The 121896-nt window shown below is 40.8% G+C and overlaps 1 protein-coding gene across 1 annotated transcript; it reads left to right on the forward strand.

Annotated features, from left to right (window-relative positions):
- The first annotated feature begins 59377 nt into the window (after positions 1 to 59377).
- Positions 59378 to 97547, forward strand: SLC39A8 (solute carrier family 39 member 8). Its single transcript, XM_075189532.1, has 8 exons — positions 59378 to 59958; positions 77228 to 77381; positions 86767 to 86936; positions 87286 to 87408; positions 87531 to 87695; positions 93241 to 93448; positions 95200 to 95384; positions 96797 to 97547. Exons 1-8 carry the CDS (start codon positions 59722 to 59724, stop codon positions 96944 to 96946), a joined length of 1392 nt encoding a protein of 463 aa, XP_075045633.1. The 5' UTR covers positions 59378 to 59721; the 3' UTR covers positions 96947 to 97547.
- Positions 97548 to 121896: the final 24349 nt, after the last annotated feature.

Here is a 121896-nt window from a genome sequence, read left to right on the forward strand (position 1 = left end):
CCCTTTGTTTTATTCCTCTCCTGATTCCTCTCTTCTTTTTCTACTTTTTCCTTTTTTCCCTGCAACCCCCCTGCCATGGATCGCCATCATTCCTCCCCACTAGGATTTCCTTCTGTAGGGTCTTGCCCCTACTGCTCCCGTGTCCCCTCCGGGAGAGTCAATAGTTGGGCTTCCTACCACTCAATGCGGTGAAGGGATCCTCATCCACCAGGACCTCACGCCGTCAAACCAGACCAGCAGTGATGTTCGTCACTTCCGGTCCGGCGGACATTACACAGTTTCATCCCCAAGCGGAATCAGGACTCGGGGTGCGCCAGCTGTTGCAGATGGTAGTAGGGTGACAGGAAGGGTGTCTCCCCCGTCGCAATTCGGGGAGTTAGGTCCCGTGGCTCCATGTATGTCTAGAGGAGTAGGGGCTCCCCCCGGCGCATTGATGAAGCGGTGGGGGTGGCTCCCCCGACAGCGGTTAGGATCTCAAGGGCCAAATTCAGGCAGTTTTCTGAGGGCAGTAGCCGTGCCCCTGAGCGGCGGACCACCACTATGTCCCAGGAGAGACATTTGTATGGTAGGCAGGGTATGTTCGCCACTGATAAGAAGAGGGAAGCAGGTATCAGCGTGAGTAGGGTGCCACATGACACGCTGACCCACATGCAGAAGGTGGTTTCTGAGGCAAATCCTCAGCACCGGCACCTGTTAGTTAGTGGGTCTGAGGGCAGGAGGCATAGTAGAGCTAGTGTTATTAGGTCCCAATCCAGGAGCGGTTCTAAGTGTGAGGATAGGGCTGACAGGCAGCAGGGTGAGCGATCTACTTGGTCGGTGCAGGTTGGGCAGGTAGGGGACTTCATTCAGATGAGGTCTGCACCTTGTGGTTCTCTGTCCCACTTTTCTCATAGTAACATATCTCACCCAGCAGATGTTGGTGCTTCCACTGATGTTCGGGATGCCGGTTCAGTGGGCCATTGGGGCCATTTCCAGAAACTGCCAGGTAAGGAAGGTTAGCTGGGCAGCTCCGAGGGTGGTTCCGTATTTGCAGATGAGTATGAAAAGTTTGATTTACCTGATGTACAACCTGTATAGTCTGACTGCTATAGCTCTAGTGTGGAATCTGATGGCTCTGGGGCTTGCTCCCAGAAGTTGCTTATGAGTTTGAGAAAGCATTTTATTACATGTGAGAAGGGGCGCGCACGGAGGCGGTGGACTGAACAGTACAGAGTTTCCCACCTCACGGGCCAGGATATGGTCCGTTGCGCTAGCTATATTTCAGGGGATCAGAGTTTTGGTCCAGGATAGGATTTATAAAGGCAGGTACATAGATATGTTTGCTGTCACGGAAAAGGGGAAGAAGGTGGTGACTGAGGTTCTCGCACAAGGTGGCTGGGGTGAGGCTAGCTATTAGTCATATAAGAATTGACTGACGGGGCATACTTTTTCGCGGCTCGCTGCTTAGAGACTCGCCCGCAGGAGTGGATGGACATTCTGAAGTATCTTCACATGAACCATGAATGTACACGTCTCCCGTTTTGTGGTGTGGCTGACTTATGATGAGGTTTTTCAGAAAAAGTATGATGGCCATGCAAGCCTTATGCTGGGATATAGAGATTTGGAGACATGGCTGAAGGTGTCCCAGGAGGGTTTGGGGGGACGTTTCTCAAGGAGCAATGGGGCACCAGCAGCCGAGGCTCTGCAGGATGGACGCGCCCTTTTCGGGATGGGGCCGCTGCTACCCATTTAACAAGACCAGTTGCTTACACAGAGCGGCGTGTTGGTTCTCTCACACCTGCCTGCGGTGCGGGGGCAGCCATCCCGCCAAGTCTTGCAATAGGCCTGTCAGAGGGGGAGAAGCTGGTAACCAGCCCTCCACCAGTGCTGCGGAAAGCCGCATTCCCAATTAATGTGGTTGGTTTGTGCCACTGGCTTGACTGCTACCCATTCAAGGTGGAAGCAGAGATTTTTAGGGATGGGCTCCTTCATGGGTTCCGGTTACCTATTGTGGGGGCTGTTAAGACAGCCGCGGTAGTAAACCTGAAATCTGCCAGATTATTCCCTGAAGTTTTGGTGGCCAAAGTGCACAAGGAGATCACGCTCGGTCACATCAGCAGGATTTTTCGAACCCCCCCCCTGCCGAGAGGTGGTCATCTCCACGGTAGGTGGTTCCCAAGAAGGCGACAGGAAAGTTCCCGCTGTTTCAGCACCTTTCCTTCCAACAAAGGGCAACTGTGAATGACGCTATCCCTGAGAAGTTCTGCAGTGTTGTGTACCAGTCTTTCGAAGAGGCATTAGATGTGGTGAGGAGTCTTGGGTTCGGGGCCCTTATGGAAAAAGTCGACATTGAGTCGGCTTTTCGTCTTCTCCCACTCTATCCAGACTCGTTTCCATACATGAGTTTCAGGCTGGGTGATGGATATTACGTGGACAAGTGCCTCCCCATGGGATGCGCAGTTTCCTGTGCGTTCTTTGACTGTTTAAGCACCTTCCTGCATTGGTGTGTCTGTGCCGGCATCGGCCTTCAGGGCGTGGCACATTACCTTGACGATTTCCTTGTGGTTGGCCCAAGCCAGGGCCCAACATGCAAGGAGATTTTGTTCTCGGTTGAGGCTCTATTCCATCCACTGGTTGTTCCGGTCACGCACGATAAGACGGAAAGCCCTACTTCACAGCTGTCGTTCTTAGGCATCGAGATCGATACTGTCTCGGGCTTCTGCTGGACAAGGTTAGAAATCTGCGCAGGCTCATAACTGAGGTACTCAGGTCTGTAGGACTGACTTTGAAACAGACCCAGTCCATACCAGGGCTTTTTAATTTTGCTTGCCGGGTGATACCAATGGGGCGAGTGTTCTGTTGGAAGTTGGAAAGGGTTGACAGTGGGGCGCAAGCGTCTTCACTGTCGAATTCTGATTTCTGCCAAGACCTGAGCGGATCTGAAAGTTTGGCATCTCTTCCTGTGCGATTTCAATGAGATGCGTTTGTGGTCTGCACCCCTTGTCTAGTCGGGAGTTGGAACTCATAACGGACGCAACTGGGGGGGGGGGGTTGACCTTATTCGGGATTACTTTGCCTGGGATTGGCCCGGTGAGTGGGTGCGGTCTGAATGGACTGCTAACTTGGTGCTCCTAGAAATCTTCCTGATAGTTGTTGAAGTGGAGTTATGGGCTACAAGACTTCAAGACAACACACACAGCTGTCCATGGCAATGAACAACTAAATATATATTCCATGTTCTTGACTGAATTATATATTTAGTCAGCCCAAACCAAGCAGCAAACATAAATGAAAGAAACATTTAAGAAGTGCCTCTGTATGCCTGTATGGTAGACACAAAAATTATAAACAAACTACAATGCACAAAACATTTTAATGTAGGTTTTTGAAAAATTTTGTGGCATGAGGATGGCAATTGGTCATGGCAGCACTTTAGATCAGCTCTGTATACTACCTCCGACATAATCATCTTCTCAGAAATATAAAAATGTAAAACATTTGTGAGAGCAGTGGGAAATTAAAAGGTGGTACCACAGAGCTAAGGACAGGTTTGTTTTGAAGATCTACTGGAATACTATATCAGTGCAGCTCCTGAACCCAGTGAGTTTAACTGGTATTGCTGCCATCTATGTTACTCTTTTGGTGATCTACACTGCCTCCTTGGTGACAGCAGATACTGCCACATTTTTTGCGACAACTGTTCTAATGAAAATAGGGTATATTATGGATAGCTGTTCTAAATACAACTGTTTTATATGTATTTTGCTGTAAATTAAAGCAAGTGTCTATTGCATTTTTTTTACTGATGCAGGTCTTAAAACTATGAGCCAGGTACTTGTGTTTAATGTAATTAAACATTATATTACTTTTTATACATTCTTTGTTAACTTTATATATCACAGATCCTTGTAGATACTTTTCCCTTCTGTTGCCTAAGGGATGTAGGTGTAAATTGATTCTTAATTGGCCCCACACCATGCTTGGATATTGGACCTTAAAATTTTAGGAACACATGAATGCTTATTAATCCTTTTGATCAAAGTGCATTGAAATGCATCAAAAAATTTACACTATAACACTTATTATTGAGAGAGTTCTGGTGGACTTTGAACTGTTAATACTCTGAGCTACAGTGTAGACAAATCAACAGACTACTGGAGTGGTAAGAATATACCCTGGCTTTGACCATCAACTAGAGTGACGTGACGGTTAAATTGATAAAATAATATAATAAAAATAAAAACATTCTTTAGAGATCAGAAAGTTTATATGAACGAACAGATCTGGATGTATCATAAACATAGGAATTATAATATTAATGCAATTTCTCATAATAGTTAAAAATTCAATGAACTTCAAGACAGTTCAGCAAAAATGTATAGAAGATCCTGAGTGTCTACTACAAGAAATGCTTGTGTATTTAGTATGCCAGAAACTAAAGATACAGCCCTCATATTTTATATTTTATAACTGATGATTGCCTAAAGCCCTCCAATTTTAAACATAATTCACAAATTTGCCCATTATATTAAAAAAATGTATATATTGTAACAAAAGGAGGCATTTAGCTGGCAATATACAGAGAAAGCAGGGAAGTAGAGTAAAACATTTGTGCAGTAATGCACCTAGAGTGAAGACTTATGTATGAAAAGCAATAGTTTAAATTTGGTTAAACTTACATGATCTGAAATCCTTCCTCTCAGCAAACAGACAGGGCGTGTCTGGTTGTGCAAACAGAGGCAGTGATGGGTGTTTTCTTTTAAAGAGAAGGTGGGTGTGTCACCTGTCCATCAAGCTAAGGCTGGGGGAGGAGCATCATGTATAAAAGCTTGTTTGTTTCAGTTGTTCAGGGAGACCAATGCTGGGTGAGCTGGCTGGTCCATAGAGAGAGCTGGACTATGTATAGCTAGTGTTTAGGGTCTCCATGATTGCTGTACAAGTATACGGTGTCAAACATTTACCATCCTGACAATAAAGCACCATAAAAAGGAAGTTGTTGTTCGCGTGTGCTTCTGCAGTAGCGGGCTCTTGCCACAATATAAACACATTTTTTAAAACTACAATTATGTGAGAAAGAAAAGAAAAATAACATGGCCTATCATAATTTAGCTACTCAAGAAAATATAAAGCTTTAAACAAGTAATTAATATTATTAATTCTGCAAACAAAAGCAATGGGCTAGTTATTCAAAACACTGAAGACCATCTAGCTGAGGCCAATAACCAAATGCTTCTGGCTTCTGGATGGAGCAGAGATGTCTCCAAGCAATCCACTGAAGCCCAATGTGGAACTCCACCTGGGTCCTGTATTCTACCAGAGAAGCCATCATTATGCTGCCCGTCCCTGCAACCCTGATTAGCCCACTCATGGGCTCCTGCTACGACACCTACAATTAGTTCTTGCTGTGATCGCCCAGCCACCATCAATACTAAAAGCCATGGCTCTGGCCTACCACCATCAGGCCTAATTAGCTACCTAAGTAAACTAGGTCTGGATACCTTCATTGGAGGTTCTCACTTTGCTGCCACCTGGAGTGGCACTTCATTTGTAATCCTCCATCTCCTCTGCATGTTTTGGCTACTGCCTATAATCCAGGCTGCGACTACCACCGGCTGTTTTTCCCTCCCCCTTCAGGTTTCCTCCCCTCTATTCGGCTCGGCTCCTCTCACCGGATTCTCCATTCATCCTGGGCCCAGATTGTCTGATGCTCCAACGATCTTCTGCTGTCTCCTCCAATGCACCGGACGCCATCCTGGATCCCCTCTGCTCCTCTTTGATCTCCACAACCCTCTTTACATTCTTCCCAGTTTGACATCTGAGCCCCCACTCCCATTACTGACACAACCCCAGTTCTCTTGAACTGACCACTGCTGCTGTCCTCTCTGCCTACAGACCACACTGAATACCCTCCCTCCTTCTTGGATCAACCCTCCCTAAAACTCTGCTTCCTATGCTGCACCTGGGTCAAAAATGGACTGCAGCCCTTTCTTGTAGCTGCTCCATCCAGCCTCTTCTACAACTGGGCTCGGAACTTTCATCAATCCCCTGGCTTCTCCTGCATTGTAACCTGAACCCTCATTGATTCCCTAGACTCTCCTGCCTTCTAACTCATCCGCCTGAATACACTTTTACCTGTGGACACTCATTATGTTTTAAAATGCCATCTGCTTTGCCTGATATTGTAATAGTCAATGATTTTCCTTAATTTGTTTATTACCATGCTGTCACTTTTCTGTTCTCTTGCCCCAGTCTCCTCAAACTGATCTCTCATCCAGTTTCTGTTACCTAGTGGACATCCTCCTTTCCCCAACTATTAATTTCAAGTCATACCCACTATGCCTTTCTCCTCCTTTGAAGTCAACTCTATCCATCTCTTCTCCCCCATCCACCTCCGTGTCTCTGTCATATACTGTCCCCCTGGTCCCAATTCCCTTTATCTGGACAAATTTGCAGCTGGGCTCTTCAAATATCTCTTCTCTGACCTCTACTCCATTATATTAGGTGATTTCAACATTCCTATTGACAAACCTGCTGACCCTGCCTCCTTCAAATTTCTCACCCTCTCCTTCTCCTTTGGCATCACTCATTGGACCACTTCCCCCACTTACTGTCTTACTCGTCTTCTCCCACCAATGTACTCTCTCGGACTCCTCTAACTCTCCCGTTCAACTCTCTGACCTCAAACACCTCTCCTTCACTTTATCCTCTTCTCATGTTCCCCTACTCGCCCAAATCCGCCCTCACTTGACGCAATCTAAATGCTCTTGACCCTACTTCTATCTCCTTCTCTCTTGAAACTCTCCTCTCTCCTCTTTCCACCCTGGTCTGTCTCAACCAGGCGACCGCTGTCTTCAACCACTCCCTCACCACTACCCTTGATGCTGTTGTCCCCGTCTTCCCATCTGCCTTCACTGCTCTATTCCTCAACCAAGTTTACCTGCTTCCTACAAAAGTGCTCTTGTGCTGCTTAACGCCTCTGGAGGAAATCTCGTCTGCTGTCTGTGTGCCCTCCCTTTAGTATGTAAGCTCTTACAACCTGCTTCCTCCTGTCTAAATACTTATTAGTTCTGCTCCAGCCACACTGATACTTGTCTTGTTTGGAGCCTTTGGTGTCTTAGTAGTACTTGTTTATTGTTCTGTGCTGTTTACCCTGGAAGGTCTATTGTTTGTATTATGCGCATAGCTACATAAACTTTGTGGTGCCTTGTAAATAAAGGTTAAAAATAATAATAAATAACCAACTTAAAAATAAATAATTCTATAATGTTTGACATTTGACAGCACTGCAATTTCTCAAAAATAACTCAAAAGTGTAATAATGCGGCCTTCACAGGCAGGTTGATATTCAGGGAAGAAAAAGATTTTTTGTTTATTTAATATCTTATATATCCCATTGTACCCCCTTATATTACCCTTCCGAAATACACAAAACCCTCACTTACCCACATGGTCAAGCTTTTATGTCTTGTGTATGTTCCTCACATACAAACTTTCATATTATATAGATCACTACACATGCTGTTTCCCTGAGATTTCACATCTAGGATACTATATGTATATTATTAACCTAGAATGGATATCTTACTATTGTTTTGCGACCTGTGATGTACAGGCTTTGTATACCAATATTCCCCGTAATAAACGAATAGATACAGTAGAATTTTTACTTCTCTTAGATGGTGGGATCTCAGAGCAATGGCAAGAATCTATTTTGCTTTCTATTTATTATACATCGTCTCACAATTATTTTATTTTTAATCACCAATTTTACTTACAAACCATGGGCACAGCAATGGGGACCAGATTAGTTCTAAACTTTGGCAATTCTGTACTGGGAAAATTGAAGACCAGTTCATCTGGGCAAAACTGGTCCTCTGTGGATGATACATAGATTATTTATTTTTCATCTGGAATGAGGATGCACATTCTATCACTGAATTTATTTTACACTTAAATCACGACTCTTTTAACCTCACATTCACTTGTACTTACCACTATCATAATATTAATTATCTGGATATCAACCTCACTGTTGTTGATTGTACAATGCAGATATTGACATATTGTAAAATGGTACATACTAATAACTCTCTACATTTTAAGAGTAACTGTCCAAATGTTGGCTAACAAACATCCCTGAAGGATCACTAAGAAAACTTCATTGCAAAAGTTAGAAGCCTTTAAAGAAAAACAATGCCCAGACACTCTTCTCTCACAAACCGTATCAAAATTCTTTAAATTAGAGAGTCATTTCTAAATACCAAATCCAAATCAACAAAATATATTGAATTTGATGGATATTTCTTCTTCATATCTAGGTATAATAATTTGTCTGTCAAACTAGAGATATTATTAATAAGAACTATCATATTCTAACACTATATCTAGTATTGAATCCACATTTAAGTTCATGTCCTTCGGATATATGTAAAAAGTTTAAGAATTAGTAGAATTTCTTGACTTCTACCCAGAACACCCTTAAACTACTTAGGTCCAATTGGGTACCTGCACAAGTAAAGGGGTGCTATAGATGTGGCTCCTTGAAATCTATTACTTGTCAGTTTATTCAGAATAAGAAACACAGTTTAAGTCACTTATTAACGGACAACAATATCATATTAACTCCTTTATAAACTGTAACTCCAAATATATAATTTCAAAGATGCAATGTACACGTGAATATCAATATATCCCGACCCCTATGAACACACTTCCTAGAGCACAAAAGAAATATATTAAATCAAAAAAATAATCAACATATATGTCACGGTTCAGGAAATGGATCCTTCGGTTTGCCCAGATTTGCACTACTGAAGTAAGGCGTGGAATCTATCGGGGAGACGGTATTCAACAGGAACTCCCACAAGGCGGTTTTGCCTTTGCTGCGTCTATCCCGCAGATCGCTGTTCCTACTAGGAGTACCAGGCGAAACCCCTTAGGAGAACATGCAAAGATGGTCAGCAATGGCAAACAACACAAGGAGAAGAGTAGGGGGGATCTGCAGGTACCACTGGAGAGATGGTAGCAGGTACACTATGAAGTGTTAGTTCTGCAGTAGACAGATTGCCAGTCTATAGATAGTATGTAAAAAAAAGAGCTGATCTATGCTGATCCAGCATAATACCAAAGAAAAATGCCGGGCACACAGTTACCCCGAGCTGGTAGATAATCAGCACAAGACCAAAACCATTACAATAAGAAGGCTCAGTTGAGAAAACTGGTCATGGTTGCCAGCAGCTGACTGTTCTCACATTTCTAAAGTGACTGGTTCATCTTTCATGTGTCCACCTTCCACTCCCTTCAGGGGCGCACGCAGGATTGTCAGGGGGGGTGACCAAAAAAACCCCCAAAAACCCGTTTCGGCAGCGAGCACTGTGATACAATACAGCACGGCTGCGGAATCTTCTTTGACAGCGCCACGGCTGCTGTATAGTATAGTGCCGCTATGGTTGACACATAGTTAGCAGAGGGGGGGGGTTTCTGGAGACTCAGAAACCCCCCTGCGTGTGCCACTGCCCTTATAGTCACACAGACTGTCCCCACTACCAGATACAATTGTTAATCCACTACTTTATGTAAACATTGTTCTTCACACCTGTCAGATTGTACATTAGATTTTATGTTATTGTATGTTATTTATTTGTAGCATGATTCCCTTACAGTGCAATGCTATATAATATGTTAGGGCTTTATAAAAAATGGATAATAATACTACTAATAATAATAGTAAACTTTTTTGTATTTAAGCATAATTTGTTGAGCTCTCGTTCTTTTAAACTGTAGTCAATTGCCTCTCCCTTATGTATCCAACTTTCTAGTTAATACAATATATCCATAAATGCAGTGTCTACAATTTTATTACCGAGTTAGTGTACAAGTGTTTGTTTCCAGAAAATTTAGCTGTCCTCGCACTGGTGAAATAAAAAAGTATAGTACCCAGGTTTGAAATGAATATATACATAATGAATTACATTACATTTATACTACTGTAATGGTAAACATTACTTTTTTGCTAGTTATATTCCCTAAATATGTTATGGGTTCCATGAGTGCCAATTAGAGGTGATTGAAATGTTTTTAAGAATTTCAATGTTTACTGTTGACTAATCACTTTGTACTAGAGATGAGCGCACTCGGATTTCCTGAATCCGAGCCCACCCGAACGTTGCCGATCCGAGTCGGATCCGAGACAGATCCGGGTATTGGCGCCAAATGAAAACTTGAAACCGAGGCTCCGAGTCATAATCCCGTTGTCGGATCTCGCGATACTCGGAACCTATAAATTCCCAGCTAGTCGCCGCCATCTTCACTCGGGCATTGATCAGGGTAGAGGGAGGGTGTGTTAGGTGGTCCTCTGTTCTGGTAGATCTCGTGCTGTGCTGTTTAGTTCTCTGCTGTGCTGTGCTGTGCTGTTCTGTGCTATGCTGTGCTGTGTTCTGTTCTGCAGTATCAGTCCAGTGGTGCTGTGTGCTGTGCTTTGTTAATTTTGAGTTCAGTGGTGCTGCTGGGTCCTGTGCTGTGTCCTGTTCAGTCCAGTCGTTGCTGTGTCCTGTGGTCTGTGCATCTAAGGGCATAGTTATTTCCCCATTATTCCCAAGTGTTTAAAAAATTTAAAAAAAGTTATAAAAAAAATACAAAAAAATAATTAAATTTTTTTTTAATTACAACAAAATTTGCCAAACCAATCCTGCAATATAAGCCCATTGGTACTGCAATATTACCAAGTTCACACATTCAGCAGTAAAAGTCCACTCCTCTACGCAGTCCAGATACATTTATTGGTGCGAATCACACAAGTTCAGGGTTTTTAAATTATATTGTGGTGACCCACTCCTCTACACAGTCCAGGTACATTTTTTGGTGCGATTAAGACCAGTTGATGGTTTTCTTATTATATTGTGGTGACCCACTCCTCTACGCAGACCAGATACATTTATTGGTGCGAATCATACAAGTTCAGGGTTTTTAAATTATATTGTGGTGACCCACTCCTCTACGCAGTCCAGGTACATATTTTGGTGCGATTAAGACCAGTTGATGGTTTTCTTATTATATTGTGGGGACCCACTCCACTACGCAGTCCAGAAAGATACCTCGTTGCAACGTTTTGGACTAATAACTATATTGTGAGGTGTTCAGAATACACGGTAAATTAGTGGAAATGCTTGTTATTGAATGTTGAGGTTAATAATAGCGTAGGAGTGAAAATAAGCCCAAAAACTTGATTTTTTAACTTTTTATGCTTTTTTCAAAAAAAATCCGAATCCAAAACCTTAAATCCGAACCAAAACCTTTCGGCAGGTGTTTTGCAAAACAAATCCGAACCCAAAACATCGCGAAAATCTGAATCCAAAACACAAAACACGAGACACCAAAAGTTGCCGGTGCACATCTCTACTTTGTACTGAAGAAAGTATCTGAATTTGCTAAGAAATTGTCTTTTAAAATGTTTATAATAAGATGTTCTATTAAATACGTCAGAAATAACACCAAATTGTACAAATGTAATTGTAAATTATAAACTTATTTTCATACCCTTAAAACATCTATTTAAACAACTTGCTTCATTTTAAATAAATAATAAAGACTACATTCAGATAATGTCTTCATGCAAAATGATGTTTAGAAATATCATATCTGGCAGTGCCATACTGCAGATCCATGTTCTTAAATGTTTTCAAGGGAATGGGTGGTAATTTCACTCCTGCACAACCCCCATCTCCCAACCATGGCTGTCCATGGAACCTCTTCATTCCGCTCAAATGTAATGCTATAATATTGGAGCATTACAATACTTCTGTATTCTCCATGCAATGGCAGTAGGAATTCCTTAATAATAGCTAGGCCAGCTATGGGATAGCAAAGTCAGACTTTCTAGACAAAGCATTACTGATCAATTAAAGCTGTTTTAAAACTATATTTATTGAAAGAAACAAATCATTTTTGTATTGGTTAGAATAGAAAAAATGTTGCAAAATAACAGCACAATCCATTCAAATAAGTCTGGTCACAGAGGTGTAAACTCCCTTTGGTCTTCAAAGGTGAAAAGAGAAATATTATCTTATCTCAGTATTGAAAACCGCCTTGTGAACCAACCTGCAGAAAATACATACTGATAAGAGTTTACTAGCCACATTTTAATGCTTCAGCCATACATCAATCATTGGGATACTCTTTAGACAATCTCATTTATAAAATTCAGTTGTCTGTTTGTTTGTTTGGCTGTCCAGTTATGCATTTGGACACCCCTACACCGATTAGGATGAAACCAACGCTAGGCAGTACAGATTGATCCTGGCCAGGTTTGAGAGGGTTAGGTTCCTGGTTGGACCTCCTGTTGCTGTACGTTAGGCAGAACTTTGACCTGGGCAACCTTTTCTGAGCCTTCCACTGTATGGATTTGGATGAAAACTTCACAGAGTGATAACATTGGATCCCAGAAGACATTCTATGGATTTGATTTTTTTTTGTATAAATGTTTATTCTTTATTATCTTTCAAGGGAAGATAATAATTGAATAATATAAGCTTAGATGTCATTGATATCGAAGCTCATGTTAGAGTTTGCAATTTCATCCTTTAACAATAGTGACACTGTGGGGGGGGACTTATCTGCATCTAATTAGTAGTTATGTATACAACCCCAGAAATTCTATTTGCAATGATTTTCCCAAATTTGGAAATAAAATTCATAAATTGCACACAAATTTCAACAATGTACTGTTCAGTTATTGTGATAGGAGCAATTTAATAAAGAATATTTACATTCAGTTATATATGCAGCACAATAAAAGTATATTAGAACTTCCGTCTTACAGCACTGGGGTCATGAGTTCAATTCCCAACCATGGCCTTATCTGTGAGGAGTTTGTATGTTCTTCCCGTTTTTGCGTGGGTTTCCTCCGGGTGCTCCGGTTTTCTCCCACACTCTAAAAACATACTGGTAGGTTAATTGGCTGCTAACAAATTGACCTTAGTCTCTCTCTGTCTGTGTGTGTTAGGGCAGTGGTTCCCAAACTGGGTGCCGTGGCTCCCTGGGGTATCGCAGCATTCTCAAAGGGGTGCCGTGGCCAAGGCCGGTCGTAAGCAAGGCGGGGGGCTACTTGGTAATTATTTTGGATTAGGGGTGCCTTGAAAAAATTATGGAGACCCTAAGGGTGCCTTGAACTGAGAAAGTTTGGGATCCACTGTGTTAGGGAATTTAGACTGTAAGCCCCAATGGGGCAGGGACTGATGTCCGTGAGTTCTCTGTACAGCGCTGCAGTAATAGTGGCACTATATAAATAAATTATGATGATGACGATGAGATATATATACATATATATATATATATATATATATATATATATATATGTATGTACAAAAAAATCGTAGGCATGAAATTATGTATTTTAGCTTTATGTATGACTCCTTGATGAGTTTATATTGTGCAGCTCAGACATTAGAGATCTATGTGTGTGTTCATCTGCCATATACAGTTCTCAATTTATACATATATAGAGTACAGCTGCCATCTACTGTCTCAAGTTAGTATTACATTTTATTAGACTAACTTAATTCATTGGAATCTCTGTGGTGGACAAAGCAACAGTGTCCATTGTCCCCAGGCTCCTTAATATAGTTCAAATCTTAACTAGGATTGAATCTGGGAATATTTTGCTACTTGCTGATTGGCTTCTTTACATTTCATGCATTGTGATTCGCCCAATTCTCCAGTGGGTTTTATTGATCTGGCAAATATATGGTGAGTCATGTATGATTTTATATTAGCATATGATTAATATTAGCATATTCGATTCACCGTTCTTTACTTATAAGCAGCTGTTCTTACCTGCAGGGAGATCACGGGAGTGCTGCCACCAAAGTCTCCAAGAGTTGCAGAAGGAAGCTTCAGCTAATTGAATAGAACACTATTTAAAATGATCTGTCAGGAACCAAATCAAATGAATGCACTGAACACACAGTATGTCCCCAGAATCAATGTTGAAGAATAGAAGGAGGTACACAACTGTTCAAAGGAAAATGTAGTTCAGAATGCCATTCTAATGAGGGCATCCATCTTTGTACTCAGGGATGTTTCTAGAATACTTTTTGGGTGGCAGAAAAATTATTTTAATTTTAAAGAATGTGAATTTTCTTAATTACATTATATAAACTAGTTTTATTTTTTATATAGATCTAATAATGCCTACATATTAAAAAAGTTGTGTTGTAAAGTGTACACAGCTCATATGCAAATGGTTGCTATCATTTTTATAGGGGGTTATAAGGGAGCTATTTTATTTGTTGTCATTGGCAGAAGAATTGTTAGATACACCATTGTGTATTTTGCAGTCTGCAACTGGTTAATCGTCTCATTTATTATCTCTTTTTATGGCCCTCTAATGGTGTGACATCAAGGCTTTACCACATGCTAGGAGGACATACACTGAATGACCACTATATTAGGAACGTCAGCCTGCATTGATCCTTGGCATGATGAGTTTTCACATTATATAAGTTATCTATTTCCATTGATCCATTGATCCCTTTCATCAACTCTTTGTTTATTACCAAAAGACCATCATTATAACTAGATGTTATTTGTGTTGTGGCTCAATACACCCCTGACAGTGTTGTGCATGACACTGAATACCATGCTGCATTCAAAGTCATTTAAATCCTTTAATTTACTCCCACTGAATTGCATCTAAACATAATCCACTGGTACATACAGTGCCTGCTTTTATTGACTGTATCACTGATTCTGTCATTGATAAAGTAAAAAGGAAAATATATGTCATCACTAAGCATCATGGAAAATAAATAACATATAGCATATCACAGCAGAATTGATAAAAATTGTATAAACAGTTTAGTAAAGTAAGCATTAAAATAATAAATTTATCAAGCAATCATTCAATCAATCAATCAATCAATCAATCAGTAAAGGTAATTTATGACTTGCAAGTGCAGTGGAAAACAAGCTTCTCATTAAGTAAATACACCTAGTTTGCTGTGATTGCATTTATTTAGACACACCCCATAAAGCAAAATATTTGTTTCGAGAATTGTGTGCACTCATCATACCTTGGGTTATGTGACTCCTCAGTACTAGGAGTTGGAAACAACACTAGTTGTTAATATTACACTACTAATTATCTCATAGCTCTAATTGTCTGACACTGGGGAGTGTCAGCATTCAAACTGCCCTCTCTGTCAGACTAAAGAAGAGAGCTGCTAGATGGGCCCAAGACAGACTGTAATGAAATATGACTTACAGATAGATAAATAAGGTTTAATGTAAAATGTGTATGTTGGCAATGATTGAAGGGGCTCTATAGCCCTGAAGACTTGCAGTGCTTTCCACTAATTACTATAACACCTATTTATTACTTTTTATTTTTACTTGTTAAATTACCTAACTCTTTCATCAAAATTAACAGTGTTTTATCGTTAAACCTGGCAAAGATAACATGGTATTAATGCCATCTACTGGTACAGTTTGAAATGTTACATAACAATTTTAAATGCTGTGTGAGGTGATTGGGGGCGGGGAGGGCAGGAACAATAAGAAATGGTTCTTATCCATTTCAATGTAACCCACAGCTGTTATTCACAGGTGGGTCCTGGAGATGGGGTCACACAGTCAGTCGCTATACTGAGTGGACAATTACAGCATCTTGCAAAAGTATTCAGCACTTGACCAATTCTTCCATTTTGCTGAATAACAAATCCTACACTTAAATTGGGATCCCTATGATATTTTTGGTTAAAAGCATTGAAACTCAAAAACAATTTAAGAAAAAACCCTGAAATATGCTATACCTAGATACAGTTATTGTATACATATCTATTTCATATGCAGACAACGGCATAGCTGGGGCCCATATCAAAATCTGTGGGATGGTCCCCCCGAGGTTCCTGGTTTGCTCTTCTAAGCATATGCAGGGGCATCAGGAGAGTGGACTCTATCTAGCTATCTGTGCAATAAAATAATGATGATTTTTTAGCCTTTTATTTCCATCTCTAAATCTGGCCCATTGCCTGTAATTCAACATAACAAATGTACCTTAATTTTACTCTGTAACTCATATAGTGATTAAAGATACAATTTTTATTTTTATATTTTTTCTTTCTCATTTTTTACCAACTTGATGCAGTTTTGTGATATCATGTGATTATTTTTACACAAAATTGCCCAGTTTTATGGATCTGTAAAATTTAGGATCTTTTTATTTAAGGAGCTGGATTGATTCAGACTTTAAATGTAAGCACTCATGTACCTTGAATTGTGACCAGATGCAAACACAGATTTTGCTTTGTGGGACAACATATTTTAATAAAATTCTAGTGCTGGAGTATATTTGCATTTCCTGGTTAGTAGGTGGGCACAGAGCCTCTTTCCCACTGTAAAAGTACTATTTCTCTGGAGGTGCTGCAATCAGGAGTCAGGGCTGTAAGGAGGCTGATGACAATAAACAAAATGGTACTGTCACGAGCCGCGGCGGTACTCACAGCCGCCGCGGCTCGCTTCTGGTGCCCTCTGACATCCCGGCCGTCACCTTGACGACCGGGACGTCATTTCCGCCGGGGTCCCGACTGTTGCCAAGGCAACGGTCAGACGCTTCTCAGTATAGCGCCGCGTCCCGGTAACAGGGGACAGCTGGGCGCGTGCGCAAAGTGTCTTAATAGCCTTGAGGCTATTAAGCTTTAATATATTACTTAAAGAGGCCCTGGGTGTAATTGCAGAGCTAGGCTTTGATTGGTCCAACTATGTATTTAAGGCAGTGAGCTCTGCAGCCTCACTGCCGGTTATAGCTTCCTGTTGCCAGTTTGCTGACCTGCTGTGTTCCCAGTTCTGTCCTGTGGATATTATGATCGTATTGCCTGTGTATGAGCCCTTGCCTGGATTTGGACCCTGTCTGTGTTTCTTGTGACCCTGACCTTCCTGCCTGTATCTGGACCTTGCTACCGTGCCTGTGACCCTTGATCTTGGCTTGTGTATTGGATTCCCTGTCTGCTGCCGGCCCTCGACCCTTGCCTGGACTTCACTCCGCTTTCCTGGGTTCTCCCTAGTCGGTATGCACTTCATGACCCTCTGCTAGTCTGCGGCCAAAACTGTCCCCACCACTAGGGGCTCCAGTGAACACCTGACTGGCAGAGCAGACTCCGGGTTGTGCTGTACCGGCTAGAGGTGTTCCTAACAGGTACCTGGCTCACTGGTCCATGAAGCATTGTGACGTCACAATGCTGTCAGTGGAGATGAGCCCAGAGTAGACAGGAAGGCAGAAAGGAGGCAAAGAAGAAAGAAGAAGTGGAGAAAGAAGATAAAACAAGAAAGATAATTAAACAACATCAAGGAGAATGGGGAGAGCGGTGGCTTGAGAGAACGGAGAAAGAGGGGGGCTGTAGAAAATGGGGGGGAGCTTGCTCGAGAGAACAAGAGTGGACAGAGGGACTGGAAAATATGGAGGAGATGGGGCTGGAGAAAATGGGAGATGGGTCTGGAGAAAACAAGGGGGATAGAAGGGCTGGAGAGAACAAGGGGGATAGAGGTACTGGAGAGAACAAAGGGTTATTCAGTTTGCTGGGGGTTGGAGAAAAGGGGAATTTTATTTGTGGTACATAAATATATGCTACATAAATTCTATAATACAGAATAAGTTAAAAGGTGCCATCTCCTGGGGGTAGATGGTAACGAACAGCAGCAGAGAAGTCACACAAGTCCAAGGTTTGGTACAATTGGCTTCAGCTAGTTTTATGAAGCAGAAAAAAATAAATAAAATTTGAAAATAAACACCTTGCTTGTCTGACACTAACTAAACACACAGGAAAAAAACTCTCTCCTGTGAATGACCTTGTGTCCCACACACATAAAAAGTATGGAGCTAAATGGTCACCATTTGTAGTGGCTCTCAGGAGGCCTCCAACCACGTCCCCAGGTCTGAGAGAGCCTGAGACTGATCTGACAACTTTTAACAAATGCAGGATTTCTAGAGGGGAGGCTCCAAATGTCAGAATTCAGAAACTTGACATCTCTTATTGGTCACATTCTGGCATATCCCTCGCTGCCTTTTCTCACAGATGCCTCCTGCTCACCAGCTATTCTTACACATGCCACCCGTACCCATCAGCTTTTGCCACACATGCCAATTCCATTCCACCAGTTTTCGTCTTATGCCATCCGCCCACTAGCTTTTCTTTAAAATGCACCCCTATCCTATGCACATTTTCTGCACCCCCTCAAACCCTAATTTTCTCCTGCCCCTTCTCTCCATATTTTATGTAGCCCCCTCTCCCCCACAATTTTTCTCAACCCCCTTTCTCCATGTTTTCTCTAGCCCGCTTTTTAACCAGTCCCCTCCTTCCCCATTTTTTCCAGCCCCCCCCTTTTTTATCCATCCCCCTCTCTGCACATTTTCTGTAGTCCCCTCTCTCCATATTTTCTCCAGCCCTCTCGGACTCCCATTTTCTCTACCTCCCTCTCTCCGAATTGTCTGTAACCCCTTCTACACCCCCATTTTCTCCAGCCCCCACCACCTATGTTTGCTCTGTATTAATGTAATTGCCTTCTCTTCTTCTTTTCTTGTCAACATATTCGCTTCTTGTTTCTTTCTTCTTTCCTTCCTGGACCATTTTGGGCTCCACTTGTCGTGATGTCAGGCACCGTAGAGATGCAGAGAGGCGGTGCTGATACAAGGCACCTAAGGATGGTGGTATGGGGGAAAAACAGGCTGGCGATCGCACCACCCTGGACACCTAACTAACATTGTCTCATTCAGAGACATTGTTGGTGTGGGTATACAGCCACAGTGCCGACCTCAGTGCCTGACGCCATAGACAGCTGTCAAAGCCCCCTAATGGTGGTGCCAGCACTGGGCTTACCTGCACACTGCTTTTAAAGGCAAGTCTTACCCAAGCACTAGCTGCCATGGGACACCTGGGACTCACCTGACACAGGTTGGAATTAATTAATGTAAAGAACTAAAAAATGGGGTACAAGAGAGTTGGGACTTACAATTTATAAACAAAAAAAGACATTAATCCTCTGCACTCTCCGGGCCTAAGTCATTTGTGCATGGTGGCTTAGTGGTTAGCACTTCTGCTTCACATTACTGGGGTCATGAATTTGATTCCCAACCATAACCTTATCTGTGTGGAGTTTGTATGTTCTCCCTGTGTGTGCATGGGGTTCCTCCGGGTGCACCCGGTTTCCTGCCACACCCCAAAAACATACGGTAGGTTAATTGGCTGTTATCAAAATTGACCCTAGTCTTTTTCGGTCTGTATGTGTGTATGTTAGGGAATTTACACTGTAAGTTCCAATGAGGCAGGGACTGATGTGAGTGTGTTCTCTGTACAGCGCTGTGGAATTAGTGGTGCTATATAAATAGCTGATGATGATCAAGGAGAGCAAGCCCAAAAAAAAAATTAATAAGTTTGCTCCTGAACAAACCATGTTACAATGCAAGGTGTGCAACATAGTTTAATATTTTGCACATAAGGAAAATACTGGTTTTTTTTTGCATGTAGCACACAAATACTTAGTAGCTTTATTTTTACACTGAAATTTAAAGATGATCAAGGACATTACCTACCCCTAATATAAATCTATACCCACATTTTAAATTTACCTCCCCCTCCAATGCAACATGGTTTTGCCAGCGTGCAAATTTACTCATTTTTTATGCTTTGCTCTCCTTAATGGCTCAGGCCCACCATGTTCCAACTAGGGTGAAAGAGGGGTTGCCCACATTGAATAAACAAAAACCATGGATAATGTGCACTCACCAAATACACAATTAATGCTGTTTTAACTACTTATCTATCTTAAAAACAGGGAATGTTAGTTCCAAATATTGCAATTTACGCAAGCTGAGCAACTCACGCCAAAGTCTTCCCATTCTGGCCAGTCCTAACATGATCAAAAACTATATCTATATCAATAGCTGTATATGGCTATTTAAAACACTTAAAACAAGCCAGTGCAGATCACTTCTGCCATCTAGTGTTCCATTTCTGGAAATACCAGTATTATATCTGTAAAAGTTCTTGACAAACATATAATTTCCCTACTTATTAAATATAATTAAATTTGTAAAATACTTTTAAACTCAATAAATTATGAAACTTCTGTCTCTAACATGTTATTCAAAGTAATTATTTATAATTAAACCTGCAGTAATTAGTGCCTGGTCAGTAAGAGGTATAACGTAGGTGAGATAATGTCTGGAATTCCCAGAGGTTTACTCTTGCAATCATGTGAAATAGAAACCATATTGATATACTTTTTGACCTTTATATCTATTAGGGTGTTGTCAGATGGGTGTTTTGGAGTGAAACTAGAAAAATTATAGCATTCATATAGCTTAAATTGTTTTGTGCTGAAACATTGAAGTGGGAATGCTCCTCCCATCACAGTGGAGTGGAATTCCACTCAGAAAATGTCACATACAGCATCTTCAAAGCTTAATATGGAAATGAGCAATTTCAATGCTGAGTAAATCCAGCTGGAAAACCACTAGCATTCAGATCAACCAGTCTGACAAAGTAAGAATTTGGAGGCATGAAATTTGTTTCATACAAAGACATGTTGTACACTTATTGTGTTGCTGTTTCTATTATAGTTGGAAGTTGGCTCTGTAAACTTTTTGTTTTGTGAATACCCTAATGCTTTAGTTGGCTGCAAGATGGTCGTGACATGTTTACTGTGCACATTGCCTACAGCTTGGTACTAGACACACTCAATTTAAAGTTATTTATGCAAAGATTTTACTGCAAGAAAAGAGAATAGAATAATTGCTCACATGCCGGTTAAGGAGTCCAGTGGTGGCAGCATTGTACTGCGGCAAGATGGCGCACTTGGGAAAACTTAAGGGAACGTGGCAAAGTAAGCCAAGCCAGTTGCCAGCAGCAACAGACAGGGTGGCATAGGCGTTCCAGGGTGGCATAGGTGGTCCATCCTGTCACACATGCCTTTATTGTACTCCCCCAATACTAGAAAGCCCCTTCCCTCCCCTTTCCTGTCCCAACTTTTCAGGTGCTTCGAGGCATAAGTGGCAGAATTTTGCAAGTCTGCAAGTCTGAAGTCTGCATAGGCGCTTATGCATGCACCCACTTACTGGGCATGTACAGAACGATTTCACACAATATATGTTGTGCAAACTGACTTAGGTCCCACTTTGCATCAGACCTCCACTGAACAACAGAGATGATGGACTCCCCGGCACCACAGTGCATGAGTTTCCTTAAATCTTAGAATCAAGGGCAGCAGGAAACTGGCCCAACAGGGCATGTATATGCATATTTATTTTTTATTACATACACCCACATTACATGTACATTTGTTAAAAATTTTTAAATATAGACACACATTTTACAACCGGTGTGCAGCACTAGGGTTTAATCCTTTAGCTGCTCCCCAACTCTTCCTGACACAAAAGTCCTTCCACATTGCTGTGGACCCTTTCCTTGGTTATGAACAATATGAAAGTTATAAATTTGAAGTGAAAGGCTCCATCGCAACAGTCTCCCATTCTCCCCTGCAATGTGTTGGAGCCACTTTATAAGATACAGTCATTGCCATAATTTGGAACCAGCCGCACTGGAGTTTGCACTAGGGCTTAGTGAGGTTCGTTAGGGCCTTTGCTACATCACTAAAGTCAGGGACAAACTATCTGTAGTACCCTGCAGTCTCTAAAAAGGCCACTACTTGTCTTTGGGTTGTGGGCTGGGGCCAGTCTCGAATTGCTCCTATCTTTGCTAGGTCGGGCCTAACTCCTCAGGGGTCAGTGGTATCTACCAATACCCATTACTCAAGGCAAGAGTGTAAATATACTTAATTCTGGCCAACTCATTGAATAGGGTGTGAATTTGGGGCAAACGAGAGGCATAATACATGGTCACTTCATTCAACTGGTGCTAATCTATGAAAATCAGTGTTGTCTGGTCTTTCTTGGGAAACAACAGAGGATGCCCATGTGATGGCTGAACAACATCTAGTTTCAGCATCTCCTTCACCTCTAGTTGGTTTGCACTTTGGCCACATTAGCTTGTGCATGCCATGATTCTCTAGCTGATCTCTGAAACTTAACACATACTCCACAGACTCACCTGGGTGGGTAGCTTCCCTTCACAAGACTCCCGGAACAGATTGAGGGGTCCTTGGTCTCTGCGGCCATATAGCGACTCATAGGGCGGTAGATTACTGCAACACGTTTCAGTAAGCAAACAGGAGGTGTGGTAGGTAACACTCCCAATATCCACCCTATGAAGTTACAAATTGCTGTAGCATCTGCTTCTGTCTCGCTGAACTGTTGGCACAGTTCATTAGTCTGTAGATGAGGGGAGGTCGTACAGATTTGACTCACTACTCACGTTGCCCAGAGACATTGGACCAGTTTACTCATGAATTGCATCTCTTAATCAGTTAGGTTCTCATTGGGGAACCCTACTCTGTTAAATATTTGGCTAAGTCCCGAAACATCTGCCGGTAGGTAATAGGTGTTTTCCACTTTAGGGTGGCACTTTTTTTTACCACTTTATAGTCTACACAGTCCTGTAGGCTTCCAAGTTGGTAGATTGAAGGGATTCTAATTTTAGCACATCAGCTGGGGACTGTTTACTGGGTGTTGTACACCGTGCCCCACTGTGACAGGATGGGTTAGGCCAGTGTTATATAAAACAAAAAGTCAGTTGTCAGTTCTTATCCTTTACACTGCATATCTGTGTGTATCTAGCAAAATGAAAACATGAGTTATTAGTTAAAATTTTGATCAAAAAATTGAAGCCTGCATCCCAGCGTCGAGGGCACCTCATTATATGCAGGTCCTACACTGACCTTTATGCTTTAAACACCATTAAAATGCAGTTAAAATCAGATGCACTCACCTCCCAGGTATAGGGGTTTACATCTAGCAAGGGCTGGCTTGTGAGCCACACCCAAATGTACCTTAAATAGGCATGATGGACAGCTGCTATGACAATAAGGCAATATTTTGAAACAAAACCAGAGAAAAATATATTGAGCGCGGGCTTGTTTATTCTCCAGGCCAGTGTTATATCACCCACCTGTCACCTGCAAACTAAAGACTGTGCTTTTAACTGAGTGAAGGACTTGAAGTTATCTAATACCCATGGACGATGCTACATTCTGTCTGGCTGTATTTGGCTTAAGTGTTGTGGATCTGGAAGAGGAGATATGAGACTGACACACCATGTTCTTAAATGTTGCCATGTGGGCTGCACATGGCTTGTTTGGATTTACAATTACTACCTGTCAGGTAGTGGGTACCCCACTACCTGTCCCCTGGATCCTATCCCCTCCCACCTTCTTCGCTCCCTATCCCCCACCACCTACTCCCACCTCGCTCACCTCTTTAATCTCTCCCTCTCCACTGGCATCTTCCCTTCCCCCTTCAAACATGCTCTCGTATCCCCCATTCTTAAGAAACCTACTTCTTAAGAGATCCCACTTCTCTCTCGAACTATCGCCCCATATCTCTTCTCCCTTTTGCCTCCAAAATTCTCGAAAGGCTTGTCTGCAGCTGTCTCACCTCCTCCCTTTCTGAACACTCCCTCCTTGATCCTCTCCAGTCTGGCTTTCGCCCCCTTCACTCCACTGAAACTGCCCTGGCTAAAGTCACCAACGACCTCCTCTCTGCTAAAGCCAGGGGCCACTTCTCCCTTCTCATCCTCCTTGACCTCTCTGCAGCCTTCAACACCGTTGACCACCCCCTCCTCCTCCACACCCTCCAGTCTCTCGGCTTCTCCGGCCCAGTCCTGTCCTGGTTCACCTCTTACCTTGCTGACCGATCCTTCTCTGTCACCACCTCTGGGTCTCCCCGTCCACCCTTCCTGTCGGGGTCCCTCAGGGCTCTGTTCTGGGACCATTACTCTTCTCTCTATACACCTCTTCACTGGGTCAACTCATCAGCTCCTTCGGCTTTAACTACCACCTTTACGCTGACGACACTCAACTATACCTCTCGTCTCCTGATCTCTCTCCCTCTCTCCTCTCTAGAGTGTCCGCCTGCCTCTCTGCCATCTCCTCCTGGATGTCCTCTCGATTCCTCAAACTTAACCTCGCCAAAACTGAGCTCATAGTTTTTCCTCCCTCTCATACCCCATCCCCTTCTGACCTCTCCATCACTGTCGACAACACCTCTATCCCCCCTGTCCCCCAACTTCGCTGCCTTGGTGTCATCCTTGACTCCTCTCTCTCCTTTGGCCCTCATATCCTCTCTCTTGCTAAATCCTGCCGCTTCCAGCTGCGTAACATCGCTCGCATCCGGCCCTTCCTCTCCCAAGATGCCACCAAATGTCTCATCCACTCTCTGATCATCTCCCGCCTGGACTACTGCAACCTCCTCCTCACTGGCCTCCCCCACTCTCATCTTGCTCCCCTTCGATCTGTTCTTAACGCTGCTGCTAGACTTATTTTCCTTTCTCACCGCTCCTCTTCTGTCTCCCCCCTCTACCTAGCCCTTCACTGGCTTCCATTCCCCTTCAGAATCCTCTTTAAACTCCTCACATACAAGGCCCTCGCCAACTCCACTGCGCCTTACATCTCCACCCTCCTCTCCATTCACACTCCATCCCGCCCTCTCCGTTCTGCCTCTGATCGTCGCCTCTCTTCCCCCCTTATTACCTCCTCCCATGCGCGTATCCAAGACTTCGCCCGTGCTGCCCCCCTCCACTGGAACAAGCTCCCTCCCTCCATCAGAACTTCCCCTAATCTGTCCAGTTTTAAACGGGCTTTAAAAACCCACCTTTTTCTTAAAGCCTTTCAGTCTCCCACTTAACTCCCTACCTTTTCTGCTGCCTCTCCTCCTTCTTTCCCCTTCCCTGCCCCTGTCCCCCTATTCTCCCTCTCTCCCCTGCGTCTCTCTGTCTGTCCACCACTTCCCTTAGATTGTACGCTCCTCTGAGCAGGGCCATCTCTCCTCCTGTTTCCACCACTTCTAACTCTGCTCTCCAGCTACTTTGCCCTCCTCCTCGAGGACCCTCCTCCCCCCCCCCCGTCCCCTCTGGGGGTCTCCCTGTCTTCCGCGCCCTCCTTCTTGGGCTCCGTTGTTTGCCAATCCTCCCTCCCCCTTTATCGCCCTCTCTAGCTGTGCATTGAGCCTACTGAGTTACTGTGCTTACTGTTTACTGTACTGTGCTGTCTCACCTTGTATTGTAATTCGTTTTGTCCCTGTTCGGCGACACGGACACCTTGTGGCGCCCTATAAATAAAAATTAATAATAATAACAATTGTCTCACATGTTATTTCCCTGTTAGCTAAACCTCCCACTACATAAACAGGAAGTTGAAAGCCTCTGGTTCTCCTTCCATGCCACAAAAGCATGGAAGGGGTTAAAACATGGAGTTGCTTTCAATCAACTTGGATTAAACATTTCATCAACCGGTTAGAGCAACCATTGTTCTCCCATGTACTCTGCTAGACTCCCAGGCATCATATTCCCCACTCATCTTCAACTCCTATGCATATCCCAGATAATAGTAAAACAGATGACCTCAGAATAACCTTGCAGGGTGAGATTTTCCTTGTGGGAATTTCGGACCAGTTGAAAATCTGTGTGTTTGTGAATCACCAAAGCTAGGTGTTGGGAGTTCTGTCCCTTAGCAGCTCCATCATTGTTTCTGCTTGTAATTCTGAGTCTTATTCGCATCAGTGAACCTCCGCTTCAACAGGAGCTGCCTTCCTGGTGTACCTACAGAAGTAGGAGTAGGGTGACTGGGATCTAGACTCCTACCACACTGGTAGAGAGCTTGTGGCCAGTTAACTGGGAAAAGCAAGAGTAAGGGATTGGATCAATAGGACAGCCAAGAATTCTGCATTGATTGCTGGACTGGAAGCGGTACTTCCAAAGTCTGTAGTTTTAACAGCGGAGGCAGGAATTCGCATTTACCAACTGGACTGGAAAAAACTGAGAATCCTGCACTGAAAAAGGATTACAGTTAATTGGATCTCTAGTACTTGGATCTCTAGTACTGCTAGATGACTGGCATATCATCATTGCATTTGCTGCATGGGTGACTTTAGGACCATTTGTTTAATCTCTATAATTTGGTCTAGACATTGCTATCGTTTGGCTGGGTAAGCTGTTAATGTAAAATAGCTAGAAACTGCATATCTGATATTCCGTATGTTGGTGTATTGCTTATCCTTGATCCTATGGGCATTGTTGGTAATGGATTGGACGGGAGTAGGACTAATAGCGAATACTGGAATAGTGACTCATGCTGTGGGGAATATGTTGAAGCTGGGAGTTGCGTTAATTATTGTAATTGTTGTTTGCTATTGTTTGCAGTAGCATTATCACCTCCTGTAATAAAGATACTGATGTAGTTTCCATATCTCCTTACCTTGTGATCCAAAATAACCCTAAGGTGCCAGGGTTACCTAGTGAGCTAGAGCTCTAACACTCTGGTATCCTCACACCCACATATTGATAACAAGCAACCACTCATCTTAGTTGCCTTGTCTGTAGGGAAGGATAGATGCTGAAAGCAGGTGCTGGGCTCTGAGAGATTCTCACGGGTTATCCTCTTGGTCACTGTTACAGTGAGTTTCTTCCCCCTCTGATCTGTTTTGTTTCTCCCATCTTATCAGCACCTTTTTCATCTTGCTTCTTGTTGATGAAAATGGGATATCAGAGCCTTTTGCATGACACAAGGTTTTGAGATCTGCCTTGAATGTACACTTCTCCTGAGTAACTAGGCTCTTCTAAACTGGTCTTTGAAAAGCCACCTGTAATCTCTGATGGGATGGGCTTACTCTGCCACCTTTCCAACTTATCTCATTATTGCAGTTTATCTGGGGTGCCTTCTTACCATTAGTAACCTGTTTTTACTGGCCACTCCTACTGGTGTGCTTGGACAACAGACATTCACTGGCAGTGAGTGCCAAGTTTCTGCCTCGACTAGGTTCCTTCACCAGTATCTGGAACCACTTACTTTTGGGGATACTGTAGATGTTGCAGCACCTCCTTGCTAGTGACTGCCTGGGTCCTACTCTTATTTTGCATGAGGACTACATGTAGCACTGAGATCGTTAACAAAAAATGCTGGGTTTAATTCAGGACAGGTGGGGAATGAATAGAGTTTAGCTCTTATCTGTAAGTCACAGGATACAACAGGCAATAAGTAATATGTAGGATCTTGAAAGCAGAATGATGTTTATTACTCTTAAAGGGTCCATATATACCTTATATACCTTTAATATTGTTGCAGGGAATATGTACTTCTCCTCTGTCTACCAGCTGCCAGGGGGAGGAAGGCTCAGCCTCCTCTCCACCCATTGCACCTCTGACTCTTGAACAGGAGATTTAATCTGTAAATCTCCCACCTACAATACTTTCAGGCAACCTGCTGCCCCGTCAAGCCAAAATCAGTTGCAGAGGGTAAGTGTCCCAGGGGCGCACGTCTGCTAAAGAAGTGCCCCTACATAGCGGCACTGTACTATATGGCAGCCACGCCGCTGTCAAAGAAGCGTATGCGGCGGTGCTGTATTGTATACAGCACCGCCTCGGATGCTTCTTTGACAGCGCAGCGGTTGCTATATAGTACAGTGCTGCCGAAATAGAGCTTCTGCGCAGCTCTCTCGTTTCTGTTTTTTGGGTGGGGGAAACCCCTCTTAAAAATCCTGCGTGCGCCCCTGTATCCAGAGAGGTCCAGGGCTGCTGCTGCTGGATTTTGTAAACAAGACCAGAGCAAATGAGAGTCATGATAGTGAGTATAATTAAATATATTAATATTAATAAATTCATATATATTAAAAATAATAATAATGTTAAAAATACACAATTAACAGAATGAAAAAAATATACTAGTATTAAGTTGTCCAGCTAATTATATCTTACTATGAGTGTAAGTGCTGAGTGCGGAGGTATCCACTTATTTTTAGGTAACAAAGGGTATAACAAACCAGTTAGTATGGTGTAGCTCGAATCCAGATTAAGGGGAAGGCCTCTCTCTTTGGGGCTCCCCTGAGCAGGTACTCTCAGTTTCAGCTGATATTTATTTAGACTGAAGTGTCTGTGCAGTCATTTCCACAGAAATTGTAGCGCAGGCCATGGTATTTTGTTAACATCTGTTGTGGTTCTTTTTTTATTGTTGTGTAATATCCTCCATCAAATGGAGGTTAAAAAAAATCTATGAATATTGGCATTGGCTGGGACTTCATGTCTTAGAGTTTCCAGCTGCTGAGGTCTCGCTCCGGAGGGAAAAACGGTTATACTGGTAAGTGAGAATAAGAGATAAAGAGGTAGAGAGAGAGAAAGAGAGAGAGATATCCTCACCAACGTGAATAAATATTTATTTCAATGGCCGAGTTGTATATACGATATATATATCTTGTACATCTTTATTAAAACGGAATTCAGCTACGGAGAAAGTGAAAGTGAGATATACATGTAAATGATCGAAAAGTAGCTACCAATTAAAATTTATGTACACAAACGAAAGTCTGGCCATGAACTGAAGTAGGTAAAAAATAAAAATCCATACTGGTGAACTGTAAAATTTGAAAGACTGAAAACCTTGAACTGTTAATATTTTTCATAAGTGAAGAGTGTTATTTAGTATTTAATTTAGGACTATTATAAATGAATTTAGTGCAGTATGAGATAAGTATAAAGGATTAATATAAAGTGAGAGTTTATAAGGTGTTGGGTTTCTGATTTGTTATCTACTCCCTAATTGTAATGATATGTGAAATATATATTTTCAGTAAATATATATATATATATATATAAAAACTTTGTCGTGTGTCAGAATTGTGTGAAGTCTGTGTGGTTACAGAGGGCCACAAGTCGCCCCTGGTGGTCATTTCATCCATGTCCATTCAGACTCCTACAAGCAGCCTTGGTGGAGGCACTGTGTAAAGAGAAGTAAGTGATGTACACATGAAGAGTTACTGAACATACCCCTTAGTCGGAGTGTTGTATGGTATTTTACCATGATAATAATCCCTCCAGTTACCATGCAAAATAATGCAACAAGGTATAGTGTAAGAAATTGTGTTTTTTCTTAAATATAATAGAAAAACACAGGTACTCACACTGAGCCGGCTTCAGAATGAGAATTACGCTAATTTATGTAGCATAGCTTTGCATTTTTTGCATTGCGCATGCTCAGAAAGTGAAAGTATGCCATGACAGCTATTCAAACCTGCATCTTTTTGGCACCTACGACACTTTACACTTGAAGAGTCGTGATAGGCGAGGAAATTGGTGTTCTACCGTAGACATGTGCAGTGTTCGAGCAATTGTGTACAGATTCACACTGGGACATAGGGCCTGATTCACTAAGGAAAGTTATGCAAAAAAATTGAGTACGTTTTCTTACTTAAGTGTTCTGGACAAAACCATGTTGCAAAGCAAGGGGTGAAAATTAGTTTATTATTTTGAACATAAGGAAAATACTGGCTTATTTGTACACTGAAATTTAAAGTTGATCTAGGAAAAAAAAGCCAGTATTTTAACTTATGTGCAAAAAAACTAATTTGCACCCCTTGCATTTTAACATGGTTTTGTCCAGGAGAAAACGTAAGTAAAAAAATGAGTACTTTCCTTAATGAATCAGCCCAATAGTCACAGATACAGCTGAAATCGCAGTTTTATTTGTGGGTGGTCAGGAGCAGGTGTAAGTAGTGTCTGATGATGATGACAAACACCTGAATTAGCAAACCACTAATTACAGGTTTGGAAATGATTTGCAGATCCTTATTTGCCAAGCGTGTTGTAGAATGATATAATTTTTTTGTTCCACATGTAGGGAAATATGCTGGATTGACAAGGTTATTCAAGTTTACATTATGCTTCATAGCCTACGCATTCATATAATATTCAACATATAAAATAAAAGGTTTTTGTACACATTAGCATGTTGGATGTAAGTGTCTGATGGGTGTGTCTGTTGTGAAGAAGTTGTATCGTCTACGCATTCATAATTGGATGCATCATCAGCTCTGAATACGGCGTACATATATAACTGCATGCACAGATGTATGCCTTGGGCTGCCTGTTGCCCATCACTGCTGGATGTATCAAAGTGTGTTTTTTTCAAATATCAATTTAAAATGCATCTTTTTTCCGTGCAATTCATCCAAGTAAAAAACGCACATCAAGCTACTGTTTTTCAAACAAACAGATCACAAACCCCAAAGCTGGTATTATGACCTGTTGCGCTGTATTAAGTGCTGGTTTGCAAAACTGCAGGAAAACCTGCACGAAAGGAGCTACTTTTTAGACAATACACATGGGTTTGCAGAGGAAGAGGCAGCGCCTGAGAATGGAGAGTGGGTTTGCACCTGGTTGGGCTATTACGGTGCACTGCTGCAAAACCTTGGCCTTCTGTAGTGTGTATCAAGTGTGCTTTGGAAACATGGTTCTCTATTACTGACACAGTCCATTAATGTCAAATTTGGCCTAATCACTTGAGGTACAAAAGCAAACAGACCTCAGACAGCAAAATCATTACATTTTAGCTCGTGTTTATAAGCAAAAAAAAGTTTTTAAAACTATTTTTATATCTTCATTTACATGCTTGTGGATTTTGCTACATACTAGAGTGCATCTTGCTGAGATGTACATAATGTTCCATCTACATTACTGTTTGAGCAATTCCTTTACTTCATTGCCAGAGGTTATGGAAAAGATAACAGTGTTTAGGGTTGTCCGTATTTGCTTTGCTTTGTTTCTTTGTGTGTGTGTTTTTTTGGGACATTAAATTGGATCCACTCTACATTGGTGTCTTTAAACATTATTTACTCATATTTTCTATATGGACAATATATTTTTTTTATCTTTTGTTTAATAAATGCATCTATACCTATTTCGACCAAAATTGCAAAAATGCTTAATTTTTGGGGAAAAAGTGTGCATACTGCATAAAGTGTGCAATAAAGATTTAAAAGCAGAACATCCCACAACATTTCACTTTAATTGCACATTTGTATTTGACCAATATAACTATAATAATATAACAAATGATATCTAGTACCAAGCTGTGCATAATACAAAATCATAACTGGTACAAAGTGCAGAGCTATATCTGATGCTATGTTTATTTTTAGGGCCATATCTGGTATCAAGCCTAATATGCAGAGCAATATTGGCTGCCAAGTCTAATGTGCAGAGTCAAATTGGATGCTAAGTCTAAAATGCAGAGCAATATCTAGTGTCAAGACTATGTAAGGAATTCATAGAAAAACAAGGTAATGTTCTAGTAAAAACAATATGGAGTTTATTGTAGTTCACTGTATGCAATGATGGTCCTAGCACAATCACATTGGATATTGCATTATTCAAAAGAAGACAGGTGAAAACACGGGTTCTGAGGTAGTGCAGGGATGAGTCACAACCAAAAGACAATACAGGAATATACACAATCTTTGTGTCAATGCAGGAATATAACACTGTCTCTGTGGCAATGCAGGAATATAATAGTATGTGTGGCAATGCAACACAGTCTTCACCGCAAATACCCTGCAGAGTAAGTAATGATAATTACCGCAGTCCATGACTGAGGATACTGTGCAGAACTATATGAATAGTGTACACATGAAAGCCAGATATCAGGAACCAGCAGACCATATGTTGCAATTCCAGGTATCAGGAACCAGGAGTCTGCTGAATGCGGACTCAGTAACTGCTTGTTGCAAGATCAGAAGCACACAAGACACTGATACAGGAACCAGGAAGCACTGGCAATGTGTGCAGGACAGGTGACAGTGCAGCATTTTGATTGTTACTCAAATCTGCTATGTAGTTCTGGTAAACAAGCTATTTATAGTGCCAACAGGGCCACTGCTACCACTAGGGAAACCAAGACAGTTATTATTTTCCCAAAGGTGCTCCCCCCCAACCCTGCAATGAGTGCCAGCCACCGGGGCTTTAAATTAAGCATCCCCCCTTTCTCATTGGCTGACAATGGGTAAGAGAGAGGTGTGTTTAATTATAGAGACTTTCTGCCAGACACTATACTCCTCTCCCGTACTTTAGAGAGTGAATAGGCAAAGGAGGGTGGATCGCATTTCTGCTTTTCAAAGTCAGGTATAGTCTCGGAGCATGATGTTGGAGCAGTGACATCACAGCACAGTGCCACACTCCATGTCACAGAGGAACAGAAGTCGAAAAAACTGATGATGCCACCCCCACAAAGGTATGAAGTGTGTGTGTTGAGCAACACCTGGGGAATGGAGCGCTAGTCTGTAATGCTGTATCTGTTGCCAAGTCTAATGTGTAGAGCAATACTCTGTGTCAAATAAAACGTGTGCTACCATTGCTGATATCTTCTGCTGTGTGGCCAGTGGCCACGTCACCCCTCAATCTGCTTCAGCCATCGACCCCAGATGTTTTAATAGTGATGTGCATTTTGTACAGAGTGCACTGTACAGCTGCCGAGTGCTATTATCCATTTAGTACTATCTAGAAGACATTGTAAAGTGCTCTAATTGGATAATAACACTGGGCGATTGTACAGTGGACTGTGGTTGGCTACTAAAATCTACTGTTAAAAATTTGCATCACTATTAATTGTTCAAAATAACACTGCAGGCAATGTGGTGAAAAGTAGATGTTAGGGATATTTGGAGGGTCAAGGCCATAGGCAATTGCCCTGTTTATGTTTCCTAAATGCCGGCCCTAGTGTCAGAGGCAATGTTTACTTTTACATTGCTATATTGCTACGGTCTCATTATTCTAAATTTACTTTTGAAATCAGTGACATTAGGAAACACCAGAAGATAAAGGAGTAAACAGATTATATAGAATAGAGTCAACTAGATATGTATGTACTTCTGGAACAAATTGTGTGATATAAGTGTGGTTTTTAATAAATTAGTGTGTTTTTCAACATATTATTGGATTAAAAAGCATAAACATATAGTGCCAGGTGCACTGAAATAGTATTTAACTTACAGACATTTCTTATCATATACAATAAAGATTGTCAATCCCCTTTGTAGCACACTCTACATAGTAGTGAAAAAGTCACTAAGGCTAAGGATTGAATGGAGATTCCAATGTATCTAGTGATTATTTCTCACTATTTCTGCCCCTCCAAGCTTCTTTAGAGGCTCACCTATATGTGTCACACACATTTTCTTTCCTCACACAGCCTACTGGACACTCTTCAGTCAGACTTGTATTTCTAATATTCCATAGAGACAGAACTGGCTAATTTGATCACTGCTAAATCTAAAGGTCATTATTCGCTTCTAATGCTCCTGGACATCTCTTCTGCATTTGACACTGTTGATCACTCTCGTGTCATACAAACGCTACTTTCATTTGGTCTTTCCTATCCTGGTTCTCATCCTACTTATTAAACCTCTCATTTATTGTTTGTTTCCCTGTATCCACCGCTTCCTCTCTCAGATAGATCACCAAGAGGCTCGGTACTAGGTTGTCCCCTATTCTCTATCTATATCTCTTCTCTTGGAAAACTAATAAGCTCCTTTGCATTTCAGTATCATCCCTATGCATATCATACCCAAATCTATCTATCCTCTCCTTATCTTTCACCATGTGTTAGCGCATATTACACACTGTCTTTCTGGCGTTTCATCTGGAATGTCCTGTGGCCTCCTAAAAATATATTTTTTTAAATATTTAATATTTCCATGGGTATTTTATTCCCATATCATGCCATGGGTATTTTAGTGGACAGTGGACCTTAATTAATTTCTTTATACAAATACCTATATTTACCCATTAATATGACTATGGAATCATGTATATCAACTTTGGTATAATTATATTTTTCTTCTGTATATAAAAGAGATTAATTTGAGCTGTCTAAGTGTCATAATATATAGCAGAGTGAATTAATAAGACACAAATTAAAGTGTTTATTGCTTGAAAAATAAAGGAGACAACAAATACCATTGCAGTTGATACTGCATTTTTAATCACTGTACATGTTTTTTATTGTTTCACATTATCACTATTGCTTTTATTTTGCAACCTTTTTGAAACCAGAAACATAATAACCATTGTCTGACCCATGGCATTCTTCTGAGCTGCAGATGTACCAACAGGATGATCAAACCAGCAGAAGCCTAGACCTCAACGCTAAGGTTCATTCCAGGATCAAATAAAAAACCCACAACCAACCCTTGTGTCTCACTTCATCCTCTATACCCTGTAGTTTTCCCACACTCCAAGGGCTGGGTCAGTGGTGGACTTAGATAGTGGGATCCTCTGAGAATGGCTGTCTGTCTAAAGGGGCTGTTACAGGGCAGCACCTTCTCATCCCAATACATCCCTTTGTCCCCTGCGGAGATGACTCCAAGAAATCTGGTGGAATAGAACTTGGACAATGGGGACATACTTAGGTTAATTAAGGGGCAAGGCCAAGATGATTAATTGACACTCCCAGTATTAACCACTTACAAGCTCTTTCAGCCAGAACTAGCTTCCAGCTCATCAGGACTTCCTATAGAGAAAGGAGGGGGTGAATGAATGCAGCTTCCACCTCTCACCTGTATCCTGGAACTAGACCCCACCGATCCTTACCCATAAACAACCTGGCTTCAATTTGAGAACAATGCATAACAGCATCACTGCAATAACAAAAAACACATTTTTACAATGGCTAGCATAGAATGAAAAAGTGACAAATATAGGCATTGCTACAATGTCCCCATATCCACATGTAATTAGCAGAACCGTAACTTAGAATTCTAGCGCCTGGGGCGAGAAAGACAAATGCCGCCCCCTAGCCCTCAATTTTAACCAAATGAACCTAAAATATTCCTAAATTGCGCCCCCCTTCAGCGCTGCGCCCTGGGCGGTCGTGCCTGTCGCACAGCCCTACTTACTGCCCTGGTAATTAGACACTGCATTTGCACTCTGCTGAGCTGGGGAACATTAACAGGGCTATAAAAAGTAAAAAAAATTATGCTCCACATTTTGTGAGAACATGGGGACAGGCTGGTTAAGGTGATGTCAAACTTGTTTTGTCACAGAGAGGCTTGGCAATTCTGGAAAAATCTTGTATAAAAGAGTGGTAAGAGCTTAGAAAGCCTAAAAGTGTCCTGACCTCTTCTAAGGTACATCTTTCTTTCTTTTTTAACTTTGAATCAATCCTTATTCCCTAGAAACTAGACAACCCAAATACCTGACTTCGCGCTTATACAGTTCACATTTTTTTGGTCTTAAATTTATGCTGTACTCACGCATCCAAGAAAACACTTTTTGGAGGTCTTCAACATGTTCCTCCAAAGTTTTAGAATAGGTACATCATCCAGAAAAGGAGAACAGCATTCATCTGAAATTCCCTCCAAACCCCTCTCTATATATCTCTGGAATTCTGCAGGGTCATTCATCAAGCCAAATGGAATACGCATCCATTCATAAAGACCTCACAGTGTACTAAATGCAGTGATATGCCTTGAGTCTTCTGCCATAAACCCTTCATGGTATGCACAACCCTGATCAAGGATAGAAAACCAAGAATTGCCCCATAAGTTATCCAACAAGTCATGATTCGAGGCAGTGGATGTCAGTCTGGAACTGTTTTGTTCTACTCTCTAGTCCACACATAACCTAACATCACTGTGACAAAATGAGTTTGATACTACCTTAACCTGCATGTCTCTCGTTTCCAACAAAAGGTGGAGCATAACAACATGTACTTTTTTATAGCCCTGTTAATGTCCCCCAGCTCACCAGAGAGGGAGAGTGGGGGAGGGCAAGGGTTTAGTAGGAACCGGCAAGTGGGAACCAGGGGTATGAGGGGCTTGAAGGCACATCCTTTATGCCACACCACAAAATCCATACTATACAATTACATATGAGGTATGAAGAAACCTGGAAGAAGATAAAACAGAGAAGTGAGGTTGTAGTCGTCATGTTGAGTCTTGGTGTCTGCAGGGGAGAGAGAGTGGCAAGGTGATGGTGGACTGACTCCTGGTAGTTATAAATGTTGTCCACTCTGTGTTCCTGTCCGTCATTGCGCGTACCTATTGAGGTTACCTCTGTTTTGAAATCTTACATTACGGCTCGCATTTCAGATTGAATGGTGGTTTGAATCAGCGTCATGACCTTGGGGTTGGAACATATCACTCCAGGAGTGGCAGGTACATTAAGTTCTGAGCCAGAGACTGGAGCTGAGTGCGCAGGAGAGGATTCACAGGTCTGTTTGTCGGGTTTCCTGAACATTGCCGGATTGTGCGGGGGTCTAGAGTTTTTGGCTTTATGAGACATTGTTGCACCCATTTGGTTCTGGGCATGCAGTAAGTGAAGGTGGAGAGCATAATAGCGTTTATGGTAGACCCTGATACTGTGCAAAGCAGTGGTAAGCTGACAGTGTGTCTAGGCCCAGGCCCGTTTCTGGATTATAGGAGGGCTAGCATTGCTCATGTAAGCGGGAAGCCTGGGACAGGTGGGAAGGATCTGGAAAATGGCCGCAGTGAGCAGGAGTGATTACAGGAGATAGTTTTCACAGTACCAAATACTCAGTTCTTTAAGGAGTGAGACAAGCCAAAGAATTTGTTGTAGTTCCAACAACGGCCACACAATGGCATCTGTAACACAGTAATCTGCACTGAGCAACAGAGTACGCTGCATAATTGGCTGATTGCTAGTACAAGAAGTCTGAACAGTGCTATGTCTGTGTCAATCTGAAGGCCCCTATGAGGTGCCAGGTGACAGCGGCGAAGCTGGAGCTCGGACTTGCTCCAAGAGGCTCAGATGGGACCCGGTCATTTCAGCTGCCTGATGGTGGTCAGAGAGATGCAAAATTCCACATCTTGGTGTAAGTTAGGGGGGGAAAGGAGCGGAGATCATCAGAGTTGTGACCTGCACAAATGGCGTCCTACTACCACATTTTAACATGTTAATTTCAAGCTGCTACATGTCATTTTAAGCCATAACATGTGCTTAGGCATCAAAATGGTAGAGGTCCATTGGTTAAGCCTACTCAGCTTGACAAAGGGATGTCAGGCAGCTCCAAATGGAGTATAAAAGTTAACTATAAGTAATGTAAGCACTGACTATTAAAAGCAAGTAAATAATTTGTCAGTAAAACAGATAAACAGCTGTGGTTATGATATTAGTATAGTAAACCTTTGGGAGAAAGGGATTAAAGTAAGGAGGAGGTGATGAAAAAGCAATTTTAGGAAGAGAAAAAAAACCATGAGGATAAGAGGGAGGAGGGGTAAAACTGGCAGGCAGGTTGAGCAAAGAGGGGTATTATAGGGTGAAAGATACAGGTAACAGATCTCAGCCATGGTAAAACCCACCATGAGTCTCCAAAGAAAAAAACATACACAGCCAACACAAAACCCATGAGGCAACCAGAAAGAATGGCAGATGCAAATGGCAAATTTTGTAGTATGGTAGATAAGGGGATAGAGATGGAAGAAGATGAAAGAGTTCAGAGTCCCCACACACTCATAGAGAGAAAGCCCACAAGGGGCACACAAGAGACTGCCCTGAAGACCAAGCATATATGCAAACAGGTGCAACTTAGAACACATTTCAACAAATTAACCAGAGAAAACTGAAAATTCAAATGGCAAACCCTCTAGTAACTTTCAAATAGTTTTAAACATGTTTAGCAGCTTTATAACCTATAAGGATGACAGAAGGTTGACAAAATCTGCTGAAATTGTAGTCCAAGGTGTCTGAGGGTTTGCCGGAGTCCATCCAGAATTGAAGAGGGATAGTTTCTATTTTGGAAAATTAATTTTCTATTGCAGAGATACGTCTAAATTAGTGGATGACTATGTGAGTCCTGTAAATAGCTGGGTAGTGTCAGTTGTAATCTTGCAATCACTAGATATAAGGAACACCATAGGTTCTTTTTAATTATGTTCTCTGTTAATGTTTTAGTTTACACACTAAATTTCATTAAATATAAGTTCCCTTTTACAAAATCAAATGGCAATCTTCTTTCCTTCAGTGGACTAAATGTGAATATCAATTAAGTAATGTAAATAGACTAAAGCAACCTCATGAAATATACCAGCCACAGTAATGATTTATATACGATCAGTGGGAAGGATCAAGATGAAATCAGCCAATCAGAAATGGTTGCCAATCACCATCATCACCGGTGCGTGTGTTGCACCAGGGGTCGAGCACCTGCAAGAGATTGCCCTTCTAGCAGACACATATGTATCTGTGTTCTGGTTTAACATTTATGAGAACACAAATGTTACCATACTTGGCCTATTCTTGCACGCCCCTTCACTCCCTGTTCCGCCTCTCTAAGCATACGAAGTCGTAAGCACAAGATGCAACTGAACCTGCATACGGACGGAAGCATCGTATTTTTGAGCGTATGTGCAGTACATATTTTACACAAAACAAAGACACATTCGTCCAACTCTTCATGAGCTGCTGGATGTTATTGAGAGCTGCTTTTAAAGATTTGTCTTCCCACCTTCTTATGAATTGAGGTATTAAAAGATGGGAAATAAATGTAGAGATTCCCATGTGTTTCTCAGTGGTGTATTCCAGTCAACGAAGCCCAAACATGAAGCACATAATATTTCTAGAAAAACAGACGGAATCACAAATGTGGATGTTACATTTCATAAAATCTGTATCAAATTATGAACGAACTTAGCAGTCTTTTTAGCTATTGCAGTAGATTGAGAAGTAACTGTATAAAGGATAAATCTAATACAGATGTAGTCAAATGTGTCTGTGAAAACGTTGAAGTCTTGCCAGGATTTAGTAGAGGCGTATTGAAGGAGGTCAATCTTGTCTGCAGGGAAGTCCACAATAGGATGCCTGATGGAAACGTCTCTATTAAACCTATTTATGAGTATTTGAATTTTATTAGTGATGATTTGTTGCTGAACTAACACTTATTCTAATAGATGACTGTGTCATTTTGCAGTACACCAGCAACATCTCCATGATAAAAAAATAATGTATACTGAATTAACAATATAGTGTACAGAATGCTACAAATGCACCAAAATAAACTGTAATAATGTTATACAACTTAATGTAATAACAGACAATTACAAATGCCTGTTTGTATTATATGGTACAGTGCTATAAGGTAATAGCAATACCGTGAATATCATGCAGTACATATTATAGTTATAGTATTATAATATAGTATCACAATGGTACAAATAGTACATACCGTATATAGTATAATTGTAGAGTATGTTCCTGAATGAGCATGCACAAGGCACAAAATACTGCCCATACATGAAATAATAAATAGGGTTGATTTAGAGTTGCGTGTAAGTGCATTAGCGAAATGTAAAGGTGCGTCTCGGTTCAAAATGTACTCATTGCACATTTTTACAGTAGTATTTACCTTGCACCTACGCCCTCTTGCACTTGGAGAGTAGGATCAAGAAAGTAAACTGGGTGCATGATTAGAAGTTGATGATGATGATTGTTTTATATTCACACTTATATACTAGATTTTATCTTAAGATGCATATAACTCACAATAGTGATATGGAGTGCATCTTTGCTCACACACAAATGGGGCATCTTTGCATTCAACTCTAAATCAGGGCCATGGTATCTTTATTGTACCTCAAAAGGTACAATCACTAAACTGTGGTTTTGCTAAAATGCACATTTTTTGCCAATTTTATGTGCAATTTGGAAACTATGAGAATGACTAAAGGTTAAATAGCACATAAAGTAACATGTTTTGAAACAGCACGGTTTGAAATGAACATCCCAATTTTTTTCTTTTTAATGACCTGTATACAAAAAGTGTGATTTGTAAATATGCTGGTTAATAGCCAGCTACTTAAAAGCCAATCAGGAGTTGTCTCTTATCTAATTCAGATAAGAGCCCACTCTTGAGTGGCTGCCTGTCTATTAACTAGCTGGATTCCATGGAGCTTAATTAATTTTGCCTCAGGTGCTCCTCAGGAGCACTGCATCCGTAACATCGTTTTTTTCTTTTCTTTTCCTATTGGATTACGTTGGACTGGATAAGGATGCTCTGGAAATATTTATTTTTGAAAAAGATTTATTAATATTGGGGGCATTAAATAATTAATAAGATCAGGGTTATTACATAATTAATAAGATGGGGGCATGATTTAATTGATAAGATTGGAGGGCATGATTTCTTTATTGTTAGTTTTGAGGCCATTATTTAATTTCTGATGGGGCAATCACTTTTAATGTAGTAGGGGCACAACACGTCTAGTGCACACTACAAGTATGTACTGTTGGCCATGTGCATGCTGGTGTTTGTAGTTCTACAAGCACCAGCATGCAACAACATTCTTGCACTTTGCACTATGTTACAGAAAAAATGGGTAAAACCAGACATACGTTTTTACCATGCAGTATGGCCTAAACTGCATTCGATTTGTCTTAAATTTCATGCTATTTAGGGTTTTGCAAACCATCACAATTTGCATTTGCGCCCTTCAAACCATAGGATAGTAAAACCTGCAGTTTGGAGATGAAAACCAGTGGCAATACGTGGTGGTTTACAAATGGCAACCTTTAGCAAATTTACCCCCTAGTGTCCAGCTGTGCAGCTGATCTAATAATACTGCTACTCTCGGGGTAGGATGTGACTACCGATGGGAATCGCTTGAATGATGACGATAAATCGGAGAAAGAGAAGACCTACAAAAAAAAACAGATTTCAGCAAATATACACAGACTTACCTGAAAACCGAATCTGCAGACTTCCAATGGCACCAGCAGGCTGACAGGAACTCATTCTGAATGGACAGCTCTCCAGCAGTAGAGTTTGACGTCAGTGCAACCTCCATCAATGTTAATTTAAAGCGGCAATGTCGGGACCCTGCAGGTTACGTGCTTAAACACATGTCTGAATCGGATTTCTTTTGTAGGTCTTCTCTTTGTCGGATTTATTGTCATCGTTCAAGCGTACCCAACCCGAGTACTGAGCACAGTAGACCTGATTTATGTTCAGCCGTACCTCCATTTGTGTAGCGTATAGTTCGTGAAATAACACTGCTCATGCAGAAATGGACCATATGCCAATAAGCACAATTACATGCAATTCATTTCTGAATGTAAATGACACTTACGACTGCCTATGACTTGATAGGTGGAATAGGGGAGGGAAGGGCAAACTTATGTAGGTAATGTACAGTGAGGACGTTTCAATGCAGATGTGAACAATTCAAGTCCTGGGTTTTTCGTACGTACACTTAGTTTCAGCCATATCATTTGCACCGACTTCACTGAGTGTTGTCTGATAGTGATGACTGACACGTCATAGTCTTTGATCTAAAAAGTACATGAATACAAGCCACTAGCTAGCATAACACGTGTTTGCAAGTAATATAGACTATAAAAAATGTATTGTATGTATAGTACGCATTGCAATCATCTTTTGTTATGTACTTAATGTAAAAAAAAAATAAAAAAAAAAATTAAATATATGTTTATAAAATTGATTACGGTATACTGTTAAGAGTTCTTATATTTTATATTACAATTCTTTTATGCATTGATGTGACCTTATTGTACACACGCAAACTGCAGTCTGTTGTGCGGCAAGTGCTGTTTAGTCACAGCATACTTCCACCCATACAAAACTAGACATATCTTGAAATATACTTGGATTTAAAAATGGATGGAACTATGCTCATGTTCCGTACTCTTTTTAAAATACAACTTGTAGGCAAGTTGTGATCTGACTTGAATCTCTCACAGTAAGTCTAAAATAAATGTGCCCCATCTGCATATTATATAAAAAAAAACTAAATTTTCTGAGGAAATAGCATACATAGCAGAGAAATCCCCAGTATGCTATCTTCTCACTGTGATAAGAAACACTATGGATGCTGCATTTTGACAGTGGTTTAAAAGCAAAAGTGAAATTCTTGTACATTATATAACATTTAATAATCACAAAGCATCACCATAACAGTAGGCAAGCTGGTATGTTGCCTGTTAAGTCCTGTTGCTACAATAATATCTCACTGTTAAATATCTTCAATACAAACAATCTAGAAAAGCAAAATATTCAACAGCAACCAGCTGTGAGCATCTGGGTAAATAATCAGGAAACGTCTGCCAGTTTGGGAACATTCACACATAGATTACTGCAGTCAAACCTGTGTGTACAGACAGGTAATCAGGGGCGCACGCAGGTTTCCCCCCCCCCAAAAAAAAAATATAGAGCAGCTCCATTTCGGCGGCACTGTATTGTACAGCAGCCGCGGCGCTGTCAAAGAAGTGTCTGCGGCGGTGACAATTCTTTGACAGTGCCGCGGCTGCTGTACAGTAAAGTGCCGCTATGTAGGGGGCACTGTTTAGCCCCCGTTCTTTGCGGAGGGGAGGGGTTTCTGGAGAACCAGAAATCCCCCCCTGCGTGCGCCTCTGGTAATAACACATACTTGCCTACTATCCCACAATTCCAGAAGGCTCACAATTCCCAGAGGAGTGAGCAAACCACCCAGATTCGCCAAAAGTTACGGCATTAAATGGCCGGGGGGGCTTATTCTCATCATTAAGCCCCACCCCAGCTATTCAATGCCGTGAATTTCTGCATTTCATAGTGGGGGCGAGGCTATGGTGACACAACGACATCACCACGCCCCCTCCAACCTCCTGTCACATGAAGTTTTGAAAATTGGCATGTATGTAATATTATTATCAACTTCAATAATATATGATACTGATGGTGGTGGCATTGGAATTGTTTAAGTTTGTCAGTGTCCCAAAAAGTTTTAATAATAATAAAGCTGATCTCTGTGATAACTGTCATTATGCATATTGGGGTTCATTTAGAGGTGAGAATTTTGCACAAATGTGTCTATGCACTTACTGTTCTCGGGCTGTATTTTTGAGTGGCACATACAATAACTTTAAACATTGCGCATAAATGCGTCCGTAATCATCATTGACATGTAAACTTGCACCAGGTCTATGATTCCTGCAAATATTCTCCTCCTAAAATGCATATCTTAAAAATTCAAACTTGGACAGATCTCCATGGCTAACTGCATGCCCTTAATGTACTAAACTTACAAGTGAACACCCCTAACCTGTCAAGTACAAATGGACTCAAGTGCAAGATATGTGCAATTCATAACTCGCATTTTTTATTGTTGGGAAATTTTCAGACAAATCCACTCAGCTAATTTTTAAGGGTGTGCACCGGTCACTTTTGGTTTTGGGTTCTGATCAGCTTGAGGTTTTGGGTTCTGATTTGTTTTTCCAAAACACCCCACGAAAGGTTTTGGTTCTGATTTTGGGTTCTGATTTTTTTTTAAAAAAAGCATAAAAAGTGCTAAAATCCATATTTTTGTTTTTCTTTCACTCCTACATTATTATTAACCTGAATAACATTAATTTCCACTCATTTCCAGTCTAGTCTGAACACCTCACAATATTGTTTTTAGTCCAAAAGGTTGCACCGAAGGTAGCTGGATGTCTAAGCTAAGCGACACAAGTGGGGGGCACAAACACGTGGCCCATCTAGGAGTGGCACTGCAGTGGCAGACAGGATGGCAGTTTGCAAGAGTTTGCTAGAGGTGCAAGATGGAATTGTCCTTGGGCCCTCCCACCCACCCTGATTTTGTTGAAATCGGACATTCGCACTTTAAGAAACCAATCAGGAACAGTGAACGTAGTTTAATCTCTGGTACTAATATTTCTGGACTGCAGAAACAGTGAACGTAGTTTAATCTCTGGTACTAATATTTCTGGACTGCAGGAACAGTGAACATAGTTTAATCTCTGGTACTAATATTTCTGGACTGCAAGAACAGTGAACGTAGTTTAATCTCTGGTACTAATATTTCTGGACTGCAGGAACAGTGAACGTAGGTAAATATTGCAGTACTAATATTTCTGGACTGCAAGAACAGTGAACGTATTTTAATTTAGCAGTACTAATATTTCTGGACTGCAAGAACAGTTAACGTAGGTAAATATTGCAGTACTAATATTTCTGGACTGCAAGAACAGTGAACATACGTAAATATTGCAGTATTAATATTTCTGGACTGCAAGAACAGTGAACGTATTTTAAATTAGCAGTACTAATATTTCTGGACTGCAAGAACAGTGAACGTAGGTAAATATTGCAGTACTAATATTTCTGGAATGCAAGAACAGTGAATGTATTTTAATTTAGCAGTACTAATATTTCTGGACTGCAAGAACAGTGAACGTATTTTAATTTAGCAGTACTAATATTTCTGGACTGCAAGAACAGTGAACGTATTTTAATTTAGCAGTACTAATATTTCTGGACTGCAAGAACAGTGAACATAGGTAAATATTGCAGTACTAATATTTCTGGACTGCAAGAACAGTGAACGTAGGTAAATATTGCAGTACTAATATTTTTGGACTGCAAGAACAGTGAACGTATTTTAATTTAGCAGTACTAATATTTCTGGACTGCAAGAACAGTGAACGTAGGTAAATATTGCAGTACTAATATTTCTGGACTGCAAGAACAGTGAACGTATTTTAATTTAGCAGTACTAATATTTATGGACTGCAAGAACAGTAAACGTATTTTAATTTAGCAGTACTAATATTTATGGACTGCAAGAACAGTGAACGTATTTTAATTTAGCAGTACTAATATTTCTGGACTGCAAGAACAGTGAACGTAGGTAAATATTGCAGTACTAATATTTCTGGACTGCAAGAACAGTGAACGTAGGTAAATATTGCAGTACTAATATTTCTGGACTGCAAGAACAGTGAACGTAGGTATTGCAGTACTAATATTTCTGGACTGCAAGAATATATTGCACTAGAATTTTTTTTAGACTTTTTAAATAATTTTTTTTATTTTTTTTTTCAATTATTTTTGTATAATTTTTTTAAAAATTTTTTAATTTGTTTTCTATAATTTTATTTTATTTTTTTACATTTTTTTAAAGATTTTTTTAAGAATTTTAAAATAACTATGGACTAGCAGAACAAAGCGCAGGACAAAAGCACCACTGGACTCAGCAGGACAGAGCACTGGCCAAAGCACCACTTGACTCAGCAGGACAGAGCACAGGACAAATGCCCCACTGGACTCAGCAGGACAGAGCACTGGCCAAAGTGGGACAGCACATGACAATTACAAATTTAAACAAATAGATTTTCAGAATGAGAAGTATGACTGTTTATCGTATCTTTAACGGTTTTTCGCACTGCGCATGCTCTGAAAGTGAACATACGTGACTGAATTCATTCAGATCTGTAATTTATTGCCACTTACGATTCCTTAATCCAGAAGAGGCATGTGTGGGGAATGTAGGAAATGTACGGTAAGGGTATGTTCGAGCAATTGTGTACAGATTCAGACTGGAACATAGTTGCAGATATGCTGTGAGGATTCATAACACTAGCTCCAAATAACAGCTGTCAGAAAACAATAACTGTGATGATTCACACACACACACACACACACACACACACACACACACACACACACACACACACACACACACACACACACACACACATACACTAGCTCCAGAGTACAGCTGTCACAATGAGAGCTACGAACATCTTTTCTCAATTCCTGTAACCATCACTCTGCTAAGAACAGCAATCTAGCTTGTCACCTCACCTGGACTACTGCACCGATTCCCCTACTCTGCAATCAGCCCTTCAATAAAAATGTCAAGTGAATCGGAACAAGTAATCTCACCAGTTTGTAGCCTTCATAAAGTCACTCACTTCTACCAGGAGCAAAGTTTTGTTTTGGATCTCTATGCTGGTGCTTTGAAAGAGACTTGTTTTGTTGAACCGTACATCCCAATTCTACATTCTCCAATTCTGCTTGTCCCCCCACTATTTTACCTTCTCCAATCCCCTGACTTTGGCTTCGTCCATCACTATTCTACCTTCTACAATCCTGTGCATTTAGCCTATAAATATTGACCTTATATAGTAGTACATGTTGAAATAAGTAAATGGCAAGGATATAAAAATTCAACTTGTTTATCAAAAAATATAATAAACTGTAAAACATTGTACATGTGATATTCATTAGCCCGTTAGAATTGTGAGAAAGAATTGTCGGTTCATAGCCTTCAAATAGGTATAAATAGTCTTGAACTCAAAGGGGCTCCTGATTCGTTGTTATAATATAATATCAAAGGGTCTCTTTTAGATAAAAAGTCTTTGGATAAATGATTTATGTACCTTTATGTCTTTAATAGTCCATGATAGTCCAGGGTCTGTTTTACTAGTGTCCCCTTGTTTTTGATCCACATTGTCAATGTACTCTTTAGTCTTTTATGGTCATGTAAATGGTTCAAAGAAGTGTCTCACTGGTGTGAATTCTTCAATGTATCAGTTGCTAGCTTAAAGTATAATCCATACCCAAAAAAGTTTATTATCTGGGAAACAAAGGTCTTCTTTTTTTTCAGAAGTGAGGGAGCATCCGCCTGCTGATATGTTAAATCTTAAATAGTACACATTAGGTTATTAGAGCTGAACTGTTTCCATAGAGGACTTGAGTCCCTTCTGAGAATGAGAGTAAATGAGATGGAAAGAATCAATATAGCAGTGTGCTGGGGATCTCTCTGTGTGTTTGTTCCTTTCAGGATAACCCCACCCTTTCAAGCACCTGCTGTAGCCTATAAATTAATTGAGCAACTTCCACTTCTTTATTTGTCTGAGAGGCATGTTGGTGTCAGTAGCTGAGGGGGAGTGCTGACATTGGATTGATATTTAAAGGCTTCTGGGGTACCTCTTTGGTAAGTTAGCTCTCAATTTAAAAACACATATGTATGGCCCAAATATATGGGACTCTCATTGTTTAGAGTTAGGACCACCCTATTAGCAATAGCGCCGTGGAGTGGCGGGTGGCTTTAACATACATTTGCAAATGTGTGCAACTAAGACTTTTGCATTTTTATCTACAGTAGAAATGACAGATCTGTTGCTGGCTGTAGCAGTGTGCGGGGGGATCTCTCTGTGTGTTTGTTCCTTTCAGAATAACCCCACCCTTTCATTCAGCAGCTATAGCTTATAAATTGATTGAGCAACTTCCACTTCATTACTTTTCTGAGAGGTATGTTGGTGTCAGTAGCTGAGGGGGAGTGCTGACATTGGATTGCTATTTGAAGACTTCTGGGGTACCTCTTTGGTAAGATAGCTCTCAATTTAAAAACACATATGTATGGCCCAAATATATGGGACTCTCATTGTTTAGAGTTAGGACCATCCTATTAGCAAAAGCGCCGTGGAGTGGCGGGTGGCTTTTATTTATTAAGAATCAATATTGCAAACTTCCAGAAATAGTTAGACTAACAAAATATCATCTTAAAACTGGACAAGGACTAAACATGCACCAAAAACAATGCCATCTAAGGTGCCAGCAATTTTGTCCTCCAACCTCCTGGATCTATACAGTGGTTTGGATGCTGAAAAGTTAAATTGCTGACACTATGCAGCGGTTTCAAAAGCCCAAAATTGCATGTGGTTTGCCCAGACTAATAAGAGGTTCTTGGTTTGTACAATAAATTGTTGTACCTTTTTTTTCTCTATGCAGGGTATTAAATAAATACCAACCATCAGGGGCGGGCTGGACCGCTCAGTCTGGTACCTGTTTGGACTGCAACCCCCGCCGCCTGTTGATGAATGTGGTGCCGGGCCGATTCTGAACAGTGCTACAGGGCTCCTCCCATAGCCTACGGGAGCCCTGTAGCAGCAAATCACTGAGGGCCAGGCTGTCAGGTTGACACCCTGAGCCCTGCCTCTCCTCCCCCCACTATGCTGCCCTCTAGATATCATTGGGGCAGCCCCAATCAATCATATACATGGGAGCCTCAATCTCACTAGGAGGCTCCCATGAAGTAAGTAAAAATAAAAATAAATTAATAAATATATAAATAAATATATATATATGAATAAATATATATAAAAATACATAAATCAATCATTAATAAATATAAATGTAAATATATATATATATATATATATATATATATATATATGCTCATGTTTAGGCACAGTAAGGATCTGTCTAAGGAGTATTGTCGAAGCTTCAGACTAGGGGACCTAGTGTTATTGTACCTCCTTTCTATGGGCCTCCCTCCCTTCAATTCTAGTACCTCAGAGATGTTTAGTGGGAATGGTACTAGTCCTATGTTATGCTGTCCCTGAGGCACATGTGAGCACACCCAGCACTCAGTTTGATTTAGAACCTTACCCACTAAGGAGTGATAATCCTCCAGAGGATGCCCGCCCATGTCCAGGGTACTGGTGGACTGGCATCGCTGGATGCACTTTTCTTCAACTAGGGAGTCACAGAACTTACAGATACAATACTCATCAGACAATAACCCCTCGCACTGTCTCCGAGTTCCCGAGCTAGCAGATCTTTTCATAACCCCTGGACCAAGCTTGATAATCGGCTGCTCTGGGTATTCTAATAACTCCATCTCATCTGTATTACTACCAGAACCTGCCTCTGTCTTCCATCCTCCTTCACAAAAATCGAGTGTCCTAGAAAAAGTAAAAACAAGGAAAATCCTGGAACAAAAGAAAAACAAAAACTGCCACTCCATCGCTGGAAAGATAGTTCAGAGGCAACGTCTCTGGTTCAGGTGTCTTGACTGCAGGCTTTAGGTCTCCCGGAGATTTACGAGTGGCAGATCAGTGTCGTCGGTCTCAGCTTTATCTCGCACTTTCTCCGGGTTACTGACTCTCCTGCAGTGGGTGGAATGTACCCAAGTGTCTCTCTCTGCAACCTTCAGTGATGTAGTACGGGTCAGCAGCACTTGGTACGGGCATTCCCAACGGTCTGTTAAACAACCTGAGCGTAAGAAATTCCGGATCATAACATAGTCCCCAGGTTCAACATCATGACAGTTAATTTCTGGCATACCAGGTGACAGCATTTTGAGTTTTTGTTGTTGTTGTTTTAGCTGTCTGCTCATTTTGATAAGATATTGTACAGTCACTTCATTATTACACTTTAAGTCGTCTGGCGGACTAAGGATCAAATGAGGTTGTCGGCTGAACAGTACCTCAAAGGGGGACAGATTAAGAGGAGGTCTAGGAGTGGTTCGGATGCTATGGAGAACTAGTGGCAAAGCTTCAGGCCACGCTAACCCAGTTTCAGCCATTACCTTAACAAGCTTGTTCTTAATAGTACCATTTACTCTTTCCACCTTACCACTGGCTTGTGGTTGGTAAGGGGTGTGAAGTCTGCTACTGATTCCCATGAGCTTACACATATTTTGGAAGATATCACCAGTAAAGTGGGTACCCCTATCACTTTCAATGATTCTAGAGATGCCGAACCTACACACAAACTCTTGTACAATTTTCTTTGCAGTGAACACAGCAGTATTAGTGGCTGCCGGATATGCTTTTGCCCAACCGGAAAACACATCAATACATACTAACACATACTTTCGATTCCTGCAAGGTGGTAATTGGATAAAGTCAATTTGTATTACCTGAAAAGGTCCGTCTGTAGGAGGGATGTGGGATGGCTCAGTTGGAATAGTTTTCCCGACATTTTTCCTCAAACAAGTAAGACATGACATTGCTTTCTTACCAGCCTGAGAGGAAAATCCAGGAGCCCACCAGTATGCTCTCACCAGTTTGCACATACCTTCTTTACCCAGGTGAGTCAGACCGTGTGCTGCTTCAGCCAGGCTTGGATAGTATGTTCGGGGAGCTACAGGCTTACCTTGTCCATCCCTCCAGAGTCCTGAGGAATCTTGACCACATCCCTTCGCCTTCCAGACTGCCTTTTCCTGCAGGGAACACAAATCTTGCATTTCAATTAATTTCTGCATGTCTAATGTCTGAAAAACCATCATAGTCTCGGTCGATACAGTCATAGGTTGCCCTGCTGCCCATTTAGCAAATTCGTCCACCCTGTTATTGCCCAGTGACACCGGGTCTTCTTCAGAGGTATTGGCTTTACACTTTATGACGGCTACCGTCCTGGGTAACTGTATCAAGTATTTGACCTTAGTCTGACATGGCTGTAACTTGTCCTTTGCCACTTTGTGCCCTGTTTGTGAGAGATGGAGCAGCAACAATTTAGTATCATGTAAACATGACATAAAAGAATCAGAGCACATCAACAAATCGTCCACATATTGAATTAGAACAGACCCATTGCTAGGCTGGAAAGTTTGTAAACAGTCATGTAAGGCTTGAGAGAAAATACTGGGGTTGTCAATGAACCCCTGGGGCAGTCAGGTCCATGTATATTGCACCCCCCGGTAGGAGAATGCAGAAAGGTATTGGCAGTCAGGGTGAAGAGGGACTGAGAAGAAAGCAAAACATAAATCAATGACAGTGAAATGACTAGCAGACGGTGGAATCTGCATGAGGATGACAGCTGGATTAGGCATTACGGGGAATTGGCTCTCAACAACTTTATTAATTCCCCTTAAGTCCTGGACTAATCTATAGCCCCTCCCCCACTCTTCTTCACAGGGCAAATGGGACTATTTGCTATGCTGGATGTACAAATTAAAATCCCTTGTTACAACAGCCTCTCAATAACAGGATATACCCCTAGTTCCACCTCTGGTTTGAATGGATACTGTGGGATTTTTGGGGCTATTTTACCACTTTTTAGATTTACCATCACAGCAGCTACGTTTGCCATTAATCCAGTGTGCTGTCTATTTCTGGTCCATAGTGAACCCGGTATTTCCAGCAACATCCCCTTTACTTGAGATGGACTTTGTTCTATAACAGTAGAATGCAACATCAACCTTTGAGGGGTGTCTAAAATATCCTGTACCTCATGCACGACCTTTTCTGGTATATCTAGGAACACACCATCTGGGGTACAGTATATGACACATCCCATTTTACATAACAAGTCTCTTCCTAGCAAGTTAGTAGGAGCTGCTGCAGTTAAGAGAAACGAATGCTTAGTATGCAGGGGCCCGATAGTAACTTCTGTCGGTTTAGTTAAAGGATAATGTAACACTTTTCCCGTTAACCCCCATAGCTGGAATAGTTTCATTGGTCACCTGTAGATTGAAAGGAGAGGTTATCACAGATCTGGCCGCCCCTGTATCTACAAGAAAAGTTTGTTTCGTACCAGCTATGTCAACTATCATTGTTGGTCTTTCTTTCAGACTCTCAGTTAACCTCACTGGCTGTAGACTACAGGTATGACCTGACCCCTAGCGCTGGCTATCATTTTCCCGAGCAATATTTGTTGCTATAACATGTGCGGGTAGCTGTGTGTTCTCTTGCCTATGTGTGTTCCTCCTTGGTTGGTATCTATGTGATTTCCCCCTTGGTGTTTCTTTTCTTGCTTCTGGGCAGAATCTCCTTATGTGTCCCTCTTTATGACAGTGAAAACATACCACTACCTTATTACTTTGGTTGTATGCATGGTATGTTTGTGCTTGTGTGCGCATTCCCTCTAAAGCCTGAATACTTACCGTCATTAACCTATCGCTTTTCTCTTCCTTTTTTCGAAAGATGTTTTTGTCATGCTCCACAGCAGACTCCCTAAGAGAATCTACTGTGATGCCTCTCCAGTTAGGTAATGAGGTTTGTACCCTTGTCTTTAGATTTTCCTTTAAACCATCCATCAATACTGTTACAACTACTTCCCTATGATGTGGATTCTCCCTTATATCTGATATCCCAGTAAACTGAGCCATTGATGCAAGAGCTCTAGCAAAATATTCTGTTGCTGTTTCACTATCTTTCTGCTTAATGGTGAAGATTTTACTCCAATTTACTACAACAGGGAAATAGATGGCTAAATGTGTGACAATTTGTTCTATATTTTCTTGATTAATCTCATCTGTCAAAGTGTCGTCTTCCTCCAACAAACAATCTTTAATAAATTTTTGTATGTTAGTATTGGGAGGAAGACACGCCCTCAACACTACACGCCAATCCTTATTGGTTGGTTTGTGTGCATTTCCTAAGTCTTTAACAAATTTCTAACACTCAGCCAACTCTTTTCTAGGATCTGGGAATTCAGTCATAATGGAACGTAATTCAGATCTAGTCCAAGGACAATGCATTGTAACATTTCTTAAAGGAACTACACCATCCTTGTCCGCCTTCCCATTAGGAACTGATATTGTGCAGACTGGATTCGTACCCACTGGTTCACTATCTTCAGGATTAACTACTTCAGTACTTTGGATGTTATCCCTCCTAGTGGTCACACTACTCTCACCTATCTCAGCCATTGCCCCCTTTCCATACTTACGCTGAACCTCTAGCATATTAACAGCATGGGCAATGGCTGAAATTACAGTGGGTTCATATTCTTCTTCAGAAACACTTGCTTTAAACTGACTTAAAACAGGATATAACTTAGCAATTTCCTTTTTTTAATTTTTAATAATGGCTGTACTTACTCCTCCCGCCACATAGGGTGGCGGGGGCGCGCTTGTGCTGAGTTCTCCACGCTTCTCAACGGCCACTTCCGCTGTGCGCGCGCGTTTCACCACGCCTACTTCCGCTGTGCACTCGCTGCTCTGCCATGTGTTGCCTTCCATTTGCCACAATTTTAAACAATCATTATGTTTATTTCTCACTTTTGTTGACTTAATCAACCACACTTTATCTTTTACATTATTCAGTACCTCTGAATTTAAACTTCCTATTGTTGGGAAAGGCCTAACACAATCTTTGGTCATCTTGACCCACGTGTCGCAATACGCAGTTGCGTATGCACCATACTTCTTACACATGAGAAACCTCGCTGAACCCAGCGGACCTTAGATAAAGCAAAACGGACATTCGGTTTCACAACACAGAGTAAATTTCAAGTTTTGAACACATTGTGTTCTTACCCGTATATGACGCGTCTCCACCCTTTGTTGCGGAACCAAAATCCGTTGGTCTTGCGTATCGTCTTGCGTATCGTCCGGCAACGAAACCTCCTCCGTGAGCCCCCAAATTGTTATGCACGTTTTGTCGCTATCCAATAACGATTGTCGAATCTCGATTTGTGTTTCCAACGCACAAATATTTATTCTCAAAAACTAGTAGAATAATTCAAGCGAAATAATAGTAAGTACAGCCGTTACTTATCGCAGGCGCTCTGGATCCAGTGAACAGTCATTCAGGTCTGAAGTCTGTGGTCAATGTGACTGAACACTAGATGAGAGCTACTGCTTATATGCAAACAGAAATACAGTGAAACAATGGAGATGGTATGGATTGCTTCTATTGGTCCAGGCTTCAGGAAGGTCCAGGGGGTTGCATATCATAGGCTGGTTCAATCTAAGGAATCCAAAGGTGGGGGTCATCTTTCCAGGGGATAAGCTCAGTTCTTCCCGCCAAAACTCCAATTACAACCAGTCCATTAGCATTTTACAGTCAGTATCATATTAAAGGTTTATTCCCTAACATCAATAACTAGAGTATGCAATGTGCGATCACTTCGCCGAATGCACCGGACAGCTGCTGATGTAAAGGGGATCAATATGATATCAGACATGACACATTTCCTTTAACCTGAACCATATGTATCACTAATATGCATATAACTTATAATATTACATATAAACACTACTATATTTTAGGGATGTGCACCGGCCACTTTTGGTGTCTCGTGTTTTGTATTTTGGATTCGGATTTGCTTGAGGTTTTGGGTTCGGATTTGTTTTGCAAAACACCTGACGAAAGGTTTTGGTTCGGATTTAAGGTTTTGGATTCGGATTTATTTTGAAAAAAACATAAAAAGTGTTAAAATCAAGTTTTTGGGGTTTATTTTCACTCCTACGCTATTATTAACCTCAATAACATTCAATAACAATCATTTCCACTAATTCCCAGTCTATTCTGAACACCTCACACCTCACAATATTGTTTTTAGTCCAAAACGTTTCACCGAGGTAGCTTTCTGGACTGCATAGTGCAGTGGTCCCGGTACACAATTTGGTACCGGGGCCACAACACCTCCGCCTTCAAATGGTCTGAATTCCACTGCACAGCTGCCTGCTCCTACATCCTCTGCAGCATATACAGGGTGTAGTTCGAGCGTGTCAATACCTCTTGTTTTTGACGATGACAGGTCATTTTCATTAATTTATGAATTGGCAGCAACAGTCAACGTTGTTTAATATCTGATACGCCTCTATCTGGACTGCATAGTGGAGTGGCCCCAGGACCCAATTTGGTACCGGGGCCACAATACCTCCTCCAACTTTCAAGTGTAGTGTTTATAATTTATAAAAACTACAGTAGTTATAGCACGTCAATAACTCTTGTTTTAGACGACCATGGTACAGAGCATTCATCATTGAGATCCCATCAAGTATGTGAAAGACAGATAGCGTCGAAGTGTTATTTGACTTTGTTAACCAAAAAATTGTCCCTGTTGCAAATATTCGTGCAATGAAGAGTGACTTTTTCATTTAAAGGCTCAAGCTTTCAAGTGTAGTGTTTATAAGTTATAAACACTACAGTAGTTCAAGCACGTCAATACCTCTTATTTTTGATTATGACAGGGCATTTTACTTTTGGTTTAATTTGTTGAACTTGTTTTAATTTTGTTTTACTTTGTGCTCATGGCAAACGACTGTTGAATGGTCACATAATGGCAAAAAAAGAGTTGCAAGATGGAATTGTCCTTGGGCCCTCCCACCCACCCTTATGTTGTTGAAATAGGACATGCACACTTTAACAAACCAATCATTTCAGCGACAGGGCCTACCAAAAAACTGTGGCTGAAATGATTGGTTTGTTTGGGCCCCCACACCAAAAAAGCTATTCATCTCTCCCTGTACAAACTAAACAGGCTCTACTGAGGCAAGATGTCGTCCTCATCCTCAGCCTCTGATTCCTCTCCCCCTACAGTGTGTACTTCCTCCTCCTCACACATTATCAATTCGTCCCCGCTGGACTCCACAACCACAGGTCCCTCTGTACTATCTGGAGGGCAGTGCTGTACTTGATTGAGGAATTGATAATTCATTTTTATGAACATCATTTTTTCAACGTTCTGAGGAAGCAACCTCCTTCGCCGCTCACTGACCAGGTTCCCCGCTGCACTAAAAACTCTTTCCGAGTACACACTGGAGGGGGGACAACTCAGGTAAAATAGAGCCAGTTTGTACAGGGGCTTCCAAACTGCCTTTTTTTCCTGCCAGTAACATAGCAGTACCACTGGACTTATACTGCAGAATCAGTGAACTTTGTAATATAGCAGTACCAATGGACTTATACTGCTGAATCAGTGAACTTTGTAATATAGCAGTACCACTAGACTTATACTGCTGAATCAGTGAACTTTGTAATATAGCAGTACCACTGGACTTATACTGCAGAATGAGTGAACTTTGTAATATTGCAGTACCAATGGACTTATACTGCAGAATGAGTGAACTTTGTAATATTGCAGTACCACTGGACTTATACTGCAGAATGAGTGAACTTTGTAATATTGCAGTACCACTGGACTTATACTGCAGAATGAGTGAACTTTGTAATATTGCAGTACCACTGGACTTATACTGCAGAATGAGTGAACTTTGTAATATTGCAGTACCAATGGACTTATACTGCAGAATGAGTGAACTTTGTAATATTGCAGTACCACTGGACTTATACTGCAGAATGAGTGAACTTTGTAATATTGCAGTACCACTGGACTTATACTGCAGAATGAGTGAACTTTGTAATATTGCAGTACCAATGGACTTATACTGCAGAATGAGTGAACTTTGTAATATAGCAGTACCAATGGACTTATACTGCAGGATTGTTTTGGGATATATTTTTTTTTTATAATTACTTTTTTGTTATTTTTTTTTATAACTTTTTTTGAAATTTTTTATAATTTGGGAATAATGGGGAAATAACAATGCCCTTAGAAGGACAGAGCACAGGACAAAGCACCACTGGACTGAACAGGACACAGCACAGGACCCAGCAGCACCACTGAACTCAGAAGGACAGAGCACAGGACACAGCACCACTGGACTGAGCAGAACACAGAGCACAGCACAGAACTGAACAGCACGAGATATAGCAGGACAGAGGACCACCTAACACACCCTCCCTCTACCCTGATCAATGCCCGAGTGAAGATGGCGGCGACTAGCGGGGAATTTATAGGATCCGAGTATCGCGAGATCTGACAACGGGATTATGACTCACAGCCTCGGTTTCAGTTTTGCAATTGGTGGGAATACCCGGATTTGTCTCGGATCCGGCTCGGGATCCGCAACGTTCGGGTGGGCTCGGATTTCAGAAATCCGAGTGCGCTCATCTCTACTATATTTTGACATAAATAACTATGTGTTGCGACTACGATTAATGTGTACTATTTACAACTGTGTGTGTTTGTGCAAATGTATACAAAAGTGTAAAAACTCTTATTGCCACGTGTTGCTGCTGGATACGCCCTTCTACGCATAATTTCAGACAAAGACAATCAAGTTTGCTCTATATTAATTGAAATGACTTTATCCAATTTGCTGACTTCGACAATATATATATATATATATATATATATATATACATAGTATATATATATATATATATATATATATATAAAGCTAACTACATCATGACTAGTTTTAGAATATAAAGTAGATGGTAATAATATATTGTGTGGTTGTAATATACCTTCTCTGAATATTTTAATTAGTAAAATGTATTCATTATTGTAGAATGGGGGGGGCATATTTGGGATTAATGTAGCCAAACAAGATTAATTGTACATGAACAATGAAGAAAACAGAGCCACTGTCTTGCTAGGGAAGTGTGAAAGAAAATGACCCATGAAGTTCAGTCATCTGCAAGTATCTGAAGTCTAAGGAAAGAACAGACTTGTACACACGTCAATCTTGTATTTTATATACTATATGCACAAACGTTCCTACTACTCTGATATAGAATTAAAAACATTTCAAATAATGCAGTGCAACACAAGTGCAACAACAATACTGTTTTTCTGTTAAAAATGCATAGGGCCTGATTCATTAAGGAAAGTAAGGCAAAAAATGAGTATGTTTTCTCATGGACAAACCATATTACAATGCAAGGGGTGCAAATTAGTTTATAATTTTGGGCATAAGATATATACTGTATGTTTTTACATGTAGCACACAAATACTTGATAGCTTATTTGTACACTGAAATTTAAAGTTGATCTAGGACATGTCCTTCCCCAATTATAAATCTGTCCTCATATTTTAAATTTACCTCCCTCTCCAAAAACAACCTGGTTTTGCCAAGGGTTAAAGCTACTCAATATTTTGCTTAACTTTCCTTAATGAATCAGGCCCATAATTTTAATAATTAGCTAGAGGTCAAGTAGCTTTACACAATCAGACAAGTGTAAAAGTCACAGACTCTCACATAATCTGTACAGCTGTGAACATTCTGACTATCTGATTGGCTAGAAGTTGTTCTAGCTACACCCACTGTGGATATGAAAAATGATAACAAAAACATGTTCTAGCCCTAATCAAGTGCACCTTAAAATTGAGATGTATACAGGCAACAGGGGCTAAGTGCATTTTGCGAAACATATAGTTCATTAAACAGGCCAGGTCATTTACATATTTATTTAAGTGATTTGGGATGTAGGATAGTAAGTCATATAAATGTGGTACTACTCCAGTGAGAATTCTGACATCCATGAAAAGACAGCATATTTTATTATCAATTTTTTTTTAGTTTTATTAAAAGGTGATAAGCCCTAAACCTTCTGAAAGGGGTATTTTTTGCAGGATTTAGGGCTTCCCCCTATTTACCAAAGCTGGCTCAAGCATCCACAGGTGGACCAAAGACTGAAATGATGAAGTGCTTAGAATCCTTTTACCACTGCCAGCCAGTATCCCTGGAGAGCTGAGCATAGTTCAGGTCTCCCAGTGATAAGCAGCCATGGAAAATCATCCATATCTCTGGGTTTTGTTGAACAGATCTCTTAGCTATTCTAATGAACAGAGGTGTGAAAAATACTGGGTGTGATCTCCTTCCAGTTTTTATCACTGCCATGAGTGGTACTGGACTATGCAAATAGACAATAAGATAAACCAGTTACTGACTTGACTTCTTGTTAACACATGCCCTGATTGTATGGAATCGAAGTTTGTGGTTATAATTTAACTAAAAAGACAAAGGCTATGACATCCTGCTCATGTCAAGAATGTGCTGAGACAACGTTATTCCAGTAGGTCTTAGACTAGTTGTCTTCACCTCCTGAAAAAAGGGGCGGAGCCATTGAAAATATACAGCATATAGCCTGACACTGGATATTTACATACCTCTGCAGTTTTTGTTTTACAAGATACTCATTATGTTAACTAAGGAGAATAAAGGCAAAACCATGTGACCTGACATATCTTTATTAGCCTAAGCACAATTGCAGACAGGGTAGCACAGACAAAGGAGGAGGTGAGACACATGCTCAGCCACACTGTCTAGCATTGACAAGACTTGCATATCTTTTACATGGTAATAGAGGAGCTTGGAACATATTTATACATTCTATAGGTCACTAGACTGAGAACAAATATGTATGTTTATATGTCATATTTGTGCTAATTTCTTAAGACATACTTAAGAGACATTAAGACAGACATATACTCATTTTCGTAGAATGTTTTTTTTTCTGAAGTCTGAATGTCTTTTTTTATATTAAAAACAGAAAGTCATCCTTACATATTGTAGATGACATAAATAAATTAGGTTAAATAAGAAATACGCAGTTAGCATTTACTGTTTCCTATTATTCACATAGCAGTTAGTCACAGAAGTCTTAAGTGAAATGCAAATAAGTTCAAGTTTGGTCAAGAGGGTTGGACATGGGTAAACTGTATAGGCAACTTTACATTCCTATAATTTTTTATAGTTTAGCAGGTCTAGCGTTTCACGTGGAATGTTTGCAAAGCTTTTCAGCTATTATATAGAGTCTATGTACTTATGGAGTTTCCAATACTTTATTTCACACCTACTGCTTTCTACCTTCTTTCTTAAAGTACAGCTTTCTTAAATTTGCAGTAATACAAACATGTAGCTTTACTGTTTTTTGAAAGGAACTGGGACGCTGGGTTCTAGGAAACAAAAGTTACTTGGAAGACAACAGTCAAAAGTATTATTTACTACAGTATAACAGTGTTAAATAAGACAAAAAGGAAACCTTGTACTTACAGTGCTGTGTTTTACAATAACCCATTTAAAGAGTTCAGGTCTGGCAGAACTTGGCGTGCTTCTATTAACTGGTTACATGATGCCAGGCAATATCTGTAGTAGTCAAAAGAAAGAAAATCCCTTTTGGACAAGAGGAGAAATAGAGGAGTGGAACAAACAGTACACAGAGTTCTTTGAAGAAAAAAATAATACTTTGAGTCAGTCTAGAATAACTGCTATGTTGTCTTACATTTGCTGAGGTAATATATTTTGACGTTTGCTGCTAAATCACTATTATGTTATTTAACCTTGAAATGTTACTATATTTTATGATGCAATGTTTTGCTTCTTTTTAATAGTTAGGTTTTAAAGTCAAAAATGTTTCTTTATCTCTTGCAGACTCAGGAGAGAGCTTGTACCATCTGGTATCTGACGAGACCTCATACCCAAAAACTAGCTGAGTAAACAGTGGTTACTTAAAGTACTGAGAGAGACCACGTGGAAGAAGACAGATACGAACAGGCACAGTGTTGTCAACAGGGAGCCATAGATTTCTGTGCAGTGAGAGAGGAGCCGAGATACCCAGCCAATGCTAGCAGTTTTTTCAGCTTTTAATACTGGGTATTAGGTCATATATGCTTTATTTATATTCAGTAACCAGTCCAGCTTGCTTTGTGTAATTGGGCAACAACGTTTGTGTGACAGCCCTTCTTTCAGCTCAGTTCAAGCCATTCAGCACACATTAGTTAATATGAGTTATTGGATACACTCTGGATGTATATGGGCTTCAGTAGCCCTGGCTGCAAGTGTGTGGCTAGGGATGGCTTATTCCCAGGGTACAGAGAGCAGCCCAACCATGGAGCAGGAGGATTTCATCCAGGCTGTGTTGCACACTTATGGAGTGAATGGGAGCCTCAGTGCTAGCAATGTGACCAGGATGCTTCAGAGCTGCGAAAACCCTTTGGAGTTGCAGACACATTTCAACAAGGTAAGAACTTAATCTGATGGATTGGCCACAGTTGTGGAACTGCAAGTTCAAGCATGCTCTGTAAGCCAGACATTACTTGCACTTGCATGGTAGCTTTAGAGCCATATGTTTATTACCTCTGCCTTATTAGGGAATTTAGACTGTAAGCCCCAATGGGGCAGGGACTGATGTGAGTGAGTTGTCTGTGCAGCGCTGCGGAATTAGTGGCGCTATATAAATAAATGGTGATGATGATGAATAGTCCAGATATGAACAGAAAAGTTAATTATGTTCAGTTTAGTAGTTCTAAAAACACAATAATAGTCTCAGTTCATACTTCCTCCACACACCTTAAAAGACAATTTTCAGGAATAATTAGTGTTTTACTTTACACATTATTATATTTATAGATTAGATATTTTTTTTACAGATAAGTACTAATCAAACTTTAGTTAGTTACAAAGTATCTCAGTATTTAATGGGTATTAATAGCTAATTATTATTTATTTTACAATATGGATATAATACCTCACAGAGCACATCATGGTTTAGGCATTAGGCATCATAGATATCTCATTTATTAGGCTATGTTTCACGTTAAGCTGCCATAATTTTCAATGGGGACTGCCTAGCTTTTCAGAGCTTGACCCTGATGGCTAACGCCAGGACAGCCTCCTATCAGAAGCGCTGTGCCAGGATGGTTTTTAATAAATGTTCGCATAATATCATGCCTTATCATTGCGATAATGGATTTCATCAGGGTATATATGTGTCCATTCATAAATAGGCCCCTAAATGTTCTCAAATAAATCTCAATGGGTTTTTAGTAGGTAAATAAATGCCTTGAATACTAAAAAGAATATATTTTGTCTGTGGCATACATGAAACATAGTATATTCAGGCACATATTTTTATTAATGCTTTGATACATACAAACATATTTAAGTCTCTGTCTGCCCATTAGGAGATCTATTGAGTAACATTAGCCCCATTGTACACACAGGTATAATTTTTGTTATTGCTGGCAGTTACCCCTTTCATGTGATAACATGTTCTAATGCAAATTTGCTGGCAGTCAAGGGTGTTTACAATACAGAAGTGGAAGTTACTCAATCAATTTACAGGTTCCTAGCAGGTGCTTGAAAGGATGGGGTTATCCAACAAGGAACAAATACAGCGAAAAATTCCCCAGCTACATTAAAAACGCAGAATTCTCAGTTGCACACATTTGCAAATGGATGATAAGCCACCCGCCCCGTCAAGGTGCTTCTGCTAATAGAGTGGTCCTAACTCTAAACAGTGAGAGTCCCTATTTTTGGGTCATACGTATATGTGTTTTTAAATTGAGAGCTAACTTACCAAGAGGTATCCCATAAGGTGTATAGCAAAGTCAATAAAAATGGATGTATTTCTAGTTCCTTACAGCTAAAGTCAACTTTGTGAGCTGTGTAATGTTCTACACAACATGATTTGCAATGGCGTTTGAAATTAACTTTTAACATTCAGATGGCTGTGTTGTCCAAGCCCTCCTGCATCTTTCACTAGACACATTGTTTTTTCTTCCTGAATTCCTTATCTTATTTAAGCCTTGTGTTTATATCATCAGTAAGCAGAGTTAGAGCCAGAGCATCCATTAGACAACCTAGGCTCCGGCCTAGGGCCCAATGGGCACTGAGTGGTGGGGATTACACTAATCCATTTTCATATGTTTTTTGGGACAAACAGAGGGGGCCCAAACCAGGATCTTTACCAGACCATATGGTCTTAATCAGACTGTGACAGAATTGTCTATTTCCGGTGTCCTGGGACACGACACAAAGCTGCTCTCTCGTTGCAATTGTATCCAATGCAGAGCACATAGATACAGTATGTTGTATACACAGGGCCGCTGAGAGGGGGGGGGGGGAGCGGGTACAGTTTACCCGGGCCCGGCCATGCCAGGGGGCCCGGGCCGGGCCCTCACTGCTAATTTAATTTTTTTTTTTTTTTTATCTTTAGCGATATTTTTTTTTAAACTTTTTTTATTTTTTTTATTTTTTTTCCCGCGAGGGGGGGTCCTGGGTTTCTTGGGAGCTGGAAGAAAAAAAAACAAAATAAAACCAATACTCACGTGATCGCGCGGCGCCGTGTCCCTCCTCTTCTCCATTCACACTGACTGCCGGGCGTGACGTCATCAAGTCACGCCTGTCAGTCAATGAGGAGCGCCGCAGCCAGCATGAAGAAAGAAGACAGAAGAGGAGACAGAAGAGCAGAAAAGAAAAGAAAGAAGTTGACAAAAGGTAAGTAAAGAAACGGAGAGGCTAGGGGAGGAAAACAGAGAGGGACAGTACTATAAAGAAAGGGGAGAGAGAAACAGAGGAGGAAAAAAAGTGGGCGAGAGGAACAGAGGAGGAAAAAAAGGAGAGAGCCACAGAGTAATAAAAAAAAAAAGTAGGAGAGAGGAACAGAGGAGGAAAAAAAAGGAGAGAGCCACAGAGGAATAAAAAAAAATTGGGGAGAGAGGAACAGAGGAGGGGAAAAAATGGGAGAGAGGAACAGGAGGAAAATAAAGTGGGAGAGAGGAACAGGAGGAAAATAAAGTGGGAGAGAGGAACAGGAGGAAAAAAAAGTGGGAGAGAGGAAGAGAGGAGGAAAAAAAAGTGGGAGAGAGGAACAGAGGAGGAAAAAAAGTGGGAGAGAGGAACAGAGGAATAAAAAAAGTGGGAGAGAGGAACAAAGTAAAAAAGAAGGGGGAAAAGCAGCATGGAGGTCGCAGTGTGAGCATAAGGGGGTACAGTGTAGTTGTGAAGAAGGGGCACAGTAATGTGTGTGTGATGGCACAGGGGGCTTGTTGCAATGTAGTGTGTGTGAGGTAGGTGGCGGCTAATTAATGGGCGCTATTTTGTTTGTAGGGTGATGGTGAGGCAATTTAATAGTGGGGACTATTAATTTAAGATGGGGTGGTTTGGGGGCTATTGAATCTTGGGGTGAGTTTAGGGAGAATGAGGTCTATTTATTAAATGTGACTATGAATTATTTAATGGCAGTGATGGTTGCGGGAAATAGGTACTGCTGGGGCTGTTTGCAGGAAGGGAAATAGGTTTATTTATTAAATGTGAATAGTATTATTTTAATGTTGGGGCTGGAGGAAGGCCTAATTATTAATCGTGGGTGCTATTGATTTAACGCCGGGGCTGGCTGTAATTTTCCAAATGTAGCCATTTTTTTTTCAAAATAGGTCCTTTAACATTTCTGGATCCGGACAAGCCACAACTAAAGAAAGCAGCAGCCACAGGTGGAGAAAGTGAGAAGAACAGGTAGGAGAGAGCAGCACAGTGTGTGAAATGTTGTGATTCTAGTAGGGACAATACCAATTTTTGGTGAATGTTGTGCCCAATGTAAGGTGTAGGCCAAGACTGAACTGTTTGTGTACACACTGCATTGTTTGTATACTACACTGTGGTGGTAGATGTCCTGAAAGTCAGGAGTGCTTGAACATATGTGACGCTCCGGCGAATTGAGAGCCTAGTGGTTTTGATGTTAGCCACGCCCCAATGGCACGTTTGCCACGCCTCCAAATGCATGACCACACCTCCCAAAAATTTTGCACCGCTGTTTGGCTAGCCACACCCCTGAATGTATGACCAAACACCTAAAATTTTGGGGCTTACTTGACTATGAGGGGGGGCCCCATGAATTTGTTGTACCCGGGCCCTGAATTCTTCTTGGCAGCCCTGTGTATACAGGGGAAATTGCAAGGAACAAGCCTGTCTAATCATATAAATATTTGTCAGGAAGTCATAAGCATGGAAGGAAGTCTTAAAAATAAAGCAATTTACTTAGTAAAAATTGCACTAGGAGCGGGTACAAGCCAAGGTAGACAGCTTGAAAACACAGTGGTTTTAAACAGCATTGTATGTGTGTGTGGGCGGTGATGGAGAAGGTGGGGGTGGGGGGTTCGTGTATACCTGTAGGGGCTCCTTTACTTTGTGTATTATCCTGGATTTTGCACCTCGCGCATATAAGGTTTTGAGAAATCAATTTTCTGCAAATTTTGCAGTACAGCAGGCTGCTTTGCAGAGGTGCAAAGTTCCTGTGATACAATCTAGCAGTTCTGCTTATGCTTCATCATTTCACGGAATGTCCATTCCACATTGTGGGGTCTGTTTATCATTGTTGGCTAGAGGGATCATTTTGTATCATTGCATATCGCAGCAATACAAAAAGTACTGTCGCTAGAATTTATCATGCCAGGGCTCTTGGCGAGTCCTGGCAAACCGCCTCTCCTAAAATTACTAAAAATGTGTTCACACGCAGCCTAACACTGCCAGTGTATGGAGGCTCTGACCCCTGTGTGGCAATTGGGGAAGGAGTGGCTTCTCCGGCTGCGGTGGAGTCCTATGAACACCATTAGAAAGGTAAGCTAACGCCATGATGACATTCATTTTTCAAGGCTGGTATTGAAAAGTAGAGCTAAAGTTAAATTGGGTCATATTGCAGTTGCCGTAGAAGTCTATGAGGAATGCAGTGACCAGCGCTAAACGGCTTAAGGCACGAGAAATCTCTGATTTCTCCTACTTAAAGCCCTTTATAAATAAATAAGAGAGTTGCGTAAATAGACCCCTGTATTTGTAAGTTCTATATTTCACAGAATTTACAGTCTATAAATAGAGATAGGAGGAAAACAGAGTCAAGTATAATGAGGGAAAATATGTATAATGAGGTAAAAGGTGTATAATGTGGGAAAACTAAGGGTGGAACAAAAATGATAGGGAGAATTATGTGCACTAAAGGGTAACTTCGGCTGGAGAAATATGCAAAATTTTGATCTCAAATGTGGAAATATGTGATTAGTCCATGGAATGGTTTTGAAAATTTCCCTCATTTCTATCTACAAGTAACTGCCTTGTATGATGCTAACAGGGCCATTTTACCATACTTGCTATCTCTCCCGGGGGTCCGGGAGACTCCCGCATTTTGCGAGAGTCTCACAGAGTCCCGGGGGAGTGTGGCAATCTCCTGGATCTGCCCACTTCACTAGGAAGTGGGCAGAATTGGGTCCCTGTGAATCGTGGCATTTTGCCCCGCCCCCGCTGTCAAATGACGTCATTACATCATGGGGCAGGTCCAAAATGACGTGCATTTTGGAACCCCGCCCCCCATCACGCCCACCTCCCGCGGCAGACTCCCGGAAACCAACTTTCTAAAGTTGGTAAGTATGCATTTTACACTGCATCTACTAGTGCAAGTAATTCTGGAGACCTGTCTCAGTCTCATGTGACACTTTAGGTCCACTTTGGGTTAAAAAATATAAAAATCAAGGAAAATACATGAAGAAAGAAAAACTATAATGAATAATAATACTGTCTGGCTCTGTAACTCTGAGATTGGCTATGTAAGCTACAAATATTTTTGTATGCCTTAAATCTAGATATAGACAATTTGATTTTGCACTAATTGCATTAATAAAATAAACGTGAGCAGAATCTAGGAAAACACTTTGTCTATTTATTCCTATTTAATATATATAATAACTGGGAAGTAAAAATGCCTTCAATGATTGTACTAAATGATAGAACTACTGCACTTACAAAACACCAATATAACATTTACTTGGATAGGAAAAAAAAATAGATTATACCTGGTGAGACTGACATAAAAACCAAGTCCTTTCATTAATACCATAACAGTGTACACACCTCTAGTCATGAAAGGTTGAATATTAGTGAATCCCAAGAAAAGATTATTGATGGGGTGGAACTTTGGTTAATGCACAGTATATGGCCAGCATCCTCTATTTTTGATATATGTAGTCAGGTGAGTACATTAGCTCATGGACAGCTGCTTCTTCTAGGTGCAAATGAGTTGTGAAGAAAATACTAAATTTCCAATGAGTGCTGCATGTACCTTTTATTTTGGACACTGAGCTATCACTTACTGTCTTCTTATTCCTCCAGGCTGTAGTTAAGACTGACGTTTTTGTGTACATTCCAAAATATAAATAATTGATACTTGTATATTATATATAAAATTGTGTAATGTTGTCAATGTTATTTGTTAGTGACATAGGGGTATATTTACTATGCGGTGGTTCCTTAGAACCACTAATTCCCGGCACTTTTTGTTGGACAGACTTCATCATGGATAGTATGTAATTAGCGGACTGCATGGAAAGATACATAGTTTCCATCTACCTTCACCCCTCCTGTAGTGATAGGGGGCAATTACCCAGCCCACAGCCTAGTGCATTGCAACCAGGGAAACACGTTTTATCCCTATCTGCCCCTCTTGTAGCAGTGGCGCATAATACTAACATCTGCTCTGCCCAAGCCTCCTGCTGGGACTCTCTCATGCCCGTTGCAGTGGGGATCACTAATTCAGTCCCCCTGGTGTGAATTCAATGGGAATAGTTTGTACCCAACACCACTCCTGTAGGATGGACATTGCCAGAGCCCCAGTTTGTAACTAACTTTACCCATGTAGGCGGACAATACTGGTGGTTCTGGAGTTATTAGAACTAGGGATGTGCACCGGCCACTTTTCGTGTTTTGGGTTTTGGGTTCTTATTACCTTAAGGTTTTGGGTTCTAATGGGTTTTGCCAAAACACCCCCCTCAAGGTTTTGGGTTATGGGTTTTGGGTTTTGATTTTTTTTTAAAAAAGCATAAAAACTACTAAAATCCTGTTTTTTTGGTTTGTTTTCACTCCTACGCTATTATTAACCTCAATAACATTCATTTTCACTCATTTCCAGTCTATTCTGAACAACTCACACCTCACAATATTGTTTTTAGGCCAAAAGGTTGCACCGAGGTAGCTGGATGACTAAGCTAAGCGACACAAGTGGGCGGCACAAACACGTGGACCATCTAGGAGTGGCACTGCGGTGGCAGACAGGATGGCAGTTTGAAAAACTAGGCCCCACAGAGCACATAATGCCAAAAAAAGAGGTGCAAGATGGAATTGTCCTTGGGCCCTCCCACCCACCCTTATGTTGCGGAAAAAGGACATGCACACTTTAACAAACCAATCATTTCAGTGACAGGGCCTACCAAACTACTGTTGCTGAAATGATTGGTTTGTTTGGGCCCCCACACAAAAAAAGCAATTCATCTCTCCCTGTACAAAGTAAACTGGCTCTACTGAGGCAAGATGTCGTCCTCATCCTCATCCTCTGATTCCTCGCCCCCTTCAGTGTGTACTTCCTCATCCTCACACATTATCAATTCGTCCCCGCTGGACTCCACAACCACAGGTCCCTCTGTAGTCTCTGGAGGTCATTGCTGGTCTTCATTGAAGAATTGATAATTCATTTTGATGAACATTATCTTCTCCACATTTTGCGGAAGCAACCTCCTTCGCCGCTCACTGACCAGGTTCCCCACTGCACTAAAAACTCTTTCGGAGTACACACTGGAGGGGGGACAACTCAGGTAAAATAGAGCCAGTTTGTACAGGGGCTTCCAAACTGCCTTTTTTCCTGCCAGTACAAGTAAGGACTGTCTGACATGTCTACTTGGATGCTGTCAGCAAAGTAATCCTCCACCATTTTTTCAATGGTGACAGCATCCAATGCAGCGACAGTAGACATGTCAGCAATCGTTGCCAGGTCCTTCAGTCCGGATCAGATGTTCTCTGCATCCCCGCCAGCAGGTCGTTTAGGAAATCTCAGCTGTTTCCTCGCAGCCACAGGTGTGGAAGAAAATGAAGGAGGAGCTGTTGGCATGTCACGTCCTCTTCAGATGACAATCTCCTGATCAGCAGGTCTTTGCACCGCTGTAGACTTGTGTTTGCCGGAAACAGAGACACAACATACGCTTTAAACCGAGGATCGAGCACGGTGGCCAGAATGTATTCCTCTGACTTTAAAAGACTGACCACCCTCGGATCCTGGCAAAGCGTACGAAGGGCTTCATCCACAAGAGCTACATGCTTTGTGGAATCGCAATGCTTTACCAGCTCCTCCCTCACTTTCTCCAGCTGCTTCTGCAACAGTCTGATCAGGGGAATCACCTGACTCAAGCTGGCAGTGTCGGAACTGACTTCTCGTGTGGCAAGTTCAAACGGCTGGAGAACCTTGCACAACATGGAAATCAGTCTCCACTGCGCTTGACTTGGCGCATCCCCACTACTTTGCCTATGTCTTAGGTGGCTGTGTAGGCTTGAATGGCCTTTTGCTGCTCCTCCATCCTCTGCAGCATATAGAGGGTGGAGTTCCAGCGCATCACAACCTCTTGTTTGAGGTGATGGCAGGGCAGGTTCAGGCTTTTTGGATGGTGCTCCAGTCTTCGGTAGGCAGTGGCAGAATGGCGATTGTGTCCCGCAAGCATATCCTGCACACCCCTGTCACTTTTAAGATAATGCTGCACCACCAAATTTATTGTGTGGGCAAAACATGCCACGTGCTAAAAATTGCCCATATGTAATGCCCGCACAATGTTACTGGCGTTGTCTGACACCACAAATCCCCAGGAGAGTGTAAGTGGGGTAAACCACTGCGAGATGATTTCCCTCAGTTTCTCTAAGAGGTTGTTGGCGTTGTGCCTCTTACTGAAACCAGTGATACACAACGTTGCCTGCCTTGGAACGAGCAGGCGTTTCGGAGATGCTGCTACTGATGCTGCTGTTGCTGCGGAAGGTGATGCATTTACCCAGTGGGCTGTCACAGTCATATAGTCCTTAGTTTGCCCTGAACCACTTGTCCACATGTCCGTGGTTAAGTGGACAGTGGGTACAACCGCATTTTTCAGAGCACTGAGGACACTTTTTCGTACTTCTCTGTACATTCCGGGTATCGCCTGCCTAGTGAAGTGGAATCTAGACGGAATTTGGTACCGGGGACAAAATACCTCCATCAACCTTCTTAATACCACTGCACTGATGGCGGACACCGGACGCACGTTTAACACCAACATAGCTGTCAAGGCTGCAGTTATCCGCTTTGCTATAGGATGACTGCTGTCATACTTCGTGCTCATGGCAAACGACTGTTGTACGGTCAATTGCTTAGTGAAAGACGTAGCGGTCTTACGACTTCCCCTCTGGGAAGATGACCAACTCCCAGCATCAACAGCAGCAGCGGCAGTAGTAGGCGTACCGCTGCAGGATTCTCCGGAAGAATCCCGGATTAAGGAGGACTCAGTCATGCCGGTGACATGGCCTGCAGGACTATCTCCGATCTAGACCGAGGAGGAAATTGACGAGGAGGGTGTTGCTGGTGTGGATACAACGCCACCAAGGGATTTAGGTGTCCCTGGACTGCTGACGGTCCTAGCCACAGTTCCTGAACTAAACACAGATTTATGAAGGTTCTTCAGGTGACGTATAAGGGAGGATGTCCCTAGGTGGCCAAGATCCTTACCCCTGCTTATTGCAGCTTTACATAAGGTACATATGGCAATACATTTGTTGTCCGGATTGGGATAGAAATAATTCCAGACTGAAGAGGTGGATTTATTGATCTTCTGGCCAGGCATGACGATGGGCTTTTTCATCCCATGGACAACAACTGTTTCCCCCCCTGGTGCCTCATTTAAGAAAACCACATCAGCATCCTCCTCGTCAAGTTCCTCCTCAGCGCCAGCTACATCAATATCCTCCTCCTGGTGTACAACATTGACACCTTCATTATCCAAATCTGTAACTGCACTGTGGGTGATTCTTACAGCATATGCAGAGGGCGGGCTGCAAATGGTGGAAGGAGCCACCTCTTCCCGTACAGTGATGGGAAGGTCAGGCTTCGCAACCACCAACACCCTTGGACTCGCCTTGGGGATTTGTGATGCCATGTCTTTAGAAGGCAGAGTTGTTTGCTGTGTTTTTGATGACACCTTAACTCTCTTAAATTTTTATGGGGGGGGAAAGAGGAGGAGGGCTTAGATCGTTGGGTGAAGCTGAACCACTAGTCATGAACACAGGCCAGGGCCTAAGCCGTTCCTTGCCACTCCGTGTCGTAAATGGCATATTGGCAAGTTTACGTTTCTCCTCAGATGATTTTAATTTCTTTTTTTTTATCATTTTAGTGACCTTTGGTTTTTTGGATTTTACATGCCCTCTACTGTGACATTGGGCATCGGCCTTGGCAGACGACATTGATGGCATTTCATCGTCTATGTCATGACTAGTGGTAGCAGCTTCAGCATTAGGAGGAAGTGGTTCTTGATCTTTCCCTACTTAATCCTCCAAATTTTGGTACTCCATTATATGCAGCACAAGAGAGCGTACCCCTAACCACACACACCCGGCAAAGGCTTTACAAATTATATGCGGCACAGGACAGTACCACTGGACTTATACTGCAGGATCAGTGAACTTAGTTATATAGCAGTACCACTGGACTTATACTGCAGGATCAGTGAACTTAGTTATATAGCAGTACCACTGGACTTATACTGCAGGATCAGTGAACTTAGTTATATTGGAGTACCACTGGACTTATACTGCAGGATCAGTGAACTTAGTTATATAGCAGTATCACTGGACTTATACTGCAGGATCAGTGAACTTAGTTATATTGCAGTACCACTGGACTTATACTGCAGGATCAGTGAACTTAGTTATATAGCAGTACCACTGGACTTATACTGCAGGATCAGTGAACTTAGTTATATAGCAGTACCACTGGACTTATACTGCAGGATCAGTGAACTTAGTTATATAGCAGTACCACTGGACTTATACTGCAGGATCAGTGAACTTATATAGCAGTACCACTGGACTGGACACAGGACAGCACCACTGGAATTATGGCAGCACCACCACTGGACTGAGCAGGACAGAGCACAGGACAGTACCACTGGACTGAGCAGGACAGAGCACAGGACACCACCACTGGACTGAGCAGGACAGAGCACAGGACAGCACCACTGGACTGAGCAGGACAGAGCACAGGACACCACCACTGGACTGAGCAGGACAGAGCACAGGACAGCACCACTGGAATGAGCAGGACGGAGGACACCACTAACACACCCTCCCTCTTCCCTGATCAATGCCCGAGTGAAGATGGCAGCGGCAAGCGGGGACTAATATGAATCCGGATCTCGCAAGATCCGACGGCGGGATTATGACGTTTTGCCTCGTTTTGAGTTTTGCGATCGGCGGGAATACCCGAACAGTGCTCGGATTAGGCTCGGATCGACACTGTTCGGGGGTGTTCTGATTTCTAAAATCCGAGCCCGCTCATCCTTAATTAGAACAAGGGGTACAATGATGCTAACCCCAGAAGTAGCATTTAATTCCAGCTTGGGGTCCTCCCCATCACCCATAATGTTGGGGTTAGGGTGGATATATACAGTCCTCTCATCATTATAAAAGTATATAAAAATAGGGTAGAAGCACCCTGTCTTTTAAATAATTGTATTACAATATACTCCTTACTGACTAACCCTTGTTCTTTGTATAGTCAAATAAAATTCTCATCCTCAGTTTTGATCAAATATGATTCTAAATAAGTCTGTTCGAGTCCTGGTTGATTGTCTGGATCCGGCAACGAGCTGCAAGGAAAATGGTTTAAGTCCCACTTATCAGATATTTGTAGAATGGTGGACAATTTCCCTGTACATCTAATATTACATTCTCACATTTGGTTGGAGTTCTTTAATTATTATTATTAAAATTAGTGCAGTAAAAGGTGTAAGCACAATTCCCACTAAAAAAAAATCTACTTATACCCCTGTGTACTGAGTTTTCTCTTGGAAAAGCACATCAGAATTCAACATAGTTGCTAAGAAACTCATTTATTGATGTGGTCGGTGTATGAAGCATATTAACATCATAATTCTGAACTTTACTGCTAGGAGACAAGATGTCTATAAGGTAACAAAACATTCCTTTATTCGAGGATGTTCCTCTTCTGTAACTATTACTGTTAAGTTACAGATTTCATTTATTTGCACAATGCCTGTTTGTTTTGTCCATGTTGAAAGAGTATCAAGGAACTTGATCCAAAATAAACATGGTCAAGTTAAAGTATTCTATAAGAGAGGTCCGAACAATGTGATTCATATATGAGGCATCTGCTCTAAGTTCAGATGGCATCAGGCCAGTTGTAAACTTAATAATAGTTCAGTAGAGTTAACTATCTATACAAAATATACTGTCTGAAGAAACATTTTTATGTTTATGTTGCTTTAAGTCACCACCTCTTACACTCAGCCTATTGTAGTTTGTACTGATTATCTTATATTCTTTTAATTAAAGATTGCGTAAATAATAATGTAATTGAGTTCAGGATCAGTTGGATATTTCAAATCTCCTATTTATCCTCAGCAACAGTCTGGCATCACAATTAATAGATAAACACAAAACATGCAGTGAACAGATGAAATTGATGTAGATGTATCAAGAATTTAGTTTGTTGTCTTAATTCAAATATAGCTTACACAGTAGCAGGGCTAACACTATCCCTAGGTGAACCTAGGCGGTGGCATAGAGTGCCTAAAACACTAAATTAGTGATGCAATGTCACTCATTCAGAGTTTTTATTCATCTGCAGGTGCTCATGTCCCCCCTTCCTCCCCTTCCCCCATGCACCCACACTGAGTGTCAGCCACTGACATGTAGGAGCAATCACCGGCAGCTTCTTACCTGGGAAGGTATGGGGTACTGCTCCTACATGTCAGTGATGTCACAGCCCAGAGCCACACTTCTAATGTGAAGAGCAGAAGATCATCATCTATTTATTTATATAGCGTCGCTATGTAAGAAGATGCTGAATTACCTGCTCTACACAAGGTAAGAAGTGGGACAGTGATTTACAGTTTGCAAATACCTAGGACAAAAAGTAAATGAAAAGTTTCATAAGAAAAAAACCAAAAAAACATTCAGGGGTATATTTAATAAACGGCGGGATTGAAAAAGTGGCGATGTTGCCTATAGCAATCAATCAGATTCTAGCTGTCATTTTGTAGAATGTACTAAATAAAGGATAACTAGAATCTGATTGGTTGTAATAGGCAACATGTCAACTTTTTCAAACCCGCAGTTTAATAAATATACCCCTTAGAATGAAAAACTTTATCACATGGTCTTTTAATGAGTCCTCATTCACCTAGGCACAATTTCAGTGTACAATAGTGACAGAGAAGAGCTTACTGCTAATAAAACATAATACCACAGGTATTTGACTACACCAGTGGTTCCCAAACTTTTGCAGTTTGCGGCACCCTTAGAGTCTCTATAAGTTTTTCAAGGCACCCCTCCAAAATAATTACCGAGCAGTCCCGTTTTAGAAGTAGTTGGGTCAAAAAAAATTAATAAGTATTTAGGGCAGGACATAAATACTTATTTAGTTGTATGCAAAAATAATACACATAAATCCAAGGAAAAATAATAGTTTTATATATTTTTTTCAATTATATTTCTGTCAAAGAATAATTGACAGCTAACTCACACTGTGACCTATGTCACTCTGCCCCCTCTGCATCCAGTCACTCTGCCCCCTCTGCATCCAGTCACGCTACACCCTCTGCATCCAGTCACTCTGCCCCCTCTGCATCCACTCACGCTGCCCCCTCTGCATCCACTCACGCTGCCCCCTCTGCATCCAGTCATACTGTCCCCTCTCACACTGCCCCCTCTGCATCCAGTCACGCTGTCCCCTCTCACACTGCCCCCTCTATCTCTCACTCTGCCTCCTCTAACACTGCCCACTGTGCCCTCTCTCACGCTGCCTTCTCTCACTCTGCCCTCTCTCACACTGCCCCCTCTGCCCTCTCTCACACTGCCTCCTCTCACTCTGCCCTCTCTCATGCTGCCTCCTCTCACTCTGTCTCCTCTCACTCTGCCCTCTCTCACGCTGCCCCTCTGCCCTCTCTCACGATGCCTCCTCTCACTCTGCCCTCTCTCACGCTGCCTCCTCTCACTCTGCCCCTCTGCCGCGGCCAGCCCAAAAAAAAAACAAAAACAAAAAACTTACCAATCCGCGCGGTGCCCGGGACCCAGCATCCTCCTCTCTCCCGCAGCTTGTCACTGAATGTCAGACGCTGCGAGAGAGAGGAGGATGCTGGGTCCCGGGCGCCGCATGGATTAGTAAGGTTTTTTTTTGTTTTTTTGCTCTGGCTGGTTGCGGCATCCCTGTGACTGCGCCGTGGCACCTCTGGAAGACGCGGCGCACACTTTGGGAACCGCTGAACTACACTAAAAAAGCTGGTATTAAGAGAGTGTAAAAGGGCAAATTATGGTAAACAAATAAGGGACTGGAGGTATCATAGCTGATATAATAAGGAAATGATAAGTTCAGATGCTGAACTAGCAAACTGTGGGCCCCATTGTGGGAAGGAGGGTACCGGGGCCACTGACTCTCTCCATCTGCCATGCAGCGGGCCCCATTATCTGCATGGGTCCCGGTGCATGGCACCTGCCGCACCAATGGTAGTTCCGCCACTGGGTAAGCGGTACTATCCCATCAGTCTGTGATTATCATCATCATCATATTAATATGTTTTTATAGTCATATTTAATCTATAAGGGCCTTGCAAGTCTTTATTTCACTTACAACTAACTAAGAGATCCAGTTTTCTCTGCTGGTAAATAGTACTTATAGACATGTAATTCTATGTTTTCATGTTCAATCCAGTCTATACACAGACTATATTATGCCTGGTTGCAAGTGCAGACACTGGTGAGTATATTCAGAGCCAATCATGCTCCAGTTATCAATGTTTAATGCACATAGATAACCAATCTATGATATGAAAATGTATTTTTGTCATTGGGGTTGGAGGGATGACAAGGATATATTTTGTGGTGGTTAACTAGTGATCTCATATACCTCTGTAAGGTAGTAGTAAAACCTTTCCCACTGGAAGATGTGACTCCCTTCCTGCTAAAGTTTGCTAAAAAAAATTATATATAGCAGCAAAGACAGGATTCGATGGACTTGCTGTACAATTAAAATTATGTATATGAAACTTTCAGGACAGGGAGGCACATTGGTCTGAAATGTTCAAGCTATGCAAACAGTGGTAATAAAGCAGCAATATGCCTTTGGTATGATTAGTGCTATTACTATTCATAACTGTAATCTTAGGAACAATAATAAAAGTAAAATGGGCAGTAATATGCTCAGTAGTGGTAAATATGAGCAGGATAGACAATAACAGTAGTGAAAAATATGGCTTGTAATATACCCATTACCCAATAGGATCAGTAAGATACTAAGCATTAGTTTTATGCCCAGAAGTAGTAATGTGGTCAGTAATATGCCCGGCAATAGTAATACTAAAGCCAACAATATGTCCAGCAGCAAAAATAATATTTCAGCCCGATTACATCAGTCCTGGGACTACCAGGGTTCACCAGCTGTCTCAGTGGCCTCAACCAGTGTACAGAGTCTAGTGATGTGAGGAAGTACATAATTGTAGTTGTCATGTAATATTACAGTGATGAGTGTCTGAGCTTTCAGTTCCACTGAACATGCTTGATCCTGCTAGCTGGGTCATACATGTACATATACACAGTGACTGACCAAATGAAACTGTAAGTTAAATGTCAACTCTCCTAAAAGCCAGAATCGCTGAGGCAGCTAAGTATCACTCTGCTGGCCCGGTGATATTTTCTGAATAAATTGCCTCAATTATTGATTTTCTGTCTCCATGATAAGGCAGATTGATAAATATGGCCTTTAGTGTAGCACATGTGTTTTCCATTATTACCAAAATGTTTGTAAACGGTGATAAACCGTCAATGAATTGTTTTTCTTATCTATATAACACTGCTAGCAGACAGTGAAAAAACTGTTATCTGCAAAATTATCTCAGTCATCACTTTTTGCATTTTCTAGTCACTCCCTTCCACAGTATCTAATGTCACTTGGTAATTTACAGAAAACCTTTTATCTCATCCAAAACACAATTCAGGCACTCCTTCAAATCCACAATATTTAAAGTTGTATTTTTTTTTTAAATTTGTACAGCAGAGAAGTACAGCACTGGTTATCTTGACCTAATGCGTGTATTATAGGTGACATACAGTAGAACAGGATCTTTCAATGTGTGAAATGTGTATTTTCAGGAGTATTCCAGACAGGATGAAGTTACATTTACAGTCTGTTAAATGTTTCTCAAACAGTAGTTAATTGTTTTAAAAAACATACAAATAATAAACATATACATATACATAAATAAATAAATAACCAAACAAGGGGAAACATGAAATATCTACACAGATACAAAGGATATCAGGTGACATAGAACAATGTGTGGTGCATTTATTACTGGGGGAAACAGAAAGATTGAGTGCTTTAGCCTGTCCAACTCAAGAGTTTTCTTATATTGGTAAATAACATAAAAAATCTACAAAAAATATCAGTTGCTTTGCTTAATATAAATAAACATATGTAAGGTAATACTTGGCTAACATTAAGTAAGTATTTACAGACAGGAGGAGGGGCAGAATAAAGCATTGCTGGCCCATAGCAAAATTCGGGTAGGGACCTGTTGATGCTGCTGTAGCCTCTTCTGAGCATGTGCCAGCTCAGAAGAAACAGCACAATGAGGGTGGGGCAGGGGTCCCCCTCACCTAGGGGCCCCCTAGCGGCCGAACCCCTTACGCCCTCTGTATTTCCACTGCTAGAAAGCAGGGCTAAAGAGCTATGAGCACATGGCTATTCAAGATTTCTGGGAGCTTTTTTTAGGCAACATAATTCGTTTTAAAAATTCTTATAAGTTTGGTAAAAATAGTAATAAAGATAATAGTGATAAATATAGGTGGGCACCTCAATGGCTATATTGAGAATCTGCAGTTCAGTGAAACCCTGCAGAAAGATTCCTCCTAAAAAGTTCCTTTGCTAACATTATCAATCCCAGATCACTCTGCTTAGAGGGAATATTTGTTTTTACATATTTTTAAGTATTTATTACTTTTAACAGTTTGAAATCAAGTCCATGATTTGAAAAAAAAAAATACTGATTTAAAAGATACTTTAGTTCCTCATAATTATCTATTCCAACCTACAGGCAAACATATTTTCTCTATTTTATGGGGAGGCAATGTATTTGGACCATGCTTCTACTACGCGGGTCACTTTGCTGCTTTAATGTATAATTTGCCCATCTGCGTCACCACGTCTTAGAGACGCCCTTAATGTACATGGCCTACGTTCATCCGCCCCTTCACTCCCCTTCTCAAGTCGTAGGTGTCATTTGTGTTCTGAACATGCGCAGAGCTATTTCACCCAAAATAGACATGCAAATGAACGAACATCCGAACATGAATCCGGCCCATAGTAGCTATGTAAATACAACAGAATATTTTCTTTTGGTATCAAACTTCATATTGCAATAATGTTATTTCTCCCTTCTTTTATTTAGTGCTTTTCCAGTGAAGAAATATTGGTTAATTATGGAAACCAAATTACAAATACAAACTTTAAGAATGCCTGCCCTGCACTTTTATATCTAATCTTTGCTCACCCATGTACATATGAAGAAGATGAACTTAACAAGAGGCCCAGTCCAAAGGAAGGTACAAACAGGTTTTATTCTGATTTTTTAAGTGAAATATTATATGAAATATATGAAAATAAATCAAAGATTTAATAAAAACAAGCAAGTATTTTGATTTATGGTTATTACCATACATATTGTAAGTGAATTTTACAAAAACTAACTTAGGAAACAAAGTGGGCACCTTCGGAAAATATTTTCCTAGGTTTTAGTGCAGCTTTAAAGGGCCCCTTAACTTTTTTATTACACAAGTCTATCCAATATGGATTCAAATCTTTTAATGGAAGTTATTTACAGTATTAAGTGGGGAAATGACTGCCCTAAACAATATAACAGAAAACATTTCTACTGGTAATGATCAGAAAACCTCAAAATATAAAGATAAAGCTCCCTAATTTACTGGTCCTTATCTTAAGTGTTAAAATGCACACACAACACATAGTATATGTAGAAACAACAGATTTAGCAGAAATCTGAGGCAAAGGGAGGCATAGACTTAAATTGTCTGTAAATAAGCTTTCTGAGCAATAGTCTGCCTAGATCTTTACAATAAATTTGAATAAATGTAACCATAGGTACAGGAGTGTAATACTAAAACAAATAAAGGGTTAGTACTTGCAATTGTGTAAATTTGTGTTTTGTGACCATGAACAAATAATGAGATGACAATGTGTCTATGTAAGTGTGACTTGATTGGGGTTGGGTAAGATGTCATTGATGAACAGGGAAAACATTCTCATTGTTTAAATAACAATGACTTATAAACAGGAATTGTGTGCACCTTATCTCTTAAAGTATGTTCTGACTGCTGTACCCTTGTCTAATCTGTAATTTCCCCATTTCCATCTCTAAATCTCTTTATGTATGTCCAGTAGTTCCCTTGCTGCTACCATGTCTTTTGTCCGCATGGTGACTCTTTATTTCTGCACAAGAGATTTTATATATATATATATATATATATATATATATATATATATAGTTAACCCGTGCATGATTTTCATGCATTCTAGTCAAATCAAGCTACTTAAGGTCTTAAAAAGGTTCTTGTCATGCATTTGGGCCTAGCCCAGGCCTCCTCAGGGGAAGAGCGTTACTTCCCGACGCAATGTGTGTTCATGAGGTAAAATTACCTCACGAAAATGAGTTTGACCCCTCAACTCGTAAATTTAGCTTTTACTACCCCTCCCATGGGGGAAAGGGGGGATGATGTTAGTTAACTGACTTCACTATTCTAATTTTTTTGTCAAATAATGTCAGTATACCAAATTTCAGGTCAATTGGATGAGCCCTTTCTGAGAAAATAGTTTTTTCCACACACACACACACTAGCACACGCCGCTACACATGTGTGTTCATGAGGTAAAATTACCTCACGAAAATGAGTTTGACCCCTCAACTCGTAAATTTAGTCTTTACTACCCCTCCCACGGGGGGAAGGGGGGATGATGGACGTTAACTGACTTCACTATTCTAATTTTTTTGTCAAATAATGTCAATATACCAAATTTCAGGTCAGTTGGATGAGTCCTTTCTGAGAAAATAGTTTTTTCCACACACACACACGCCGCTAGGCTTTTACTTTTATATATTAGATAATGCTAAGAATTTAGTAGGTCAGTGTATAACGCCGCCCAGCAGGTGGCGCTGCAGCTTGTTTTTTTTTTTCACACACAGACTAACACACGCCGCTAGGCTTATATATATTAGATATATATATATATCCCAAGTTCGTCATCCCCACTGTGCCCTTTGCCTGGGTACTACAGACAGTGCCCATGAAGGAGGGCATTGTGCAGGAGGAGATTTTGGATGGTGGAGGTCTCTTCATACCAAGAAACGTTTTAAGTATAAAAGTAAAAGTAATTATTTGACTCCTTGTGCACATCACAGGGAATGACCACACTGTCATTTTCTATTCTGCACACAGTGTCCCCATGATAATTAATTGGTAAGCACTTCTAAGCGAGTATATTCATACCCAGGCAAAATGCTCAATGGTCTCTCATTGCCTGTATTAAATTAAACATTTTGTTTTCATTCAATACATACTGCTATCTTCATCCTGATATGAGGAGGATTGCAGCGCTACATGTATTGCAATGATCCTTTTTAAATAGGCTTTCACATGCTTTACATGGAGAACCTTTGCCAGAGCAAATCTCTTTGCAGGTGGTAGTCTACCACTGGCGATAGCTTGGCAGAGTCTTTGATAGATAGGGAGAACACCCATTTTTGCTAGAGAGCTCTGTGTGAGCTGTGGATGTAAGTACAGTGTCAGTACAGTGATTCACCCAGGTGATGATACACACATATACAGTTCATATTTAGAAAAAGATCTTTGATTGTTCATTTTGGTTGTTCATTTTGAGCAGTCCACTCTAAGTGGCAGCCTGGGATAGGTGTCTCAGCATGCCCCCTCCCCATGCTATAAAATGGCAAAATTCACGGCACTGTATAGCGGGGGCAGGGCTTAATGAAGCGAATCACGTCAATAAGCCCCACCTCCACCATCACCCAGGAGGATGCCCACTCTTCCCCGAAATTCCGGGAGATTAGGCAAATATGGTCTTAGTGTGTCCTATAACCCTGGTGCTCATGTCTGAGATAAGACCCCATAAGTACCAGGGAGCAGAGGCGGATTGGCCATAGACCTTACCGGAAAGTTTCCCGGTAGGCCAATGGCCTAACGAGGCCGCCCAGAGGCCACCTCGTTTCTCAGGGTTAAAAAAAAAAGGGGGTATTTGGGGCGCCGGTCGACCATGGGGGTGGGCACATACAGAGAAGCCACCTAAAACATTGGTGGTCAGTGGGCAACAACAGGCAGCCAATCGCTAGGCTTATTGCAGCTCTGGTGATACTTTAGTGGTTCTTACATTGATTCCATTGCCTCCTTCTACCTTGCACTGGTCCCATTCTCAAATCACTTTGTTGAATATATGGCCAGCCCCCATTGCCCCCCACCTACAGTTATTTTGGTCCTGCCCACATGAGGCCAGTGGTTCAGCATCTGTCCTTTTCTGCAGTATATAACTATATCTTATCCTGAAGCCTTGTTGTGAAATCTGCAATATGGCAGTTCATATGGGCCGGTTACATCCAGGTAACAGCCGCGTAGATTCTATATACAGTTACTGTGCAGCTCTGAATGACTCCTATGGTCTGTCAGTTTGACTCTCATTGTATAAATAAAAGCGACCTGAGGTGTACAATATTACAATTTTACGCTATACCAGTCTTCTCGTAAAAAAAAAAAAATCACTTCCTCCTAAAGGTTTTGTTGGGTTAAACTGATCCCATGTGAAATGAATACACTTATGAAATCATTCTTATGTCTCCCAGGCTTTTTTTTTTACAAGTGGAGGAATCACAGCCCACATCCCAAGCTGTCGTTAGTGCGCACATAGTATATGTGCGAGAGCTCATGCACACAGTTTTTTCTCCCTATGAAGGATAATTTTATCTATAAAAAAGTAATTAAAATATACCTTTGTACCTTTATAGAGACATACCAAGAATAATAAACTGTTTGCATCATATGTTATAAATGTGCTATATTGAACACAGCTGTTCTTCATGACATGACAATTTCATTTTTACAGGGCAAAGCATTTTGGAAGCTTAATAGCTTTAATTATACAAAGTCATCATATAAAATACCAGTGCTAGGCCAGCAACTTTTTATTATGTAATAAACTGACTCAAGCAAACATAAGACATTTTGAATAAATTGGTATTATCTAAAGGATCACATTGTATTTAAATCTAGCCTAGGACATGTACATAACTGTTTGACTGACCAAGGAGAATATGAAAGTATTTACATAAATTACCACTGCTGCATCCATTCGTGCACAATGAAAATCATGTATTTACAGATCACTCTATCATATGAAGTAGAAAGTTTATAGCTACTTCATATTCCTTGCTTATAACATGCACATGTACACCCATTACTACTACCTTCACCCATTGCCATGCTTCAACTGCTGTTCACATAATAACCTCTGATTTTAATTCATCTTGCTTCAAATGATTTCATTTGTAGTAGATCTGTCATTGGATTATAAAGTTCTGAAATCACCCGAATCCACCCAACTACTATTGATGTTAGGACAGTGAGCTACAATGAAACAGTGGTATCTAAGGTCAACGGTTGCTTGCCAAACCTTGAGAACTGAACAGAAAACATTTAAATTGTTAGAATTTCCTTTTTCTAAATTCACTTGTTTACATACCTACAAAATGTTAGCCATCTTCTATGCAGGTATTTATGAGTATTGAATTGAGCATTAATTGTATGAACAACTTCTGTACAAATGGAGCACATGTCGTTTAAATGGATTGTGTGATTCAGCGCTCCTGCACTGCAGATGAAGCACTGATAGCGTTATATAAACCCCGCCCACTCTTGCTGTGCCAAAAGTGGTGAACGTCGTAATGTTATGTGAGAGGTGCTGGACCACACTGTTTGTCCAAAACAAATGAGCTGCAACTGTATTGACAGGATAAGTCGTAATGAATTTTTAGCCCACAGGATAGTCCACATCAACAGCTAATTTAAGTTCTGCAATTGATGATGGACTTTTAAGATTAAATTATATGCACACTTTAAGTAATGCTTTTCCTAACATTGATCATGAACACCATGGTGTCAGCTAATGAAACCTAATGCTAAAAAAAATACAAACAGAAACTACATCAGTCTTTACTGTTATTTTATATAGCCCATGCTCAGAGTGATAGTTACCTGGCCTGTCTGCTAAATGGTCAGGTCTCTGTCAGATTTGAAGAGGTTGGTGGAGATGGTAAAGGAATTATTATGAGACAGAAGGAGTAGAACTGCGTATAGCTCTGGGGCCCAGATAGAGACCTGCATACAAGAAAACTGGAATCAGATCAGACAATATTAAAATAAAATATCCAATTGCACTAAAAGGAACAAATGTCTACCAACATAACTATCTGATAGTTTGTTAATGGCTTGTCGGGAATAAGGATCCCTATTGAAAACTGGATCGACCAATATGTTAGCAGCAATTACAGATATCAGATAATACCAAATTGCAATAGAAGAAAAGTGTATTTAAAATATTTATGGAGGTTACTAAATGGAAAGTTACTTCCCCACCAAGCCAAAAGCTAATTTATGATATATAGTCCAACATTACTTTATAGACTAACAGTAAATTTCTACACACAAAGTATATTGAACAATTTTAGTACTTATGAGCGTGATTGGAAAAGATTCAATGATATTTAACTTATTTTATTATATTTACAATAAACAACTGCATACAAATAACATAGAGGAAATAACCATTAATAATGCTGCACCTTGTATACTGTGCTACGAAGAAAATATATTATTTCAGTAAACAGAACAAGGCATACAGAACAAACACATGGCTGAAATAGAAAGTACTATCAGGAAAAATGACAGTATCTGGTAGTTTATATTTATCTATCTATCTATCTATCTATCTAAGCACTTTTTTTCTCAAGTGTGAAATGTCCAACAAATCACCAATAATGCTAAATAAAACATTTTGTTGTCAGTAAAACTGTATAGTAGCTTGTTAAGTTACTGTATAGTTATAGTTGTAAAACCTTTACTTATACAGCAATTTTGAACACTTCACTACAATATTGTTTATTGCTTCTTGCATTGTGTTGTTATTGTATTATTTAATGAATTTGTTTACCAGCTATGTTTAAAAATCTCTGAGCTTTTCGACTCATTTTCTTTGTGCCCATTTACCGTATATACTCGAGTATAAGTCGACCCGAATATAAGCCGAGGCACTTAATTTTACCACAAAAAACTGGGAAAAATTATTGACTCGAGTATAAGCCTAGGGTGGGAAATTACTTGCTTCTTTTAATAAACTCATGCTCCCAAAATGTCTCCAAATGTACCAAAAAAATCAGCAACCATATTAGTAAGGTGTATATATTGTGTATATATAGTGTATATAGCGTTCACATGGAATAGCAGATGCCACAATTTGGAAAATATTGGAAAGGATATGTTTGTCATTAATAATTACTAGATAAATTGCTCAACCCAGGTACTGCGCCCGTCTCCTACTAGGCTGTCTTTAGGACAGTACACACATCTTGCATCTCTTTCTCATTGACGAGGAGCTCTGGATGTGTCCCCCTGTGTTTACACTCCTCTGTGCCTGGTAGGGAGGGAGGGAGGGATTTTCTTCAGCCCTTAACTTCCACTGCGGAAGATAAGAGCTGAGGGACCGGAGAACAGGGACTCACTCGAGTATAAGCCGAGGGGGGCTTTTTCAGCATAAAAAATGTACTGAAAAAGTAGGCTTATACTCGAGTATATACAGTATTTAAATTGTGTTTCCAAACCATAGAAATAAATAGGTGCATAGAAATTAATAGGTAATATCACTGATGTTTTCCATTACTAGCCAAAAACGCTGGTCATAACATTTTTTAAACACCTCTGGAGTGGAAAAAACGTTAACTTGGAATTCACTTATGTTCCAAGAGCAACCTAGCAGTGTTGTTGTTTTTTTTTTTATCACATCCATAGAGTTTGGGATTATTTTTTTTTATAAACTTTTTATTAGGAACATCTTTTTTTTTCAATGAAAAGCATTACAAAATCTCGAGAGGTTAATCAATAACAAATAACACGTGTTTACATACAGCTGAACACAAAAACACTCTCATGGTTCTATCATATTCGGAAGATAATTGTGTAATTATCCAGAACAGCAAAGATGTTGTTTTAACATTTCAGAACTATACGGTATGGAGGGGATGGGAGTAATGAGTAGAAGGGGAGGAATGTAGGGACCAGAGGAAGGGTTGGGGGGATTGAGGATTCCCATATCAAATAAAGAAGAAGTAGACTTGTTTAGAAGCACCATTCCATATTCAGATTCCGCTAGAACTGGAGTGGAGCTTGATTATGATATAAGGCCCATGAAGACCAGACTTTATAGAAGGAGACGGAGGAGCCCCTCAGCATGCTAGTAATGTGTTCCATCTGGTAAGTATGCCAGATCCGACTGCAGACCATCTGGAGAGTTGGCGGTGTGGAGTTTTTACAAGAGGCCGCTATCTGACACGTGGCAGCACTGACAATGTGCCTAAGTAGCTTGTGAGCAGATTTGGTGAGGTCTGGGAGGGGCAGCGGTAGCAGAATATGCTTAGGGTCAGATGGGATAGGAGTATCTAAAATTGTTGAAGCTAGCGCAAGGACTGCTGTCCAGAATGGTCGTATCCTGGGACAATCCCACCACATGTGCATAAATGTTCCTGTTTGTCCACAGTTTCTCCAGCAGTCAGCACTGGTCTGTGGGTATATTTTTTGTAGCCTTGAGGGGCCATAGTACCACCTATGTAATAGCTTGTTCGCATATTCTTTGATACGAACATTTATAGAGCTACGAGCTGTACTTTCATAAATATCCGACCAGTCTTCCTCATCTAACTCGGTTCCCAGGTCCGCCTTCCACTGCGTCTGAAAGCGATCCTTAACAGTTGGAGTAGCGGGGAGCAAGGCGTTATATAGAATGGATATAAGGCCTTTGGAGGACGGGCACGAGAGGCACAGGTTGAGTTTGGGAATTTTTTAATTCATTGGTTAATGCATTTGTTATTCTGAATTTTGGAAGCTTACTCTACAATTATATTAACACAATAGTAGTAAGTGTTTAATGTTTAGCATGCTGAAAGTGTTAAGGAATTAAGTTAAAAACTCAAAATCTCTGTTGATATGGTAAATAAAACAATTAAGGCTGCAGTTGTGCTCTGGAGATGTGTGTGTGTGTGTGTGTGTGTGTGGGTGGGGGGGGGAGGGGTCGAGATTATTTGGAATTCACTTGAGAACTCCAGAATTGTTTCCAAATGTCAGACAATTCTATAACTAGCCCATTGGGCTAGCACTGGCTAACTCCAATTCAATACTTGTACATACATAAGTTTTGTGTCATCTGTACTATGCTTATCACTATATCAATGATTTCAAATTTGGAAAACTGCTGATTTAAAGGTCGATTTTACTAGAATACTTTCGGTCATAAAAAAATTGATCTATAAATCAACAATATGTAGCTATTTATATAACTATTTCGAGAAATCGACCTTCAGTATACTAGGCCCTATGTGTTAAAAAGGTGCCATGTATGCATTTCTTCTGACACACTGGGCAATCTATCCCTATATAAAAACTCTTTATTGCAACATTTTATTTAGGAAAATGTAACTGCATTTGTAAATGAGTCATTGCATGACAGTAAATGCATTTTTATAGTAATGGAACTGAATTTTGAGATAAGACTCAAGTATGTGTTGCAGGGAAACCATTTGATACTGACAATAAAAGAATCATAAACTGGAATGTGACATTCATGTACATAGCAGTAAAATACAGAATCATTTTTGTGGCAAGGTAAAATCATGAATTATCTTCCTAGACATGTCTAGTCTTCAATGTGTCAAAGGTCTCTCAGATGTGGTGTGTGCTGACAAGTGCATTAGTTGGGACTTGCCAAGACAGCACCACTTAGGCATTGCTTTCTCTTTTTTTTATTTAGCTTTTGATTCTAAGAATTGCCTATATCAGCTTTTTAGCTAGTGTAGTGTTCAATATACAGAAGTCTCTTTTTTTGTGGTCACGGTTACTTATTTTCACTTAACATGACATGCTTTTAAGTCTGTTGTCCAATCTACATCGACTCCCATTACAATGTTATTTTACTCTTCTTACAGAATTAAATCATGTATTGTTACAGTGTACTTAGTTTTTGGCATCAAAGTGAATTGTTTTCAGATTCTCTGTTGCAATTTAAAGTTACAGTACTATCTGATGTACAAACACATGCCAGTATACGGTATATCATGTGTAAAAAGACATTTATTTAGTGATTTTCTGCAACACAAACTGGTTTAATAATATTCAAATACGCTCTCACAATTGATTAGGTTACCTATGTAGAACTTAATGTGTAACGTGGACTTGTAGATCTATCTTTTGCCATGTTGTTATACTCTGTTCATAAATTCCCCTCCTCTCCTCCATGGGGGATCTAGACCAGTCAAATAACAAGTTGTTGCTTTTAAATACACTTTGGTGTCCTCATCTAGGTACACAGACACTGATTCAGTGAGGAGTAAAATTAATTTTCAAGCAGAGGTAGTAAAAAGAAGAATACATCAGTATCAACACAGCCTTATGGGTTTATTTTGATTGAAGACTTAGCCAGCTTTGACTATGTTATAGCTAATTTTATTTATGTTCTTAAATATGAATAGCTTTGTTGCAAAAATATCATAACTATTTGTTATATATTGTGCCAACATAGCTGTTTTTATGCTGTCATTAGTTGTAATGTTGTTGTATAAAATGTTTTTTCTTGTCTGTTTTTTTGCAGTTTGGGGATTTGGCTTCCTGACAGTAACAATCATTAATTTGACATCAATGGTTGGATTATTTATAACTCCTCTGATAAACAAGCCTTATTTTCCAAAAGTATTAACTTATTTTGTGGGTCTCGCCATTGGAAGCTTGTTTTCCAATTCTATATTTCAACTTATACCAGAGGTAAGCAAATTGCAGGCTTATTAAAATATTAAATACAAAACATGTCCACTCTTTTGTTTTTTCTGCAATTACCCAAATACATGCATAGAAATTGGGTAGGATGTTCTTGGTGATGATATTAAAGTGGGAAATATAACTATAGAGTGCATATTGCTTAATCAAAAACTAATAGAAATGAGATGCAAATTACAATGTATGTTTGGTTTAGCAAGAAAATGACAAGGACTCATTGTGACATCTGGTGGTATTTATTACACAATGCCAATGCGGACAGGACAGACTGCCTTTGTTGTACTTTAAAAGCAACTACAGTACAGTAAAAGACTAACACTTGTGTATCTTGTTGCAGGCATTTGGATTTGATCCTAAACATGATGACTACATTACAAAAGCAGTGGCCGTTTTTGGTGGATTCTACCTTCTATTTTTTATTGAGAGAATACTGAAAATGACGCTGAACATCTATGGTGAGGTAAGATTTCTGTGTCACTATAAGTAATAATACTCAAAAAATACACCACTTTATACTGAAGGTATTTTTTAAGTTGTCTTGGAAACACAAATCCGACTTCTATGTTTTATTTTATATCTTAGGGTGTCCACACCCACCTAGACATTGACCATCCTCATCATCAGGAAATGGACAAAGAACACCAGAAAGGCAAAGCTACCAATGGAGCCACCATGTTTGTGAATTCGGCTATAACAGAAGTAAATGGTGCTGTCAATCTTGATCAAGTCAGCGTGGTTTCATCTAAGGTACAGCTTATGGTTTCACATTAGTTATGTTTGTTAGAAATTATTTGCCTTAAATATTGTATATTCCTTTATATATTATTTGTAACAGATAATCCATTGAGGACATTATCACATTGTCCCGAGCCCAGGGTGGCAGAATTTAAGGAACAACATCCTGCCCCTTGTTCTCTCATCACAGTTGTCTATTATGTCTGTCTGCCGATATAAAAAAATATAATCACTTAAATTACTGGTAGAATCCATTATTTGCTTTGGTCTCATGATCTATGGGACAGGGTGGAGTTGGGCAATGAATCTCTACAGCATTGGAGTGAGAGAAGTGGGGACAGCGCAGCAAGCGTAGAATATGGGAGCAAAACAATTAAATCCGAGCCTGAACACATTGAAAATATAAACCAATTTCTGGTTTATATATTATGAAGATATTGATACACTATATGGACAAAATTATTCAGACACTTCACCTTTACACCAACAGGGACTGTAATCATCATCATCATCATTTATTTATATAGCGCCACTAATTCCGCAGTGCTGCACCAGAGCCAGATTTACACCTCATGGGGCCCTAGGCAAGATATCGGTTTGGTGCCTCCCCCCCCTTCACACACACAGTGGCCCCTCGCACACACATAATACATGCACGCAGTGGCCCCACACACACACACATAATACACGCACGCAGTGGCCCCTCACACACACACATAATACACACACACATAATACACGCATGCAGTGGCCCCTCACACACATAATACATGCACACAGTGGCCCCTCACACACACACATAATACACACAGACAGTGGCCACACACACACACACGGCCTGATCAAGGGTTCTGGCAGCCCTAGGCTAATACGACCGCAGCGCCCCCCCGAATATATAGGTGTATAGGAACACTCCTGAATCTGAATGTTCAGGTGTATTCTCCAGCATTCAAATTTAGACAGATTGTGCCATTGTCTCTTACCTGTTCTTGCTCTTCTCTCTTGCAATTTTGTTATCCTCTCGCTGGCTTCTGGAAAGTTAGCGTCCTGTTTTGAAAAAGCAAAAATTTATTATAATGCAAAATGTGAACAAACCCTGAATGATTAGGCTCTTTAGTTAAAACAAAACACCCCATTATGGCCAGCTAAAAGTACCCCATTGTACAGGCATATATAAGCAATATCTAAATATTTGTGGTCAATCAAATGCAAACCTCTACCAGACCCATCTCACTAATATTTAGTATTCTAGTGATTGCTGAGACCACAGAGAGCATCCATGTGACCACCACACAATCATGAGATTATGCCCTCCAAAGCTGCTCTATTTTTTAAATACCCCCTGCAGCCATTTTCCTTAACCCCTGCTGCAGCCATTTTCTTTAACCCCCCCTACAGCCATTTTCCTTACCTCCCACCCTGCATCCATTCCCCCTGCAGCTATTTTCCTTACCTCCACTCGGTAGCTATCCCCCCATCACATCAAAACTCCCCCAGTCACATATATCAGCCCCCCTCCTCTGCCCTCCTTCACACATATCAACCTCTCTCCCTCCCTATAGATTTTCATGGCAGCCCCCCTCCCACTCTATAGATATGCAGGGCAGGTTCCCCCCCCCTCCCTATAGATATGCAGGGCAGGTTCCCCCCCCTCCCTATAGATATGCAGGGTAGGTTCCCCCCCCCCCTCCCTATAGATATGCAGGGCAGGTTCCCCCCCCCTCCCTATAGATATGCAGGGCAGGTTCCCCCCCCCCCCTCCCTATAGATATGCAGGGCAGGATTATTTACACAGTAAAACATAATTATTAACTTATATAAATATTATTAACCTCTCCCTAAATGTCCAATGATTTTCCATCTTGTCATAGTGGCCCTATTACTTTGGGACGATGAAGAAAGTCTGCTGTCGCTAATTGACGCTACCTGTCAGTGACAGCCCAAGGATTTAGGGAATAGACAGGAGCTAACTGATTTGGTTCTAGCCCTCCAGTATGATATGCGATGTTCAAAATGCTCCTGAGTACTTCCACATACAGTGTTGGTTCGGTTTTTTATCATAGTGATTCCACGCCCAGTTCATACCACTCTCTTAGGTGTGGGAAATATTTTGATAGTGCTGGGAATTGGCACATGAATCTCTCCCAACAATAACACTTTAATGTAAAATGCTCTGAGATCTAAATAACACTATATCTAATAGTATTCGTGTACAGGAGAAAAACATCACACCCTGCCCTCACTAACAAGGGTCTCCAAAATTAAATTTTTTTTAAGAGGTAATAAAAAAAAAATGGGTGAAAAAAGGTGATAAAAACATAAATACACTACAACAAATTTGTTCTACAACACCCTCCCTAGCTCGATAAAATCACTTTACTAGTCATTGAGCTTGAAGGTCACAATCCAAAATTTCCCAAATGGTACAAGCACTTCAATATTTGTCCTCCCATTCCTGGTCCTATCCCTACTTACCATAGCCTATATGTGATAACAAGACACCATGAGAGGAAAAGAGTACAAATCAAAGACTTGGTGTCTGTACCATGTAACAATGACCTTGTATGAAGCATATATTTGGTATCTCAATGCTCAAAAAAAATGTCTAATTAGACATTGTGCTGAATTTATGGGGTATCACTAATTCCGTAAAAGTAACTCGGTGAAGAACCTTGGGAAAGAAATGTATATGTAATAGTAAATGTTTTCAAAATAACAAGGCCAAGCAAAAGGATAAAATGTGTGTGCGTGCAGAGCATTGCTGTATATTCAGCACCTACTTTGGCAGGCCTGCATCTGAATGTTTTGATTACATTGGCAGAAGCGCACCTATAAATGTGCTTTACCGTACCCTTTCTGATTGAATGTAAAGGGCAACTTCTACCATCTCCAAAGGCATGTAAAAAAAGACCACAATCCCGGGAATGCCCCAGTAAATGCTCCTTTCACTGTAGTTTAAATATTTTAACATGCAAAACAAAATTGTGTTTTTTTTTGGCAATAGGGCATAACATGAGGTGCACAAGTACTACTAGCCCACATTTAGGGGATTGTAGGTATGTGTAGCTTAAAATACAAAGTTCAAGTCTCTTAAGATATGCGCAACTTGGAAGAGTAGGAAGCTTACATAAGGGGGAAAACAACAGCAACAGATACACACCCCCTATAGGCGGCTACCCCCCCTCAACATAATGAGTAAGGAACAACAACATGCCCTTACTGCACTATGCCTATACCAAACCCCCCCCCCCCCCCGCCCACCACTGTCTCCCCTTTTCACCTCTAATTGTAGAGAGGCGCATGGGAAAGATACATCTCAGTCTCAGTGCAGACTGAGACGTAAGTTTTTACGTTTTTTACAGTTGTAAAAAGTGCTTTTTGTGCTTAGCAGCATACACCCGTCTCTACATGCCCCCCATAGTGAGCAATCCGCCCACCTCCTCCCTTCAACATGCACAAGTTTGCTCTCCTCCATATGCTGCAATCTACAAATCCATTTGCTTCCCTGTAGAAACATTTGCATTCACGCCAAATTAGGCATAAAGTCATAAAGTTAAATTTATGTTGTGGCATTGCAGTATTGCTCTTTCATAAATGACAGTTATTCTTCAAAGTTTGGCTTGCTGTTGAATAAATGTTTAACTTTTATCTAAGTGGTTTTCCCACCAGTGCAATGACAATGGAGTTTAATTGCAGCTTTTAAATGCATTTCTGAAGACGAGGCATACTGATTTTTTCAGGGTTTTTTCATAGTCCGAAGTGGCTTTTATGTTGGACTTTATTTATTATTAATTTATATTTTATAAACGTTATTATTGGTATTTAAAGAGCTAATTCAACAGATTTGATCCTTTGAGTCATTCTAATTAAATATTTACAGTAGAGTTTATTAAGTAGGACAAAAAGTTGCTTGCAATAAACTGCAAAGCTACTGCTAAAATAGGTGTAAAGACTCTTTTTATCTCTTCTGTAAGTTTGACAGCTCTGTACATTTGTTGCAGAATTTGTAAGGTTAGCAGCTTAATTATACCAACAGAATCTGCTGGTGCAGCTAAAATGTTGTTGTGCAACTCATATAAAGTGTCACGAATCGCACATACAATTCCATGAAAAGGTTCAAATCTACTGATCTTGCAGTTCCCTGTATTTCCAGTAAACATTTTTTTCCTATAAACTTTACAAGACTCATTCTCTATTTTTATATTACTAACATATATGAGCAGCAACGTCATAAGCTGTCCATAGATGTGCTCGTCTGACCTTTTTTCACATCCATACTTTCTAATCTTTGCCCTGGAAAGTCGTAAATGCATTGAAATGTTCAATGAATTTTTTTAAAGGAAGAAAAATCCTGACTTGTCCTTCCAATAAATGTTATGTGTAAAGTGCAGTTTGGACTTTTTATTAATTTTATTTCACTAATCTAAAGGAACTATAGGGTCCCAGTTTAGTCTGCTCCTCCCCACACACTTTATTAGGTATCCTCATCCTGAGGAGCAGGGGTGAGAGTGGGTGGGTAACAGACACAATGTGAATTGAGTGGGCTTAGGAGAGACCTGGAAGGGAGGTGTCGTGATAATTACACCATGGGTCCCAAACCTTGTGACAGGTGCTCACTGTTATTCTGGTGATGTACTTCGTTTTGGAAAAAAACCAAATGCGATTTATAACTTCTTGAAGAGAAGGGTGGCTAAATTTTTTCCTCTTGTATGTGATGTGGACTTTCGTGGCACAGGAGAAATGCAAGATCAGATTGTGGAGTGGTCTATTCACATGCAGAACAGGGGAACAGAGGAGCAGATTAACAATGTACAGTTGAAGTTTGAGACAGTAACACTTACAATAAGGGTTATTTTATCCCAGAAGGGAGCGATTCTCAGACAGTACCACCAAATGTGTTTACAGCTGCCTTTCTGGCCACATTCTCTTCGGCACAGTGTGGAAGATCCCACATAGATTTTATGAAGATGATCAGAGACAATATACTACCTCATAAGGCTCTTATAGGAATCTTCATTAATGGCAACACTAATAGAGCATTTGGAAATTCTAGCGTGGATTTTGTCCCATATCTCCTATAAAAAGGGATATTTACAAGATGCAAACATGGTGTGGAATGGCATTGCACAGAATGGTGAAACAAAAGCCAGAACTTATCATCTCTGCGAAATAGCCTATGCCACTAGGAAACTGTGTCACAATTATATTCATCTCTTCGTCTTAAAGGTCCATTTGCTCACAGTATATTTTGGACTACTAGCGTTAACACACATTAACACACATTTAAAGCACACGTCAAATGCTTAATGCAGGTGTATGTGGGCACTTACAGTTACATTACCAGATTGCACAGGTTAGAGGTGACATAGTTTATATCACTGTAGGTTTGCCAAGCTGTAAGCAGATCTAACTCCTAATGTATAAATGTTCTATACAGACAGCAATACCAACAGCAACACCACCAATTTTATAATAATGCTACATTTGAAAAATTCTGCTCTAATTTTAATGAGTTTTTTAAATATGAATTTTCATTGACATGTGGAATATTTTGTAGGACTCAGATGAAGAGGCTCATTGTTGCAGAGGAAGAAAATGGACACCACTGAGGGAAATTGGAACCCTAGCATGGATGATTACAATGAGTGATGCCTTACATAACCTCATTGATGGGCTTGCCATTGGGGCTTCGTTTACCCTTTCCCCTTTGCAAGGGCTAAGTACATCAATTGCAATCCTGTGTGAAGAGTTTCCCCATGAATTTGGTAAGCAGTGTAACATTTTTAAAAAATGTATCATTGTGTCAATATTTTATTTAACAAACAATTCAAAATCAGTACACAATATACTACATTATAATATAGTATTTTTTTTATTTCATTTACACAAAAACTTAGTGTATTTAGTAAGTATTTAGCAGTCACAAAATCTGAATTCACATATTGGCAAATTTATCTGGATAATTTTGACATTATACAGCCATATATTAAATAAACCAAAATTGCCTATTTTTAAAAATAGCCATTAGTGCCATATTTTATTTTACATGTAAGCTTAAATTGGACATTGCAAGGAGCCTTGCAGAGCCTAAAATGGTTAAGAACGGAGAAAAATATTTGCATCCACACAATGATCACATATACTTTCAAACAATGTCTGGAATCGAGTAGGAACTTTAACAAATATTGTATATTGGTAATGCTTTAGATCAGTGTGTATTTTAGATTTAGTGGTTCTCAATTCTCTGCCCATAAACAATAATTGTTTACTATACTTACATTAAAACTCATTAACGTTCAAGTACCTTGAAGGTGGAAATACAGTGTGATCAACTTCATCCTTGATCCTCAAATACAGTAAAGCTAGGTACACATGGTCTAATTTTCCACCAACTTTTTATGCTGATCAATTTAACATCCGATTGATGATCCGATCGCTCGGTCCATGGACTGCATACACACACTAGCCTTGTTTTAGATGATAAAGAGAAGAGTGACTGTCCCGGTAGTGACTTTTTAGTGCCATGTTATTGTGAACAATTATTTTCATTTCGTACAGACTGAAGCAACATTTGTGGGTCATGTAACGATATACCAAAGACATTAGCACAAAGAGGCAGAGCTTTCACTATAGTTAACATCCAAAAATGCATAAAAACAGAAGACAACACTGTCTCTTCATTCATTCATACTTTTTTCCCTACAATGGATACAGTAGAAGGACAACAAAAAACTGCACTTTTCCTGCTTGCTGTGGCAAGAAGACAAAAAAATGTGTGTATTCTAGTACAATACATGGACACTGTAATAGAATTAGCCATTCTGACATACATATATTTTGCTATACAAAAGAATGTGTATTGCGTGGACAATAAGGTGGTACAGGGACCTAATTAAGAAGGCAGACATAAGCAATACACATAAAAACGTTGTTTTGGTATAGCAATACACTTTATTAAACTGGCTGCCATATGCTGGATGCATCAATGCAATAGACTACTGCTTTTGCTATTCCGTTACAATCATCTAATTAACAAGTCAGTGATGTGGGAACACCACACCACGTGGGACCTGTACAGGCATCTGAAATCTCCATACACATGCCCCCAATGGAGCCCCAGCTCGAGAAACTATCGGAGGATCATCGTGGATTGATCGTAATTTATGCACACTACATGATGGAAATGTGATTAGATCGAAAATATTGAACGGTGCGACCAAGTGAGGCAACAATCGACCATTTGGGGAGACTTTCAACCATCGTGTCACTACACACACTGGCTCAACTTTCGAACGAGCGGTCGTATGTCGGCTGGTTGAGGCGATTATTGGACGAAAAACCTGTAGTGTGTACCCAGCTTAAGCCTTGTGGACTTAAAGTGTGTACACACCAGCTTTTTTTTCATATCATTACCCTGTATTCTATACACCATTAAAATATAAAAGTAAGGAACATACGATTACGGAAAACATTCACTTAATATTGTAATAAAACATAATACATATTTTTGTTTTAGGTGATTTTGCAATCTTGCTGAATGCTGGAATGAGTATTCCCCAAGCTTTGTTCTTCAACTTTGTTTCAGCCTGCTCATGTTATATTGGTCTGGTAATTGGGATTCTAGTGGGCAACAACTTTGAGCCCAGTTTAATATTTGGAATAGCTGGAGGCATGTTTCTATATATTGGATTGGCAGATATGGTAAGTCACACTTTTTAATGTCAATAATCAGTATTTTTTTAAAATCTCTCCTCATCTATTCTGAAGCCACTTTCCACCAAGATTTAGCATCTTGAAGTGTCGGTTATGAGGGATAGAGCTTTGGCAATAAGAAGGATCAGCTAAGAGAAGGGCTACTAAACGTTTTGTATGATCTACAAAACAAAATTTGTCAGGAAACAACACAATACGATACCAAAAAGAGTAACATTGCCCAAAAACTAAATTTAGGTTTTGATGAATTTAACCAATTTCTGATAAAATTTAATTTTTCTCATCTGGGGTGAAGCATTGCTCCAATCTCATAAGTGCACCCTGATGAATCTAATGGCTCATCTCTGCTACTTGTTTTTTCAAGCAGGAAGCAGTGTTGTTGGTGCCACTACCCTGTGAACTTCCACTTACGGTATAAACAGCGCTGCTTTGTGTTTGAAAAAAGCCCACTTTAGTATCAGAAAGGAACTTCAGATTTCTCATATTTTAAATCTGGGGCCCAGTCACACTGTCATCGGCCCTGGAGCCAAATGCAGTGGGGTGTGGGAAGCAACATTGATGTCAAATGAAGGACTACATGGTAGAGGGTGGAAGGGGGATCAAATAGCAGGGGTTGTTCTAAAAGTGGACAATACCATTCAAAGCAGTGATTTGCAAAAGGCAGCCATAGGGCCTCATGCGGACCTCCAAACCTTCACCTGTGTTTTACAGCTCCATCCTGCATTATTGCCACATGTACTTGTTATAGCTTGTAACACTTGTTTAACATGTCTTCTGATATGTTATTACAGATAGGTGTCTCTTTATTTTATTAAATGTATTGTTTTACCTTATTACTAAAATTAATATGTGGCCCTTTTGAAGGTTAGAGGGCCGCGCCATTCGGCCCCTTTAGTGTTAAAGGTTGTCCATCACTGCATTAAAGGATAACCTCAAATCATTTATGGGCTTAAAAGTTCCTAGTAAACTGTAAATATAGCAAAATATAACTTTTCTATAAGGCATCAGTCAAAAATTGGAAAAATTATTCTGTAAAAATATCTCTCATAGTTGCACATTTTAAACTAAACTGGGCATGTGCAGTACTGAATAGATGGATCTCGGTGCATTATATTTATCATGTAGTTACCAAACTTGGTTGTATGTGCTGTGTACTTCTAATATGTGGTAGGTCAGTGTTAAGAAATATGGACTTTTCCTGGGACACCTCTTTAAAACCTAGGATTGGGATGGTCCCTGCAAATTAGGAATAGTTGGCATCTAACTAGGATAAATGATTTATTCCCATATATTGTTCCCCATTTGACACGACGGCTAGCATGTTTTTTTTTTTCATTTGATGCTTTGCTTACAGGGAACAATAGAACCATACTGTTGTGAACACATTTCTCTTCTTTCAGTTTCCAGAAATGAATGAAATGCTCAAAGACAAGATAAAAGGAAGAAAAACAGACATGATCTATTTCACAATTCAGAATTTAGGCTTGCTCTCTGGATTTGCTATCATTCTTTTAATAACACTGTATGCAGGGGAAATCAAACTGCAATAATGTGGACTCCTGTTTTGACTAGAATTACCCAGGATGCTACAATACAAAGACATCTTAAATATTACATAGCCTCTTATCTTCTGTATCTTAAAACCTCATGAAATGAACGATCTATATTTATGCACACCTATATGAAAAAGATTTTGAAATTAGATGAGTGAATAACAAACTGCTGCTATTTTAAGAATAAAAATATTTATATGTTTTTTTTATTGAATGCACCAGGCATTACCTGTACAGTGTTATAGTGAGCCAAAGGTGTTAAAATATATGATACATATACAGTACTGGCAGATACTGCCTCTTTAATCCATGTGATGTTGGAAAAAAATCAAATAATGAGCTCACATCCAAATCACATTGATATTTATATATATATTACAAAAAAATTGCTGTTTGTACCTAGGGTCTATCGATCAATGCTTTTATATTTCTGTCTTTTGTTACAAATATTTTTTGTTTGTTCATTTTCTTTTTTTATTTCTTGATTGCACTTGAAAGCGATAGAAATAGTGAAGATAATAGAAGATAGCACTGTCTCTATGCATACAATGGAAACATGAATTCTGTATTAAGAGCATATTTTTTATAAGTTTGAAAATGCCAGAAAACAAATTAAACTTTTTAAAATATATGAATACCCAAAGAATTTGTTTTTATTTTCAAAACGTATATTTTTAATATTTGAAAGTGTATGATAATGACAATATCAGTGCCTATCACCAGAAATATAATTTTCTACTTGCACAAACAGTCATTTACACAAACGGTCATTTATGATAATACAAAATATGTTTAGTAAAATTCATTGTGTGAAGATCAGCCTATAGGTGCACACCCACATTACATTGTCTGCTACTATAAATCCGTTCTGCAGGGTTTTTGTTGTTTATTTCTTGCGGAACTTGGGGTGCAGATGGTGGAAGGTATCACAATGTAAATTTAAAATCCAGTTTACCATCACTTTAGAACACTTCCTTCTTTAATTACAACTTTTACATTTTTCTCTTAAAATACATCCGTACAAATCTTGTCTTTTGGGGCCTATTTATTACTACACCTTTCATTGTGTAGATAATTATGATTTATTTATTGCAGACAATGATGAATCTAAAAAGTCACTTATCGCATGTGTTTATCAGAACAAACAAAGTATAGACAGCTGAGCATTACTTAGCTGCCCTGGCGGTACTGGTCTGGAGCAGTAAGAGACGACCTACATAGATGTGCAAATGAACGAGCCAGCTATCAAGCTCATGCATCAACAATGGAGCTGAAAGCACAGATTAGGACATTCAGTTAAATTTCCTTTTAAAAAAGCATTAAACACACATAAAAACAACAACACTATATGTGATATATAACATATATTTTACAGAATGTTGTGTTTTAACTGCATTTATAAACATACTTGTTTACTTGGGGAAGCCTTTGCTGGAAAAAGTCAGCAAAACTTACCACCACTATTATTATTATTTTTATTATTATTAACCCGTTTAATGAAAAGGGCATAGCCATATAGAGTACTATCACCAACAAAAACATCAATTTTCATCGTCAGTAGGTGAAACAAGGACGGTCTTTATTACTGCAATCTTTACTAGCGACACCAATATGTTAATTACTAGCCAGGCTAGTCATGGTCTTTGTATTTAGCAGACCCCTCTCCCATAGAACTTATTGTGTTCACCAATACTCCAGTATCCCAAGGTCTCAAGGTTCAGGTCCACACAGCTATAGTTGCTGAACATTATGGCTACAACTAGTGAGCAAAACAAGGATGAGAGTTGTCAGACAAGCCTGATCACATTCAAACAGACCAGTGAAAAATATTATCAGTCAAAAGCTCAGGCCAGTCATCAAGGAACAGTGCAAATGTCAACAATATATCCAGATAGACAGTAACACCAAGATTAGAATACCAAGTCTGAAGCCAGTCTCAGACTTACATACCAATTATGGCTTACTTCATGTCCTCCCATGTGGTCTATAAGAAGTGGCCAGTCTGGCTTGTGCATACCAATCAGCTAAAAACATAACAGCTACTGTATATATCATATTTGCACATTTCAATATTCAAATTATTATTCTTACTGCCATGTATAAATATAGCTGTACATAGACTACAAAATAATTCTCATCAGTCCCTGCCCCATTGGCATTTACAGTCGAAAATCCCCACAACACAAACATACTAAGGTTCATTATTTAGTCAGCAGCTATTTAACCTACCAATATGTTTTAAAAGTGTTGGAGGAAATTGGAGCACCTGGAGGAAACACATGCAAACATGGGAAAATCATACAGATTCCACACAGATAGGACCTTGGCCAGAGTTGAAGTCATGACCCCAGAGCTATGAGGCAGTAATGGTTGCCGCTATGCCACCATGTGGGAACGTGTGTTTCTATGAATGCACATTCAACATAAATTACGTCTAGATGATGCAAAAGATGTCCTAATAATGTGTAGAACAATTTGTTCTTATTGCTACCTCTAGAGTGCTTAGAAAAAAACAAGGGGTAAAGGAGCCTCTGAGTCCACCTGTTAAACTGGGAACAACTCCTTAAATTCACCATGATTTCACAAGCTTACAATATATGGAAGACCCTGCTCGCAAGCTTACAATATATGGTTTAAATATTATGAACATGTTATACATCTGTATGGAACACCAGCATTTTATTCATGCATATCAGTCCCTGTGTAGATTACAATATAATTTACCTACCACATACTCGCACACGTGAGGAGCAATTTAGTCAGAATTCAATGCTTGATGGTATAGGTGTCACGATCTGCCTGCAGCATACTGCTTTGCCTGGCAGCTCCTGCCTCCTGGACTATCAGACTTTATCATTTGTGTTTATTTTATGTGTTAGCAGCAGTACCTCTGATCACCAGAGGTGCTGCTATTGTGCCTGTTGTGCTCCTAGTTCCTTAGGAGTTAACACTGCTTCACTCATTATCTCATGCACCTGGGTGTGTTCCATTTATACCTGTCTCTCCCAGCATTCAGGGCTGGTTATTGTCCCATCCTGTTGTTCCTTTCCTCTGCTGTGCTTTTGGTTTTATGCTGCCTGGATCTCTCCATATTACCATTTACCTTCATCAGCCATCTACCCGGTATTTATTCCTGCATATTCCTGTATATTCAGTATTCAGCAATAAACTTTGTGTGTTTCCACCTCATTCCTGGCTCCTGAGCTGCACTTGTATTTGAACCGTGACAATAGGAGAGGGACCTCTGAATGAATGACTTTCTTATAGATAGGAGGCTGGCATGGCCTGTATGTGCGGTGTGTCAAATGTCTTTTTGTTTGCACATTATAGTCACACTCCTCTTACCTGGCAGTTTTCAGTTCTACATTAATAAATACTTGGGGTGTAGTGTTACAAGCCGCGGCAGTCTTGGGTTCCGCGGAGACAACTCCATACCCCCCAAAAACTTAAGGAGTTCTTCAAAAAATTCCCTAGAAAACCGGGATGTCGGGGTGCCATGACCCTTCCTTAAGGGGGGTGTACTGTTACGAGCCGCGGCGGTGCCCAGCCGCCGCAACTCCCTTACCTCCGTCCCGGCCGTCACTATGACGACCGGGACGCCACCTCCGGGGGCTCGGCCCGGCCGTTGCCTAGGCAACGGTCGGGAAGCTGATTGTGAGAGCGCCGCGTCCCAGCAAGGGGAACTGCTGGGTGCGTGCGTATCTAGATAGCCTGTGGGCTAATTAATCGTATGGGCTGTATTCTTGCAGAGCTAGGCTCTGATTGGTTGGGGCTAGTATTTAAGGCAATGAGGTCTGCGACCAACCAAGGTCCAAGCAATCTTAGACTGGGTTCAACCGAATAACCTCAAGGCGGTCCAGAGATTCCTGGGATTCGCCAACTATTACAGGAGATTTATTGGCAGCTTTGCGGATATTGTGGCTCCTATTGTCACCTTGACTCGCGAGGGAAGCGACCCAGCTAACTGGACATCTCAGGCAATAACTGCTTTTGAAACTCTGAAGAAATACTTTGTGTCTGCTCAGGTCCTCAGACACCCGGATCCTAAGGTACCGTTTATTCTTGAGGTTGATGCCTCTGACATCGGTGTGGGTGCCATCTTGTCTCAAAAAGATTCCCAGACTCACCGCTTACATCCATGTGCCTATTTCTCTCGCCAGTTCTCTTCAGCAGAGGCCAACTATGATGTTGGAAACCGAGAGCTGTTGGCAATCAAATGGGCCTTTGAGGAATGGTGACATTGGTTGGAAGGCGCTACACACCAGATCTCCGTTATAACGGATCATAAAAATCTGCAGTATATACAGTCGGCCAAACGACTGAACCCTCGGCAGGCTCGTTGGTCACTGTTCTTCACCCGTTTTAACTTTGTAATTACATATCGTCCAGGTTCTAAGAATGTCCGGGCAGACGCCCTGTCCAGAAGCTTTCTGGCACACCATGCTCCGGTTACTAGTCCAGAACCTATTATTCCCTTGTCTATGATCCATGCTGGGTTAACCCAAGACCTGAGCTGTACTTTACAAAGGTTTCAGAGATTAGCTCCTGATAATACTCCAGTAGGATGCTTGTTTGTCCCAGTTCATCTGAGGAGTGCAGTTCTTGCTGAAGCACACAATAGTCAGACTGCTGGACATCCGGGAGTCTTTAAGACATTAGAAATCCTTTCCCGTACTGTATGGTGGCCTTTGTCTGCTGACGTCAAGAGTCACGTCCTGTCTTGTGAAGTTTGTGCCAGGAACAAAGTTCCCAGGACTCGCCCGGTAGGTCAGTTGGTTCCGTTGGCCACTCCTGCAAAACCTTGGACACATTTGTCCATGGACTTTATCGTTGATTTACCACCTTCTGCGGGACACAATACCATTTGGGTCGTGGTAGACCGCTTCAGCAAAATGGCACATTTCATTCCACTAACCCGGCTTCCTACTGCTCGAGATCTAGCCATTCTCTTCATACAACATATTTTCCGTCTCCATGGACTTCCTTCTGATAGCGTTTCTGATCATGGATCACAATTCATTGCACAATTCTGGAAATCCTTCAGTACCCTGCTCGGAATTAAAATCAGTTTGTCATCCGCATACCACCCTCAGTCAAATGGGCAAACTGAAAGGGTTAACCAGGCCTTAGAGCAATTTTTAAGATGCTACACATCGGAATTCCATGATAACTGGTCCTCCTTGTTACCCTGGGCGGAATTTGCTTGTAATAATTCATGCCACTCATCCACCAAAACCTCTGCGTTTTTTTTCAATTATGGCTTTCACCCCAGATCCAACTCCTTATACTCACTCAAGTCTGCTGGTATCCAGGAGATCCGCTCCACTGCCAGGGACCTCAGACTTATCTGGACGAAGGTACAGTCATCTTTGAGACAAGCTTCATTTTCTGCAAAAAAAAATTCGGATCGTCACCGCACCACCTGCTCCCTTAAGGTTGGCCAGAAAGTGTGGCTGTCTACAGAAAATATCAGGCTCAGACAGCCTTGCAAGAAGTTGGGTCCTAAGTTCATCGGGCCGTTTCCCATCATCAAGCAGGTGAACTCTGTCGCATTTGGGTTAAAAATTCCGGGCTCGTTGAGAATTTCCAACACATTTCACTGTTCTCTATTGAAGCCAGTACTTTATCCAGCTCAAGCCCAGTCTTCAAGCAAGCCACAGAGGTACATTGTTCAGAAAATCCTGGATTCTAAAAAAGTGCAAGGGCAGGTGCACTTCTTGGTGCAATGGAGGAACCGCGGATTAGAAGAGCGGTCTTGGGTTCTGCGGAGACAACTCCATACCCCCAAAAAACTTAAGGAGTTCTTCAAAAAATTCCCTAGAAAACCGGGATGTCGGGGTGCCATGAACCCTCCTCAAGGGGGGGTACTGTTACGATCCGCGACGGTGCCCAGCCGCCGCGACTCCCTTACCTCCGTCCCGGCCGTCTCTATGACGACCGGGACGTAACTCCCGGTGGCTCGGCCCGGCCGTTGCCTAGGCAACGGTCGGGAAGCTGATTGTGAGAGCGCCGCGTCCCAGCAAGGGGAACTGCTGGGCGCATGCCCATCTAGATAGCCTGTGGGCTAATTAATCGCATGGGCTGTATTCTTGCAGAGCTAGGCTCTGATTGGTTGGGGCTAGTATTTAAGGCAATGAGGTCTGCTACCTCATTGCCGGTTATAGCTTCTGTCTCACAGCCTGCTGACCTGCTTGTTCCTGTTTCTGTTCCTGTGTATTGTATCCTGCTGACCTCTCGTGTATGACCCTTGGCTTTGGATTTGGACTTCGCTTGTGTATCCCGTGACCCTGACCTTTGGCCTGTTTACTATTTCTCCTGTTTGCATGTGACCTTTGACCCCAGCCTGTTAACTGGACTTGCTACCTGCTGCCGGCCCTTGACCTCTGCGTGGACCACACTCCGCTTGCCTGGGTTCTCCCCAGCCGGTACACACTTCACGACCCTCTGTCAGTCTGCAGCCCAGCCTGTCCCCACCATCAGGGGCTCCAGTGAACACCTGATTAGCAGAGTAGACTCCGGGTTGTGTTGTGCCGGCTGGAGGTGTTCCTAACATGTAGCACAATACTTTATAACCTTTTTTTGTGTTTGCTTGCTGTCACTCCGCCTACCACTGCTTGTTCCGTTAGCCTCACCTGCCACTGATAACTGATGTGGTTATGGATAATCGAGTTAATCCCGCCTACGTTTGTGTTGGACCAGCCCATTGTTTGGTCCCGCCCATGTGAGGCCACTTCCAGAATTTTTTCCAGGGCAACTCTAAGTTCCCAATCCGCCCCTGAGTGATGGTGTGGTGTGACCTGACGTCGCACTGATGTTCCCGCCGTCGCTGTAAGAATAAGGAGCAAGGAGCAGCAGCTGCAACATCTGGATAAGTATATTTTAAAGATATTTTATTATCACATTTTTTTTTTTACTCTGAATTTTGTAGGAGACTAGGCTTCCAAGTATGATAATGGGTTAAGCTGTATTTCTTGAGGGATAATAGTTATTTTCTCCCTTAATGTCATAAATTAAGTTTTTGTTGTTTTTTTTTTTTTTTGGGGGGGGACGGGACATTCTCCAAGAGGGGTGGGGGCGTTCATCGGGGGGGGCCCTGCCTGTTTCATTTGTACTCGGCCCCACGATTTCTGATGGTAGCCCCGGTCCACCGGCCTGGTAAATACATACTTGGTGATGGCAAGGACACCCTTTTCCCTCCTCTATGTTCCCTTCTTGCTGACTGTCAGGCATGGAGAGGCACATTGAGGACCAAGAACATTAAATAAAAGACAGAAGAGGAAGAGAAAAAGATGCAAGAAAATAAAGGCATAGAAAGGTTAGTAAAGACTGGAGGGGGGAAGCATTGTAGTGCCCCCTCCTCCATCACGGTGTGATGGAGGAGGGGCACAGTGTGATGGGTAGTGCAGTGTGATGAAAGAGGCACAGTGTAATGTAGGAGGGGGCACAGTGATAAAGGAGCAAAAGTATGATTAATGAGGGTGCACAGTGTGATGGAGGCGGGGGCACAGTGATGAAGGAGCAGAAGTGTGATGAAGGAGGGGGCACAGTGTGATGAAAGATTGGGCACAGTGTTTTAGATGAGGGGGCAGTGTGATGATGGAGAAGCAAAAGTATGAATGCAATTAGTGAGAGAGAATAATAGGAGCAGGAACAGGTATAGATGAAGAAGATCAAGGAGTGAGGGAGGAGCGAGAGAAGCAGGATGACAGCATGTAGGAAAGGAGAGAGGGGGATACCTGCAATGGAGGTAGGGGCACATAGGAACAGAGAATTGAAACATATGGGGAAAATAAACAGTAACCTGAAAATATAATACACTATATGCACAAATGTATTCGGACGCTTGACCATTACAACAGGTACTGTAATGACATTGTATTCAAAAACATATACTTTAATATGGAGTTGGTCCCCCTTTTGCAGTGATAACAGCGTCCACTCTTCTTGGACGGCTTTTTACAGATATTGGAGTGTTTCTGTGGAAATTTGTGCCCATTCATTCTGTAGAGCATTTATGAGGTCATGCATTGATGTTGGATGAGAAGGCCTGGCTCTCAATCTCCGTTCCAATTCATCCCAAAAGTGTTAGATGGAGTTGAAGTCAGGGATCTGTGTGGGCCAGTCAAGTTCTTCCACACCGAGCTCATCAAACCATATCTTTGTAGTCCTTGATTTGTGCACTAGAGGTCATGTTGAAATAGAAAAGGGCCTTCCCCAAACTATTGCCACAAAGTTGGAAGCATAGCATTGTCCAACATGACTTGGTATGCTGAACCATGAAGATTGCACCTTCATGGAGATAAGGGGGTCTAACCCAAACACTGAAACACAGCCCCATACCATTATCCCTCCTCCACCAAACTTCACAGTTGGCATAATGCAGTCAGGCAGGTAAAGTTCTCTTGACATCCACCAATCCCACACTCACCCATCAGACTGCCAAACAGAGAAGCATGATTTATCACTCCAGAGAACACGTTTCTACTGCTCCAAAGTCCAGTGTCTGTGTGCTTTATACCACTCTTGGCGATGTGAGGCTTGTATGCAGCTGCTCGGCCATGGAAACTCAATCCATTAAGCTCCCACTACACAGTTTTTGTGCTTACATTAATGGCAGTGAAAGTTCAGAAATCTTCAGCTATGGAATCAGCAGAGCATTGGTGACTTTTACACACCATGCGCCTTAGCAGTCGTTGACCCCGCTGTGATTTTATGTGGTCTTCCGCTGACTGAGTTGCTGTTGTTCCTAAATGCTTCCACTTTCTAATAATATCACTTACAGTTGGCCATAGAATATCCAGCAGGGATGACATTTCACAAATTGTCTTATTGGAAAGGTGGCAGGCATCCTATCACAGTACCACGCTTGAAGTCACTGAGCTCTTCAGAACGACCCATTTTGTATCACAAATGTTTGCAAATGGAGACTGCATGGCTAGGTGTTTGATTTTGTACACCTCTGGCAACGGGTCTGATTGAAGCACCAAAATTCAATAATTAACAGGTGTGGCCAAATACTTTTGTCCATATAGTGTATGTTGGAAAGTTCTATTATAATATTTTGGAGATATGAGGGAAAATGTAAGTACACAAAGGCGACATGAGGGAGAGGTAGAGGGACACAGAGGAAAGGTATTTGGACACAGGAGAGGTGGGTACAACAAGGTGGATAGCCTTGCATTATCTAATATGCTTTATATTATATTATATAGTGTTAAAAAGCATCTAAACCGCGGCCATTCATTTCAGAGTGAACGTTCCGTTCCAGCACTTCTAAAATTACACTTTGACCACTGGTTTTGTGACATTACAGAGCCAGTATTTCCTTATCTTATGTTATTGTATATCTTTAAGATCTGTGTATCATTTTAAGTGAATAAGGCAGCAGTTAAAAGTAGCGCTTGGGGAGTTTTATTAATTTTTATAGAATGTTTGTTTGTGGTTGCAATAGCAGTCTGAGGCTGGGATGCTGCAGTAGATAAGAGCGGGAAAGGTATCTCTAATAACTATCTACCTCTATATGTATAATTATATTGTTTGGGTGGAGATACACTTTCTGAAATATTTTAATGGATGCTGTACCTTATTTTAGCCTACAGATGTCACCATTGTAATTGCAGTCTAAAAGCATTCATCTTCTGGTTATAGGAGATCATCATATAGTGTAAGTGAAACACTGAAACCTGTAAACTGGAAATGAAAAAAGTATGTTAAATATTCACTGATAATTTTACAATATTACATGACACATTAGTATCATAAAGCTTGCTTTTAACATTGGTGCAACATCTCACATTACAGCACATCATTTCCATTACTTACCATTTTTTTTGTAAATATAGACATTTAAATTTACAGGGCTTAGCAATTTTTTTTCAGTTTTGTTGCATTATGGTTGTATTTTCATTGGTTAAAAATATATTATGGGGCAGCACAGTGGCACAGTGGTTAGGGCATGAGTTTGATTTGACTCAGGCCCTATCTGTGTATTTTGTATGCTCTCCCCATGTTTGTGTGGGTTTCCTATGGGTGTTCTGGTTTACTCACATAGTCCAAAAACATACGGGTAGGATAATTGTCTTCTGACAAAATGACCAAAGTCTGTCTGTCTGTGTGACAGGAAATATAGATTATGAGCTCCAATGGGACGGAATGATGTGAATAATTACATAAACTATGTACAGCGCTGCATAATATGATTGGTTTTATATAGATAAAAAAAGTATACCAGATCCAAAGGGCATGTGCGGGGGGCTTGACATTGTGATTTGCATCATCATGGCACCTACCCCACTGCGTAATGATGCAGTTGAGTCGTTGCAGAGCGTTAGTTGGGGCCATGATGCGATTCACATCATCAGGACCCATTCAGTGCGCTTGTTGACATGAATCGCGCCATAAAGGTCCTGCCTTCTTTACAAGAAGGAAATATGTGATCCGGGAATGGTGGCCTGAGTCTTCTGGACATTCTGGTAGAGCAGACACGTGAGTAGGTAAACCATGTTGTGCAAAGGTAAGTTGCTAAGCAGTCACATGACACTGTTTGAGTAGAATTTAATAGTATTGTGTTCAAAATATTCACCTCCCTTTAACAAAGTTGGGAACTTATGACCGTGATATTAGCACATTCGGCAGATTACATTTGCTGGAGTGGATGCAGATATTAAACTCAAAGTAACTAACAGCACCCAATGAAGGCAGGGATTATCATTATAGGTACTGAATAATTTCATGCCTGTCATACCAAGCCCTAGCTATTGTAAATTAGTTTGAAGTCGTTCTCTGCCTTCATTCGGCAAGTGTTCTAAATTTCTAGGTCAGAAGTTCCCACCTACACTCTAGTTCACAGCCATTTTTTGAGATAGTATATGTGGTTCAGGCCAGTCCAGCCCTGGACCACATGGCTAGTGGGGCTGATACAGCGGGGCAGGATGTCCGCCCGAGCAGCGCACACAGCTCACTGCGCACTGCTCGGTGGATGGAGTTTCAGTGATGTGTGGGTATGTGATTTTAATCACATGGGACAGCACCTGTCACGTGGTACACTTCCCATGGGATTAGTTGCATTGGCCACACATCACAGTGAAACTCTGTCAAAGCGTGGAGTGAGCTGCGCGGGCATCCACAGGTGTGTGTGTGTGTGTGTCTGTCTGTCTCTCTGAGACTGTGTGTCTCTCTGGGGCTGTGTGTTTGTGTGTGTCTCTCTGGGTCTGTGTGTGTGTGTGTATCTCTGGGGCTGTGTGTGTGTTTCTCTGGGGCTGTGTGTTTGTGTGTGTCTCTCTGGGTCTGTGTCCCTCTGGGTCTGTGTGTGTGTGTCTCTCTGGGGCTGTGTGTCTCTTTGGGGCTGTGTGTGGGTCTCTCTGGGGCTGTGTGTGTGTCTCTCTCTGGGGCTGTGTGTGGGTCTCTCTGAGGCTGTGTGTGTGTGTCTCTCTGGGGCTGTATGTCTGACTGGCAATTGTGTGTGTATCAGTACATTGTGTGGACCAATACATATATATTGTGTGCGTGTGAGGCCATGTTCACGTAGTGTGCGTGTGGGGCCATGTTCATGTAGTGTGTCTGTGGGGCCATGTTCATGTAGTGTGCGTGTAGGGCCATGTTCATGTAGTGTGCGTGTGGGGCCATGTTCATGTAGTGTGCGTGTGGGGCCATGTTCATGTAGTGTGCGTGTGGGGCCATGTTCATTTAGTGTGTGTGTGGGGCCATGTTTATGTAGTGTGCATGTGGGGCCATGTTACCACTTGCCTCTACACCTATTCTTATGCTCCATCTTTAATGTACTTGCTATGCTTAGAGCCCTGGTATTATTTTTTTTTTTTATCCTGTATGGTCCACTGTATGCATTCTGTACAGCGCTGTGGGAATCTTGTGGTGCCCTATAAATAAATGATAATAATAATAGTGACCTTGGCAAGGGTGGTTTTGGTGAAGTGGAGTGGAGTGTTCAAGTCTAGGAGAGAGTGGGAGGAGAGGATGGTGGTGAGGTAGTTGTAGACAACCTGCTCAAGAAGATTGGAGGTAAAAGGGAAGAGGGAGGTGGGGCAGTAGCTAGAGTGAGAGGCAGGGTCGAGGGAGGGTTTGTGAGTATGGGGGAGGTCATCCCATGTTTTATTGAGAAGGGAAAGGTACCATAGGAGAGGGATAGGTTGAAAAGGTGGCTGATATGGGAGCAGGCAACAGAAGAGATGGAACAGAGGAGGTGAGAGGGGATAGGGTCGAATGGCAGGTGGAGGGATTGGAGGAAAAAAGAAGGGCATAGATGTCACCCACAGAGATGAGTGGAAGGGGACAAAGTAGCTAGGTCAAAGGGATTGGAAGGAGGTGGGAGTTAGAGTTTGGAGAGAGAAGCATGAACAGAAGAGATATTACAGAGAATGTAATGTAGAGTTGGTGGTAAAATCAAGCATGGTGAGAGATGAAGGGAGGGGGAGCAGAGGGATCTGAAGGTGGTGAAAAGGTGACGCTTTTGGAGCATTGGGGGAAAATTAGAGAACTGAAATAATACTGTTCAGAGAATGAAAGCGCAGAACAGAAGAAGAAAATTAATTTAAAGTGGAGGTTGTCAGAGCAGAAATGCACTTTCCCCCAGAGAGCCTCAGCGGTACAAGAAATTTTTTATAGATAGCGGGTCAGTTTAGAATGCCAAGGTTGTGATGGGGATCACTGTAGGTTGATAGCGATAGCCATAGCGGCAGAGTCCAAGGGAGAGGTAAGGGTGCTATTTTAAAGGGAGACCGCCCGGCCAGGGCAGGAGAGGATAGTGAAGTGGTATAGAATCAAGTCCAGAGAGAAGGAGGTGATGTCAGGATTGATTGTGTCAAGGTTGCGCTTAGTGAGACTAGCTTTTGTAGAGAGAGGGTGAGGGGGCAGGGAGATGCTAAAGGAGTGGGGATGGTGATCAGGGATAGGGAAGGGAAGTTGTTGAAATAAGACCCATCACAAGGTGGGAAAAGACTAAATCAAAGGAGTAGCCACTGTGGTGGGAGGAAGTGGTTATTTGAGAGGGTCCAAAGGAGGACAAGAGGAAGTCATGTTTGGGGGATGTGAAGTGTGTGGGATCATTGATCAGGATGTTCAAGTCTCCCAGGAAGAGGAAAAGGAGGTTAGAAAAGAAGAAGTGACAGAGCTTACAAATAAATACAAAAACAAAATGATCATTTCCTCTTTGTTATGCAAAATAACGAGTGGCATGTATAAAAAAAATGTTGCAAGAGGTACATTTATAAAAAGGACAAGCTAATTCAATATATTTGTCATATGGTGCAAAAAAGCCATTGTATTGCTATCACTACTACTATTAACAAAATAGTACAAAGTAAAGCTGGGTACAAACCAATGCAATCATCGTGCAGATCACACGATTCACAGCTGTTTGATCAGATATTGCAAGAATATATATGCTCCCACAATCCTGTTTTATTGTATGAAAACACATTACATAATTTGATTTGGTTTTCTAATTCTCCTATAAATCATAACCAACGATGGATCGATGTCGGCAAATGTGGAAGTGTGTACGCACTCACAACTGTCTGTCCAACACTTCTGCCGATAGTTCCTTCAACAGCGCCACCTTTGTGGGCATGCAAAATTAAATCTATAATTTTGTATCCTACGTGCTCTGTTGGCTAAACGTAACAACGTATTTATTTACTGTGTGCTATTTGTAAATTATACTCTCAAACTCTGAAGCTACAGGATAAGTGATTAAAAAAAATTAGTTATGAAAGATGAAGATCGCAGATCTGATGGTAAATCATGTAGGTGTGTACAAATAAATCGGTATGCTCATCGAGACTTTCAAATTGCATATGAAGTAAACTGCATAAGTGAATACCCAGCTTTAACCCAGTGATATTCTTGTCCTTCTGCACTACTGAAATGTAAGTACCATTCTTGGAAGGACCTGGCCTCTCTCTCCAGAAGTCCCTAGCAGTGACCAAGTGAGGCAAGAGTTTGGGAATAATAAAATTAGTCCCTGGCCAATCACTGGGTTTCTCTTCAGCAGTGATTGCTGTCAAGGGGAATAATGTCAATTTTGCCTATTATCAGGAGTCGCTGCTGCAAAGAAAATAATGATTGCAGGCTATGCAGCCACGTCATTCGCTATTATCGCATTGGTCCCATAGAAGTCCCATAGACCAATGTTGCTACAGTGAATGACACTGGTACATACACCGCGATAGAAGGTTGACTGTCTTCTCACAGTCTATGACTCCACAACTGCACATAGGGTACAGGTAAACACAGTAGTGAGTTTACTCCTGGGGGCCTCTTAGAGTGTTCATCCATGCTTTCACTGGTCTCAAGATTGCTGTGCTGTTGCATAAATCTAGGAACTCATATATATTCGATTCACCACATGATCAGTCCTGACTAAGATGAGGACCAACAGAGTGGCTTATAAAGTCAGCTCAGTCTCCATTCGGAATTTGAGAAAAGAAGGTCTCTCTCAGCTTAAGCATGAACCCAAACTTCCAGGAACTCATGATCCACACAATTTTGAACATTCAAATCCTGCCATCCCTCTAATTACATCCCCCCTTCAACCATTACCATTACAGTTACACATTATTTACACATAACAAGGGGCATGACACTCACACAATTACGCCTCTGGGGGCTTTACACTAGCTATAAGTAAAAATAATATATTCAATAATGTACTGTAAGCTTAAAGTAAAATAAAAGAAGATCAGTCACCAAGGAGTTTAGTACTCATATAAAAGTGTAAAAAAACTCTATACAGGCTCTCGGCAAATATAACTGACATGCAGCTATCAACAACATGGCTGCTACCTCTCAAAAGATAAAAAAAAGATACAAAAGAGAATGACAGCGCTAATTTAGCTTACTAAAAATAAATACGAAACCTATGTCTGTGATGTGAATATAAAAAGAAAATTGTATTACAAATCACTAAAAATAAATATAGATATAGATAAATGTATTGGTTCTATATTTTTGCTGATTTTGATAAAATATTCTCATTATATTCACATCACAGACAGGTTTTGTATTTATTTATTTTTATTTTTAGCAAGCAAAATTCACACTGTCATTCTCTTTTGTGACCATATAAAAGTGTGAATTAACATTAATAATTATTTAAACATATTTATCTTTGTGGTGGAAAAGAAACCCACCTTATAACCAATTAAATTATTATTGGCTATAGAGTAGTTTGCACATATTATGGCAATTTACCTTTATGATTAAAATTATTATTTATGCATTTATTCTAAAATCACTTTCAAAAGCACCCAGGTACCTGTCTCTGATATTTTTATTTTGTTTACATTTCTATAGAAACAGGTATAAGCTGTAAATAACTTCACAGTTTAGTATAGGGACACATTTTTGAGAGAAGATTTGATTCTTAATGACTCAATATGAAAGTTTAAAATTGGAGAACTAGCAGCTAGCTGTGTTTAGATCTATAAATATATATATAACTCATTGTAAGGATGTTCTTAAAGAGTAGGTATAAAGAAAAAAATCCCCAAACATCTCACAGATAGTGAGTTTTAAAAGAGAGAAGAGAAAGAAGAGACAGGGGAAGTCCCTAATGAGTAGCATTTTTTTGGTATAATACTGTGGACAAAGCGTGTACTAATACATCAGTGTGACTGGATCACATATAAATAACTTATGGTATAAATTGATTTAAAGGTAATAGCGCAGGGCACTTATTTATATAATTGTCAATGCACTTATTTTTGATATTGTGTATATTTTGATATAGGAAATCATTATTTCTGAGACCAGGGAGGAAAATTCGTTTTTTTCTGTTTTAACCTTTCTAGAGGAAATGCCTTATTTCTGATGTATATATCTGATACAGAAAGCCTTTGTTTTGAAAGCCTTTTGTATATCTTTGATGTAAGGAAATGTCTTGTTTGGGGTTTACAACTTTTCCTGGGGAATTGTTTTCTTTGGAAGAAATGTGTATTCTGCAACTGTTAGAAGGAATCATGCTAATCTCATGCTAATTAGACCTTTTGATGTGTGAGGATCATAGGAAGATGTAATTAGACTTGCTGTCGACTGTAAGCTGCAGGATATCACAGCAAGGTTTAAAGATAGCACAGATAAGCGTAAATATTGTTAGCTTTGCAATCCATGTAAATGCATGTTTGTGTAAACACATTGCATCCTGATTCTAAAAATAGCCTCTGTCTAAATCAGTATAAAAAGCACTGTCTTGAACATTGAAATGTATCATTCTGATGTTCCATCTGACTTGATCACCTGGTACCTTCAACCAGTGTGAGGGCAAATAAACATCACTCTGCTTCAAGACCCTGCTTGACAACTGTTTCAGTATTGCTGTAATCCTGTGACCTGCAGATGAGACCCTAAATCTAATCCGTTATCCTTCTGTTTCTGAGGTTGGACCCAGCTTTTCCGGTATCACCACTATGCCTGCAACCCTGCAGCTCTGGTCAGTGTGATAGGCCAGGGGGGATCCATCCACAGCACCCCTGATCCATAGTAAGAGGTCAGGAGTACCAGCCCAGGTATGCCAGTAACGGGGTACACTCGCAGCATCAGTTACCCAGAAGAAACCCGGTACTAGATGCCAGTAAGGAGTCCAGTGGTGGCAGCATTTGTAAGCCCCTCCTACTGCGGCAAGAGGGCGCATTTGGGATGACGAAAGGGAATGGTGGCACAGCCGGTTCCCAGCAGCAACAGACAGGGTGGCATAGGCGGTCCATCCTGTCACAATCATACTTTGCAATTGTGAGGATAACCATTGCTAATTTATTTTATTTAATATATAAGCAGATTTAGCTAGTTAGAGTAATTCACTTCCAAGTAAAGATGAGTATTGTTGCACATGAAGCAAGTTTCACTGCAGTACTGGATGATTCATAGAATGCCATAGAATGCCAAGTTGCACTGTATTTGGGAATTCACATTTCTATGGATTAATAGTTTATGAATACAGCTGGAATGAGGATTCTCAATTCATTCTGCTGTGTGGTATGCCTGGGATTAGAACTGGGACCCTTGAGGCCAAATTCCACAAATGAAACGTGCAAAATCTATGGTTAAATGCGGACACACTCATGAAATTGCTGCCAGGGTGAGTCTGGGATCTGCCCAACTAAATCATGGTGCAATTTAACTGGACAGATCCAAAAATCTGTGTGGTTATCAATTGACTATATTTAACGAGTGTCATTGCAATCTAGTCAATCAACCTGCTAATCGATTGAGTAGATCTGCCCAATTAAGCCATTCATATGTGTAGCTAAACTAGCCATATAGATATATAAATGTATTCATTAGAGATGGGCAAACTTTGCCTATCCTAGTACCGAGCCGAGCAGGCTCGGTTCTCTCCCGCCCGCTCGGATTCCAAATCAAGGCCGAACATCATTGTGACGTCTTCGGATCTAGGGGCTCGGTTCTCGCAATATTTGAAAATTATAAATACCTGCCTCCACAGCAATCCATCGCCATTTGACAGAGGGAGAGAGCAGGGTGTAGTCACAGGCTGATTAGAGCAGGGACAGAGAATACAATTATGATTACAATTCTGATAACAATTGATAGGGAAGAGAGGAGGATAGAGGAGTCTTTTTTTTCAATATTTGGCACTACAAGTGCTTTGGGGTGTCCCCCATTCTTTTGCATTAATATTTCTGGCTGTCAAAAGTACTATTTTTCAGCAGACTAAAAATATAATATTTAGCACTCCCAAGTGCTTTTGGGGTGTCCCCCATTCTTTTGCATTAATATTTCTGGCTGTCAAAAGTCCTATTTGTCAGCAGACTAAAAATAAAATATTTAGCACTCCCAAGTGCTTTTGGGGTGTCCCCCATTCTTTTGCATTAATATTTCTGGCTCTCAAAAGTACTATTTTTCAGCAGACTAAAAATAAAATATTTAGCACTCCCAAGTGCTTTTGGGGTGTCCCCCATTCTTTTGCATTAATATTTCTGGCTTACAAAAGTACTATTTTTCAGCAGACTAAAAATAAAATATTTAGCACTCCCAAGTGCTTTTGGGGTGTCCCCCATTCTTTTGCATTAATATTTCTGGCTGTCAAAAGTCCTATTTGTCAGCAGACTAAAAATATAATATTTAGCACTCCCAAGTGCTTTTGGGGTGTCCCCCATTCTTTTGCATTAATTTTTGTGGCTGTGAAAAGTCATGTTTGTCAGCAGTATCTAAAACAATTTGTAGCACTACAAGTGCGTTGGGCTCATAATGGATTCTAAGCAGTCCACATATGAGCAGAATCAACAACCAGGTTCTGTCACCAGTCCTGATGGTAGTGTTCCCAGTACGTCATCTGGGAAAGGCGATGTCAAACTACACAGTCTTTTGAAATCAGTCAAAAAAACACACACCAAAAATTTTTTTACCGTGTTGAAACGCAAAAGAAGTGTAACTGAGGAAAAGTTAAGTGCCGATAATTTTTTTTTTGCCAACATGCCATTCTATACACGCAGTGGCAGAGAGAGAATGAGGCCTTCCCCTTTGTCTATTAGTGGCAGATCAAAAAATGTTATAGAGCCTACAAGTGGTGCACAACTACTGTTACGCGTCAAAGCCGAGCTGCAAGATAACAGTAAGGCATTAGAGGATAATGTTTGCTCTGAATCACAAATTACACCAATCCCTGTGGAGAGTCCATCCAACAGTGGGATGTCTAATCGTGAGCATTCTGTTAGTATACCCATAAAGAGGGACCCTTTCAGCAGTTCTGCTGATGTGTGCCTGATACACAAATAGCCGGTGATACACAAATTGAGGGTGCCACTTTGGAAATAGAAGAGGATGAGGGGGAGATTTGTGGAGGTGACGAGGGCGCTAATGAAGATGTTGATGAGGATGAGGTTGTTTGTGTCAGTCCTGCACCAGTGGCAGCAGTTCTGGCACGTGACAAGAAAAAGACCATTGTCATGCCAGGCCATAAAACCAAAAAATTCCACTTCTTATGTGTGGATTTATTTCTACCCCAATCCAGAGAACAACTGTATAGCCATTTGTAGTGTATGTCAAGCCACAGTCAGTCGAGGGAGGGACATTAACCATCTTGGAACCTCGTCTTTGTTATACCATTTGACGAGAGGCCATGGCAAAGTGTTGGGAAAAGCTGAAAGTTCTTCCAAAAAAATTACAAGCACTCCATCATCAGCTAGGACCCTCCGCTCACCGACATCCCGGCTACAAAATACACCCACCACACCATCCTCATCAATATCCACAGTAGCGCTAGGAGTTAGCCCTGCATCCCAATTATTAAGGCTGGATGATTCCTGCACTATTATTGATTCCTCTGAAGAAAGCGTTAGTCCCACTGCTGCTGCTGTTGCTGCTGCTGGGGGTGAATCGTCAGCCCAGAGGAAGGCCAAGAAAAAGAGCAGTCCTACATTTCAACAATTAACTGTGAAACAATCATTTGCTAGGGGAAGCAAATATGACAGCAGTCACCCAGTCGCCAAGCGAATCACAGACGCCATGGCTGCCATGTTAGTGTTAGATCTGAGTCCAATATCCACAATAAACGCAGCTGGTTTTTCACAGTTAATTGAGGTTTTGTGTCCGCGTTACAGAATTCCATCACAACACCATTTTTCCCGTAAAGCTATTCCACAACTATACCAAAAAGTGTGTAAAAATGTAGAGATTGCGCTGAAAAATGCCATTCTGCCCACTGTCCACTTAACCACAGATATGTGGACAAGTGGAAGTGGTCAAACCAAAGACTATATGATTGCGACAGCCCACTGGGTTGGTCATTCACCTTCACCAGCAGGAACAGCAGCAGCATGTACACCACTATGTAACATTTGTCACAGGCAGGCCACTCTTTGTATCACCGGCTTCACTAACAGGCATACAGCTGACAATTTGTTACGCAAACTAAGAGATGTGATTGATTCATGGCTTATACCACTTGGGCTCTCTCCAGGATATGTCATTTCTGATAACGCCAACAATATAGTGCGAGCATTACAGCTGGGTGATTGTCAGCACATTCCCTGTTTTGCTCACACCATCAACTTGGTGGTGCAGAGCTTCCTACGAAATAACCGTGAGGTGCAGGAGATGCTTTCGGTGGCCCATTCAGGCCATTTCAGGCATTCTGCTACAGCATGTAGGAGATTGTTGCAGCTCCAAGAGCAGTTTAACTTGCCCTGCCACCAACTTAAGCAAGAGGTGGTAACTAGGTAGAATTTCACCCTGTACATGCTGCAGATGATGGAGGAATAGTGCAAAGCCATCCAAGCATATTGCACACGCCATGACATTGGGAAAGGAGGGGGGATGTATTTCACTCTTGCACAGTGGGGAATCCTTTCAGTGCTGTGCAAGGTGCTGAAACCATTTGAAGTTGTGACGTGTGAAGTGAGTGCAGATTCTGCTAGTTTGAGCCAAGTCATTCCTTTAATTAGACTATTGGAAAAGCAGCTTGAGAAACTGATCAAAGCAAGCAATTCCGCAAAGTATGTTGGCCTTGTCGATCAAGTACTTCATTCGCTTCACAATGATCCTCGAGTTATTAAGATCTTGAGCTCGGATCAGTATGTTTTGGCCACTGTGCTTGATCCAAGGTTTAAGACCTACATTGAGTCTTTGCTTCAAAATGAACGAGATGTGAACTTTTGCAAGGAGCTATTGCTCAGCAAGTTGTCCGCTGAACTGGGCCTTGGCTTGATGACATGTCCTCCTTCAGTTTCTCAAGCAGCTGCTGCTCGTAAAAAATTGAATTTTCCAAAAAAAAGCAAGGAGGACGCAGAGGAGAGACCAGAACAGTTTAACATCTGGGCTGGTTTGAAGGATTTTTAAAAAAAATGTGTGACCTTGCCCATAACTTCATCCAATATGAGTATTAACATGCAGAGGATGGTGGAGGATTACTTTCAAGAGGTAATTGTTATGGAAATGTCAGACAGTCCCTTTCCTTACTGGGAAGAAAAGCAGGCCATTTGGAAACCTATGTACAAATTTGCTTTGCAATACATAAGCTGCCCACCCTCCAGTGTGTACTCTGAACAAGTGTTCAGCACAGCAGGGAACTTAGTCAGTGATCGCCGTAGAGGGTTACTTCCCAAAAATGTGGAGAAAATGATGTTTATAAAAATGAACTACATCTTCCACGAGGAAGGCCTTCACCATCCAAGACATCCAAACACTGACTGTTCTCTAATGGCGGATTCAAGCGGCGATGAATTGATAGTCTGTGATGATGACGTACACACTGATGAGGTTGAGGATGAAGCTGAAGATGATGACGATAACATCTTTTTAAAACTTCCTATGTAAGTGTAGGGTGCAATCTACCCCCAAAGAGGAAAGGGACTTTAGGCATTTCCATATCACGTACCGTCTTGAAAGGCTGCTGTTTGGGCAATTTCTCCTTAAGGGTAGGGTGTCATACACAGAGTGACCCCAAACTGTCTTAGTCCTTTTATCTTAATATTGTACAGTCTATAACGCCTGAATTTTTTTGTATTTTATACAAGTGGAGGGGGGCCTAGAGAGACCGAAACCAAACTGGCTTTCTCCGTTTCAATTAATATTGTATAGTCTATAACGGCTGAATTTTTTGGTATTTTATACAAGTTGGAGGGGGGGGCTAGAGAGACAGAAACCAAACTGGCTTTTTCCATTTCAATTTATATTGTACAGTCTATAACGGCTGAATTTTTTGGTATTTTATACAAGTGGAGGGAGGCCTAGAGAGACAGAAACCAAACTGGCTTTCTTCATTTCAATTAATATTGTACAGTCTATAACGGCTGAATTTTTTGGTATTTTATACAAGTGGAGGGGGGCCTAAAGAGACAGAAACCAAACTGGCTTTCTCCATTTCAATTAATATTGTACAGTCAATAACGGCTGCATTTTTTTGTATTTTCTACAACTGGAGGGGGGCCTAGAGAGACAGAAACCAAACTGCCTTTGTCCATTTCTTTACATATTTAAGTATAAGTGTAGGGTGTAATGTACATCCAAAGACGATGGCTGCATTGCCAATATTCATAGATGGAGAGGAAAACAATCTGGTCTGTGTGTAGAATTAATGAAGGCCTACCAGGAATGAAACTGTTTTTTGGATAATTTATTAGCTTTACAATTACATTACTTATCCGAGAAACAGGTGGAGCACTAAATTTGGTAATTTTAGGCCCAAAAACATTGATTTTTAAACAAAATAGCAAAACAAAACCAAACAAAACCAAAACCAAAACACACAATCACGGTTTGGCAAAACCAAAACCAAAACCAAAACACGACGGTAATCCAAATCCAAAACAAAAACAAAAACACGGGGGTCAGTGAGCATCTCAAGTATTCATTGACAACATCACCATAGCATCACCACCTTAACATCCCTGCTTTCTTAGGATGCAATTTGAATTTTTTTTTTTTTAAGGTCAGATAGGCTGGAATACTGCACTGAAGATGTGCAACATTTATGTCAACAATTGGGGGAAGGCAAGTAAGGCACTAATTTTTAAGACCTCCGTAGAACCGTAAAACATGATGTCTCATTAGTTTTGTCATAGTCTACCCTGCCATATTTCCCAGCACTTCTGCAATCATCATATTAGTTGGCATGGAATCAGTTGTCTGCTAGATAAACAAATAATAGTAAACCCAGCAACATGCGCTAGTGAGCAGTGGGACTAAGGAATATTTCCAGAATTTCCTTGAGAGCTCGGCTCTACACTATGTTGAAAGCATCTGGAATACAAGTTAGTTGGTATAGCAGATGTCTGCCTCTTTTTCCTCCATAATATATAATGACTCATTATTTTGTACACTTACATACCATGTGCCATGTGGTATCTGTGCCATGTGGAATTTTTGCATGACATGTAGGCTTGTCAGTGTGCAATGTGGGCAGGAAGCTTGTGACACCAACTAATCTCTTAAAAGTCAATGATGAGGAAACACAACACCAAGGGTATGAGAAAACTCAGTGAATTAGAAATACAACAAAATGTGTAGTGTACCATTAAGGGAAGCTAATATTTTTCATTATTACAGGCTGCTCCATATGCAGGCATGAACTGACATATACTGCATTTAGTGCACGGAGCACACTCACTATATATCACTTTTATGTGGATATATGACTCCACTTTTGCTTTACATACTCACAAAACTGATTCCCAATTTCTTTTCTTTTTTTTTTAAAGATCTAAATTTTCAGAGATACAACTTTTCAGAGTATAATTAACCCACTTAATCTAAAATAGAATAGATGAATCACCTGAATCACCACACACATATGCCCAGCCACTTGAAATCTGAACACTGCACGGTTGAATTTCAACCCTGGAAGTGCAAAATTTATTTTTTACTCTATGTCATACATGTCAACTTTCAAAACTTCTCACCCGGGAGATCCCGGGGGAGAAGACATGTGGCAGGGGGTAGGAGGGGCGTGGTGGCATTGTCGTGTCAACATAGTCCCGCCTTCACTATAAAATGCCGAAATTCACGCCATTGAATAGCGGGGACGGGGCTTAATGAGGCGATTAAACCCCGTCATTCAATGCCGTGAATTTCGGCGAATCCGGGAGGTTTGCCTACTCTTCCAAGAGTCCGGAAGGACTCCCTGAAATACGGGAGCCTCCCGGGAATTCCGGGAGAGTAGGCAAGTATGCTCTATAAAAAATTCAGAAATACATAAGGTGTTAAAGAAATGCAGGAATATATGAAAGAACTTATATAGTGTCACCAAGGAGCGAGATAGTAGTAGAGATTGTTGGAACCTCCTAATCTCTTTATATTGGATCCTTTCTTTTCTTCAGCATGAGGCTTCTGGAAACTTAGTGAGGTCTGATTTAAATAATGAAGAGGATGAACTCTCAACAATTAAAAGGTACATTAGAGATCTTCCAACTAAAATGGCTTTCAGCAACTATATGAACAAATGTCAAACACTTAAAATGACTTTACTGAGGCAGGGCAAGTTCTTGTGCCCATGGTGCTCCTTCCTTGCAGAGTCGCTGTATGGAGCAGGGGTTGAATAATTTCTTCTTGGCAGTGTGGCACTGGGCTGTGGCATCATAGCCCAGCACTGCACTGTAACAGCTTGTTACTATCATGGAGGCGCAGCAGCAGACTCACAGGTAAGACACTGCCTGCTGTTGCCCCTACATGTCACATTTCACGCCATTTGAGGAGTGGGTACACTTTACTTGTTGGACAATTATGTTCCTGTGGTTTCTACAATATTGCTTTGCATATTGTTTCTTTAGAGGTTTGTTTCTTAAATACCTAATTTCAAAACTTTCTGCAAAAGTTTGTGCTGGTCTGCTAATAGGACAGGTTCACAGTATCTATATCTATAACCATTTGTGCGCTCGTTAGGGCTTGAATCTGTATTGTTATGCTATTGGCATGATGTTAATCATCTACAGGCTGATTTTGACCCTCTACAGCATTTGTTCCTTTAAAGAACATATAAGAGATTTGTAATAATAAGGATAGTTTTATTACCCACTATCAATGGTGAGAGCTCCATTAGTGGTAAATGTCAACTTTGTACAATTTGTTTATAATAACAAAAAACAATTTTTCTGTAGTGTAGTGGTGGGACCAGTGCATTTAAATTGTCCACTCCAGTGCCTGGAAAAAACCTCTGCATTTCAGAATTTTCTAAGCTACCTTCTATTTAAGTCTAAATACTCTATTCAGGTATGAACTCTGTGTCATTTTTTTTTAATGTTACGTTAAAAAATGCAAAACGATCCACGTGGGTTTCGAGATGCAATCGCGCCCGTTTTCACTTTACGCAGCGCTAAAAATCATGGTATTTCATTTGAAAACAGGAAACGCAACCCCCGTGCGTTAACCATTTGTGCATGTGAATTTTTAGTGTTTTTTTTTTACTATAAAACGATTCTCCCTCCCTCCCTATACTTTCAATGGATAAACTAATTGTCCGCAATGGGACCGTTTTCGCTAAC

Source organism: Mixophyes fleayi, chromosome 1 (assembly GCF_038048845.1).
Source record: "Mixophyes fleayi isolate aMixFle1 chromosome 1, aMixFle1.hap1, whole genome shotgun sequence".
NCBI classification, from domain to species: Eukaryota; Metazoa; Chordata; class Amphibia; order Anura; family Limnodynastidae; genus Mixophyes; species Mixophyes fleayi.

Excerpts from the sequence above, each read along its gene's own strand:
- SLC39A8 (XM_075189532.1), top strand. The coding sequence starts at position 59,722 with ATGAGTTATTGGATACACTCTGGATGTATATGGGCTTCAGTAGCCCTG. Across the intron at positions 87,409-87,530 it reads CGCTGAACATCTATGGTGAG|GGTGTCCACACCCACCTAGA; the intron begins GTAAGATTTCTG and ends TTTATATCTTAG. Across the intron at positions 95,385-96,796 it reads ATATTGGATTGGCAGATATG|TTTCCAGAAATGAATGAAAT; the intron begins GTAAGTCACACT and ends CTCTTCTTTCAG.